This window comes from Rattus norvegicus, chromosome 9, assembly GCF_021556685.1.
Source record: "Rattus norvegicus strain SHRSP/BbbUtx chromosome 9, alternate assembly SHRSP_T2T, whole genome shotgun sequence".
NCBI classification, from domain to species: Eukaryota; Metazoa; Chordata; class Mammalia; order Rodentia; family Muridae; genus Rattus; species Rattus norvegicus.
In genome coordinates this window covers 7792505-7936683 of record NC_141542.1, presented here as the reverse complement: position 1 = coordinate 7936683, position 144179 = coordinate 7792505, and the positions used below count along the sequence as shown (strand labels likewise).

At 42.5% G+C, this 144179-nt stretch overlaps 6 protein-coding genes across 17 annotated transcripts in view; all 6 read right to left on the bottom strand.

The window, feature by feature from the left end:
• The window catches only part of Spetex2dl1 (Spetex-2D protein like 1), a 13877-nt gene extending 7204 nt beyond the window's left edge, over nt 1–6673 (bottom strand). Inside the window, exons 1-2 of one of the 4 annotated variants that reach the window (XM_087567950.1) lie at nt 6474–6673; nt 1–42 (exon numbers count right to left, since the gene is read on the bottom strand). The exon at nt 1–42 is cut by the window's left edge and continues 118 nt beyond it. Coding sequence is in view for 2 of the 4 variants with exons in the window: in XM_087567951.1 (XP_087424077.1) it covers nt 1–42; nt 758–887 (172 nt within the window). In the remaining 2 variants the exon portion in view is untranslated. Of the gene's footprint in view, nt 43–757; nt 1024–6473 lie in introns of those variants that run through there. The other 3 variants (XM_087567951.1, XM_087567948.1, XM_087567949.1) reach the window with 3 other exon arrangements.
• A 15263-nt stretch (nt 6674–21936) lies between these two features.
• Spetex2el1 (Spetex-2E protein like 1) lies at nt 21937–28865 on the bottom strand. Its single transcript, XM_087569094.1, is given in 6 exon segments — nt 21937–22200; nt 22556–22739; nt 23407–23538; nt 24511–24670; nt 25402–25555; nt 28830–28865. Coding segments are annotated over 6 exon segments (930 nt in total).
• A 19719-nt stretch (nt 28866–48584) lies between these two features.
• On the bottom strand, nt 48585–66144 carry LOC148003273 (disks large homolog 5-like). 5 transcript variants are annotated; one of them, XM_087568245.1, is made up of 6 exons: nt 66115–66144; nt 65391–65763; nt 61413–61572; nt 60337–60432; nt 59450–59633; nt 48585–49372 (listed from the first exon to the last, which is right to left on the bottom strand). In XM_087568245.1, exons 4-6 carry the CDS (start codon nt 60384–60386, stop codon nt 49367–49369), a joined length of 240 nt encoding a protein of 79 aa, XP_087424371.1. In that variant the 5' UTR covers nt 60387–60432; nt 61413–61572; nt 65391–65763; nt 66115–66144; the 3' UTR covers nt 48585–49366. The 5 variants fall into 5 exon arrangements, with proteins under 5 accessions (XP_087424371.1, XP_087424369.1, XP_087424370.1 ...); XM_087568243.1 differs by having other exon boundaries at nt 60301–60432; nt 66115–66141; XM_087568244.1 differs by lacking the exon at nt 61413–61572 and having other exon boundaries at nt 60301–60432.
• Nucleotides 66145–84251: 18107 nt separating this feature from the next.
• On the bottom strand, nt 84252–93207 carry LOC134480310 (uncharacterized). Its single transcript, XM_087568239.1, has 5 exons — nt 93021–93207; nt 92143–92302; nt 90679–90810; nt 89823–90006; nt 84252–85293 (listed from the first exon to the last, which is right to left on the bottom strand). The coding sequence occupies exons 1-5, from the start codon at nt 93148–93150 to the stop codon at nt 85288–85290; spliced, it is 612 nt and encodes a 203-aa protein (XP_087424365.1). The 5' UTR covers nt 93151–93207; the 3' UTR covers nt 84252–85287.
• Nucleotides 93208–101064: 7857 nt separating this feature from the next.
• On the bottom strand, nt 101065–117899 carry LOC134480527 (uncharacterized). 4 transcript variants are annotated; one of them, XM_087568250.1, is made up of 7 exons: nt 117449–117667; nt 112278–112545; nt 110628–110762; nt 107897–108056; nt 106424–106555; nt 105571–105754; nt 101065–101857 (listed from the first exon to the last, which is right to left on the bottom strand). In XM_087568250.1, exons 5-7 carry the CDS (start codon nt 106513–106515, stop codon nt 101852–101854), a joined length of 282 nt encoding a protein of 93 aa, XP_087424376.1. In that variant the 5' UTR covers nt 106516–106555; nt 107897–108056; nt 110628–110762; nt 112278–112545; nt 117449–117667; the 3' UTR covers nt 101065–101851. The 4 variants fall into 4 exon arrangements, with proteins under 4 accessions (XP_087424376.1, XP_087424375.1, XP_087424377.1 ...); XM_087568249.1 differs by lacking the exon at nt 110628–110762 and having other exon boundaries at nt 117449–117899; XM_087568251.1 differs by lacking the exons at nt 110628–110762; nt 112278–112545 and having other exon boundaries at nt 117449–117599.
• A 24890-nt stretch (nt 117900–142789) lies between these two features.
• Nucleotides 142790–144179, bottom strand: part of LOC148003272 (disks large homolog 5-like) — a 9364-nt gene continuing 7974 nt past the window's right edge. The window contains exon 5 of one of the 2 annotated variants that reach the window (XM_087568240.1): nt 142790–143585. In XM_087568240.1, the coding sequence (XP_087424366.1) occupies nt 143580–143585 (6 nt within the window). In that variant the 3' untranslated portion in view covers nt 142790–143579. The remainder of the gene's footprint in view (nt 143586–144179) is intronic. The other variant, XM_087568241.1, reaches the window with a different exon arrangement.

The following is a 144179-nucleotide window of genomic DNA, read 5'->3' as shown; positions in this document are numbered from 1 at the left end:
GCTCACTGATGACATTTTGGGATGATGTCTTCCTACCAAATCCTGATAGATAAATAGATAGATAAACCCAAGTGAATTTGCATATTATGGCCCATGGGCAGAAAACGTCATTCTGAATCCCAAAAGGAGGTTGAGGAAGGGGAAATGGTAGAGACTGGGTGAATCCCTGAAAGAGCAGAAAAGCTTTCTTGAACTGGATTCTTAAGCTATGTCCCTCTTCCCAAGCTCTAATGCCATACACGTGCCACACTCACTATTACAGGACCCCTGACACTGAAAGTTAGAATCTGACTGAGACATAAACATCTGGGACATTATTATCTCATATCAGCTGTGGTGCACATAATCCTGGAGTTCATAATGCTTAGCACCATCAAGCTCTAATCATGTATTTTTCAGCCCAAAGTGTCTGAGAACTCAATTCATTTCCAGGGGCACATCCTTCCTTGTTCTCGCCATCAGAGACTTATGTAACCTACAGTAATCTAGAGGATGAAATGCTTCAACTCCTCACCATGAATGGAAACATGCTTAATCTCACAGTGCCTCCAACTGCCACTCACAATTAAAGAACTTCCAGAAAAGAAACTGAAGGCTTACCACTTTCTGGCTTTCTCTCAAATTAATGATCGGGAACTCCTGACTCTTGGTTTGCCTTTGAGAAATACCAAGGCTCCTGCTTGTAAGGCCTAGTCCTTGAAGGCACACCTCAAACCTACCTCCTTGAGGATGTTCCCCAACTCTGCCCAGGACTCACCAAGCCTTCCCCAGAATGATTTCCTCCTTCCTGTTTTACTAGAGAGGAGGTCATCTTCCTTCTGCCTTGGTGTGGTCTCTCCTTGATCTCCACTTTCCTTGCGAAATAGCCTGAGCAGCTGGCGAAACATGCCTGCTTGTGAACCCAAAGGGAACTGAAGGAATATCCCAAAGGCAGTTGGTGTCACCACAACACTGGTGACATCACACACAGGAGATTCTAGGGATCTCTTAGATACAATAGATTGTCCAGTGAAGGGCTTACTGATGATGTCAGTGGGAAGTTCTATGGCCTACCTGCTAACTAGCTTTACCCAAATGGATCAATTTCTGTGGGGGCCCTTTCCTCCAGTCTCTCATATGTCACTGGGAATACTGTTTGGCAACCTCTATTCCAAAGCTAGATGTTTCTCTCTGCTTCATTAGAGGTCATCAATGCTTTTGCTGGGGAGAGTTGCTTACAACCCTGAATTAGGGAACAGATTTTTCTTAGCACCCAAATCTCTAGGGACCAAGGAGGAGGGAGTTTTTTTCTTAAAAGTAAATCTACTACCCAAGACAATACATGTGACACACATTTCGATTCCTAAGGTTTTCCCTTTTTCTGGAGGCCAATGTATTTTTTCTAGACCTCTGACTGCATAAAACCGGGGAATATTTGCTTACTGTACAGACCATGACATCTGACATGGTTTCTATTTACATATCCATGTATTTCACAGAATCAATGATCTATAATCCTATTTTTTGCAATAAAAACTCCCTTTTCTTGGGAACATAGGGATCAACTATAGGCCATATATAAAATAATAAATTTCTGTACCTTTTATATATTAAGTTGGATACCTTCCCTTTCACAAATATAACAAGACAATTAAATTGGACATCACTGAGCCAACATCAACCTGGACCATGTGTTACCACATTGAAACCACATACCCATCCCTTCTCCAATATCATTCTTCCTGAATTTCCAAGTCCAATCATGAAGATATTGGGGCTACAAGCTGAACTTTTACTCATAGCAAACATAAAAAGCAGGCAGGTGGGCAGGGAGTGGAATGGCCTAAGATTAGGCTAAACCTCAATTTTAATGGGTCCATAAGTTCAGGAGGGAGTCCATTTGGCATTGTCATCTGTGGCTTCTGTGTTCTTATCCCGGCTTTCTTGACTCTGTGATACGATGCCACCTCACCTCACATATGTCAGGGTGAAAATCATGTATGACTTTTCTGGGAAGAACTCTGCCTTTTCCTACCATCTGGAGTTATACAACATCAATATGCAAAGCCCAGAAGAGAGGAGTGGAGATTGTGGAGGTCTTAGAAGTTGAGGATGTTTTCTGATTAAGGCACATATTTTTCCTATGTAATTTTCCCTTCCTCTTTCACTAATGATGGTTGACTTCATTCCTGGCCTGAAGTAAACTGGATTCCAAGGTTTTGGATTAGGGAAGCCTCTATTTTTGAGATGCCAGGGCCAGCAAGGGATCCCACTGCATACAGGTTTCTATTCCCAAGGAACTTGCTGCTGCAGAATCACAGCATGGGGGCAGCAGCACAGGATATCTCCCAGCTTTCTCTCCTGCAACAGCTGCAAGTGTAATAAGGCTGTTTGTTTGTTTGTTTGCTTTTTATTTCAAATACCTACAAAGCTGGTCAAAGTCAATACATGCCTTTAAATCCAGCACCCACAAGGTATTTTTGTTTTTGCTTTTCTTTTTGTTTTAATTCATTTCATTATTTTTGTAATTGTTTTTAGGATTCTTATTATTTTCTTTGGTAATTCCCTCTAGCTATTCACTCTGTATCTAGAATGTGAAGCCCATGCTCTGTATGGTCCTATTATTCATGTTAAGGATTTTATTCTTACCACCAACACCACAGATGATCACATTATTTACTTTCAAATCAGGAAAACAGGCATAAAGAAGAGAGATATGCTGTTTGGACTCAGGTAAGCAGGCAATCAGGAGTGTAGGATGGCTTTCCAATGTTTTGGATCAAGTAACCTTCTGTTATTGAGATGAAAGGCCTCTGCTGAAGCTTCCAGTTGAGTAACAGAGAGCCTGGAAAGGCTGAAAGAGTGGTTGCACCTTGAAGGTGAAGGCTGGCCCTTCAGTGCCTCTGCAGCCTGAGGCAGAGTTCTGTTTGGAACACAAGAGCACTTGGCCAGAGATCATAGGGGACTGCATTTTGGTTGAGCCCTGAGACCTGGATGAGCACTGGCCTCCACAGTCCTGATAAAGGGAAGCAGAGCCATATATGTGTGAGGGAACAATGGAACTTTGATCTGTGTGTTCTCCACTGCATTTATCTTTGCTGTATACATAGTATATGTAAATGACAAGGGCATCCTACTTCATCACATCTAGTCTCTCTAGATGTTAAAGCCTGTGCAAGTGTAAACACAGTATAGCTCAGCAATACATTGTGTCCCATTTTGTTAAAGAACTTTATTTTATTTCTATTTATATATTTTTTCTTTTTCACTTTACTTTCTACTCACTGACTACTGATACCTAATTACTCTCTCCCACAATCTTTCCCCAATTCTCCTGGCACAGTCTTCTCTGAGTGTATGATGGTCAACTGTCTCAGTACCTCCCTCCTTTTAAGAAAGCCTTTTCTGGGGGCATTGGTGAGGATGCTGGTTTTGAATGCCTTGGACATGGCTTTCTTCATGCTCCAATTTGCTGGCTTTGGGAAGTTTGTGAAGAACTGTCTGTGAACTTGGTAGATGTCACAAGACATCTTGTCAGATGGTACACAAGAGGCAATGGTTTTGTTAATATTCTTGAGAGTATATTTCAATCAAACCTATCCTACTAGTATCCTAACAATGACAAAGGTAATGGGAGGCCATTAATTCAAGGTCCATACCTAAACATATTGAAAGCAATACAGAGAAATCCAGTAGCTAACATTAAAGAAATGGAGAGAAATGTGAAGCAATCCCTCTAAATCAGGGCCTAGGCAAGGCTACCTACTCTCTCCCTACTTATTCAATATAGTTCTTGAAGTCCTAGCCAGAGAAATGACCTCAAAGGGATACAAATTGGAAGGGAAGAATTAAATTATTAAATTTTAATTTTACTGAGTATGTTAAATCCAAAGCACATTAAAACTCCAATGTAAACAAAACAGCTCTTCAAAACCCCAAACAGAAAAGTATCAAACTCTTAAATCAATCTTTTTTCTTTGCCTTTCTGTTAGCAAATTAATAGAAATTAACACCGCCATATTAATGTCCGGCGAGTTTAGAAATACATGAATTCTGTTCCTATTCCTTAATACTACTGTGTTTAATGCATGTTTTGAAATAGCTCTTTCTTGAATAACACCATATAAGCCCCCACTGCCATCTCGAAATTTTCGGGAGTTAATAGAGACGACACCATCTTTTATTTTCAGGGAGTCTATACACACAACTCACCTTTTCCTGATTCTGATCCAAACTCTCTACAATCATCATACAGCAGATTCTTAATTGGTTAACATGAATTTTTCTAAGTAGAACTTAACTGAGAATGTGTGTACAGAAGAGGTAATACAACAGAACACAACAAACATGGACTTAGTCAAATACCTACATTTATTGGGGCTTTTTTAACCTGCTGACTTCTTTTATTCTTTCAGGAGAACTTGCTTTTCATTTTTCAAAATATTGGGTTTCCTTTTATAAAAATATTAGAAAAAAAATCTCCTATGTCTTCTAATTGTATTCTATATACAAAAGTAAAATGAATGAGAAAATTTAATGAGAAGGAAAATAAAGCATTAAATATCATAGGATGCTTGATTTGGGCTTAAACTACCTGTTTCACCTGAGTAAATATAAAATCTGTTTCGTCTTAATAGTGTATTATATATTAAAGAAAGCACACCATATCCTGGTCCTTATCCAGTAGGTGACACTCAAAACCAAGAAAGCAAAGAACTCCATTTTAATAAGACCTAATGCCTACTGTATGCTTAATATTGTTTTTATTTAAAACTTCCACAACAGATAAATGCTTTAGTTACTTCTTTTAAAATATGATCAAAACCACTCGACAACCAAATACTTGTCAGTCAAACTCTGATGTTCAAGAAAGTGTAAGTTTTAAAGTTAAGAGATAGGGCCTTATTATGTAAATCTGGCTGGCCTGAAGTGTACACCAGACTGGCTTCAAACTCATGCCACTATTTCTTGAGTACAACAGATTTTAAAGGATGTTTTACACTGCCAAAGTTGACTTGAATTTCTAAAGGGCTCAAGTGATCCTCTTGCCTTGGCCTCTGGCCCCCACTACCCCCAATAGTTGAGATTTTCCCCACACCTACAGGCCCACTACTGACACTGGTGGAAAAGTATAATCTTACCCACCAGTAGACTATAATAGCATACTGAAAAAAATTGTATTAAACTTAAGGCAGATTAATTATATCTCCAAATGTGCTATGAGTTAATGAGAATATTAGAATACCAGCAATGAACTTGGAGGCTAGCACACACACTTTCCTATTATGTATAGTAACACATTCCATTATATCTGAATATCCACATATCAAATATTGCTAGAAGCTGAGAATAGTTATTAAAAGATTTTAGGATAACATTTTTGAAATGTAAGTAAATCACTATGCTAAGCAAATTTCCATGTATGTCACAAATACTACCCTATATAAAGCCTGAAGTCATCACATTTCTGACACTAATGTAGTGAGTAAACTGTCCAGTATTGTGCGATCTTAATTATTGTGATAGATAATTCACAATTGTGATTCACAATTTTTACAAATGATTACTAAAGTCCAACTCTTTTTTAACATCTGTCGTAAACTGTATAAATTTCTTCCTTTACCTTGAAAATGAAAAAAATTATAAACGAGATGCAACTCACAAGGGATTTGTGACTAAATGGCCATCAACTTTTGCAGTACTGATTCCTAGGCAGAGTCTTACTGTAGCCTAAGCTAGCCTGGAAGCTACAAAGCCAGTGTCCTGGGGTAGAGTAGGGATTTCAGCAGGTGTCCTGTCCTGCTATCCCCTCCTTCACCCTTCCCCCAACCCCACTCAGGCCTCTGGCTCCTCCCCATCCCACGCACACCTGAGCTAAACACTCAAGCTGAGGCCAAGCCACCTCCACCTCTTAGGCACCACTGTCAACAGGGCCTGGCCAAAGGTGGCCTGCGAAGGCCCCGCCTCCAGCCCCCCAAAACCATACTGACTGAGCCAGGGGAGTCAGGGCTGGCATCCAGAAGTCCACAGGCCCTGCCTCTGCCAGCCTAGGCCTCACCTAGCAGAGGAGCCCATGCCCGCCCCTACCCGGAAGCCGCCTCAGGGCTGGGTGGCAGCTGGCCTGACCCAAGGCACCTACCCCCAAAGGCGGGAAAGGGCTGTCACGTGACGCCCAGGTCCTGCACCCGGCCCACCCTGGAGCAGCCCGAGGTCCCCAGGGCTGCCCGTGGCCACCGGCCTCCCGCCATCTCCCGGGGCCCCTCAGTGCTTGTGTAGGACCCAAAGTCAACAAGGCCTCAACTCCTGCCCTCCAGGCCTTACCCTGGGGGCTGTCCAGTGGGGAACCCAGCACCGGAAATACGAAGGAACCCCTTTTTGCTCTCTCCCCCATTTCTTCGTGCTACATCAAAAAAGCCGAATTTCATCCTCCCTGTAAGGAGTCTTTGGCTTTGGGCTGGTCTTGCACTGTCACCCAGGGCCTGCCCTTGGCTCACCATGATGGCAGCCGGAGGTCCCCTGGAAAAAAACCCGAAGATGGCACAGAAGCCACGCGGCTAGCAGCTACTCGGGGCAGCTGCGGAGTGGCGGCCTGGCCATAAACGGGCAAAATGTCGCGGAGGCAGTGGAAGGAGAGCCAAGGGCCTCGGAGACAATGGAGTCGGGAAGCAAGCGTGGCGAGAGTCACTGAGTCACTGAGGCGTGGGCGGCGCGCCCCCGGGATGACTGTGCGGGGCTGGCCTCGTGGTGGGCTTCAGCCAATGGGCGGCAGCGCTCGGCCCTCGCAGGGGGACTGGAGGACCCACGACGCCCACCCGAGTAGGTGAGGGGTGCGCGTGGGGCATGCGTGAGGTACAGTTCTCGGGACGAGCTAGGCCCGAGCCCCACAGACAGACGGACAGACAGACTCAGGCCACTCCCGGGTCCCCCAGAACCGTGTCTGAAGACTCTTTGAAACACGTCCTGTGCAGAACTGTGGTCAGAGTTCTCTCAGGAAAGCATTTATTCCAGTCATTCCCTCAAAATGGCGCCTTGAATACACAGGGTTGTCCCGTTGGAAAAGACCGGCGACCGAATGGGAAAGTAACGAAACGCACCTAGAAATAGAAAATAACAGGCACCTCTAGACAGAAGGCAGCGCCTGGCCGGACCCCTTCGCCCCTTTCACCAGCCACATGTAGGAGGTTGAGTCCGGTTGCGTGTTGGAGGACATGCTCACAGGCTGGCCCTTCAGCCGTCAGGACTTTTTTCCCCCCGTTTTTTCCCCATTTGGGAAAAGTGCCTGAAATATCAGGTACAAGGGACACAGCAGTGAACACGCACGAGAATATTTCTCCTCTCGTGGCATTTAAATCGTGATGCGAGCATTTCCTGTAGGCTTGACAGAAACAGGCTAGGCCAGCTGAGAGAATTCGAGAACATTCTCAAGGTCGGAGAAATGGGGCCTACCTACACCAAAGCCGCGCTGTAGGGTGGTGGGTGGAGATAATCTCCTATCACTGAACAGCTTGAGCGCCATATTCCGTCATGACTACTTTTTGTAGTGATGAAAAATATTACTTTTATTTTTGAACTGGCAAAACGAGAGACTTAAAATTGCCATTAACTATATAGTAATGCTGGATAAAATGATAATAAAATAAAAAATAAAATAAAATAAATAGGGATGGATGCACCCACTTAAAGGGAGGGAAATTCCAAGGTCTCCAAAATGAAGACAAGTTGGAAACTGCAGTGGTGAAGATCTGATTCTCCCCTGGCCTTTGATAGGTAACTACATTGTGGTGTGATCGGTGTAACAACGGGCCTGGACTGTCCTAATTTTAGTACAGAGAAAAAAAAAAAAAAACCACCATACAGATCTGGAATGGTTGGTTAATGAGCAGGGACAGATGGTTCTAACCTCTAGCTCTAGGCATAGATGTGTGGGCTGGAAGGAAAACTTTGAAATAGTGCAGACAGATGTGGAACTGAGCACCCTGCAGCATACCAGTACTCTGGAAAGGCAGCACCCTAAGGAAAAACATGGACTTGGGGAACGGAGAGCACCATAGAGATTAGAGCAAAACCCCACATCACTTAAGTCTGATTAGAATTTGACTCTCTACACCTGCATTTCCAGAGTTTGGCATTTATATTTATGACATGTTTATAACCAGAATCTCAAAATGAAGAAATGGGCCTTCCCAGTGCAATATCCAATTCCCTGCAAAAGATTCTTAGGCATGGTGTTTTATAAATGTTCGGAAAAGGAGAGACGTGAAGGGGTCCTCACAGACATGACTTTTCAAAGAGAACCCTACCGGAAGTAGGTCTTAGGGGTGCAATCTCCTAACCCCAGCTGCTTGGGAGGAGAGTCTGTGAGGCAAAGAAAACAAAAAGTTCAAGGGTGCCCTGATGATTTACCAACACTGTTTCAATATTAAAGGAAAGAGAGAACTGCAGAGGATGCTGCACAGGATAGAGTGCTTGTCCAGCATGTTAGAAGGATATCCTGGCTTTAATTCCCTGTCAGCACTCTCTCTGTCTCTGTCTCTGTCTCTGTCTCTGTCTCTCTCTGTCTCTCTCTGTCTCTCTCTGTCTCTCTCTTTGTCTCTGTCTGTCTCTCTCTTTCTCTCTCTCTCCCTCCCTCCCTCACTCCCTCTCTCCCTTTCTCTCTGTCTCTCTCTCTGTGTGTGCGTGCGCGCATGCCTGCGTGTCTGTCTGTCTCTGTCTCTTTGTCTCTGTCTCTCTCAAACACACACACACACACAAACACACACGCACAGACATACACCCCAAAAGATTATAAAACATTTACCATGAATAGGAATGGCATGTTTGGATTGCAGGATCTTTTTTCTTTTTCTGTCTCTGCCCTTGGTCTTTCAAGACAGACTTTCTCTGGGAGGCCCTGGAATTCTCTCTGTAGACCAGGCTGGCTTACAGAGACCCACTTGCCTCTGCCTCCTGAGGGCCCACCACTCCTGCCTCTTTTACTGCTTTAACATACACTTTAAATAGAAAGCTGATAAATATCCTCCCTCTTAATTAATTCAAAGGCCTCACACGGTGTTTTTACTTGTAAACCCCTTCTCCCAGATTAAACAGCACTGTACTCTCCACATTACCTCCTGCTCTACCCTGCTCTCCTAGCTCCCTCACAGTTTAATCCTCATTTAACTTCACTTTTCTTAGCAGATGAATAACCGTCCATTGTGCTTCCCGCACACTCCTGCCTCCTCTTTTGAGAATTCTCTGCTTAATTCTGCATCTCACATTTTAGTTGAGTTTTGTTTCTTCGTGTTTAGGTAGTTTCATTTTTTACATAGCCTAGCTATTAACCCTCTTTCCCACGTTGTAGGCTGCTGGTTTGCCTAAATGATGCTGTCCTTTCCCGTGAGAAGTTTTTCACCTTGATGCAGTCTCCATGCCCGTGGTATCAGTGTCCTGTTCAGAATGGCCTTTTCTGTGCCAAAGAATCAAGCCTATTCCACCCACTGAAAAGGTCTTATTCAGTGTGTATGAGGGCTTTTTATACTCAGATAATCATACAGATAGAGCTCCCTCTTCTTATTCCCCCTTTAAAAGTATATATACATAAAATAAATAAATTTGAAAACTCATGTTAATTGTCCCAAAGAAAGGTTCAGACTCATCACCCATCTCTCTTTGTTTAACTCATGTGCTCATAGTTTTTAATTATATTTGTGTGTGTGTGTGTGTTCGTTTGTGTGTGTGTGTGTGTGTGTGTGTGCGTGCACGTGCGCACCTGTGTGTGTACATGTGCTTATCGATTATTTTGTTTCTAAAAATTTTAGTTTTACCAGGAATAAGATGAAGTTAGCCAAGCTGACAACGTCAGTTTATGTGAGCACTTACTCATAAGTCAATTTGGTGCTAAGTACATGGTGTGCAAACCATAATTGCATGTACTCAGTCTATATAAACAGGATCACACATAAGATACTTTTAAAAACCAAGATTTTGAAGGTTATTATTTGCTGAGATTGTTTTCTATATTTTTCATTGTGAAAAGGAAATCTAACAGGGCTCTCTAGAGATATATTGCTAGTTCCAGATCATGCAGAAACAAAAGCAGACACATGGGAGAGGCGCTCAGGGATGTTGAGGGCAGGGGTCAGGTTCTATCTCAGAGTAGAATGGGCCTGGAGAAGTGAGGCAGCAAGAGCAGGGCTTCAGACTCAGTGCAGCTGGCTGTAGCTCACTGTGCCAGCTTGTACTGCTGTCGGCAGTTTATCCTTTGAGTCCCAAACCACTAAAATGACAAAACCCCCTTTAGTTACTGTCTGATGTTACCTCCTTAGTCTAGTATAACAGAGATACAGTTTAGCGGGATTGGGAGTTTTATAGATGTCTCCATTTTTGTTGTGTGCAGCCCCATGATCTAGTGAACCCATGTCCCATCAGGACACAAGTCCCTGTGGGGTCCATAAAAATCACAGATTAAATGTGGACTTGTGTGCCCTTTCTTTAAAAATTAAAGGACACTTTCTTTGGGTTAGTGTGGACACAGAAGACTGTACCTAGGCCTTGGCAGGGAGGCCCAGGAAAGCAAAACAAGAGACAAAGAAAGGAACATCATGGTCTCAGCTCAAGGAAAAGGAGCTCTTATGTTGCTGTTAGAGTTGGCAGAATCACAGTGTGAGGTTCTCTCAGGGTTGCAGGAGAGACAGAAGGAGAAAGAAAGGAAGACTCTTTTAAAAACTCAAACGTTTGTTCCCAGGTGGAGAGTAAATTCCAAAATGTCTGCAGGGAATGTTATCAGCGCAGTTGGGGGATGGTCAATGGTGTCCATTTACTTTCTCCCCGACACAGAGTCAGGGGCTAGCTTTTACTCCTGCGTCCTTTTACCATAGTTGTTTTCCTAACGACATCTCTGTATGAGGAGATAAGTAACACTAACTTACACTGGAACTGCTTCACCAGTTAACTGTCCTTAAGGGCACAGCACCTTTACCTCTCAGGGTGTTTCAGAGTGAGGAGGGGCCAGCCTGACCTAAGACAGGTTACTGTGACACAGAGATGCTTGAGTCTGAGATGGGAGGGAGCGGGGCAAACCCCATCTCTCCATGGCTGCTCAGTGAACTTCCAAGGCACAGGGCAGTTTGTCAAAATCACTTAGTACTTAGGGGTCCTCTGCTCCTGACGCCATTGCCTGATGCTTAGCAGCTCCCATGTGGTGCCGTAGCAGAAGTGGTTCTACTGTGCCACACCTGGAATAATTAAAACCATCAGCAAACACATGAACCAGAATCAGAACTGTCCTTTTGTTCTGGGCAGGATTAAGGGGGGACCGTGGGAGGGAAGAGGGCTCAGGTCTCAGTTGGACCTTTTGTGTCAAACAGAGAGGTGAGGGGTTTGTCCACGGGCAGCGGCTAGGCAGAGTGTGAGAACAGTTGGATAGGGTGCAGGCTCGCCTGCAGGATAACATCGCAGAGGGCTTAGGAGTAGGGTTGGGACTTAGAGCTGTCATGCAGAAGTGAAGGAACAGAGTGAACAACGGGAGTGGCAGTAAAAGATTTGAGGCAGGAATTTCAGTATTCGCCATTTTGCCTTTAGGCCGGTAAGGATTTGGGAATGGAAATTATTCAGTCCAGGTTGGGTGTGGCTGTTGTATACTTGATATTGGGGCCAGATATGAACTGAGACTATGTAAGAGTATGGGGTGAAGTTTTGAGGTTTGATTTTAGGCATGCCAAAGAGCGTTCTTAAGCACAGACAATTTGGAACCCATCTCAGAAGGTCAAGGAAAAAAGAGAATACAGTCATTTCTTAAGTTGTTACCTGGGTCCAGGCAGCAGCTGGAGGAACGAGCATGAATTGCAGAAGATCGTGTCCCAGCCTATCAGGTGGCAAAGACCAAGGAAGCCCTGGAGTTCTGGAGAAGGCCTAGGTCTGGGGCCCCTCCTGACACTGGCCAAGACTTAAGTTAACAACATGCAGTAGTGGATGTGCTCTAGGAAACAAGGAACCAAGAGACTCTGTTCTGGAGAGTTGGAGAGATAGGAGGACAGGTTTTACAAGGAGCCCGAGCCATGTTTACATGGCTTGCCAGTAACGCCCAGAATGTGGATCTTAGGTAGAAAAAGAATCCCAAGGCCCATAGGTTTCAACCTGCAACAGGCAGCTGTTCAGCTTGTAGGAAGCCAAGGAAACCACACTGTCAGTGGGTGGGTGTCAGCAAAGGGAGGGGATGGAGAAACGACAACCAGGGGAGGGGGTCACAGGAGCCCTAAACTCCTCTCCAGTTTCAACACCAAATGTTAGATGGGACAGAAGGAGGCAACATGAATACAAGGAAGTCGCCAACCTCAACAGAAGCAGGCTGTCATTCACTAGAACAGTATAGGATCCCTCCAGGGGAGTGGAGGAGACTTGAGGGTTTTTTAGAGCAGAAAGTAAACTTCAGCAGTGGAGGATTCCATCTGTACATCCGTTCCTCTGCATCATGGACTTGTAAATGCCAACGTAGGTTGACATGTTGACCTTCTTATCAGAAGCATCCCGTAAGCTAACTGCCCACAGATGTTAACAGCTTGTTGACTTTCCTAGCCAGAGCTTTCTAGCTCCTCTGAGACTTTTAGATCATTAACCCTTCCGTGACACCAGAGATAAAGGTGCCAGTATTTCACCATTGTGGAAATGTTGCCATCCAGCCAGGGCTGTGGTTTCTGGGCTTTGCGGTTAGATAGGATGACCAAACACTCCACTTTCTCGGTGCCTTCTGACAATGAGAGTCATTTGTTGGGGATGAGCTCAAATCCTCCCAGTCCTGTGTCCAAAGGGTGTCATGTCTTCAGCAATAGAGTTTGATCATCAAATTCTGGGAGGCAACCAAAGGCCATAGCCTACATTGTCTCAGAGGTGGCTCAACTTCCCCTGACTAAAAACTTGAGAGAATATTTCTCAGACATAATGCCGAGGTTATTTTCAGATACTTCATGGCTCCTAGGGAAGCATTATCCTCCCAAGGTATGTGACACATTATTGAAATCTTACAGAAACCTTATTCAAACTGTGGGAAACAATTGCTAAGATAAAAACTGGCAGTAAACATTTCAATGTGGCAAGGTTAGCAGCATGATTCATATAAGCTGAGAAATAAATCTCTATATGGCTTCCTTACCTGCCTGGGCTATTAACAGAGGAAATATGGTTACACTCGAATTTATTTATTATATATGTGGATGTTGAAAATATTTTATATTAAGTTATTAATTTAATTAAAACTAATTTTAACTTAATTGATTAAATTAAAAATAATTTTAATCATCGGTAGCTTCTGGTTGGCTTTTGAGTAGTTTAATTTAGCCACATGCTTAAGTGCACAAGTAGCATTGGCTTCTGTCCACATTCTACTGCCCAGTCCAACCTCCACAACTTCTATTACTCCTAGATAATAGAAATAGACATCTCAATGTCCACAATGAGCTGAAGAAGTCCTTGGCTCATGCCACTTAAAGACTAATTAGTGTTAAACCCAATGCCTTCTTGACACCACTGACCCAGAGAGCAAGCCCAAAGTGCTGCTCAGTTCCTCCTAGTCCTTTAATGTCTGTGGGCCATCGGGGCTTCTGCTTTGTGTGCTGGTCTCCTGAAGTCATATGGGGCAGAGTCACACACTTCTTTCTGCTGAAATCCAGGCATGCAGTGTTGCTATGTTGTGCAGTATTTCTCTGCAGGTCAAGGACGTGAGTGTGTATGGAGACAACAGAACAGTTTACGAACATCATGTGCTACTTGGTGTTTGCATCAAGGGTCAGGCCATGAAGTGCAGTAGATGGTGTAGCAGGCCAGCCTTGGCGCACTGGCAGCAGAAGATGTAGCGGGAATGATCCAGGCACAGTGCCTCCAGCATGGCCCCTGAGTGTGGTCAGCTACCTGGTCTACTAATGTGCTGTCTCCTGCAGGCAGACTCATTTGCAAGGTACCTGTCCTGGGCTTCCAGATCCTGCTCCGACTGTCCTCTGGTTGGTCCTGGGTGTTCTTCCCATTGGAAATCTTATGTGCTGTGTACCAGTCTGCGGGCAACAGCCAGAACTCAGGTGCTTCCTTCCTCATGTGGCATCTCAGAGACGTGTGTGTGTGTGTGTGTGTGTGTGTGTGTGTGTGTGTGTATGTATGTGGGTGTGTGTGTGTGTTTGTGTGTGTGTGTGTATGTGTGTGTATGTGTGTGTGTGTGAGTGTGTGTGTGTGTGTATGTATGTGTATGTGTGTGTGTATGTGTGTGTGTGAGTGTGTGTGTATGTGTGTGTATGTATGTGTGTGTGTCTGTGTGTGTTCATGCACGTGTGTACAAGTGATGGCATGCTTGTGGAGATCAGAGGACAACTTGCATGAATCAGTTCTCTCCTCCCATGAGGATTTAAACTCAAGAACTAAAGGTCTCTGCCAGTTCTGTGTTCTAAAAGCCTAGAATTTTGGACAGGAAATTTAGGCTGATGTAGGCACTGGGGAGCTTCATTCGTCTGCAGACCATGGTCGCAATTTTTGCTATGGCTACTCTGAATCGCTACATACACTTTTATATTTTTAATTGGCGTGTTGTCTTAAGCAGCATGGTTAAATCAGATGCCAAGGTAGATGCACTTTCAAGCAATGCAAACCAATCACCTTTGAAAGTTATTTGTAGGGAGCTGCGCGGCGAAGTAAAGATGGCGCCCACAGCCAGCCCAGTCCGAATGTTAATAACTTACCACGCATGCACAGGCTTGTCCCCTGTCAGGGCAGCTGTATGATAATGAGGTGAATCTGGCGCCCTCCTGTGGTGAACAACAGTACTGCACATGCGTGGGGTTTTGCACCTCAAGTCAGTCTGGCTGGGGCGGTACTATGCTAATGGAAGTTCATGCCATGCCAATCTCTGGAGGACAAGTAGCTGGGATGGCAGTGGGGTGACTCGTGCCCCACTAATCCCTGAAAGAATATTAACATACTGTTGTGTATATAAGGCGAGCAGCTTTGCCGCTCCGCGCGGTAACATTTAAAACTGTAACACTTGGAGCTGTAGCACTTAGAGCTGTAACACTTAGGGCTGGCTGCTGCCGCCGCCGCCTCCCTGTGTCAATAATGAAGGTGTCCTGCAGTAAAGGCTGTTGAGAAGAATCCAACCGTGTTGCGTCTTCCTTGCTGGCCGAGGTGGGCGTGACAGTTATTTTTCTGAACAAATCTTTTGAGGCAACAAAGCTTGCTTCAGACTAACATCGACATCCCCAGATAATTTGTGTAGGAAACTAAGTGTTCACTGCATAAACCTCTATGCATGTGCCAGCAGTTAAAGCTGAACAAGCAGGACTTGGGCTATAAAATGAGGAGGGGACAACCCATTTGGAGGTCAAGGAGTAATTGGCTCAGATCTGAGCCCATGAGCAGTGGAAAGAGCTCCATCTCTTCCCATCTCCCTGGGAACCTTGAGAGTAAGATTTACGGTCCTGCACATTATTTCTAAGCTTCTGTTCCTGCTGAATTATTTCTGCTCTAGGTCATCTCATAGTCCAGCACATAGTCCTTGACTGTAACATATTGTAACATAATGGTACAGAGGGCCTTTCCATGATGCTCCTCACCAAACGGCATTGGAGGGAGGTTTCTGTGAAACTGCAGTGGACTCTAGCAGAGTTTGGAAGCAGGAAGGGGATGTGAGGTTACATGGTACCAAGACCTGTGAGTCCTCAGCTGTGAATTCTCCTCTCAGCAAGCACTTTGGCTGACCCTAATCACCACCCATTTCAGTAAGGCAGTTAGCCCAGTGGCTTTGGCTGACTCACACAGGAAGGAAACTCATTAAAATTTATTGGGTAGTTGGGGCTGGAGAAGGGGCTCAGAGGTTAAGAGTCAGTACTGCTCTTGCAGAAGAACTTTGGTTCCCAGGACCCATGTCAGGGTGCCTAAAACTGCCTGCAACTCCAGGATATCTGACACCCAGCCTCCAAGGGCATGCACAGTCATGTGCACATGCTGCCACTCAGACACATATGACGGAATTAAAAGTTTAAAGGAAATGAATGTAGAAACAAAATGGACTATGTACCTACACACAAAGTCTCAAAAGGGAGGGAAGAAGCAAATTAGAAGTCTTTGTTTCCAGGAATGGCACATAACACTGCACGCACCGGCTGACTTCATGGGAGTTTAGTCATTCAATGCTCAGTTTCCTAAGCAAGACACCTGAATTTTGCTGTCAGTCTGGGCCAAGCTTGTCTAATTGACACAAAACTTGCTGAGACACAATATAACTCTGAAAAGTGACTGAGTTGTTAGAAGCAAAAGGTGCTGCTTGCCTGTGCTAGGGGCCACTTGGATCCACTTATGTTACCTCCAATGGTAATAGCTGTTATCATCATCATCGTCAAAATGTCTCTATTGCAGACGATATGATAAGATACTTAAGTGACCGCAAAACTTAACCCAGAGAACTCCTAAGCCTGATAAGCAACTTCAGCAAAGTTGCAGGGTATAAAATTAACAAACAAATCTGTAGCCTTCCTCTTACAAAAGATAAACAAGCTAAGAAAGAGATTAGGGAAACAACAGCTTTCATAATAGTCCCAAATAATGTAAAAATACCTCAGTGTGACTTTATCAAGCAAGTGAAAGATCTGTGTGACAAGAACTTCAAGTGTCTGAAGAAAGAAATTGAAGAAGATCTCAGAAGATGGAAAGATCTCCCATGCTCATGGGTTGGCAGGATGAACAGAGTAAAAATTGCATATTTCCCAAAATGACCTACAGTTTCAATGTAATCGCCATGAAAATTCCAATCCATTTCTTCATAGGGTTAGACAGAACAATTTTCAAATTCATTTGGAATAACAAAAAACCCAGGATAGCTAAAACTATCCTCAACAATAAAAGGACTTCCAGGGGAATGACCATCCCTGAACTCAAGCCGTATTACAGAGCATTAGTGATAAAAACTGTATGGTGTTGGTACAGAGACAGGAAGATAGACCAGTGGAATAGAAGTGAAGACCCAGAAATGAACGCACACACCTATGGGCACTTGATTTTTGGCAAAAGAGACAAAACTGTCCAGTGGAGAAAAGAAGTGGCTTTCTGTCCTGTGGTCTCAGGAGTATCTGCATTTCTGGGTGTTCAGCACTCTTCACCACCGGATTTGGGTGCAGGCTTCCTGATTGCTTTAAACTCCCTTATACCATGTTTATATTTCCTGGGAGATATGACAGAAAAATTAATGATTATCTCATTAATTTGTTCAACACTCTCATCCACAGAGTATAATTTAGAGGTAACTATATATTTGACAGCAAACATACACAGTGGGTAATGTATGCATGATGAAGTTGAAATTCACAGAGTTGGGAACACAGTGAACAGTGACTGTATAAATGCCTTTGAATCTCAGTCTGACGGGGAAGTGATTTGATGCCCAGTCCCCATGAGAATGCACAGATCCATCCCTTCCTGATAGCTGTGGGACTTCAGATGTTGACACTAATGATCAATAAAGAAGGTTCTTAAGAGTGAAGAGTTTGAGATTACTGTTTTATTTAAAGGAATACATCGAATTTACTCAATAGTAACCAGATGCGGGTAGTCAATATATACAGTCTATATCCTCATCAAAATAGCGAATCAACTGCAAGAATAAAACAAAAACAAATAAATACCAAACTTTCAAATGAATACAAGAAAAACCAAAATAATCAAAATTCAAACCAAAATCTAAACAGAGGAATTATGCTAAACATTCTTTTGCTACTCATTTTGCAGAACAGACTTATATCCCGTGGTTGGCCTTGGAACATAATAGATAAGCAGTTACTGATGGTAATAATCTTTTCAAGTGGAATGTAAGGAGGTCTCTTCTATTGAAGTGGGGTATGAAGGACAAGACCATCCAATACCGAGTATAAAATACATCACAGCCTTTGTCTCAAAGTCTTTCCAATGTTGTGGACTGATCTCCATGAAACCGTTCTGGATGACCCATCAGGACAAGTACAAATTTACACGTGCACAGTCTTTCTGGATGACCAGCAGCTCTTGATTGATGTGCATCAGCACTTCTCTGGGTCCCTCCAAAACTGTACACTTGCTGGAGAGAGGCAAGGTGAAAGTACGGCCTATTCAATCCAAAGAATTCAAACTAAAGGAGGAAAATGCAGTCCACAGTTGCTATGGACATTACAGATGAGATGCAATAGTGGTGTATTTGCTGTGCACACTTAGCGCTCCTCCTGTACCACTTCTCACCAAGGGAGATCTTGTCCTGGTCTATGTCATGTTTGAGTTTCTGCTGGAGAATTTCAGACCTGGCAGAGCAAGGGGAAAAAGGATTAGTGAGTGGTTGTAACTTCAGCTCTCCCTCTTACATCAGCTCTATTCAGTTGGACAATCCAGCATGACCTGTCTGTCAGCTGAGGTCAGTCCCTGCATCCCCAAGTGTCATAGAGTACTTGGGCTTGGATTTATATCTCAGCTTTTCAAACTGCTAGAATTTGAACTGTGGACTATGCACTGTACTGGAATTAAGAGAAAAATGAGCATATTTTCCCACTTGTCCAGGTATATGACATGGAATAATAACATTGTGGCTATGTCTGAATCTGAGGTCAAGAGAGGTATGAGCAACCTAGAATACCATGTGGATGCCTTCTGGAGAACATGCCCAGAATTGAGGTGAAAGTTCTGATTATGTTTGCAGTGAAGGAACCTGCCTGGGTTCCATTTTAACCGCTGTACCTGCAAATACACAGAGAGGCCATCTCACATCAAATCCATGGGAATTGCATAGATCCTGTAATCACTGAGAATGTGCTCCATGCAAATCTTCCCAGCGTACACATGGACATTAAAGGTGATTGTGATGTAGAAACACACCAGCACCCCTGTAAGTCTATGGCTAGTGCAAGGCAATTTGTGTTAGGACAGAAGAGAAAATGTCCTTAGATCTTTCCGGAGAGATCACAGGAAGAAAGGAGTAGAAAATACCAAGAAATCCAAAGGATCATATATATTGTTTCATGGGGAAAATTCACATGAACTGTACCAGAACAATACTATGAGTAGCTCTTTAGCTGCCTGATGCTGAAAACCATGTGGGTGGTCATTCACCCAAAAAGGGTATTTATATAGGGAAAGGATATTCAAATGGCTTCTTCCAGCCTGTGTTCCTACTTGAACATTAATGCTTAATGTAAAGATTCTCCAGGATACTCTGGAGGCATAAAAACAAATGTTGGGTGGGATATGTAAATAGTGACCGAAGCCGATAGACAGCTCAGTCAGTGATGTGCTGTCCTCCCATAAACCGTCATAGACTCAGGGTTCTTTCCCTATTACCAATCTTGCTTAGCAAGTTCCCAAGGCTGTGTAGAGCAGTCTTGTTCCCCAACAAAGGATCATATGTTGGTGGTGGACTAGACTCTTGTTCTTGTTCACTGTTTCAGAATTTCCCCGAAGTGTGCAGCTTCTTCTAATCGGAGCTCTCTTTACCATAGCCTGAGTGACTTCATGCCCAAAGATAGAATCACAGGAAATCCCCATAACTAGGATCCAAATCAACAAATTTTCTCCCCATAATGTGATTTTGACACAGATATTTTGAGTAAGTAAGTAAAAGCTTGCATGGATTATCTCAGACTGAATCAGAATCCATGGACAGGCTCCTCACTATGATACATTTTTACTCCTTGGCTGATGAACGTCTGGATTGATTCTCCTTCCAGGCTACTCTGGGACCACTACAACACTGATGCTCCCTAGTTGCAATGGCAACACCTACTCCTTGTTGTGGAATCACTGGGTTAACTAAAACTTCTGTTCCACTTTCTGAACATGGCTTCTCATAGGGCTACCTGTTCTTACACTCCTAGACCCATCTGAATTTCATCATTTCTCCTAACCCCATTGAGGCTGAAATTAACTGAGAGAAAATGATTTTGATTAACAACACTTGCAGAATGCTACACAGATAACATAGGGGAGGGCTTTGGATTAACTGTGTACCTAAAGGGGCTCCTGAAATTGGCCTGTTCTTGCAACACAACATAGCTATGGGACTTTTGCTGTATGATGATACAACTCCAAGCAACTCAAATTCTCAATGAATAAAATTGAGAATAAATCCAAGCCAAACTCCCAGGGGAAGCTGTAGTGTGCCAAGGTAGCTGGAAAATAATGGTAGCAGACCATGTGGAAAGCAACCTTGGAGAAAACACAGTGAGTGACATAACCTTCCAGTGGGCTTTCACAATTCACAAAGAACAGAGAAGGATCATAAATCAATGGATTTTATAAAGAAGCCCCCCCTTACCTCCATGTGCTCCAAAGGATTTCAATGCAGATCAGTAGTTTTACCCCTAATCACTTGAAAATCTACATTACAGGTGTTTTTGTGTCTTCTTTTTGGGGGTTGCATTTCTAAAGGACTTTATTGTCCTGCTTCTACACCATTACAAAAAGGGACCTGCAAGCTCCAGGCCTGTACCATTTGTCACCACTGTGAAACCAGACTCACTTGAACATATTTCCCACTCCTCCCCAGACTTCACAAGATAATTCTGTTATGAATTTTTTGAAAATAGAATAAATTAATACCTTAAGTGTCATTTTGCTGTACAGAGCTAGATGGAGATGCTTAATGACTGGGCAGCTGTATTTCATGTTTCATGGATGTAAAGTGAATTCTTAGAGTACTTTTATCATGAAACTTGGAAATAGAGGGAAACACAGGTTCAGTACTGAAAACACACAAACACACAAACACACACACACACACACGCGCGCACACACACACACACACACACACACACAAACAAACACTCACTCACTCACGCTCCTATATATAAATTCCCATTCCCGAAAAGACTTGAAAAATCATCCAGCATTAGAAAAACACACAGCATGAGCATAACCATGCTCATCCACTGCTGGCAAACACACACACACACACACACACACACACACACACACACACACACACACACAGATACACACTCACATGCACAAATGAAAACTTTGCTCTTATGCAGCACATTTCCTGTTGAGTGAGGAATTAGTGGGAACAATGCTGTGTACAAGTCTCTTAGACTCAAGCAGGCTGTGCTGCCCTGGCCTGTACTCATTTCCACTTCAGGAAACCTTTCTATGCAGATACCTGATGGTCCTACAAGTAAGTTACGTGCTCTGCACAGATAGCCTAAACAACACATGATCAAATTCCCAAGAGAGAGATTTCTAGGAAAAGACTCCATCAACCTCTATGCTGACTCATCATAGGCCCCTCACTAAAACTACACTGTTTCCTTCATAGAAGACTTTGGAAGCATCAGAGGAGACAGTGACTCATGGTCATTTACAAGGAGCTTTTCATCACAAAGAGTTCATGTGATATTAAAACAACCTCAATGTCTGCAGGAAAGGGCTAAATAAATAACATACAGTGACTTTTCTAAAATGCAGCACTGTGTACAATATTGAGAGGGAATCTATCCTGAAAGAATGCTGTGCCCATGATATAGTCAGCAAAGCAATGTCAGCAGAGGGATGCACTCTAGGATTCCATGCAAGATCATGCTGAAGCCAATAAGACAAACCAGAATCTTCCCGGGGGATACCTCTGTCCAGGTAAAGTGAAGAAATCTAATCCTTATTTTGAAAATAACTGAATGGTTTAAAAATGTGTTGAGAAAAGAAGAGAGGGGGCTCCACCTGGAACTGGACCGGTGATGCAAAGACTGCTGGCCAGCACAAAACAGGAAGCTTCATGTTTGTTGAGACACCTAGGCTTAAAGGACTAAGTTGGAAAATGACTGGACAAAATTGCTTGTCATTAACTGGCCTCCCTGCATGATCCCTAAGATGCAGGTCAGCACAGCAATACACTTTTCTGGGTGAGAATTGGGGGTACATATGGCTAACTTTGTTCTTGAAGTCTCAAATCTCTCATGCCAACCCTCAGCCTTTGAGAAACCTTTTCACATCCTTATTCTTCTAACCAGCTTCAGACTGTAAGGCCCAGATATGAACTCTCCAGGAGCACTCAAATAAGACAGGACTGACATGCTGCTCCTCAGGCTCTGTAGTTACCCAAGATCTATGAAGCATGCAGACACCTTCTTCATATACAGGGAGAAGAGGGGAAGAAGGACAACAGCCACCACAAATGACAAGGACAACCTTTTCTCTGCCATTTCTACATGCGTCTTCCCCCGGGAAGATTCTGGTTTGACTTACTTCCTGGAGTCTCAAACGTCCCTGTAAAGAAAATGAGCTCCAGACTTTTGCTTCATCCCTTAAAGCCCTGTTCTAGTCTAAAGAGGGGCTCCCACATAGCACCCTCCACACATAATGACATGTAGTGCTCTGCTGTGTGATCAACCTATTTCCCTTACTAAACTGCAGATTCGAGAAGAGCAGGAGCTTTTGCTTTCCAAACATCCCGTTTCTTGAAAAAGGGCTATCTCCACAGAAAGCCTTGTAAGCCATCACATAAATGAACACTTGGATGAGACCTAGGTCAGGACATGGATCAGTCAATAGACAGTTACATTGGTTTGTCTATGGTTATGGTAAGACATGAGGACAACCTGACCCTGAGGCCTAATCCTACCTGCTGTTGCTTGGCTCTGGGGTCACAGATGTTCATTCTGGCCTCTTCACAGAGCCTCTTTGCCTCCACAGAGGATGCTGACAGTTCAGTCTGCTCCACCAGCTGTTCTCTCTTCTCATTCAGCAAAATCTGTATTTAGTTCTTCAATTGAGTTTGTTCACACAGGAGCTGGGAGTGCCTGATGCTGAACCACAAACAAAAAATGGTAAATGCCAGCCAGCTTCTATTTGCCTCTCACTCTTGCAAGTCCAATCATGCCATCAAGGGTCCTCATCCCCAGACATCCCCAGAATAGAGCCACACTATACAAGTTAGCACCAATTAGAGGAGGGAAATCCAGAATCCACATTCCACATGAATCAAAGTACTTCTGATAATCCTGACACTAAGACAGTTTATATAAATCAAGGAAGAAGAGATGGTCCATATGGGTGCTTATATGTCCATGGTATGCTAAAACTATCTTCACATAGTGGGGAAATCCCCTCCAAGGGGTAGTTGAAGACCCAATAGCTATACAATCTTTCCATGTGTTTCTCATGCATCACAGATATGTAAATCTCCTGTCAGAAACCAAGAAGGTCAAGGTTGATTGATATTCACCTAATAGAACAAATCTTTACTATCTAGAAGATCTTTAATGGGGAAAATAACAATTGGAGTGTTTTCTACACCCTTCACATGTAGGACAACTGAGTCCAAGAGCTACAAATCTAAGACCCTTGCAGGAGGCAGGCTTCTTATTAAGAGTCAGACATTACAGAACCAGAGCCCTGACTTTGGTTCAAAGTCATACAGGACAGAAGCATTTCCTGCCTAGTGCTGGGTTCTCATCTCTGTCAGTGACTCACTGGTAGGAACTGTTCACTTGTATGAGCTCCTTGTACCTCTCCATGGCATCACTTATTGAGTTGGTCATCATTTGCATAGCCATCATTCTCCTCTCATGTTCGGATTGAAGTATTGGCAATTCGACATCCAGCCTGTGTTAGGGCATGGCCCAAGGAAGAAATAACAATCTGAACTCATGATTTCAGAAATAGGTGAAATGTAAAAAAAAAAAATCCAATAAAAAATTCAAATTCAAGAAATGAGGGGGAAGAATGTGGCAAACACAAAGACCAGAGCAAAAACACAACAGTGAGACTCCAACAACATTTCTTTCAAGGAAATATTTCCACGTAAATCAGCAAACATATTTTGAAATAAGGACTCTTTAAAAGGCTGTGGAGATATGGTTCTCCTCTCTACTGGAGTGGCTTGGGTCCAACACATAGTTGTGATGACATTTCTTTTGTTTTGAAAACAGGGATTCTCAAACCTTGTTTCCTACTGTTCCCTGAATTACCAGAGGGCATAACTACTTTGACAGGGAAGAGGATTTGTAACCCCTCCTTCCCTCAGGAGGGTCCTAACTACCGCCTAAGTAAATAGAAGATGCAAAGTGCTCTGTTGATCCCTGTGGGCTTCCATACCATCATGACCTGCAAACTGTCCATCACACAAATCCTCAGATCCCAGTAAACTCCCCAGACTCCCTGACCGTGAGCATAAAACCCACAAACACTTTCACATACATACATACCAACCCATATAAAACACAAGGAGAATCCCAACTACATGCATGGAGGTGCCATAGAATCAGTGTATAATGAACAAAATCAGAGGAAAAGAGTGATGACGTGCAGGCATTTCATTCCCTCACTTAGAGGCAGCAAGTGTGACCAGGTCCTTCTAGCTGTTGACAGAACCAACGCTAATCCAAGGAGCTCAGGGTCAAGTACAAAAGAGGTTGACCCTAAACACGCAGCACCTAGCTTATCTCACAAGCAAATGCCTGCCAAGCCTCTTTAAAATCCAGGATGAGAGGTGAAACTTGTCGAGCTATGAGGAAATCTTGGGTTAGCAGAGAGAGAGCACAAGACAGTGAACAGGTTACTGGGCATAATGACTACCTGAGGTCCCAATCATCATAGATATAAAAGTCCAGGATTTGATAAAGTTCATCCCTCTCGAATTTACACTTCTGGATTCCAAGTTTGAGTTCCTCCAGTTCCTTTCGACACTTCTCTTGCTCACTGATGACATTTTGGGATGATGTCTTCCTACCAAATCCTGATAGATAAATAGATAGATAGATAAACCCAAGTGAATTTGCATATTTTATGGCCCGTGGGCAGAAAACATCATTCTGAATCCCAAAAGGAGGTTGAGGAAGGGGAAATGGTAGAGACTGGGTGAATCCCTGAAAGAACAGATAAGCTTTCTTGAACTGGATTCTTAAGCTATGTCCCTCTTCCCAAGCTCTAATGCCATTCACGTGCCACACTCACTATTACAGGACCCCTGACACTGAAAGTTATAACCTGACTGAGACATAAACATCTGGGACATTGTTATCTCATATCAGCTGTGGTGCAGATAATCCTGGAGTTCATAATGCTTAGCACAATCAAGCTCTAATCGTGCGTGTTCCAGCCCAAAGTGTCTGAGAACTCAATTCATTTCTAGGGATGCATCCTTCCTTGTTCTCACCATCAGGGACTTATGTAACCTACAGTAATCTAGAGGATGAAGTGCTTCAACTCCCAACCATGGATGGTCACATTGTTAATCTCACAGTGCCTCCTCCTGCCATTCATTGACACTCACAATTAAAAAGCTTCCAGAAAAGAAACTGAAGGCTTACCACTTTCTGGCTTTCTCTCAAATTAATGATCAGGAACTCCTGACTCTTGGTTTGTCTTTGAGAAATCCCAAGGCTCCTGCTTGTAAGGCCTAGTCTTAGAAGGCACATCTCAAACCTACCTCCTTGAGGATGTTCCCCAACTCTGCCCAGGACTCACCAAGCCTTCCCCAGAATGATTTCCTCCTTCCTGTTTTACTACAGAGGAGGTCATCCTCCTTCTGCCTTGGTGTGGTCTCTCCTTGATCTCCCCTTTCCTTTCGAAATAGCTTGAGCAGCTGGCGAATCTTGCCTGCTTGTGAACCCAAAGGGAACTGAAGGAATATCCCAAAGGCAGTTGGTGTCACCACAACACTGGTGACATCACAGAAGCTTCTAGGGATCTCTTAGATACAATAGATTGTCCAGTGAAGGGCTTACTGATGATGTCACTGGGAAGTTCTATGGTCTACCTTCTAACTAGCTCTCCCCAAATGGATCATTTTCTGTGGGGGCCCTTTCCTCCAGTCTCTCATATGTCACTGGGAAAACTGTTTGGCAACCTGTATTCCAAAGCTAGATGTTTCTCTCTGCTTCATTAGAAGTCATCATTGCTTTTGCTGGGGAGAGTTGCTTACAACCCTGAATTAGGGAACAGATTTTTCTTAGCACCCAAATCTCTAGGGACCAAGGAGGAGGGAGTTTTTTTCTTAAAAGTAAATCTACTACCCAAGATAATACATGTGACACACATTTCGATTCCTAAGGTTTTCCCTTTTTCTGGAGGCCAATATATTCCTTCTAGACCCCTGAGTGTATAAAACCTGGGAATATTTGATTGCTGTGCAGTCCTTGACAGCTGACATTGTTTCCATTTACATATCCATGTATGTCAGAAAATAAATGATCTATAATCCTATATATTGCAATAAAAACTCCTTTTTCTTGGGAACATACAGATCACCTACAGGGCATATATAAAATAATAAGTTTCTGTACCTTTTATATATTAAGTTGAACATCCTCCCTTTCACAAATATAACAAGACAATTAACTTGGACATCACTGAGCAAACGTAAACCTGGACCTCGTGTTACCACATTGTAACCACATACCCATCCCTTCTCCAATATCATTCTTCCTGAATTTCCAAGTCCAATCATGAGGATATTGGGGCTACACACTGAACTTTTACTCATAGCAAACATAAAAAGCAGGCGGATGGGCAGGGAATGGAATGGCCTAAGGTTAGGCTAAACCTCAATTTTAATGGGTCCATAAGTTCAGGAGGGAGTCCATTTGGCATTGTCATCTGTGGCTTCTGTGTCCTTATCCCGGGTGTGCTGACTCTGTGATAATATGCCACCTAACCTCACAGATGTCAGGGTGAAAAGCATGTATGACTTTTCTGGGAAGAACTCTGCCTTTTCCTAGCATCTGGAGTTATACAACATCTCTATGCAAAGCTCAGAAGAGAGGAGTAGAGATGTGCGTGCCTTAGAAGTTGAGGATCTTTTCTTCTGATTAAGGCACATATTTTTCCTATGTAATTTTTCCCTTGCTCTTTCCCTAATGATGGTTGACTTCATTCCTGGCCTGAAGTAAACTGGATTCCAAGGTTTTGGATTAGGGAAGCCCCTCTTTTAGAGATGACAGGCCCAGCAAGGGATCACACTGCATACAGGTTCCTATTCCCAAGGAAGTTGTTGCTGCAGAATCACAGCATGGGGGCAGCAGCACAGGATATCTCCCAGCTTTCTCTCCTGCAACTGCTGCAACTGTAATAAGGCTGTTTGTTTGTTTGTTTGTTTGCTTGCTTTTTATTGCAAATACCTACAAAGCTGGTCAGAGTTAATACATGCCTTTAATCCTAGCACCCACAAGGTATTTTTGTTTTTGTTTTATTTCATTTCATTATTTTTGTATTTGTTGTTAGGATTCTTATTGTTTTCTTTGGTAATTCCCCCTTACTATTCACTCTGTATCTAGAATGTGAATCCCAATGCTCTGCATGGTCCTATTATTCATGTTAAGGATTTTATTCTTACCACCAACACTACAGATGATCACATTATTTACTTTCAAATCAGGAAAACAGGCATAAAGAAGAGAGATATGCTGTTTGGACTCAGGTAAGCAGGCAATCAGGAGTGTAGGATGGCTTTCCAATGTTTTGGATCAAGTAACCTTCTGTTATTGAGATGAAAGGCCTCTGCTGAAGCTTCCAGTTGAGTAACAGAGAGCCTGGAAAGGCTGAAAGAGTGGTTGCACCTTGAAGGTGAAGGCTGGCCCTTCAGTGCCTCTGCAGCCTGAGGCAGAGTTCTGTTTGGAACACAAGAGCACTTGGCCAGAGATCATAGGGGACTGCATTTTGGTTGAGCCCTGAGACCTGGATGAGCACTGGCATCCACAGTCCTGATAAAGGGAAGCAGAGCCACATAGATGTGAGGGAACAATGGATCTTTGATCTGTGTGTTCTTCACTGCATTTATCTTTGCTCTATACATAGTATATGTAAACGACAAGGGCATCCTACTTTATCACATCTGGTCTCTGTAGATGTTAAAGCATGTGCAAGTGTAAACACAGTAGAGTTAGTTCAGCAATACATTGTGTCCCATTTTGTTAAAGATCTTTATTTTATTTCTATTTATATATTTTTTTCTTTTTCACTTTACTTTCTGCTCACTGACTACTGATACCTAAATACTCTCTCCCACAATCCTTCCCCAATTCTCCTGGCACAGTCTTCTCTGAGTGTATGAGGGTCAACTGTCTCAGTACCTCCCTTCTTTTACCAAAGCCTTTCCTGGGGGCATTGGTGAGGATGCTGGTTTAGAATTCCTTGGACTTGGCTTTCTTCATGCTCCAATTAGCTGGCTATGGGAAGTTTGTGAAGAACTGTCTGTGAACCTGGTACTTCCTCCAGGTGGTACACAAGATATTAACAATGGCTTTGTTAATATTCTTGAGAGTATATTTCAATCAAACCTCTCCTACTAGTATCCTAACAATGACAAAATTAATGGGAGGCCATTAATTCAAGGCCCATACCTAAACACATTAACAGCAATACAGAGCAAGCCAGTATCTAACATTAAAGAAATGGAGAGAAATGTGAAGCAATCCCTCTAAATCAGGGCCTAGGCAAGGCTACCCACCCTCTCCCTACTTATTCAATATAGTTCTTGAAGTCCTAGCCAGAGAAATGAGCTCAAAGGGATACAAATTGGAAGGGAAGAATTAAAGTATTAAATTTGAATTTTACTTAGTATGTTAAATCCAAAGCGTATTAAAACTCCAAAGTAAACAAAACAGGTCTTCAAAACTCCAAACAGAGAAGTATCAAACTCTTAAATCAATCTTTTTTCTTTGCCTTTCTGTTATCAAATTAATAGAAATCTTAACACTCCCATATTAACGTCCGACGACTTTAGAAATACATGAACTCTGTTCCTATTCCTTAATACTACTGTGTTTAATGCATGTTTTGAAATAGCTGTTTCTTGAATAACACCATATAAACCCCCACTGCCATCTCAAAATTTTCAGAAGTTAATAGAGACGACACCATCTTGTATGTTCAGGTTGTCTATACACACAACTCACCTTTTCCTGATTCTGATCCAAACTCTCTACAATCATCATACAGTAGATTCTTAATTGGTTATCATGAATTTTTCTAAGTAGAACTTATTGAGAATGTGTGTATGGAAGAGGTAATACAACAGAACACAACAAACGTGGACTTAGTCAAAATACCTACATTTATGTCTCTTACTAAGTTAAGTTATAAGCAGCGTGCTTACCAGAGTGGATCTCTGACAGATTACTCTGAGAATGACTAAAATTGGTGAACTCATTTTATAAAGTATAAAGTAGTATGCTGTATTTGAATTTGTTTCAATGAAGTTAGAAAAGTCTTCCCTCTAAATTTTACTATCTTAGCTGACTTTATTAACTGAATTGAATTTTAAATTATGACACACCCACTCAAAATTGATTTATGAAACTTAATAGGTAAATACTGAATATTAAGGGAAAGCTAGAATACATAACTTTTTATATGTGTGCATACATATCAAGAAGTTAAAAATGTCAATTGGTTTTTAAAAGATTAACTTAATAAAAAAACTGTAGAATTGAAAAATTGTCAAATCATTTTTTGCTTTTATCTACTTAAGTCCACATTTGCTATTTTGTTTTCCTATATGAGAACTACCTTATTCCTTTGAAGAGTAAATCCCCTTTGTGATATTTCATTCTAGTGAAATGGCAGGGAGTGAGATTATTAAATTTTTTCCTTCTTTTAATATCTTACAATTTAAGTTTTATTCTAAATGGAACTATTATATATGCTATACATCTTGGACCATTTAGAACCGGACATGATTTGCTTTCCTAACAGACAATCTATCCATTTCTACTCAATTTTTTTTATTCAAAAATAAAATCAAAACATAAAACATTAGTTCTCTAATTTTTATAGGATTCCATTTTTCAATTTCCCCTTCTTGTATGGATGAATTTAGAATATAGTTTCATTTGATGGTTCCTTTTACTGGTGTCTGTACCATAATATGTGGATATATTTCAACTTAGAAGTGTAATATTTCACCAGTTATCCAGAGTATAAGTTATAATGCACCCATTCTCATTACTGTGGGGGTAATTATTACATGGCTAGGAACATTTCTGGATGTCACCTGTGAAGTAAATTTTGGCATCTGGTAGGCAGCCAGGAATATTTCCGTAAGAAAAGATTCCCTTAACAAAGCATTACTGGGATCAAAACCTGTACAGGGATGTGATAAAAAATCCTGTCATTTACCTCAGTGGTAGAGTGCTTGTGTGACAAGCACAAGGCCCTGGGTTCGGTCCCCAGCCCCGAAAAATAGAAGAAAAAATCCTGTTATGGTTACCTCTAGAACTAAAGATCAAAATAATTGTTTAGGAGTGAACGACCCCCGGAGCGGGGAGACCCATGCTCAAGTCTCGGGATGACACGACCCCCAAAAACTCACGTGAGACCATCCTTGCTGTAATCACACGAGGTTTATTAATGGGAACCAGTGCACTAGGGTCGAGACTTGTATCCCACTAGGGGCAGTGGAGTTTGACCCCAAAAGGCTGGGAGAAAGGGTATTTAAAGGGAGAAACCACAACCTGAGGAGGCAGGGATTGTGTCATTGGAAAGTGTCGAGAATACTAATGAAAAATCATAAGGAGGAGCTTCCTGTTTCTCAAGATTGTTAAACTTTATGGTCCATCAGTTCCTGGGAGGAGCTTCTTGTTTCTCAAGATTATTCTCTAAGATTTTAACCTAACTTTATGGTCAGCTAGTACAGGTAGAGGGCAGGGTCTGGAATTTGAGATATTTGGGGCTTTTTTAAACTTCTGACTTCTTAGCTGCATTTTTTTATTCTTTCATTCCCTACTTCTTCTAGTGGCTAGTTCTAATCATAGAATTAAATTTTAGTATCTTTATAATATTGACTTTTTTGTCCTCCTAAAGCATGATACTGTTGGCATAACATCAAAATCTGAACTGTATTCACTCTTTCTCTAATGAAGGCAACTAGTTTCTTTAACACACGTGGACCTATAATCAGAAGCAGAAGCAAAACTAGAAGGGTCCCATAAGGGAAGATATCAGAGTAGTCATCCAAGGAGATCTACTAAACCAGCTCTCGAACCATTCCTGATGCGCTTCTCTGTCCTCTGTCTTTTGTCTAACCTTTCTCTAAGTTTTTTCATGGAGTCTTTAACTACTCATGAATGGTCTCCATAGAAGCAACATTCTTCTTTCAGTGTAGCACACAGACTCCTTCTTTAAGGAATATCAGGTCTAACCTTCTCCTTTTCTGAAGGACTACCTCTGAGAGGGAGGTTAGGTATTCTTGGAGGTCAGCTAAAAAGTCTTTTTCACTCTATTTATATCTGAGTCAATGGTAGTTCTGAATTCTCTATAAGCCTTGCATTGCAGGCTGTCCTTGTACTGCCCTTGCAGCACCTAGATAGCCTTAACCCTAAGTAATTCTCAACTCCTTTTTTTTTTTTTTTTACTCAGTCTTTAGCATCAGGATTCCAATCTGGACACTATCTAAACCTACACACCAAGGTCATGACTGTCTTTTAGAACTTCTAAACTTATACAGATTGTGATCCCTGAGGGACAGTCCCAAGAAGTGTTAGGAGTACTAACATATGCAATGTTACATCATTTGCAATACAAAGCAAGCCTATCCCCACACCTATCCCGAGGGAACCCAGGGCAAACATGAAATTCTTGTTTCTAAAACACACTCCTCAAGTGAGCATTATAGCAACATCCCAGTCACGACTCTGATGTATCCACTTATCTGATATGCAAGTCTAGGGAGCTTTTTGAAGATCTGAGTGTCCCTCTAGGTCCCAGCTCTCAGCCCCAACAGCTAGTATGCGCCTGGTGAGGGCTGAGACTTGATGGCTGTCAGGGTGGTCAGCAGCACCAGGTACGGTCCTTTCCAGTGAGGCTCGAGTGTCTGGGCTCCGTGTCGTTGTATGTAGTTGCAGTCTCCGACCTGGAACTGATGAGATGTCTCAGAGGTCCCCGGGGCATAGGCTGCTGCCAGCTGTGAGCAGATTTCTTTCTGTATCACCTGTAGGTCTTTTAGCCTGGCATACAAATCATTATTACTATGACATGTTGGTTCAGTAACATCATCTAATACAGTCAGAGGAGCTGAGGCCTCATATAAGATCTCAAAGGGGGTAAGGCTGTATCCAGAAGGGATATTTCTTGCTCTGAAGAGAGCAAGAGGGAAGGAGTACCACCCAGTCTGCGCCAGTCTCCATGGTCAATTTGGTCAGGGTCTCTTTTAGAGTTTTATTTATTTACTCTACCTGTCCTGAACTTCGAGGTGTGTAGATACAATGTAATTTCCAATCAACCTCTAAATACTTGGCCACACCCTGGCTTACCTTGGCAACGAAAGTAGGGCCATCGTCTGACCAGATTACCTTGGGCACTCCAGACCTGGGGAAGATTTCTTCCAGTATCTTCTTGATGACTACCGAGGCCATCTCTTGCTTGGTGAGGAAAGCTTCTATCTATTCCTGGAAAGGTATCTACAACCACTAGGAGATACTTGTGATCATATTTTTCTGGTTTTATCTCAGTGAAGTTCACTTCGACTTTTCACTAAACTCTCTAGGTCTCTTTGTCCCGTTTGCTTGCTAAGCATTCACTTACTGACATACCTTATATTTTTTACTGCCTCTCTGGCTAGAATCTTAAAGTCTATTACATACACCTTAATTACTTGGACAAGCTTCTTATCTACGTGAGTCCATTTTTGTATTTGGCAAAGTGAGTCTTTTGTTTGTTCTCTGAGGAATATAGTTTTCCCTCAAGTGTGCCATTGTCTTTTTTTTGTTTAAGCAATTTGGGCCTTTTAACTTCTGTTGTACATTTTAAGTGAAGCCATCCCTTAGTCCGATCCCAGTTCCCAGTGGCTGTCTTTTGCAGGCCTGTAACCGGGATAGGCTCCTGCATAGCCATTTCTCGAGCCACTTTATCTGCTTTGTTGCTGCCCCATGCCACTGAATCTCTTCCTTCCTGATGTCCTGGGCAATGAATAATACTCACAGTTGCTGGCTTCATCAGGGTACCCAAGAGATGGCAAAGGCATCTGTGGCACTGATGTGCTGGGGGGTTGGGGTTCAGCCTTTCCAGATGACATTGTGTTGTCCACCACGGCAGCACCCTCTTATCTCTGACCTTCATGAAGGGAACTGTTCCTGTCTGTAGACAAGGCAGCCTTGGCGTTCAGCAGGGGTCAATCAGCCAGTCACAGAGGTCTTTCCTCCACCCATGTGGGCTTCTGCCAGTACTTGACACTCCTGCTATGGTGGCTCCAGGTCAGGATTGGGCAGCAAGGTGACCAGATTGCCCCCAACCGGTGGAGAATCTAGTCCACGGCAGCTGACCAGTGGTCCCATCGTTTGGGACGTCCTATTCAGAGGCAAAACATCAGCCACTCTATCACAGTTTAAGTCCTGAATTGGGTGATAATTGTTAGTGTCCGGCTGGCAGGAACGGTGTGTTCCAGGCAGAATGGCACTAAGCCATACATCTCCCAGCATCAGGTGCTGGTGCACTGAGACAGGTCTTAAGCTCCACATACACATTCTGCAGATATGCATACACATGGCCTCACCCAGCCATTTCAGCCCACACAAGCCATTTTGGAGAGCAAATTTCTCATGAGCAAGGGATAGGGGCAGTCAGGGATGACCATGAACTAGTGGGTTACCCGGCCCATGCCAAGGTCCACTGTTCTTCGGGCAGTCCATAAGTATTGTTTGTTGCCAGTAGCCCCCTGTACCCAAGGTCTTTGGATACTGGCCCACTGGGGGATAGGAGCATAGAGTGTTGGGTCCCTGTATCCACAAAACAACTGGGCGGGCTTCCCTTCTATCTCTGCGCATAGCCAGCATTCTAGGACCGAGAGGTTCTCCAGTGGCCCCTCTTGTTCTTTCTGGGGCAGTCCCTGTCCCAGTGTCCTTTTTCTTTGCATTAGGCACACTGATCTTTAGCCAGGAATTCTCTTCTGTTGCCAGGTACTGTCTTCCTAGGTTCCCTAACTACTGTGGCCAGTATATGTTCCTCTCTTCTCTTTTATCTCTCTTTAGCTCTCTAGCTTCCTCTTCTTTTTGTCTCTTTTCTTCCCTAGCTTTCTGCTCTCTTTGTCCTCTTTCTTTCTTTCTTTCTTTCTTTCTTTCTTTCTTTCTTTCTTTCTTTCTTTTTTCAGTCTCTCTGTCTGCATCTTCTTCTACAGCTATTAGGTGCTGTCCACTTTTGTGCACAGACCCTGAACCACACATCAACCTTATTTTCTCTGCAACTTACAATAACTCTCTCAGTGACTTAGCTTAACCCTTCAAGTTTCTGCAACTTTTTCTTCATATCTTTTCTTACTTTAGCCAAATTGGTGGGACATTTTTTCAGCCCCTCAGAGATCCACCATTGGAGTCTGACGGTAGACCTGGTGCTCCCTACCTTTAGGCATATTGAAGTCAACAGGCAGAAGTGAGGGCCTTCCATCCGTGTCTGGAATATTTTTTGTGGCCTCTAGTAGGATTCTGTATTTCCTGTAACAGCTACTAACAAGCATCTCAAGTGGGATGGAGAGAAAACAAGAGTCCAGAAAATAGAGGTCTGCCGAACAGGACAAATAGCATTCAGTCACACAGAAAGACAATCAAAAGATTAACAGACAAAAAATAGAAGTGCGCACAAAAACAAAAACAAGTGGCTACTGTGAGATCACCACAAAACTGAACTAATTTAGAAGGGAGCTTACAACGACAGATGAAGGAGAGCGAATTTCACATCATTCTTCCTTCTCAACCACAAACAGATGAATGACAGCAGATCAAAAATAATGGTTAAGCAGCAGCTCTCTGCTCCCAGACCCAGTGAGAGAGAGACCCAACCGCCTGGTCAGGTGGGCACTCCTGAGGCTGCAGAGCGGAAGAGACCACCAACTCTGCTCACCCCTGCCCACATCCCTGGCCCAAGAGGAAACTGTATAAGGCCTCTGGGCTCCTGTGGGGGAGGGCCCAGGAGCGGCAGGACCCCTGTGCCTGAGACACCGCCAAAACCTGAAAGAAACAGACCGGATAAACAGTTCTCTGCACCCAAATCCCGTGGGAGGGAGAGCTAAACCTTCAGAGAGGCAGACAAGCCTGGGAAACCAGAAGTGACTGCTCCCTGCACACACATCTCGGACGCCAGAGGAAAAAAGCCAAAGACCATCTGGAACCCTGGTGCACTGAAGCTCCCGGAAGGGGCGGCACAGGTCTTCCTGGTTGCTGCCGCTGCAGAAAGCCCGTGGGCAGCACCCCACGAGCGAACCTGAGCCTCGGGACCACAGGTAAGACCAAATTTTCTGCTGCAAGAAAGCTGCCTGGTGAACTCAAGACACAGGCCCACAGGAACAGCTGAAGACCTGTAGAGAGGAAAAACTACACGCCCGAAAGCAGAACACTCTGTCCCCATAACTGACTGAAAGAGAGGAAAACAGGTCTACAGCACTCCTGACACACAGGCTTATAGGACAGTCTAGCCACTGTCAGAAATAGCAGAACAAAGTAACACTAGAGATAATCTGATGGCGAGAGGCAAGTGCAGGAACCCAAGCAACAGAAACCAAGACTACATGCCATCATCTGAGCCCAATTCTCCCACCAAAACAAACATGGAATATCCAAACACACCAGAAAAGCAAGATCTATTTTCAAAATCATATTTGATCATGATGCTGGAGGACTTCAAGAAAGACATGAAGAACTCCCTTAGAGAACAAGTAGAAGCCTACAGAGAGGAATCGCAAAAATCCCTGAAAGAATTCCAGGAAAACACAATCAAACAGTTGAAGGAATTAAAAATGGAAATAGAAGCAATCAAGAAAGAACACATGGAAACAACCCTGGATATAGAAAACCAAAAGAAGAGACAAGGAGCTGTAGATACAAGCCTCACCAACAGAATTCAAGAGATGGAAGAGAGAATCTCAGGAGCAGAAGATTCCATAGAAATCATTGACTCAACTGTCAAAGATAATGTAAAGCGGAAAAAGCTACTGGTCCAAAACATACAGGAAATCCAGGACTCAATGAGAAGATCAAACCTAAGGATAATAGGTATAGAAGAGAGTGAAGACTCCCAGCTCAAAGGACCAGTAAATATCTTCAACAAAATCATAGAAGAAAACTTCCCTAACCTAAAAAAAGAGATACCCATAGACATACAAGAAGCCTATAGAACTCCAAATAGATTGGACCAGAAAAGAAACACCTCCCGTCACATAATTGTCAAAACACCAAACACACAAAATAAAGAAAGAATATTAAAAGCAGTAAGGGAAAAAGGTCAAGTAACATATAAAGGGAGACCTATCAGAATCACACCAGACTTCTCGCCAGAAACTATGAAGGCCAGAAGATCCTGGACTGATGTCATACAGACCCTAAGAGAACACAAATGCCAGCCCAGGTTACTGTATCCAGCAAAACTCTCAATTAACATTGATGGAGAAACCAAGATATTCCATGACAAAACCAAATTTACACAATATCTTTCTACAAATCCAGCACTACAAAGGATAATAAATGGTAAAGCCCAACATAAGGAGGCAAGCTATACCCTAGAAGAAGCAAGAAACTAATCATCTTGGCAACAAAACAAAGAGAATGAAAGCACACAAACATAACCTCACATCCAAATATGAATATAAAGGGAAGCAATAATCACTATTCCTTAATATCTCTCAATATCAATGGCCTCAACTCCCCAATAAAAAGACATAGATTAACAAACTGGATACGCAATGAGGACCCTGCATTCTGCTGCCTACAGGAAACACACCTCAGAGACAAAGACAGACACTACCTCAGAGTGAAAGGCTGGAAAACAACTTTCCAAGCAAATGGTCAGAAGAAGCAAGCTGGAGTAGCCATTCTAATATCAAATAAAATCAATTTCCAACTAAAAGTCATCAAAAAAGATAAGGAAGGACACTTCATATTCATCAAAGGAAAAATCCACCAAGATGAACTCTCAATCCTAAATATCTATGCCCCACATACAAGGGCACCTACATACGTAAAAGAAACCTTATTAAAGCTCAAAACACACATTGCACCTCACACAATAATAGTGGGAGATTTCAACACACCACTCTCATCAATGGACAGATCATGGAAACAGAAATTAAACAGTGATGTCGACAGACTAAGAGAAGTCATGAGCCAAATGGACTTAACGGATATTTATAGAACATTCTATCCTAAAGCAAAAGGATATACCTTCTTCTCAGCTCCTCATGGTACTTTCTCCAAAATTGACCATATAATTGGTCAAAAAACGGGCCTCAACAGGTACAGAAAGATAGAGATAATCCCATGCGTGCTATCGGACCACCACGGCCTAAAACTGGTCTTCAATAACAATAAGGGAAGAATGCCCACATATACGTGGAAATTGAACAATGCTCTACTCAATGATAACCTGGTCAAGGAAGAAATAAAGAAAGAAATTAAAAACTTTTTAGAATTTAATGAAAATGAAGATACAACATACCCAAACTTATGGGACACAATGAAAGCTGTGCTAACAGGAAAACTCATAGCGCTGAGTGCCTGCAGAAAGAAACAGGAAAGAGCATATGTCAGCAGCTTGACAGCACACCTAAAAGCTCTAGAACAAAAAGAAGAAAATACACCCAGGAGGAGTAGAAGGCAGGAAATAATCAAACTCAGAGCTGAAATCAACCAAGTAGAAACAAAAAGGACCATAGAAAGAATCAACAGAACCAAAAGTTGGTTCTTTGAGAAAATCAACAAGATAGATAAACCCTTAGCCAGACTAACGAGAGGACACAGAGAGTGCGTCCAAATTAACAAAATTAGAAATGAAAAGGGAGACATAACTACAGACTCAGAGGAAATTCAAAAAATCATCAGATCTTACCTATATTCAACAAAATTTGAAAATCTTCAGGAAATGGACAATTTCCTAGACAGATACCAGGTATCGAAGTTAAATCAGGAACAGATAAACCAGTTAAACAACCCCATAACTCCTAAGGAAATAGAAGCAGTCATTAAAGGTCTCCCAACCAAAAAGAGCCCAGGTCCAGACGGGTTTAGTGCAGAATTCTATCAAACCTTCATAGAAGACCTCATACCAATATTATCCAAACTATTCCACAAAATTGAAACAGATGGAGCCCTACCGAATTCCTTCTACGAAGCCACAATTACTCTTATACCTAAATCACACAAAGACACAACAAAGAAAGAGAACTTCAGACCAATTTCCCTTATGAATATCGACGCAAAAATACTCAATAAAATTCTGGCAAACCGAATTCAAGAGCACATCAAAACAATCATCCACCATGATCAAGTAGGCTTCATCCCAGGCATGCAGGGATGGTTTAATATACGGAAAACCATCAACGTGATCCATCATATAAACAAACTGAAAGAACAAAACCACATGATCATTTCATTAGATGCTGAGAAAGCATTTGACAAAATTCAACACCCCTTCATGATAAAAGTCCTGGAAAGAATAGGAATTCAAGGCCCATACCTAAACATAGTAAAAGCCATATACAGCAAACCAGTTGCTAACATTAAACTAAATGGAGAGAAACTTGAAGCAATCCCACTAAAATCAGGGACTAGACAAGGCTGCCCACTCTCTCCCTACTTATTCAATATAGTTCTTGAAGTTCTAGCCAGAGCAATCAGACAACAAAAGGAGATCAAGGGGATACAGATCGGAAAAGAAGAGGTCAAAATATCACTATTTGCAGATGACATGATAGTATATTTAAGTGATCCTAAAAGTTCCACCAGAGAACTACTAAAGCTGATAAACAACTTCAGCAAAGTGGCTGGGTATAAAATTAACTCAAATAAATCAGTTGCCTTCCTCTATACAAAAGAGAAACAAGCCGAGAAAGAAATTAGGGAAACGACACCCTTCATAATAGACCCAAATAATATAAAGTACCTCGGTGTGACTTTAACCAAGCAAGTAAAAGATCTGTACAATAAGAACTTCAAGACACTGAGGAAAGAAATTGAAGAAGACCTCAGAAGATGGAAAGATCTCCCATGCTCATGGATTGGCAGGATTAATATAGTAAAAATGGCCAGTTTACCAAAAGCAATCTACAGATTCAATGCAATCCCCATCAAAATACCAATCCAATTCTTCAAAGAGTTAGACAGAACAATTTGCAAATTCATCTGGAATAACAAAAAACCCAGGATAGCTAAAGCTATCCTCAACAATAAAAGGACTTCAGGGGGAATCACTATCCCTGAACTCAAGCAGTATTACAGAGCAATAGTGATAAAAACTGCATGGTATTGGTACAGAGACAGACAGATAGACCAATGGAATAGAATTGAAGACCCAGAAATGAACCCACACACCTATGGTCACTTGATTTTTGACAAAGGAGCCAAAACCATCCAATGGAAAAAAGATAGCATTTTCAGCAAGTGGTGCTGGTTCAACTGGAGGGCAACATGTAGAAGAATGCAGATCGATCCATGCTTATCACCCTGTACAAAGCTTAAGTCCAAGTGGATCAAGGACCTCCACATCAAACCAGACACACTCAAACTAATAGAAGAAAAACTAGGGAAGCATCTGGAACACATGGGCACTGGAAAAAATTTCCTGAACAAAACACCAATGGCTTATGCTCTAAGATCAAGAATCGACAAATGGGATCTCATAAAACTGCAAAGCTTCTGTAAGGCAAAGGACACGGTGGTTAGGACAAAACGGCAACCAACAGATTGGGAAAAGATCTTTACCAATCCTACAACAGATAGAGGCCTTATATCCAAAATATACAAAGAACTCAAGAAGTTAGACCGCAGGGAAACAAATAACCCTATTAAAAAATGGGGTTCAGAGCTAAACAAAGAATTCACAGCTGAGGAATGCCGAATGGCTGAGAAACACCTAAAGAAATGTTCAACATCTTTAGTCATAAGGGAAATGCAAATCAAAACAACCCTGAGATTTCACCTCACACCAGTCAGAATGGCTAAGATCAAAAACTCAGGTGACAGCAGATGCTGGCGAGGATGTGGAGAAAGAGGAACACTCCTCCATTGTTGGTGGGATTGCAGACTGGTAAAACCATTCTGGAAATCAGTCTGGAGGTTCCTCAGAAAATTGGACATTGAACTGCCTGAGGATCCAGCTATACCTCTCTTGGGCATATACCCAAAAGATGCCTCAACATATAAAAGAGACACATGCTCCACTATGTTCATCGCAGCCTTATTTATAATAGCCAGAAAATGGAAAGAACCCAGATGCCCTTCAACAGAGGAATGGAAACAGAAAATATGGTACATCTACACAATGGAATATTACTCAGCTATCAAAAACAACGAGTTTATGAAATTCGTAGGCAAATGGTTGGAACTGGAAAATATCATCCTGAGTGAGCTAACCCAATCACAGAAAGACATACATACATGGTATGCACTCATTGATAAGTGGCTATTAGCCCAAATGCTTGAATTACCCTAGATCCCTAGAACAAACGAAACTCAAGACGGATGATCAAAATGTGAATGCTTCACTCCTTCTTTAAATGAGGGTACCTTTAAAGAATACCCTTGGCAGGGAAGGGAGAGGCAAAGATTAAAACAGAGACTGAAGGAACACCCATTCAGAGCCTGCCCCACATGTGGCCCATACATATACAGCCACCCAATTAGACAAGATGGATGAAGCAAAGAAATGCAGACCGACAGGAGCCGGATGTAGATCGCTCCTGAGAGACACAGCCAGAATACAGCAAATACAGAGGCGAATGCCAGCAGCAAACCACTGAACTGAGAATAGGTCCCCCGTTGAAGGAATCAGAGAAAGAACTGGAAGAGCTTGAAGGGGCTCGAGACCCCAAAAGTACAACAATGTCAAGCAACCAGAGCTTCCAGGGACTAAGCCACTACCTAAAGACTATACATGGACTGACCCTGGACTCTGACCCCATAGGTAGCAATGAATATCCTAGTAAGAGCACCAGTGGAAGGGGAAGCCCTGGGTCCTGCTAAGACTGAACCCCCAGTGAACTAGACTATGGGGGGAGGGCGGCAATGGGGGGAGGGTTGGGAGGGGAACACCCATAAGGAAGGGGAGGGGGGAGGGGATTTTGCCCGGAAACCGGGAAAGGGAATAACACTTGAAATGTATATAAGAAATACTCAAGTTAATTAAAAAAAAAAAAAAAAAAAGGTATAGATCAAAAAAAAAAAAAAAAAAGACACAGAATGGATGCAAGACCAGAATCCTTCCTTCTGCTCTATCCAAAAAAAAAAAAAAAAAATAATGGTTAAGTCAAAGGTGCCTTCTGGAGGCCAGCCAATGTCAAACACTGGCCACTCCAAGGAGAAAAACAGTCTGCTGCGGTACAAATTGTGTGCTCTAGCAGTCCAGTGGTCTAAAGTCAAACTCAGGAGTCCCATCGTCAAAGTCTCAAGTAACACAAAACAAAGACCTAAAACACACAAAGACTACTCTAGAAATACAGAAAGCTGGGAGGACGGGTCTCTTCTCCAGTCCAGGAGAATCACCGAATCCTCACCGGCACCCAGACAGGAATCTCCCAGGCATCCCTGGGGTTCCCCCAGACATCCTGGGACGACTCCCAGGGCAGCACAATCGGTGAGCCCCTGCCACGTCTACCACTCACACTCGAGTCTCTCCTGAGACACGAGCCTCCCTTCTCAGCCCGAGACGGGAGCGACTGCAAAACCAGAACTCCAGAACTCTCCAGCAAATACAGACCCAGAGTAGCAAATACAGACTCAGAGTAGCAAATACAGACTCAGAGTAGCAAATACAGACCCAGAGTTTAGCCGGCACAAAACACAAGGACACAGACTAAGACACAGATGCTATCTCAACTCCAAGTAGGTCTCTGGAGATGAGGGTGGTCGTTCATCCTGGACAAGCCCCCAAATGAAAGACCCCCGTAGCGGGGAGACCCACACTCAAGTCTCGGGATGACACAACCCCCCAAGAACTCACGTGAGACCGTCCTTGCTGTAATCACACGAGGTTTATTAATGGGAACCAGTGCACTGGGGTGGAGACTCTTATCCCTCGCAGGGGCAGTGGAGTTCGACCCCAAAAGGGTATTTAAAGGGAGAAACCACAACCCGAGGGGGCAGGGATGGTGTCATTGGAAAGTGTCGAGAATACTAATGAAAAAATCACAAGGAGGAGCTTCCTGTTTCTCAAGATTGTTAAACTTTATGGTCCATCAGTTCCTGGGTGGAGCTTCCTGTTTCTCAAGATTATTCTCTAAGATTTTAATCTAACTTTATGATCAACTAGTACAGGTAGAGGGCAGAGTCTGGAATTTGAGGTATTTGGGGCTTTTTTAAACTTCGGACTTCTTAGCTGCATTTTTTATTCTTTCAGGAGAACTTGCTTCTCATTGTTCAAAATATTGGGTTTCCTTTCGTAAAAAAATTAGAAAAAAAATCTCCTATTTCTTCAAATTGTATTCTTTATACAAAAGTAAAATGAATGAGAAAATTTAATGAGAAGGAAAATAAAGCATTAAATATCATAGGATGCTTGATTTGGGCTTAAACTACCTGTTTCACCTGAGTAAATATAAAATCTGTTTCATCTTAATAGTGTATTATGTATTAAAGAAAGCACACCATATCCTGGTCCTTACCCAGTAGGTGACACTCGAAACCAAGAAAGCAAAGAACTCCATTTTAATAAGACCTAATGCCTACTGTGTGCTTAATATTGTTTTATTTAAAACTCCCACGACAGATAAATGCTTTAGTTACTTCTTTTAAAATATGATCAAAACCACTCTACAACCAAACAAGTCAAACTCTGATGTTCAAGAAAGTGTAAGTTTTAAAGTTAAGAGATAGGGCCTTATTATGTAACTCTGGCTGGCCTGAAACTTGCTATGTACACCAGACTGGCTTCAAACTCATGCCTCTATTTCTTGAGTACAACAGATTTGACAGGATATCTTACATTGCCAAAGTTGACTTGAATTTCTAAAGGGCTCAAGTGATCCTCTTGCCTTGGCCTCTGGCCCCCACTAACCCCAATAGTTGAGATTTTCCCCACACCTACATGCCCACTACTGACCCTGGTGGAAAAGTATAACCTTACCCACCAATAGACTGTAATAGCATACTGAAAACAAATTGTATTAAACTTAAGGCAGATTAATTATATCTCTAAATGAGCTATGAGTTAATGAGAAATATTATAATACCAGCAATGAACTTGGAGGCTAGCACACACACTTTCCTATTATGTATAGTAACACATTCCATTATATCTGAATATCCACATATCAAATATTGCTAGAAGCTGAGAATAGTTATCAAAAGATTTTAGGATAATGTTTTTGAAATGTAAGTAAATCACTATGCTAAGCAAATTTCCATGTATGTCACAAATACTACCCTATATAAATCCTGAAGTCATCACATTTCTGACACTAATGTAGTGAGTAAACTGTCCAGTATTGTGCGATCTTAATTATTGTGATAGATAATTCACAATTGTGATTCACAATTTTTACAAATGATTACTAACGTCCAACTTAATTTTAACATCTGTCGTAAACTGTATAAATTTCTTCCTTTACCTTGAAAATGAAAAACATTATAAACGAGATGCAACATCCAAAGATTTGTGACTAAATGGCCATCAACTTTTGCAGTACTGATTCTGAGGCAGAGTCTTACTGTAGCCTAAGTTACCCTGGAAGCTACAAAGCCAGTGTCCTGGGGTAGAGTAGGGATTTCAGCAGGTGTCCTGTCCTGCTATCCCCTCCTTCACCCTTCCCCCAACCCCACTCAGGCCTCTGGCTCCTCCCCATCCCATGCACACCAGAAGCTAAACACTCAAGCTGACTCCAAGCTGCCTCCACCTCTCAGGCACCACTGTCAACAGGGCCTGGCCAATGGCATCCTGTGAAGACCCCGCCTCCAGGCCCCAAAAACCATACTTGCTGAGACAGGAGAGACAGGGCTGCCATCCAGAAGTCCACAGGCCCTGCTGCTGCCAGCCTAGGCGTCACCTCGCAGAGGAGCCCGCGCCCACTACTACCCGGAAGCAGCCCCTGACTAGGCCTTGGGTCGCAGGGTGGGGGCTGGGTGGTGGCCTGCATAACCCAAGGCACCTCCGCCCAAAAGCGGGAAAAGGCTGTCACGCGACGCCCAGGTCTTGCACCAGGCCCACCCTGGAGCAGCCCGAGGTCCCCAGGGCTGCCCATGTCCACCGGCCTCCCGCCATCTCCCCGGGTTACCTCAGTGTTTGTGTAGGACCCAAAGTCAGCAAGGCCTCAACTCCTGCCCTCCAGGTCTTACCCTGGGCGCTGTCCAGTGGGGAACCCAGCACCGGAAATACGAAGGAACCCCTTTTTGCCCTCACCCCCATTTCCTCGTGCTACATCGAAAAAGCCGAATTTCAACCTCCGTGTAAGGATTCTATGACTTTGGGCTGGTCTTGCACTGTCACCCAGGGCCTGTCCTTGACTCACCATGATGGCTGCTGCAGTTCCGGTGGAAAAAACTCGAAGATGGCACAGAAGCCATGCGGCTAGCAGCTACTCCGGGCAGCTGCCGAGTGGCGGCCTGGCCATCAACGGGCAGGAATAGGGCTATAAAATGAGGAGGGGACAACCCACTTGGAGGTCAAGGAGCAATTGGCTCAGATCTGAGCCCAGGAGCAGTGGAAAGAGCTCCATCTCTTCCCACCTGGGAACCCTGAGTAAGATTTATGCTCCTGCACATTATTTCTAAGCTTCTGTTCCTGCTGAATTATTTCTGCTCTAGGTCATCTCATAGTCTAGCACATAGTCCTTGACTGTATCATATTGTAACATAATGGTACAGAGGGCCGTTTCATGATGTGCCTCACCAAATGGCATTGGAGGGAGGTTTCTGTGAAACTGCAGTGGACTCTAGCAGAGTTTGGAAGCAGGAAGGGGATGTGAGGTTACATGGTACAAAGACCTGTGAGTGTTTCAGCTGTGAGTTCTCCTCTCAGAAAGCACTTTGGCTGACCCTAATCACCACCCATTTCAGTAAGGCAGTTGGCCCAGTGGCTTTGCCTGACACACACAGGAAGGAAACTCATTAAAATTATTTGGTAGTTGGGGCTGGAGAGGTGGCACGGAGGTTAAGGGTCTGTACTGCTCTTGCAGAGGAACTGAGTTTGGTTCCCAGCACCCATGTCAGGGTGCCTAAAACTGCCTGCAACTCCAGGAGATCTGACACCCAGCCTCCAAGGGCATGCACAGTCATGTGCACATGCTGCCACTCAGACACATATGACGGAATTAAAAGTTTAAAGGAAATGAATGTAGAAACAAAATGGACTAAGTAGCTACACACAAAGTCTCAAAAGGGAGGGAAGAAGCAAATTAGAAGTCTTTGTTTACAGGAATGGCACACAACACTGCATGTACCTGCTGACTGCATGGGTGTTTAGTCATTCAGTGCTCAGTTTCCTAAGCAAGACACCTGAATTTTGCAGTCAGTCTGGGCCAAGCTTGTCTAATTGACACAAAGCTTGCTAAGACACGATATAACTCTGAAAAGTGACTGAGTTGTTAGAAGCAACAGGCGGTGCTTGCCTGTGCTAGGGGCCACTTGGATCCACTTATGTTACCTCCAACGGTAATAGCTGTTATCATCATCATCATCGTCAAAATATCACTATTGCAGATGATATGATAGTATACTTAAGTGACCGCAAAACTTAAGCCAGAGAACTCCTAAGCCTGATAAGCAACTGCAGCAAAGTTGCAGGGTATAACATTAACTCAAACAAATCTGTAGCCTTCCTCTATACAATAGATAAACAAGCTGAGAAAGAGATTAGGGAAATGACAGCTTTCATAATAGTCCCAAATAATGTAAAAATACCTCAATGTGACTTCATCAAGCAAGTGAAAGATCTGTGTGCCAAGAACTTCAAGTGTCTGAAGAAAGAAATTGAAGATCTCAGAAGATGGAAAGATATCCCATGCTCATGGGTTGGCAGGATGAAGAGAGTAAAAATGGCCATTTTTCCAAAAGTGACCTACAGTTTCAATGCAATCCCCATCAAAATTCCAATCCAATTCTTCATAGGGTTAGACAGAACAATTTGCAAATTCATTTGGAATAACAAAAAACCCAGGGTAGCTAAAACTATCCTCAACAATAAAAGGACTTCCAGGGGAATCACCAACCCTGAACTCAAGCAGTATGACAGAGCCATAATGATAAAAACTGTATTGGTACAGAGACAGGAAGATAGACCAGTGGAATAGAATTGCAGACCCAGAAATGAACCCACAAACCTATGATCACTTGATTTTTTGACAAAGGAGCCAAAACCATCCAATGGGAAAAAAGATAGCATTTTCAGCAAATGGTGCTGGTTCTACTGGAGGTCAGCATATGGAGGAGTACAAATCATCCCCTTCTTATTGCCCTGGACAAAGCTTAAGTCCAGGTGGATCAAGGACCTCTATATCAAACCAGATACACTCAAACTAACAGAAGCAAAAGTGGGGAAGAATCTCGAACACATGGACACTGGAAAAAATTTCCTGAACAAAACACGGCTTATGCTCTAAGAACAAGAGTAGTGAAATGCGACCTCATAAAGCTACAAAGCTCCTGTAAGGCAAAGGACACTGTGCTTAGGACAAAACATCAAACAACAGAGTGGAAAAAGGCCTTTAGGGATCCTACAACTGATAGAGGGCTAATATCCAAAATATACAAAGAACACATGAAGTTGGACTGTAGGGAGTCTAATAACCCTATTAAAAATTGGGGTTCACAGCTAAACAAAGAATTCACAGCTGACAAATATGGAATGGCTGAGAAGCACCTAAAGAAATGTTCAACACCTTTTGTTATAAGGGAAATGCCAAACAAAACAACCCTGAGATTCCACCTCACACCAGTCTGAATGACTAAGATCAAAAACTCAGGCGACAGAAGATGCTGGCAAGGATGTGCGAAAGAGGAACACTCCCTCACTGTTGGTGAGATTGCAGACTGGTACAACAATTCTGGATATCACTCTGAAGGTTCCTCAGAAAATAGACATTGCACTAGCTGAGGACCCAGCTATACCTCTCTTGCACATATACCCAAAAGATGCTCCAACATAGAACAGGGCACACGCTCCACTATGTTCATAGCAGCCTTATTTATAATCGTCAGAAAATGGAAAGATCCCAGATGCCCTTCAACAGAGGAATGGGAACAGAAGGTGTGGTACATCTACACAATGGAGTACTACAGAGATATCAAAAACAAGGACTTCATGAAATTCATAGGCAAATAGAATGAACTAGAAAATATCATCCTGAGTGAGGTAACCCAATCACAGAAACACACACATGGTATGGACTCCTTGATAAGTGGATATTAGCCCAAATGCTCAAATTACCCAAGATGCACAGACAACATGAAACTCAAGAAGGATGACCAAAATGCTGATGCTTCACTCCTGCTTTCAAAGAGGAAGGAAAATACCCATAGAAGGGATAGGGAGGCAGAGTTTAGAACAGAGCCTGAAGGAATGGCCATTCAGAGTCTACCCCACATGTGGCCTATATATATATACAGCCTCCAAACTAGATAAGGTGGATGAAGCTAAGAAGTGCAGGCAGACAGGACCTGGATATAGATGTCTCCTGAGAGGTACAGCCAGATCATGTCAAATACAGTGGCGAATACAAGCAACAAATGATTCAACTGGGAACTGGAGGACTTACAGAAAGACTGAAAGAGCTGAAGGGGCTTGCAACCTCATGAGAACAACCATGCCTGCCAAGCAGAGTTCCCAGTGACTAAACCACTACCCAATCACTATACAGGGACTGTGCCATGGCTCCATCTGCATGTGTATCAGAGGATGGCCTTCTTGGGCACAAATGGAATGAGCAGCCCTTGGTCCTCCCTAGGCTGGGAAAGTAGATGGATGTTGACAGGAATACCTTTGTAGAAGAGGGGGAGGGGGATGATATTCGGACTTATTTCTAGGAAACAAGGAAAGAATAACATTTGAATTCAAAATGAAAAATATCCAATTAAAATTCAACAACAACAAAATGGTGTTTAGAACTTCAAATAAAAAAAGCCACAATCAGGAAACAGAGAATTGTATGCCTCTGGTTTTCTTCAAATATGCTCAGGGCCCGGGTCAGTTCTGGGCCCAGGCTGGACCAAGCAGATTCCTGCCACTGACTGCTCCTCCTTTCCTGTTTCCAGAGGCATCATGCAGATGAATATTGGGCCAGAGATATGGGCAGAGCTGGGCAGAAGTGGCTTTCTGTCCTGTGGTCTCAGGATTATCTGCAGTCCTGGGTGTTCAGCACTCTCCACCACGGGATTTGGGCGCAGGCTTCGTGATTGCTTTAAACTCCCTTATACCATGTTTATATTTCCTGGGAGATATTACAGAAAAATTAACGTTTATCCCATTAATTTGTTCAACACTCTCATCCACAGAGTATAATTTAGAGGTAACTATATATTTTATAGGAAGCATACACAGTGGGTAATGTATGCATGATGAAGTTGAAATTCACAGAGTTGGAAACACAGTGAACAGTGACTGTATAAATGCCTTTGAATCACAGTCTTACTGGGAAGTAATTTTGATGCCCAGTCCCCATGAAAATGTAGAGATCCATCCCTCCCTGATAGCTGTGGGACTTCAGATGTTGACACTAATGATCAATGAAGAATGTTCTTAAGAGTGAAGAGTTTGAGATTACTCTTTTATTCACCAGAATACATTCAATTTACTTGATAGTAACCAGATGCAGGTAGTCAATATATGCAGTCTATATCCTTATCAAAACAGAAAAGCAAATGAACAAAACAACAACTCATAAATAACAAAACTTCAAATGAATAGAAGGAAAACCAAATAACCAAAATAATCAAAACTCAACCAAACTTTAAATAGAGGAATTGCGCTAAGCATTCTTTTGCTGCTCCTTTTGCAGAATAGACTTATATCCTGTGGCTTGCTTGGAGACATAGTAGACAAGCAGTTACTGATGGTAATAATCTTTTCAAGAGGAGTGGGAGTAGGTCTGTTTTGTTGGAGTGGGGGTATGAAGGAAAAAGCCATTCAACACTGAGTATAAATGATATTACAGACTTTGTCTCAAAGTCTTTCCAATGTGTGAACTGATCTCCATGAAACCCTTTTGGATGACCCATCAGGACAAGTACAAATTTACATGTGCACAGTCTTTCTGGGATGACCAGGAGCTCTTGATTGATGTGCATCAGCAGTTCTCTGAGTCCCTCCAAAAGTACACACTTGCTGCAGAGAGGCGAGGTGAAAGTACGACCTATTCAATCAAAAGAAATTAAACTAAAGGAGGAAAATGCAGTCTACAATTGCTATAGACATTACAGATGAGATGCAATAGTGGTGTATTTGCTGTGCACACTTAGTTCTCCTCCTGTAGCTCTTCTCTCCAAGGGAGATCTTGTCCTGGTATGTGACATGTTCGAGTTTCTGCTGGAGAATTTCAGGCCTAGCAGAGCAAGGGAAAAAAGGTTTAGTGAGTGGTTGTCAATTCAGCTCTCCCTCTTACATCAGCTCTATTCAGTTGGACAATCCAGCATGACCTGTCAGCTGAGGTCAGTCCCTGCATCCCCAAGTGTCATAGAGTACCTGGGCTTGGATTTATATCTCAGGTTTTAAAACTGCTAGAATATGAACTGTAGACTATGTACTGTACTGGAATTAAGAGAAAAATGAGCCTATTTTCCAACTGGTCCATGTATATGATATTGAATAATAACATTGTACCTATGTCTGAATCTGAGTTCAAGAGAGGTATGAGCAACCTAGAATACCATGTGGATGACTTCTGGAGAACATTCCCAGAATTGAGGTGAAAGTTCTGACTATGTTTGCAGTGAAGGAACCTGCCTAGGTTACATTTTAACCGCTGTACCTGCAAATACACAGAAAAGCCATCTCACATCAAATCCATGGGAATTGCATAGATCCTGTAATCACTGAGAATGTGCTCCATGCAAATCTTCCCAGCGTGCACACGGAACATTATAGGTGATTGTGATGTAGAAACACACCAGCACCCCTATAAGTCTATGGGTAGTGTAAGGCAATTTGTGAGAGGACAGAACAGAAAATGTACTCAGATTTCCGGAGAGATCACAGGAAGAAAGGAGTAGAAAAACCAAGAAATCCAGAGGATCATATATATTGTTTCATGGCCAAAATTCACATGAACTGTACCAGAACAATACTCTGAGTAGCTCTTTAGCTGCCTGAGGCTGAATTCCAGGCAGGTGGTCATTCACCCAAAAAGGGTATTATATAGGGAAAGGATATTCAAATGGCTTCTTCCAGCCTGTGTTCCTTCCTGAACATTAATGCTTAATGTGAAGATTCCCCAGGATACTCTGGAGGCATAAAAACAAATGTTGAGTGGGATATGTATATAGTGACCGGAGCTTATAGACAGCTCAGTCAGTGATGTGTTGTCCTCCCATAAACCCACATAGATTCATGGTTTTTTCCCTATTACCACTCTTGCTTAGCAAGTTCCCAAGGCTGTGTAGAGCAGTCTAGTTCCCCAGCAATGGACCGTATGTTGGTGGTAGACTAGACTCTTGTTCTTGTACACTGTCAGATTTTCCCAATGTGTGCAGCTTCTTCTAATCGAAGCTCTCTTTACCATAGCCTGAGTGACTACATGCCCAAAGCTAGAATCATCGGAAATCTCCATAACCAGGATCCAAATCAACAAATTTTCTCTACGTAATGTGATTGTGCCACAGATATTTTGAGTAAGTAAGTAAAAGCTTGCATGGATTATCTCACACTGAATAAGAATCCATAGAAGGGCTCCACCCTATGGTACATTTTTACTCCTTGGCTGATGGATGTCTGGATAGATTCTCCTTCCAGGCTACTCTGGGACCACTACAACACTGATGCTCCCTAGTTGCAATGGCAACACCTAGTCCTTGTTGTGGAATCACTGGGTTAACTAAAACTTCTGTTCCACTTTCTGAACATGGCTTCTCATAGGGCTACCTGTTCTTACACTCCCAGACCCATCTGAAGTTCATCATTTCTCCTAACCCCATTGAGGCTGAAATTAACTGAGAGAAAATGATGTTGATTAACAGCACTTGCAGAATGCTACACAGATAACATAGGGGAGTGCTTTGGATTATCTGTGCACTTAAAGGGGCTCCTGAAACTGTCCTGTTCTTGCACCACAGGATAGGTATGTGACTTTTGCTGGATGACAATACAACTCCAAGGCAACTCAAATTCTCAATGAATAAAATCAAAGCCAAACTCCCAGGGGAAGCTGTAGTTGCCAAGGTAGCTGGAAAGAAATGGTAGCAGGCGAGGCAGAACCCCACGAGCTATCTTGAGCTTTGGGACCACAGGTAAGACCAACTTTTCTGCTGCAAGTGACCTGCATGGTGAAGTCCAGACACAGGCCCACAGGAACAGCTGAAGACCTATAGATAGGAAAAACTTCATGCCCGAAAGCAGAACACTCTGTTCCCATAACTGGCTGAAAGAAAACAGGAAAACAGGTCTACAGCACTCCTGACACACAGGCTTATAGGACAATCTAGCCACTGTCAGAAATAGCAGAACAAAGTAACACTAGAGATAATCTGATGGCGAGAGGCAAGTGCAGGAACCCAAGCAACAGAAACCAAGACTACATGGCATCATCAGAGCCCAATTCTCCGAAAGCAAACACGGAATATCCAAACACACCAGAAAAGCAAGATCTAGTTTCAAAACCATATTTGATCATGATGCTGGAGGACTTCAAGAAAGACGTGAAGAACTCCCTTAGAGAAACACAGGAAAACATTAATAAACAAGTAGAAGCCTACAGAGAGGAATCACAAAAATCCCTGAAAGAATTCCAGGAAAACACAATCAAACAGTTGAAGGAATTAAAAATGGAAATAGAAGCAATCAAGAAAGAACACGTGGAAACAGCCCTGGATATAGAAAACCAAAGGAAGAGACAAGGAGCCGTAGATACAAGCATCACCAACAGAATACAAGAGATGGAAGAGAGAATCTCAGGAGCAGAAGATTCCATAGAAATCATTGACTCAACTGTCAAAGATGATGTAAAGCGGAAAAAGCTACTGGTCCAAAACATACAGGAAATCGAGGACTCAATGAGAAGATCAAACCTAAGGATAATAGGTATAGAAGAGAGTGAAGACTCCCAGCTCAAAGGACCAGTAAATATCTTCAACAAAATCATAGAAGAAAACTTCCCTAACCTAAAAAAAGAGATACCCATAGGCATACAAGAAGCCTACAGAACTCCAAATAGATTGGACCAGAAAAGAAACACCTCCCGTCACATAATATTCAAAACACCAAATGCACAAAATAAAGAAAGAATATTAAAAGCAGTAAGGGAAAAAGGTCAAGTAACATATAAAGGTAGACCTAGCAGAATCACACCAGACTTTTCGCCAGACACTATGAAAGCCAGAAGATCCTGGACAGATGTCATACAGACCCTAAGAGAACACAAATGCCAGCCCAGGTTACTGTATCCAGCAAAACTCTCAATTAACATAGATGGAGAAACTAAGATATTCCATGACAAAACCAAATTTACACAATATCTTTCTACAAATCCAGCACTACAAAGGATAATAAATGGTAAAGCCCAACATAAGGAGGCAAGCTGTACCCTAGAAGAAGCAAGAAACTAATCATCTTGGCAACAAAACAAAGAGAAGAAAAGCACACAAACATAACCTCACATCCAAATATGAATATAACAGGAAGCAATAATCACTATTCCTTAATATCTCTCAACATCAATGGCCTCAACTCCCCAATAAAAAGACGTAGATTAACAAACTGGATTCGCAATGAGGACCCTGCACTCTGCTGCCTACAGGAAACACACCTCAGAGACAAAGACACACACTACATCAGAGTGAAAGGCTGGAAAACAACTTTCCAAGCAAATGGTCAGAAGAAGCAAGCTGGAGTAGCCATTCTAATATCAAATAAAATCAATTTTCAACTAAAAGTCATCAAAAAAGATAAGGAAGGACACTTCATATTCATCAAAGGAAAAATCCACCAAGATGAACTCTCAATCCTAAATATCTATGCCCCACATACAAGGGCACCTACATATGTAAAAGAAACCTTACTAAAGCTCAAAACACACATTGCACCTCACACAATAATAGTGGGAGATTTCAACACCCCACTCTCATCAATGGACAGATCATGGAAACAGAAATTAAACAGAGATGTAACAGACTAAGAGAAGTCATGAGCCAAATGGACTTAACAGATATTTATAGAACATTCTATCCTAAAGCAAAAGGATATACCTTCTTCTCAGCTCCTCATGGTACTTTCTCCAAAATTGACCATATAATTGGTCAAAAAAACGGGCCTCAACAGGTACAGAAAGATAGAAATAATCCCATGTGTGCTATCAGACCACCACGGCCTAAAACTGGTCTTCAATAACAATAAGGGAAGAATGCCCACATATACGTGGAAATTGAACAATGCCCTACTCAATGATAACCTGGTCAAGGAAGAAATGAAGAAAGAAATTAAAGACTTTTTAGAATTTAATGAAAACGAAGGTACAACATACCCAAACTTATGGGACACAATGAAAGCTGTGCTAACAGGAAAACTCATAGCGCTGCCTGCAGAAAGAAACAGGAAAGAGCATATGTCAGTAGCTTGACAGCACACCTAAAAGCTCTAGAACAAAAAGAAGCAAATACACCCAGGAGGAATAGAAGGCAGGAAATAATCAAACTCAGAGCTGAAATCAACCAAGTAGAAACAAAAAGGACCATAGAAAGAATCAACAGAACAAAAGTTGGTTCTTTGAGAAAATCAACAAGATAGATAAACCCTTAGCCAGACTAACGAGAGGACACAGAGAGTGTGTCCAAATTAACAAAATCAGAAACGAAAAGGGAGACATAACTACAGATCCAGAGGAAATTCAAAAAATCATCAGATCTTCCTATAAAAGCCCATATTCAACAAAACTTGAAAATCTGCAGGAAATGGACAATTTCCTAGACAGATACCAGGTACCGAAGTTAAATCAGGAACAGATAAACCAGATAAACAACCCCATAACTCCTAAGGAAATAGAAGCAGTCATTAAAGTTTTCCCAACCCCAAAGAGCCCAGGTCCAGACGGGTTTAGTGCAGAATTCTATCAGACCTTCATAGAAGACCTCGTACCAATATTATCCAAACTATCCCACAAAATTGAAACAGATGGATCACTCCCGAATTCCTTTTATGAAGCCACAATTACTCTTATACCTAAACCACACAAAGACCCAACAAAGAAAGAGAACTTCAGACCAATTTCCCTTATGAATATCGACGCAAAAATACTCAATAAAATTCTGGCAAACCGAATCCAAGAGCACATCAAAACAATCATCCACCATGATCAAGTAGGCTTCATCCCAGGCATGCAGGGATGGTTTAATATACGGAAAACCATCAACGTGATCCATTATATAAACAAACTGAAAGAACAGAACCACATGATCATTTCATTAGATGCTGAGAAAGCATTTGACAAAATTCAACACCCCTTCATGATAAAAGTCCTGGAAAGAGTAGGAATTCAAGGCCCATACCTAAACATAGTAAAAGCCATATACAGCAAACCAGTTGCTAACATTAAACTAAATGGAGAGAAACTTGAAGCAATCCCACTAAAATCAGGGACTAGACAAGGCTGCCCACTCTCTCCCTACTTATTCAATATAGTTCTTGAAGTTTTAGCCAGAGCAATCAGACAACAAAAGGAGATCAAGGGGATACAGATCAGAAATGAGGAAGTCAAAATATGACTATTTGATATGATAGTATATTTAAGCGATCCCAAAAGTTCCACCAGAGAACTACTAAAGCTGATAAACAACTTCAGCAAAGTGGCTGGGTATAAAATTAACTCAAATAAATCAGTAGCGTTCCTGTACACAAAAGAGAAACAAGCCGAGAAAGAAATTAGGGAAACGACACCCTTCATAATAGACCCAAATAATATAAAGTACCTCGGTGTGACTTTAACCAAGCAAGTAAAAGATTTGTACAATAAGAACTTCAAGACTCTGAAGAAAGAAATTGAAGAAGACGTCAGAAGATGGAAAGATCTCCCATGCTCATGGATTGGCAGGATTAATATAGTAAAAATGGCCATTTTACCAAAAGCAATCTACAGATTCAATGCAATCCCCATCAAAATACCAATCCAATTCTTCAAAGAGATAGAACAATTTGTAAATTCATCTGGAATAACAAAAAACCCAGGATAGCTAAAACTATCCTCAACAATAAAAGGACTTCAGGGGGAATCACTATCCCTGAACTCAAGCAGTATTACAAAGCAATAGTGATAAAAACTGCATGGTTTTGGTACAGAGACAGATAGATAGACCAATGGAATAGAATTGAAGACCCAGAAATGAACCCACACACCTATGCGCACTTGATTTTTGACAAAGGAGCCAAAACCATCCAATGGAAAAAAGATAGCATTTTCAGCAAATGCTGCTGGTTCAACTGGAGGTCAACATGTAGAAGAATGCAGATTGATCCATGCTTATCACCCTGTACAAAGCTTAAGTCCAAGTGGATCAAGGACCTCCACATCAAACCTGATACACTCAAACTAATAGAAGAAAAACTAGGGAAGCATCTGGAACACATGGGCACTGGAAAAAATTTCCTGAACAAAACACCAATGGCTTATGCTCTAAGATCAAGAATCGACAAATGGGATCTCATAAAACTGCAAAGCTTCTGTAAGGCAAAGGACACTGTGGTTAGGAAAAAACGGCAAACAACAGATTGGGAAAAGATCTTTACCAATCCTACAACAGATAGAGGCCTTATATCCAAAATATACAAAGAACTCAAGAAGGTAGACAGCAGGGAGACAAATAACCCTATTAAAAAATGGGGTTCAGAGCTAAACAAACAATTCACAGCTAAGGAATGCCGAATGGCTGAGAAACACCTAAAGAAATGTTCAACATCTTTAGTCATAAGGGAAATGCAAATCAAAACAACCCTGAGATTTCACCTCACACCAGTCAGAATGGCTAAGATCAAAAACTCAGGTGACAGCAGATGCTGGCAAGGATGTGGAGAAAGAGGAACACTCCTCCATTGTTGGTGGGATTGCAGACTGGTACAACCATTCTGGAAATCAGTCTGGAGGTTCCTCAGAAAATTGGACATTGAACTGCCTGAGGATCCAGCTATACCTCTCTTGGGCATATACCCAAAAGCTGCCCCAACATATAAAAAAGACACGTGCTCCACTATGTTCATGGCAGCCTTATTTATAATAGCCAGAAGCTGGAAAGAACCCAGATGCCCTTCAACAGAGGAATGGATACAGAAAATGTGGTACATCTACACAATGGAATATTACTCAGCTATCAAAAACAATGAATTTATGAAATTCGTAGGCAAATGGTTGGAACTGGAAAATATCATCCTGAGTGAGGTAACCCAATCACAGAAAAACACACATGGTATGCACTCATTGATAAGTGGCTATTAGCCCAAATGCTTGAATTACCCTAGATGCCTAGAACAAATGAAACTCAAGACGGATGATCAAAATGTGAATGCTTCACTCCTTCTTTAAAAGGGGAACAAGAATACCCTTGGCAGGGAATAGAGAGGCAAAGATGAAAACAGACACAGAAGGAACATCCATTCAGAGCCTGCCCCACATGTGGCCCATACATATATAGCCATCCAATTAGACAAGATGGATGAAGCAAAGAAGTGCAGGCCGACAGGAGCCGGATGTAGATCTCTCCTGAGAGACACAGCCAGAATACAGCAAACACAGAGGCGAATGCCAGCAGCAAACCACTGAACTGAGAATAGGACCCCCGTTGAAGGAATCAGAGAAAGAACTGGAAGAGCTTGAAGTGGCTCGAGACCCCATATGAACAACAATGCCAAGCAACCAGAGCTTCCAGGGACTAAGCCACTACCTAAAGAATATACATGGACTGACCCTGGACTCTGACCTCATAGTAGCAGTGAATAACCTAGTAAGAGCACCAGTGGAAGGGGAAGCCCTGGGTACTGCTAAGACTGAACCCCCAGTGAAATAGATTGTTGGGGGGAGGGCGGCAATGGGGGGAGGATGGGGAGGGGAACACCCATAAATAAGGGGAGGGGGGAGGGGGGAGGGTGATGTTTGCCCGGAAACCAGGAAAGGGAATAACACTCGAAATGTATATAAGAAATACTCAAGTTAATAAAAAAAAAAGAAATAAAGAAAAAAAGAGAAATGGTAGCAGGCAATGTGGAAAGCAACCTTGGAGAAGACACAGTGAATGACACAACCTTCCAGTGGGCTTTCACAAGTCACAAAGAACGGAGAAGAAACATAAACTCATGGATTTTATAGAGAAGCCTTGCCCTTACCTCCCTGTACTCCTTTCCTTTGGTGTGCTCCAAAGGATTTCAATGGAGATCAGTAGTTTTGCTGCTAATCACTTGAAAATCTACATTACAGGTGTTTTTGTGTCCTCTTTTTGGGGGTTGGATTTCTAAAGGACTTTATTGTCCTTCTTTTACACCATAACAAAAAGGGACCTGCAAGCTCCAGGCCTGTACCATTTGTTACCCCTGTGAAACGCGACTCACTTGAACATATTTCCCACTCCTCCCCCAGACTTCACAAGATAATTCTGTTATGAATTTTTTGAAAACAGAGTAAATTAATAACTTAAGTGTCCTTTTGCTGTACAGAGCTGGATGGAGAAGCCAAATGAATGTGCAGCTTTCTTTCATGTTTCATGGATGTAAAGTGAACTCTTAGAGTACTTTTCTCATGAAACTTGGAAATAGAGAGAAACACAGGTTCACTACTGCAAACACACACAAACACACACACAAACACAGACACACAGATACACACTCACATGCACTAATAAAAACTTTGCTCTTATGCAGCACATTTCCTGTTGAGGGAGGAATTACTGGGAACAATGCTGTGTACAAGTCTCTTAGACTCAAGCAGGCTGTGCTGCCCTGGCCTGTACTCATTTCCACTTCAGGAAACCTTTCTATGCAGATACTTGATGGTCCTACAAGTAAGTTACATGTTCTGCACAGATAGCCTAAACAACACCACATCAAATTCCCAAGACAGAGATTTGTAGGAAAAGACCCAATCAAGCTCTATGCTGACTCATCATAGGCCCCTCACTAAAACTACCCTGTTTCCTTCATAGAAGACCTTGGAAGCATCAGAGAATGCAGTGACTCATGGTCATTTACCAGGAACTTTTCATCACATTAGAGTGCATGTGATATTAAAACAACCTCAATGTCAGTCAGAAAAAAGCTAAATAAATAACATACAGTGACTTTTCTGAAATGCAGCACTGTGTACAATATTGAGAGGGAATCTATCCTGAAAGAATGCCATGCCCATGATATAGTCAGCAAAGCAATGTCAGCAGAGGGATGCACTCTAGGATTCCATACAAGATCATGGTGAAGCCAATAAGACAAATCAGATTCTTCCCGGGGGATACCTCTATTCAGGTAAAGTGAAGAATCTAATCCTTATTTTGAAAATAAGTGAATGGTTTAAGAATGTATTGAGACAAATATGAGACGGGGCTCCACCTGGAACTGGACCAGTGGTGCAAAGACTGCTGGCCAGCACAAAACAGAAAACTTCATGTTTGTTGAGAGACCTAGACTTAAAGGTCTAAGTTGGATAATGACTGGACAAAATTGCTTGTCATTAACTGGCCTCCCCGCATGTTCCCTAAGATGCAGGTCAGCACAGCAATACTCCTTTCTTGGTAAGAATTGGGGGTACATACGTATAACTTTGTTCTTGAAGTCTCAAATCTCTCATGCCAACCCTCAGACTTTGAGAAACCTTTTCCACATCCTTGCTCTTCTAACCAGCTTCAGACTGTAAGGCCCAGATGAGAACTCTCCAGGAGCACTCAAATAAGACAGGACTGACATGCTGCTCCTCAGGCTCTGTCAGTTACCCAATATTTATGAAGCATGAAGACACCATCTTCATATACAGGGAAAAGAGTGAGTAACAACAAAAACCACCACAAATGACAACGAGAACCATTTCTTTGCCATTTCCACCAGGCTCTCCTCCTTGAAAACTACTTACTTCCTGGAGTCTCAATTGATCCCTATAAAGAAAACAAGCTCCAGGCTTTTGCTTCATCCCTCAAAGCCCTGTTCTAGTCTAAAGAGGGGCTTGCACATAGCACCCTCCACACATAATGGCATGTAGTGCTGTGATGTGTGATCAACCTATCTCCCTTAATAAACTGCAGATTTTCAAAGAGCAGGAGCACTTGCTTTACAAACATGCAGTTTCTTGAAAAAGGGGCTCTCTCCACGGAAAGCCTTGTAAACCATCACATAAATGAACACTTGGATGAGACCTAGGTCAGGACATGGATCAGTCAATAGACAGTTACATTGGTTTGTCTATGGTTATGGTGAGACATGAGGACAACCTGACCCTAAGCCCTAACCCTACCTGCTGTTGCTTGGCACTGGGGTCACAGATGTTCATTTCGGCCTCTTCACAGAACCTCTTTGTCTCCACAGAAGATGCTGGCCGTTCAGTCTGCTCCACCAGCAGTTCTCTCTTCTCATTCAGCAAAATCTGTATATTGTTCTTCAATTGAGCTTGTTCACGCAGGAGCTGGGAGTGCCTGATGCTGAACCACAAACAAAAAATGGTAAATCCCAGCCAGCTTCTATTTGCCTGTCACTCTTGCAAGTCCAATCATGCCATCAAGGGTCCTCATCCCCAGACATCCCCAGAATAGAGCCACACTATCCAAGTTAGCACCAATTAGAGGAGGTCAAATCCAGAATCCACATTCAACATGAATCAAAGTACCTCTGAAAATCCTGACACTAAGATGGTTTATATAATCCAGGTAGAAAAAATGGTCCATATGGGTGCTTATATGTCCATGATATGCTAAAACCATCTTCACATAGTGGGGAAATCCCCTCTGAGGGTTAGTTGAAGACCCAATAGCTATACAATCTTTCCATGTGTTTCTCATGGATCACAGATCTTTAAATCTCCTGTCAAGAGTCCTACAGGTTCAGAGTTGATTGATATTCCCATCATGATACAAAACTTTCTATCTAGAGCATCCTTAATGGTGAAATAACAATTGGAGGGTCTTCTATACCCTTTGAATGTAGGACAGCTGAGTTCAAGAGCTACAAATCTAAGACCCTTGCCAGGAGGCAGGCTTCTTGTTAAGAGTCAGACATTACAGAACCAGAGCCCTGACTTTGGTTCAAAGTCATACAGGAAAGAAGCATTTCCTGCCTAGTGCTGGGTTCTCATCTCTGTCAGCGACTCACTGGTAGGAACTGTTCACTTGTGTGAGCTCCTTGTACCTCTCCATGGCATCACTTATTGAGTTGGTCATCATTTGCATAGCCATCATTCTCCTCTCATGTTCGGATTGAAGTATTGGCAATTCGACATCCAGCCTGTGTTGGGACATGGCCCAAGGAAGAAATAAGCATCTGAACTCATGATTTCAGAATTAGGTGAATTGTAAATAAAAAACCCAATAAAAATTCAAATTTAAGAAATGAGGGGGAAGAATGTGGCAAACACAAAGAAGAGAGCAAAAACACAACAGTGAGACTCCAACAACATTTCTTTCAAGGAAACATTTCTATGCACATCAGTAAAGAGTCATTTTGAAATAAGGACTCTTTCAAAGACTGTGGAGATATGGTTCTGCAAAGACCCTCTGTACTGCAGTGGCTTGGGTCCAACAGATAGTTGTGATGACATTTCTTTTCTTTTGAAAACAGGGATTCTCAAACCTTGTTTCCTACTGTTCCATGAATTCCCAGAGGGCATAACTACTTTGACAGGGAAGAGGATTTGTAACCCCTCCTTCCCTCAGGATAGTCCTATCTACCACCTAAGTAAATAGAAGATGCAAAGTGCTCTGTTGATCCCTGTGGGCTTCCACACCATCATGACCTGCAAACTGTCCATCACACAAATCCTCAGATCCCATCAAACTCCCCAGACTCCCTGACCATGAGCATAAAACCCACAAATACTTTCACATACATACATACCAACCCATATAAAACACAAGGAGAATCCCAACTACACGCATGGAGGTGCCATAGAATCAGTGTATAATGAACAAAATCAGAGAAAAAGAATGATGACGTGCAGGCATTTCATTCCCTCACTTAGAGGCAGCAAGTATGACCAGGTCCTTCTAGCTGTTAACAGAACCAACGCTAATCCAAGGAGCTCAGGGTCAAGTACAAAAGAGGTTGACCCTAAACACACAGCACCTAGCTTCTCTCACAAGCAAATGCCTGCCAAGGCTCTTTAAAATCCAGGATGAGAGGTGAAACTCTCTCGTGCTATGAGGAAATCTTGGGTTAGCAGAGAGAGAGCACAAGACAGTGAACAGGTTACTGGGCATAATGACTACCTGAGGTCCCAATCATCATAGATATAAAGGTCCAGGATTTGATAAAGTTCATCCCTCTCGAATTTACACTTCTGGATTTCAAGTTTGAGTTCCTCCAGTTCCTTTCGACACTTCTCTTGCTCACTGATGACATTTTGGGATGATGTCTTCCTACCAAATCCTGATAGATAAATAGGTAGATAGATAAACCCATGTGAATTTGCATATTTGAGGCCCCATGGGCAGAAAACATCATTCTGAATCCCAAAAGGAGGTTGAGGAAGGGGAAATGGTAGAGACTGGGTGAATCCCGGAAAGAGCAGAAAAGCTTTCTTGAACTGGATTCTTAAGCTATGTCCCTGTTCCCAAGCTCTAATGCCATACACGTGCCACACTCACTATTACAGGACTCCTGATACTGAAAGTTATAACCTGACTGAGACATAAACATATGGGACATTGTTATCTCATATCAGCTGTGGTGCAGATAATCCTGGAGTTCATAATGCTTAGCACCATCAAGCTATAATAATGTGTGTTCCAGCCCAAAGTGTCTGAGAACTCAATTCATTTTTTGGGTGCATCCTTCCTTGTTCTTGCCATCAGAGACTTATGTAACCTACAGTAATCTAGAGGATGAAGTGCTTCAACTCCCAACCATGGATGGTCACATTGTTAATCTCACAGTGCCTCCTCCTGCCATTCATTGACACTCACAATTAAAAAGCTTCCAGAAAAGAAACTGAGGCTTACCACTTTCTGGCTTTCTCTCAAATTAATGATTAGGAACTCCTGACTCTTGGTTTGCCTTTGAGAAATCCCAAGGCTCCTGCTTGTAAGGCCTAGTCTTAGAAGGCACATCTCAAACCTACCTCCTTGAGGATGTTCCCCAACTCTGCCCAGGACTCACCAAGCCTTCCCCAGAATGATTTCCTCCTTCCTGTTTTACTAGAGAGGGGGTCATCTTCCTTCTGCCTTGGTGTGGTCTCTTCTTGATCTCCACTTTCCTTGCGAAATAGCCTGAGCAGCTGGCGAAACATGCCTGCTTGTGAACCCAAAGGGAACTGAAGGAATATCCCAAAGGCAGTTGGTGTCACCACAACACTGGTGACATCACAGAAGCTTCTAGGGATCTCTTAGATACAATAGATTGTCGAGTGAAGGGCTTACTGATGATGTCAGTGGGAAGTTCTACGGTCTACCTGCTAACTAGCTTTCCCCAAATGGATCATTTTCTGTGGCGGCCCTTTCCTCCAGTCTCTCATGTGTGACTGGGAATACTGTTTGGCAACCTCTATTCCAAAGCTAGATGTTTCTCTCTGCTTCATTAGAGGTCATCAATGCTTTTAGTGGGGAGAGTTGCTTACAACCCTGAATTAGAGAACAGAGTTTTCTTAGCACCCAAATCTCTAGGGACTAAGAAGGAGGGAATTTTTTCAGTCAGGCTCACTGCCTAGCCTCTCCTCTTCAGCTGAGTTCACTGGTCTATGGGGCCCTAGCACATTGCTTAACCATCTGCTCATGACTGCCTGACCACACTGACCACCTGACTGCACTGACTTCTTAAAGTCGTTCTCTAGAAAGAGCACAAGAAACACCACAGCAAACTTTTCCCATGGGCTTTGCTTAACCTTAAGTGCTTTCATTATTTCTTTAAAAGAGTGAAATATAATTTCAGATATTCATATGGCCAAGACACCTGTGCAGTAGTCATTGCTTTATCGAATGTGGTGCTAAGTCAAAAGACTCCTTTATTCTATCACAATGTTATCTGTATGCTGTGCGATGTATCTTTAGAAAACACAACACTAAATTCCTAAAATCTAGACGTTTTAAGACATCAGCTCATGGAGAAACATAACTGCTTACCTATCTAGACTGGCCTTTTTTGCTATACTGCAGGTACAATCAATTTTCCACACTACTTCCATGATTTTCAAGAAGGTTTAAGACAAAAATAAGTTGAACATAATGGCCAGAAAGGGGGTTCTGTCAAGTTGTCTTGTGTGGGACAAGATACCAAGCTATGACTTGTAAGCCTAAAACCACCTGTTCCCCAAACTAACAGAACTTACAGAAAATACACACTTTCTTATCATTCCTCTGCCCCGATGGTCAGTGATTTATTGAACACCTACTACGATCCTAGCACTGTGCATCTAAGGGTGTGATGGTGAATAAACAACTTAATAAAAAGCGTCATTAAGGAATAAAGAAAAATGAAACATAACTTTGAAACTCAGAATTCAATATAAGCAACAACACCATTTCTTAACTGGTGATTTCTGAAAACGTCATTTTTTCCATGGGCTTCTACAGAAATGACACTCAGTCTCGATTTTGTAAGTCACAAATAGGCAAGTCACACTTCATTCTTGACTCCTACAACTGTCAAAGGGACAACACCATCGCTGTCCATTGTGCTTCCCTATCAATCCTGCTATGGATGGTAATAAATTCCAGTCTTTTCAATGTGAAAACAGGCCACCGAAAATCCTTGAGGGAAAAGGTTGTTAAAATTACACAAACCGGTATATTCTCTAAAACTTTCACATAGCATTTTACTGATATCACAAGGCAAATTCACCAAAAATATTTAACCAATAAAACCAGAAATATTGAATAGCTCTGCAAATAGGATCAATAATGATATATACTTGAAAACAACTATCATGGAAACAAACTTCATACTATTAGAAAAGATACATCACAGAAAGCTACAGAAGCAGCAAAAAAGACACTACATTTCTTGGTTTAAAAGTTAGGTGATACACTTGATCTTTAAAGACAGGCAATGTACTTGATCTTTAAGCCCTTCAACTGTGCCCTATCCACATAGAAGCTGAAGCCGTGGATGACAAGGCCAGATGCAGTTTCACAAGGGCCTCTTACACAGCATCACAGTGGTCTACTTCACTAGATGGATCCAGGGTGATAACAGAGAAACTTTCACAGTTCCTGAGCACTTCTGAGTTCAAATACCACCAGTGCCCACTCTGTGCTGTTGGCACATTCTGACCTGTCTCCTAAGGGTTATCAGCCACAAAAGGGACGGGTTAGTACCAGTCAGTATTGACTGCCCAATCCTAAAAACCCCTTCGATTCTGAAAAAGCCACATTCCATGCTTGCTCCATATTTGAGGAAGCCAAATGGTTGATCTGGCTCAAGGCTCTACTTTTCTTAGCTCATCAACTTTCTTTTTCCGCTTCTTGTGACAAGATGAATTTTTTTTTATGCTGCAACTACACTGCAATATTTGAAGGAAACCACCATAAACTCTGGGTGTCACCTCTTGAAATTTAAAATTCACAAAAGGAATCGTGGCTTTCTAAACAGCACCATGGAAAATAAACAAAAACAAGTAAAACCATTCCAAAGGAACTTGCTGATCTGGAGGTCTGCTCATAGCAGGTAGGAAAGAATGAAATTATGCGGAACTGTAATCTCTCAGAGATTTGGAGGCTAAAAAAAGGAAATTTCTGTTTATGTTCCCTTTCTCCGAGTAATTGAAGGAGGGGTATTTTACATCCTCCAAATACCATCCCTTGCAAGGGGCAACCAATTACAAAGTAGATCAGAAGAAATCTATTAATATATATTCACTGCCTGAGGTCTTAAGAAAATATTTTCCCACGATCCCTGTCCTTTAACATACAATATAAACATTACAGGGAGTGTGCCACCAGGCTAAGCTGCCTCTGAAAAGCCTGTCCTACCTTGGCAGGTACAAGGCCATTTAATTCCAAGTCAATCTGGAGAGAGGTGACACCCCCAAGGTGCTCTAGGGATGTCAGAGCACAGCTCTCATGCACACTCCAGATCACCTCTCCATTCTTTCCCAATGGCATGGGCTTTGCAATCCCTGCTTCAGCTCTCCAAACATCCCTGAACCCTCCCTTCCCCTACCCAGTGGGCTCACTTTGCAAAGCCTCCTTCCACCACTGCTTCCCCAGGGCAGGGAGAGCGAGCCCAAGGAGGGGCGCGGGACTCCTACCTACCTTGATGATGCTGCTCTGGCGGTGCAGTCCGCCTGGCTCGCTGTCCCTGGGGACCAGACCCGGAGGCCGGGCTAGGGATCCGCGCGAGCTCCACGCCTCGAGGTCCCCTGGAGGGCTGGCCAGGGCTTCTTCCCTGGACACTGGGAGGCTGCAATCTCCTTTGAAAACCCCGCCACTGTCATAGCGCGGCCGCCTTTGGCCCAGGTGACCGCCCCCCCCCCCCCCGCCCGCCGCCGTTACCGCCCCCTTTCCTGGCTGCTTCTTCTCCTTTTTCTTTTCTTTTTTTCTTTGTCTTTTTGATCGCGACGTGGCGCCTACAAAGAGCTCGCCTCCAACAAGGAGGACATCGCACAGGCAGAATCACCCCTGGGGCCTGCCGGGGTGGGGAGAGGAGAGAGAGGAGTCAGCTTGGGCGGCGGCGCCGCGGCTGCCCGCACCTGCGGAAGGAAAACTCGCCCAGGCACAGGCGCCCCTGCGGGTGCCAAAAATAGCGCGCGGGCCACGTCAGGTCCGCGTCCCCTCAGACACGGCTCCCGCGCGTTCGAGCGGCGGGGTGGGAGGGACACGGACGCCCACTCCGCAGCGCAGGCAACACAGGGAGGCTCAGCACTGGGAGCCGCATCGCGCGGGGCTCCCGGCTCCGCCCAGGCTCCTCAGTCCCCCCTCAGGGCTCAGCGGAGGCCCAGGGCGGCTTCTAACGCCCCCCAGGCCCACCTTGACCTACCTGGGGCCATCGCCTCCTGCGCTTCGCGCTGCCCCCTACAGGCCGCGGGACCAGTCCAGGCTCCGGCGCTGGCTTTGCGATTGTGGTAGCCACTCTCCTTGGCTGGCTCAGCAGGGCGCAAGCCACAACCTGCTGTCCTCACCTGAAGGCATCCTGAGGGGGCTGAGAGCCCACATCCTGCAGCTGGGCCGCAGGGCACCGGGCCATGGTCTTGGCTCTGCACCTTGTTGCCAGCCCCTCACTCAGAACCCCGTCCCTTTCCATCCTGCTCTCACTGAGCTTCCTCAGGGGAGCAAACCCATTACACATACAGAAATCAATTCCTTATGTGCCCTGGACTGCTAAACCCAACGTGCACGACTGGTTGCCAGGATCTGGGGTAGGGATGGCATGACTGGCAGGACTGAGAGACAGAAGACCTCCCCAGAGTTTATTTGGTGCCTCCCCATTGGCCCACGGAGGTTTATAATTGTAGACTCTCTCAACTGTGTCTTTCCTAAACCTGCCACCAGAAATGCTCGCTTGTCCAACCCCTAGTGGGTACCGTCCAAATCAGGACCATCTTTTGGGACGGGGTCAAAAATCAGTGATCAATGTGTCCCTCCCATATGCAAAGACTTTCCTTAAACCTCCATTCCTGGAGCCTAGGAAGAGTGCATGACCACTGCGTACCCTGGCAGAGCCATTGGCAGAGTGGCAGGACTCTTGTGCACTGTGTCATACCAGAGGCTCCACCCACCTCCCTGTACCAGGCACTCTGAGGCCCATCTCCTGCCTGGTTCTAGCTCCAGTTTTTCTCTCACTGTATTCCCTGTTATGGAAAAGACACTTTCCCTGGGCCCAGGAGTACCTGAGAGTCCCTTAGGACTGAACTTAGAGACCTTACCCTCATTAGCATGATATGGTACCAAACTGCCAAGAAGTCTCAAAGGAAATGAGCTTTCCATTCATATACATGCCCACACTTTCCTCAGATGCAACATAAAAATCCCTCTCTGTTATTCTTGGGGTGTTTTAATTCTTCTGATCCCCTGGCAAGCTTTTGTAGAACAACTGGGCAAGTCAAATAGGACCTACACATTAACAAATGTTTCTTATGCATAAACAACATTTTAATTCTTTTTCCCGCCCCACCCTTCATATTAACTCCTTTCATAGTTTAGCCTCAAAATACTTTTGTCTTCAGGTAGTTTCAAAGAAACTGTCAAATCAGCTTTTCATTTGATTTATTAGATGTACTGTCATAAGTGTGTTTGAGTTTGTGAGAGGACAGAATGCAGGGGTCTTCCTGTAGGAGTTCTCTAGTAGTGATGTTTTCACTAATCATCTAGAGGATCCTGCCCCTCCTGTAGTAGACTCTAATCCTCTGCATTTACATGTCAATAGAAGAAACCTGATGTAGCCAACAAAGATTCTTCAACCCTTTCCCTGAGAGCTCTGAACTGAGTAGGGGCATCCTGAGGGTCATACAACAAGAATGGGTTGTTGTTTTCGTTGTTTGGTTGGTTGTTGTTTATGGACCTAACGTCTACTTCACAAATGCCCTCCAAAATGAACACTTGTCTATTTCATTCTAAATTCCCAACAAATTGTATCAGGGAGATTTCATTGAAATAAACTTGGCATTTAAATCAATATGTTCCCCAAAGCATCTTGGCAGATCTGTAACTAATGATGCCAGACACCCAAGGCCTGTGCCAGGTTCTGATTGATCCCTCACCTAAGTACTAGTCTCCCACAAACTCCTGCGCACACGTGTGTTAGAAAGATACTTGCTCCACAAGCAGCCCACTGTTAGGTACCTTGATGTGGTGACAGGAAGAGGAATGTTCCTGTAACATGCAATTCTTGGCTCCCAACCTGTTTTTTAAGCTCAATTAAGAGGTTTTCTTCGTTACAAACAATACAATAAGCAAGTATTTCTCCTCCTTCCTGCATGTGCCTCTTCAGTTACTAAGGGATTCCTTTCCATCACTCCTGATCTGTGAGCAATGGTGTTCAAGAAATTGTAAATAGTATGCCAAAATCCTTGCTGAAGTGTTTTCATGGCATTGTAAAATTCATAGACGTTAGAGTTATTTTCATATCCACTTATCCATCCATATTGAGCTATAAAACCATTTTAGTCTCCTACTACAGAGTCAACTTGCTGGGACACACAGGGGCTCACAGAGATTGAACCAACAACCAAAGAGCATGCAGGGGGCTAGACCTAGGTCTCCTACACATTGTAGCAGATGTGCTACTTGGTCTTCATGTGGGTCCCCGAACAATTGGAGTGGAGATCGTTGCCAACTCTAAGCCTGCTGTTGGATCTTCTTCCCCTAACTGGACGGCCTGGTTGTGCCTGGGTGGGAGAGGATGCACTTAGGTCTGCTATGACTGGATGTTCCAGGGCGGGGCAGTACCCAAGTGGGGCTTCCCATTCTGTAAGAAGAAGGGAGGAGGAGGAGGTAGTGGGGGAAGGATTTGTAAGGGTGGAACTGGGAGGAGAGGGGGGATGAGGATGGGGGTGATTGGGATATAAGTGAAAAAAGAAACAAGGAAGAAAACCAGGAATCCCTACAAAATAAAAAACTGCTTTAGTCTTCTAAATCTAAGCTGATGATTCCAAAGAGGGAGAACTAGAACCCTGAGAGAAACAGATGATCTCATTGAAAAGGAGAGGTGCCTGCTTAGCAAGCAGAGACTGTCTTCGAGAAATGCACTCATCAATTCTGAAAGGCAGGTAGGTGTAGCAGGGATCACAGGTTGGGATTATTCCCAGGATCAAAATGAAAGAACATATGAGAACTAGGGCTTTCCTGTGCAGCCAGCCCAGTCATCGAATGCAGGCAAGAACAGAACAGCAGAGAGGACTGAATGGTGAATTACTGGTCCTCCTGCCCTGTCCGGCTGATTCCAAGATGTCCTCAGGGAGGACATCTAAGCATCCTGGGGTGAGTAGGGCATCAGAGAGTAGTTCACATCCAGGTTGTCAGCAAAGCATGCTTACCTCCCTCTGAGCTGACACCCCTCCCTTGTGACAGAAGGAACAACAGCATAACAAGAGCAGGAACACATTTGTTTCCATTTCACAGACAAGATGCTGAGGCACAAATGAAATTATGCAGCTCTTCTTGAGCCAGCACTGTTTCTGTCACAACTGATCAATTTCAAGGGGGAAAGGCAGGATGCCATTCACTAAAGTACAGCCCAATAGAATGGGTAGTTGTAGGCAGCACCATGGTTTCCAGAACAGTGGGACCCAAGCCAGTCACCTGGTCAGCTAGTCCTTTAACCAGAGCACTGAGGGTTGAGAATGCCCATTTTCTTGTTCTTTCCCCATTTTCCTCCCTGGAACCACAGGACAAAGAGATACTTCCGAACATCCGAAGACCATCACCATCTTGGTATAGCTTGAGGCTCATCCATGTAGCTCAGCGAAGAAGCAGTGAGTTTGTATCAGGCACCTGGTTTCTTTAAAGGCTTCTCAGAGTCACCTCTCTTAACTCTCACAGAAATGCACATGGGCTGTTAATGCTCTTTCCCCATTTTATGGAGAGAACTAAGGAGTCAGGATGATGAGTGTCCTGATAAGAAGTGAGATCTCTCTTACACTCCGGAGTAGCTTTAACCCCACCCTACTCTACCTAAGACATCTCCACTCTCTGGACTGCACAGAGAAGACTCAGCTGCCTCCTCCACTCCTCTCGAGCGGGGCTGTATTTAAAGTAGAGTGGGTCTTGAACCTCCAGGATGATGGTGGGATGTAATTAAAGCAGAAAGATTCTGGAAGAAAAAGATTAAAACCAGAGCTTCCCTTTACTCCAGCTGCTCCAAACTAAAGAACTGGTGGGGCCTGAGCTCGGTCCCATCTGGTGGACACCTGGCCTCCAGCTCCTCTGGAAGCAACATTAAATGAAGGAGACACAGAGAGAGCTGCTCGCACTAATTTCACCCTGGTCGGGGTGGAGGCTAACAGGAGAACTTTCTCAAAACTGCCTGCTAATTGTATATAGAGATAGACAAATGCCCTTCTGCTGAAACAAGAAACAAGAGCATGGAATCTATGACACCATATTCTCCCATTACATTTACAATTAAATAAAAAGAATAGAGTTCTACAGAGACAAGCTCACAAAAATGAAAGCCAGTGTTCCACAGTAGTCCTCTCAGAAGGAAACTAGAGGAACAACGAACACATTTTAATGCTGACCCAAAATGGCTAGCATGGAAATAATGAGCCAAAACACAGTAAGAAAATAAAAACACAATCGTATAAAGTAAACCAGCACAAAAGTCGTATGCATTCTGACAAATCAGGACAAACTGGCAGACTATTAACCACTAAAAAACAGTAACAAGTTACTGTGATCAGCGAAAGGTTAATTTGATTTTTATTACATTTCAAGAAACACTGTTCAGGACTAGGTATGCAGCCTAGTGGTAAAGGGTTTGCCCTGGGTTCAATCCCTAGACTGCAAACAATGGAACCAACAAAAAGCCATTATTCTGAGCTGCAAGTGTCTGACTAATTGATTTAATAGTCATGCTTTCCTGATTTTGCACAGTCATGTAATAAAAACACATAGTCAGAAACAGAAAACAGTTGGGTGAGCTAGGTGCTATTTTCCCAGTACATTAGTGATGAGTTCTTCCGAAGCTTTTAAAAAATAAGTCATTCCTATACTACTTAAATTGCTCTAAGATAAAGTTTTAAGGTATAGCATGCTTTCTTCAAATCAGTATGAATTTTTTGAGCCCCAACTTCATCATAAAAGTACAAAACCTGAGTAACATTTTACAAGCAAAGAAAAATAGGAGGGAATCCATCCAACAGAGGAACAGTCAGGATTCTCCCTGGAGTAGAGTGTTTGTATCTGTGCACTCGATTATAAGAAATTAGCATCACACATATGGCTCCTTCTACACCAACCGCCACTAAGTACCATTTGGACATTCCATCACAATGTTCTCAAGAAGAAAGATGCAAACAAACACAAAAAGAATGAAATTTAGAATCTTTTTTATCAGGCTGGAGAGATGGCTTGGTGGTTAAGAGCGCTGCTTCTCCAGTGCTCCCAATTCAATTCCCAGCAACCACATGGTGACCGACAACTATCTGTAGTGGGATCCAATGCCCTCTTCTGTCTGAAGCTCTCTTCTGCCATGCAGGCACACTCGCAAACAGAGTGCTCATGTACATACATAAATAAATCTTTAAAAATAAAACCTTCTAATCAAGTTAATGTATCTACATCTAGAAGCTAGCAAAGGGTCACAGCAATATTAAAAATAATTCAGAAATGGTAAAGGGATGTAAGAGAGTCACAAAATTCACTGGGCAAGATGGTGTATGCCTGGAATCTCACAAGGCTGAGGTAGGTGGATTGCCTAGAGTTCAAGGCTAGCCTAGACTAAAGTGTGAGACCTTGTATTAGAAAACAAAACAATTAGGGAGTGGATGGAGAGAGAGACAGAGGGACATAGAGGGAGTGGGAGACAAAGACAGAGACAGGAGAGGCAGGGACAGAGAGAGACCTCGATGTCATTTCTTGCACTGATGACAAGCTACTGAAGAATGTGAATGTCTCCTACCAAACACTGAGAAAATGCTAATGACAGAATGGGTTTCTTATTAAGATATCATAATATGTAGATGGAAAAATAAAGGGATGTATAATAAATAAAAGAGAAATCAGACATTGGAAAGCCTAAATTTAGAAGACTGTGTTTGTTTAAATCATAGGGGAGGGGATAAGACTATGTGGGGGAGAGAATAATCGGAATAAATTGTATATGTGTATGAAAATGTTAACTAAGAGCAACCAATGAACAGAGAAAAGCAGGTTTAATTTACAATGAAATTGAGTTGCCATATGACACTATGTAACATTTTGTAAAGTGATTATATGAATTATCTGCAATAAAAAATCAATTGTTATTAACGATGTGGTTGTGTTCATATTAATTTCATATATTTAAAATTCTTTTTATTTATTTGCTTATTTATTGATCGATTTTTTAAGATAGGGTTTTCCTCTGTAGACCTGGTTGACCTCAAAAGAGATACACATGCCTATGCCACCCAAGAGCTAGCATCAAAAGTGTATACTCACCCATGAAATTTACATTCTGAAAGTGATAATAAAATTACAGCTCTCAACTTGGTACAACTATTGAACAGTGATCAACTGAATAGAAATATTAAAAACACATTTAAGGCATTAGGTTACTGTTGTCAAGAGAATCTTGAGCAGCATATTAATTCAAATCATCCAAGAGACACATTTTAATAGAAAACAGAAAAATGGGTAAAGATAATTTAAATATTTTTAATCTGTTTAAACATTTTAAAGTCCATTTGATATGAAAGTTGTAAGTGATATACTTCACATTTTTGCTTATATACCATCTCCTATTTTATGTGCATTCTGCAAATATTGTGCATGTTTATTCAGGCTCCTAATTTTTCCCCATGACTGATAAAATTCACAGAAATCAAATTGAGCAAACTGTATATGTTGACATATAATAGAATTGTATTCTACACAGTATAGCATAAAAATATGTATATATAACTTCCCATATATGTGTATATACAACAGTAAATGGCTAAAGAAAATGAGTATCACCTTTTCATTGTGGAATTATTTTCCTCAAAATCCTGAGAAGGTTGAAATTTCATCAAATAGTGACCAGATTGGAAAAAAATCCACAAAATAAAACTCTTATAAAGAATCTAATAATACTAGCAAAAGATACAAAAATATAAAAGTCTCAATGAAATAAAAAGCCCAGATGAAATACTGTATAATATTTTTTCAACTCTAGGATTATGTATTTTTGTACAATTATCAATAAAAGGCCTGAATTTTGAAGAATTCAAAAGTAGTGCAGTATAATTATGCAGTGGTCAATACTGTTGCATACTATTTTACATAACTGTAAACACTCTCTTTCTTTTGTTCCTTGGTCTACTGATAAACTTGGGTAGATGTATGGGGAACCATTGCATTGTAGACTTAAAATGGATTAATTTGGGGGTGAGTAAGTCATATTTTGGTAAAGTTGCTTTAAAAATAAACGTTTGGATATTAGTACAGCAAGTAATTCTCCCTGAAGGAAAAACCAGACACCAAGAACCTAGACCACTGCCGTCCGTGAGAAATTTCTACATGATAGAAATATTCTATATCTGCAGTGTTTCTGGCTATGGATTCTGGCTGGCTGTTTGCCTCCTGGTTTGCCTGCTGTGACTAAAGAGGCAGATTTTAGTTCTAAGTTTAGTTCATCTCAAATAGCCATGTGTGACCTGTGGGTGCCATTTGAACAGTGTAGCCACAGAAAACTGAAGCAGTGTAACCAAAGACTCACCTAGGAGTCAGTTGACCTCCTAGAAGGTGACTTGGGAAAACGTTGGCAATGATAGCCTCTTGGGGAGCTCACCTTCACCAAAAGCAAACTGTGAATCCTTTACTCTTCTGCAGTAGTCATAATGCAACTGGTCTCACACCCACGCCAACCCTCACCAAAGACACTTGAGAGGGAGCTGAACCCACCGTGTGCTTTAGATTTCAGTGTAGAAAGCAGTTCCTTCAAAGTGGAGCAGACTGAGATTGCTAAGTCCTTTGTGTGGCTCCAGGGACTTGGGCCTGATGTGGGTGAGGAGGAAATGAAGATTGACATTGGACACACATACATGGGGAAGGCTGGGTCCGTGGGCTGGAGAAAATGCAGCATCCCAGAAGCTCAGCATGTTTATTATATAGAGTTGGCCAGGAAGCAGGGCTGTTGCACGGGGCAGCAAGGAGGTGGGCATTACATGCAGATAAACAAGGAGGGGAGGACTATGCATATGTAACTGACAAGGGGCAGATTTAGCTAATCTCAGTAGGAGCAGTCTCTGCAGGGAGCAGTCTTCAGGCTGCAAATATCCAGATGGGGCCAGGGAGAAAGGTAGGGTAGACTTTTTCTGCACACACTATCAACACCATCCTGAGAAGGCTTTGTCATGTCTCTGAGACTCAAGGGGCATGGGGGCCTTTGCCTTTTCCCCATGGATAAATGGCGTTGGGTCCATGGCAAGGTCATGCTCATGTTTACAGCACACATCCACTCAGGGCTGCACTTCCTCAGGGCTTCCTCTGCTCCCACAGTGAGATCTCAAAAGAAAAACAGAAAACAAACAAACAAAAAATGTGCTCAGTGAACTGGTTAATTCCCTAAACTGTACAGATCCAGTGTCCTAACTCTAGAACTTCCTCAAAGGCTACAGAAAATCCTGTGGACCTAAAATAAGCAAAAAAAAAAAAAAAAAAAAAAAAAAAAAAAAAAAAAAAAAAAAAAAAAACCCTTGCCCCCCCACAAAAAATGAATGGGAGAAAAAAAATTATTAAAGTTTTTCATAGAAAATTGTTTAAGAAAAACACACGGGAATTGTACTTAATAGAGTTAGTGTGCTGAGATGTGAGAGCCACTCACAGCATGCAGCATTTGGAAGTCTCAGACAACTTAACAGAAGAGGACTCCTAATTATTCTTTGTGACCACTCTCCACATACTACTCACAGCTTAATACTAACCTTCATAATTGAGTTGGGGACAGTATTCACCATAGCAGATAATTGAAATATTAGTACACATAGACACAGACACACACACACACACACTCACACACACACACTCACACACACTCACACACACACACTCACACACACACACTCACACACACACACTCACACACATACACACACACAAAACACACACACATTCAGAAGCACACAGAAGAGAAATGTATATTCTATGAAGTTTCTTGGCATATTTTTATTTGTAAGCATCAATGCTGGAGTATTCTTGGTTTTGCATAAAGTGGGGGGAAAAGTCAGGCTTCATTTTCCCCCTTTTGAAATGACAGATATCTGTGTGTTAAACATACTCTGATGGCTGTCCAGGCTGCCTGGGCCTATTTGACACCATCCAGGTCACCTTGGTCAGGACAATGGTTGCTCTTCTTATTGGCAACTGGTTTGCATCACAAGAGTTTTTCACATCCTTACCAATGTTAGAAGTTTGGTGACACAAGCAGCTTGACAAACAGTAAAATTATTGTGGTTTTGCCTTTCTGGAGGACATTAAAATTTACATGTTTTGCATATAGCTTTTTTTCTTAGCATTTAGTCCTGCTTTAGCACTGTTCAAATGTGGCCATGCAGCCAGCATCCCTTTGCTCCAGGCTCTCAGCACCCCATTCCTGTCACTGATCTGATGCATACTTGGTCCCAGAGATGGACAGCAGAGGGACTTGACACACAGCGTCCACTCTGCTCCACTGCTTTGCTTTTTGTAAATTCTTTACAATGGCTATTTCTTGATTTATTATTACTACAAACTTGACTTGTCTTGATATTTTGAGATAGGATCTTATTATGCAGCCCAGTCTGGCCTTGATTTCCCAATTCTCTGGCCTTAGTCTTCCACTATTCCCTGATTCTCAGTTTGTTAGTAGAGGTAGTTGTATGGCCCCATTTCCAAATCAAATGTTCTTCTGGCTTTATTACTTTGCCCTTTCCACAGACTTTTATTAATTATGCAAAGTATATGGTGTTTAATGTTTAAATACTAGATATATTAACTCGTCAGTCCCCAAGACAACTCTGTGAATTAACACTCGTTATCATCTTCACTGTTCAGATAAGGGAATTGAGTCACACAAAGATAAAATAACTTCTCCACGGTTGAACATCCAATGGCCTATAGTATGTCTGGTGCTGCTGTACATTCAAATGCTAAATTCTGTACCCTAAGGTCTGGTTGCTCCAAGACAAGGAGATCCTCATGTATACCAGATTTTTTTTTTTGCCTCCTAAGTTATCCCTGATTGGTAATAAAAATCCCTACAACACGGGCTGGGCAGAAGAGAGGGGACAGAGCAAAGTTTCCCTGGGCCTGGGGACTCAGGCAGGGTCCATGAGGAGAAGGAAAGGACATGGGAGGAGAAGGAAGGAGACATCACCCCAAAGGGTAGGTGGATTGTGAGTGTATTACCATGAGGGGCAGCCTGTCAGAACAGGAGTGACCCAGGCAGAGCATGGCAAGCTATACCTCGGGGTTATTGACAGGGAAGCAGAAAAAATAGCACAGAGGGTTGATGTCTGCCCACCTCTAGTACTTTAAGGCTTATTATAAATCTAAAAGTTTTGTGTCTTTTATTTGGGAACTAAATGATCTACGGTGGGGTAGAAACCCCCTAATAATATTTACTGTAGCAATGGTCACTCAATTATTGTGGTATTTTAAATATAACACACATTGAATTTCACAATTCAGATGCAAGGCTTTTTATATTTCCAATGTGACTGTACAACTGAGGTCATGTCTAGGTATAGAGACGTAACATGGCAGAAATACCTAGAACATTATAAGGTCACCACACCGACCACATGAAAGCCACAGGCTATACAGACTATGATGGATGAGGAGAAGGCTTAGTGCTCTCTGGGAGTCCCCTTCCCTAGTCTTGGGATAAGACTTCCAGTAAGCCAAGACCATATTCCTCTTCCATTTCTCACGGAGCCAGGGGTAGACCCACATATATGATTTCCCTGCAGTGTTTTTTTTCCAAGCGCTGCCCTGTTTGAGGACTTGTCAAGGGTAAGCACCATCAGAGGAAGGCCAGCATATGAATTCTGTGTAACTCTGCTCTGACAGCATGTAGCACAATCCTATCAAGTACTGGAAGCCTTGCTGGAAAGATTAATCAACCTCTAGGATCAAAAGGCAGCAACCCGAGGGCCACATGGCTGTAAATCAAGACTGAAACCATAGCCCAGTATGGAAGTTCAGCCTTGGATCTTATGTCAAACAGCGATAGCATCCAAAAGAAACACAAACCTGAAATGGCAAGGTGACGGGTAATGACCCCATGGCGAGGATATCTAAGTCATGTGGAAAGATCCCAGTGCAAAGACATCTAGCAAACATACGTGTCCATGAAGCTTTCACCAAGAATCCCCATTCTGTGTTCTACAATACTATACACACACACACACACACACACACACAGTGAATCCTCATTTACGGTCAGCTATGGGGATAGATTCTCTGGGAACCTGACTTTGAGATTGAGATAGATGTATAAAGGTGTTTGACAAGTGCTCTTGGGGACCATGGCTGTGACAAAGAGGAGAGAAGGGGATTGGGCAGAGAGCACTCTGGCTTTAATGTAGTCACAAGGGTATGCAGGCATCCCTGTGTGGGGCTCAGGAGCTGGCCTGACACTGAAGTCTTAGCCTGCACTGGAACAAGCAGGAGGCCCAGCCTTAAAGTCCCCATTGGCTAAGGAAGAGATTCCTGGTCAGAAACTAGTTACCACATTGTAACCACATAACCATCCCTTCTCCAATATCATTCTTCCTGAATTTCCAAGTCCAATCATGAGGATATTTGGGGCTACACTCTGATCTTTTACTCCGAGCAAATATAAAAATCAGGCAGATGGGCAGGGAGTGGAATGGCCTAAGGTTAGGCAAAACCTCAATTGTAATGGGTCCATAAGTTCAGGAGGGAGTCCATTTGGAATTGCCATCTGTGGCTTCTGTGTTCTTATCCCGGGTGTGCTGACTCTGTGATATGATGCCACCTAACCTCACATATGTCAGGGTGAAAATCATGTATTACCTTTCTGGGAAGAACTCTGCCTTTTCCGACCATCTGGAGTTATACAACATCACTATGCCAAGCTCAGAAGAGAGAGGTAGAGATTGTGGAGGCCTTAGAAGTTGAGGATCTTTTCTGATTAAGGCCCATATTTTTTTCTATGTAATTTTTCCCTTGCTTTTTCACTAATGATGGTTGACTTCATTCCTGGCCAGAAGTAAACTGGATTCCAAGGTTTGGATTAGGGAAGCCCCTGTTTTTGAGATGACAGGCCCATAAGGGATCCTCTGCATACAGGTTCCTATACCCAAGGAAGTTGCTGCTACAGAATCACAGCATGGGGGCAGCAGGACAGGATATGTCCCAGCTTTCTCTCCTGCACCTGCTGCAACTGTAATAAGCCTGTTTGTTTGCTTGTTTGTTTGTTTGTTTGTTTGTTTGTTTTTTATTTGAAATTCCTACAAAGCTGGTCAGAATTAATACATGCCTTTAATACCAGCACCCACAAGGTATTTTTGTTTTTGCTTTTGTTTTTGTTTTATTTTTTTCATTATTTCTGTAATTGTTGTTAGGATTTTATTGTTTTCTTTGGTAATTCCCTCTAGCTCTTCACTCTGTACCTAGAATGTGAAGCCCATGCTCTGCGTGGTCCTGTTATTCATGTTAAGGATTTTATTCTTACCACCAACACCACAGATGATCACATTATTTACTTTCAAATCAGGAAAACAGGAAGAAAGAAGATAGCTATGTTGTTTGGTCTCAGGTAACCAGCCAATCAGGAGTGTAGGATGGCTTCCCAATGTTTTGGATTAGGTAAGCTTCTGTTATTGAGATGAAAGGCCTCTGCTGAAGCCTCCAGTTGAGTAACAGAGACCCTGGAAAGACTGAAAGAGTGGTTGCACCTTGAAGGTGAAGGCTGGCTCTTCAGTGCCTCTGCAGCCTGAGGCAGAGTTCTTTTGTGAACACAAGAGCACTTGGCCAGAGATCATAGGGGAATGCATTTTGGTTGAGCCCTGAGACCTGGATGAGCAGAGGCCTCAACAGTCCTGATAAAGGGAAGCAGAGCCACATAGATGTGAGGGAACAATGGAACTTTGATCTGTGTGTTCTCCACTTCTTTTCTCTTTGCTGTGTACATAGTATAGTAACTGACAAGGGCATCCTACTTTATCACATCTAGTCTCTCTATATGTTGAAACGTGTGGAAGTTTAAACACAGTAGAGTTAGTTCAGCAATACATTGTGTCCCATTTTGTTAAAGACCTTTATTTTATTTCTATTTATATATTTTTTCTTTTTCACTTTATGTTCTGCTCACCGATTACTGATACCTAATTACTCTCCCACAATCCTTCCCCAATTCTCCTGGCACAGTCTTCTCTGAGTGTATGAGGGCCAACTGTCTCAGTACCTCCCTTCTTTTACCAAAGCCTTTCCTGGTCGCATTGGTGAGGATGCTGGTTTTGAATGCCTTGGACTTGGCTTTCTTCATGCTCCAATTTGCTGGCTTTGGGAAATTTGTGAAGAACTGTCTGTGAACTTGGTACTTCCTCCAGATGGTACACAAGAGGCAATGGTTTTGTTGATATTTCTGAGAGTATATTTCAATCAAACCTATCCTACTAATATCCTAACAATGACAAAGGTAATGGGAGGCTACACATCTATTCCATTAGTTTTCAGTTCTTCTCAGAGCAGCAGTGTAGAAGCCCACAAAGCTGGCAAAGTGAAGCGAGGTCAGGCAGGGGTCCTAAGAGCACAGTCCTACTATCTTAGAATAACTCCTAGGGACTTACCATATGCATACACCCATAGCTCCATATGCACTTGACCCCAGGGAAGTGCTCAACATTCATTGCTTTTGTCACTCAGTTTTCCACAAATGTTAGCAATCTGAAAAGTTGAGGAAACTTGAAGGTGTGAATAAGTCCCAGTGACTGGAGTAAGCTCAAACAGTCTGTGACAACAAAGAACTGACTGAGCATCCAAGAGACAAGACACTCACCAGGACCATAGTCTTTTCCCAGTAACAAAATTTGAATGATAAGGCTTCAGGTGAAAAGATAAATTAGGAGTTCTAGGCCAAAAGTTTTATCCTCTGGCCTCAGGGTTGCAGCCATTCTTGCAGCCTTTCCTGGCCTCTCACAGGATCAGAGTTCTTACCTGGAAGCAGGGTTATCTGGAAGGTGCACAATACATATCCACAGACTACTCTTTGGGTACAATCTGACAGGCAACTTCAAGGCTTAACGCCATTCTCTCTCTCTCTCTCTCTCTCTCTCTCTCTCTCTCTCTCTCACACACACACACACACACATACACACACAGTTAGTTTGTGGCTATAGTCACTCTGCATTCTTTTGTGTACTCTGCCTTTTTTATTGCGGTTTTCTTTTCTCAAACTCCAACTCTCAAGCACACGTCTGTTCATTACCCTTTCACGCACACATACAGTCTTCATACACACCTCACACATATCTCACACACACCACATGCACTCTCCTGTCACGCACACACACAGTCTTCATACACACCTCACACATATCTCACACACACCACATGCACTCTCCTGTCACGCACACACACAGTCTTCATACACACCTCACACATATCTCACACACACCACATGCACTCTCCTGTCACGCACACACACAGTCTTCATACACACCTCACATATATCTCACACACACCACATGCACTCTCCTGTCACGCACACACACAATCTTCATACACACCTCACACATATCTCACACACACCACACGCACTCTCCTGTCACGCACACACACAATCTTCATACACACCTCACATATATCTCACACACACCACACGCACTCTCCTGTCAGGCACACACACAGTCTTCATACACACCTCACACATATCTCACACAAACCACATGCACTCTCCTGTCATGCACACACACACTCTTCATACACACTTCACACATATCTCACACACAGCACATGCACTCTCCTGTCACGCACACACACAGTCTCACACACACCTCACACATATCTCACACACACCACATGCACTCTCTTGTCATGCACACACACAGTCTTCATACACACCTCACACATATCTCACACACACCACATGCACTCTCCTGTCACGCACAAACACAGTCTTCATACACACCTCACACATATCTCACACACAGCACATGCACTCTCCTGTCACGCACACACACAGTCTCACACACACCTCACATTCTCTCCTCACTCATTCTCACATGCTCTCCTCATGCTCTCTCCCTGGCTCTCACGTTTGTTCTCAGACTCGCTCTCTCATTAGCTCCCTCATTCACTATCACATTCTCTCTCCACTCACTCTTCACATGCTCTTCTCATGCTCTCTCATTTGCTCTCACATTTGTTCTTACATTAGCTCTGTCATGTACTCTCTCATTCACTCCCTCATGCTCTCTCTCATTTACTCTTCACATGTTCTGTAGCCTTTCTCTTGCCCCAGTCCTTTATTAATAATCCAAAAGCAGGTAGAAAAAAGAGGTTTTATAATCATTGCCAAATCAAATGCAAAGAATGACTACATCCCACCATGAACTAAGAATTACAACTGTTTCCCAAAGTCTCAGGCTTCCCCTATACCCAGGCCTGTGGCCAATATAATAATAATTGTAAACTTATCATGATTTAAACTTTAATTCTTTACTTTTATACTTCAGAGTCCAAAGCTCCAAGGTCAGCTACCTGCATTTTCCTGTGAAGCTCTAATTATAAATGACATAGGCAAAACTGCCAGGCAGTGGCCAGAAAGAATCAAGGTAACCCTTAGCACACTAATTCCACTAGCGTTCTGTTCCTTGCACACAATGACTCTCATAAGAGTTCCAGTAGTTTGACTTGTTTACTAGTATATTATTTTACATATTCTATAGTTCCTTAACCAATCTGTAATATTATGTAAAACTTATTTCCTAAATTCACTAACTTTTTCCTTTCTTAGGGTCCCAATGTTGGCTCTAATTCATTTTCTCTTATTTTCTTCAAGATCTCTTTGCAAGTCAAACCTTAATCTGGAACTACAATTGTGTAGTTATTACATTTTTTCCAAGATGAGAATACACAATATGCACCAGGGCAGTTAGGGTTGTGCTGTGCTGTGCCCCTATGCATCAATTTCCAATTGTCTAAAATCATAACATCAAGGAACATCTAGTTTCACAGAATTCACCGGAGCAGAAGGAGAAAGAAGTAGGAAAGTCAGATATAATAGAATAATTGCACACACCAAGGCCAACTGATAGGCAGTCACACACAAATGAAATCTACACAGCCGTTGTCCAGGGCTCAGGTTTGGAGAAATGGAAACAACCAGTTTTTACAAAGAGCTACTGCAGGCTACTGAGATGTCTCCATCCAGGACTACTGCAGGCAGCCTCTTATTTGAGATGGTGGGTACCGTGGAGGGATGTGTCTCCTGATACTCAGGTTTCCAGAACCCACCCTACTTTACAAGGAGCTGCTGCAGGCTTCTGAGATGTCTCCATCCCGGCCTACTCCTGGCAGTCCCTGTCATTGTATGTTGTCCCCAGCATTAGCCAGAGCAATCAGACAACAAGAGGAGGTCAAAGGGATACAGATTAGAAAGGAAGAAGTCAAAATATCACTATGCAGAGGATAGGATGGTATATATGAGACACCCCAAAAGTTACACCAGAGAACTCCTAAGCCTGATAAACAATTTCAGCAAAGTGCCTGGGTATAAAATTACCTCAAACAAATCAGTAGCCTTCCTCTACACAAAAGATAAAACAAGTTGAGAAAGAAATGTGGGAAATGACACATAATAGTCTCATAATAGTCCCAAATAAAATAAAAATACCTCAGTGTGACTTTTATCCAACAAGGGAAAGATCTGTGTGACAAGAACTTCATGTTTGTGAAGAAAGAAATTGACGAAGATGTCAGAAAATGGAAAGATCTCCCATGCTCATGGCTTGGCAGGATGAAGATAGTAAAAATGGCCATTTTTCCCAAAGTGACCTACAGATTCAATGCAATCCCCATCAAAATTCCAATCCAATTATTTATAGGGTGAGACAGAACAATTTGCAAATTCATTTGGAATAACAAGTAACCCAGGATAGCTAAAACTATCCTCAACAATAAAAGAACTTCCCTGGGAATCACCATCCCTGAACTCAAGCAGTATTACAGAGCATTAGTGATAAAAACTGTATGGTATTTGTACAGAGACAGGAAGCTAGACCAGTTGAATATAATTGCAGACCCAGAAATGAACCCATACACCTATGGGCACTTGATTTTTGACAAAGGAGCCAAAACCATCCAATGGAAATAAATAGCATTTTCAGCAAATGGTGCTGGCTCCACTGGAGGTCAGCATATGGAAGAGGACAAATCATCCCCTTCTTATTGCCCTGGACAAAGCTTAAGTCCAGGTGGATCAAGGACCTCTACATCAAACCAGATACACTCAAACTAATAGAAGCTTCACTCTTTCCTTTAAAGGAGAAGAAGAATCCCTATTGAAGGAATAGGGAGGCAAAGTTTAGAACAGAGCCTGGAGGAATGGCCATTCAGAGTCTACCCCATGAGTGGCCTATACATATACAGCCTTCAAACTAGATAAGGTGGATGAAGCTAAGAGGTGCAGGCTGACAGGAACTGGATATAGATGTCTCCTGAGAGGCACAGCCAGATCATGTCAAATACAGTGGAGAATGCTAGCAGCAAACCATTGAACTGAGAAGTGGACCTCAGTTGGAGGAATTACAGAAAGACTGAAAGAGTTGAAGGGACTTACAACCCCATAAGAACAACCATGTCTGCCAAGCAGAGTTCCCAGAGAATAAACCACTACCCAATCACTATACAGGGACTGTGCCATGGCTCCATCTGCATGTGTATCAGAGGATGGTCTTCCTGGGCAAAATTGGAATGAGCAGCCCTTGGTCCTGCCTAGGCTGGGAAAGTGGATGGAGGTGAAGGGAATATCTTTATAGAAGAGGGAGGGCGATGGTATTCGGACTTAATTCTGGAAAAGAAGGAAGGAATAACATTTGAATTCAAAATGAAAAATATCCAATTAAAATTCAACAACAACAAAATGGTGTTTAGAGCTTCAAATCAAAAAAGCCAGATTCAGGAAACAGAGGATTGTATGCCTATGGTTTTCTTTAAATGTGCTCAGAGCCTGGGTTTGTTCTGGGCCCAGGCTGGACCAAGCAGGTTCCTGCTGCTGACTGCTCCTCTATTCCTGTTTCCAGAGGCATCATGCAGATTAATATTGGGCCAGAGATGTGGGCAGAGCTGGGCAGAAGTGTCTTTCTGTCCTGTGGTTTCAGGATTATCTGCATTCCTGGGTGTTCAGCACTCTCCACCCCGGGATATTGGTGCAGGTTTCCCGATTGCTTTAATCTCCCTTATACCATGTTTATATGTCCTGGGAGATATTACACAAAAATTAACGTTTATCCCATTAATTTGTTCAACACTCTCATCCACAGAGTATAATTTAGAGGTAACTATATATTTGACAGCAAGCATACACAGTGGGTAATATATGCATGATGAAGTTGAAATTCACAGAGTTGGGAAAACAGTGAACAGTGACTGTGTAACTGCCTTTGAATCTCAGTCTGACTGGGAAGTGATTTAATGCCCAGTCCCCATGAGAATGTAGAGATCCATCCCTCCCTGATAGCTGTGGGACTTCAGATGTTGACACTAATGATCAATAAAGAAGGTTCTTAAGAGTGAAGAGTTTGAGATTACTCCTTTTTTGACCAGAATACATCCAATTTACTTGATAGTAACCAGATGCAGGTAGTCAATATATACAGTCTATACCCTTATCAAAATAGAAAACCAAATGAACAAAACAACAACACATAAATAACAAAACTTCAAATGAATAGGAGGAAAACCAAATAACCAAAATAATCAAAACTCAACCAAACTTTAAATAGAGGAATTGCGCTAAGCATTCTTTAGCTGCTCCTTTTGCAGAATAGACTTATAGCCTGTGGCTTGCCTTGGAGACATAGTAGACAAGCAGTTACTGATGGTAATAATCTTATCAAGAAGAGTGGAAGTAGGTCTGTTTTGTTGGAGTGGGGATATTAAGGAAAAAGCCATCCAATATTGAGTATAAATGATATTACAGACTTTGTCTCAAAGTCTTTCCAATATTGTGAACTGATCTCCATGAAACTCTTCTGGATGACCCATCAGGACAAGTACAAATTTAAATGTGCATAGTCTTTCTGGATGACCAGCAGCTCTTGATTGATGTGCATCAGCACTTCTCTGAGTCCCTCCAAAAGTGCACACTTGCTGGAGAGAGGCGAAGTGAAAGTACGGCCTATTCACTCCGAAGAAGTTAAACTAAAGGAGGAAAGTGCAGTCCACAATTGCTATGGACATTACAGATGAGATACAATAGTGGTGTATTTGCTGTGCACACTTTGTTCTCCTCCTGTAGCTCTTCTCACCAAGGGAGATCTTGTCCTGGTCTGTGTCATGTTCGAGTTTCTGCTGGAGAATTTCAGACCTAGCAGAGCAATGGAAAAAAGGTTTAGTGAGTGGTTGTCAATTCAGCTCTCCCTCCACCATCAGCTCTATTCAGTTGTACAAACCAGCATGACCTATCAGCTGAGGTCAGTCCCTGCATCCCCAAGTGTCATAGAGTACCTGGGCCTGGATTTATATCTCAGCTTTTAAAACTGCTAGAATTTGGTGTTGGGGATTTGGCTCAGTGGTAGAGCACTTGCTTAGGAAGCGCAAGGTCCTGGGTTAGGTCCCCAGCCCCCCCCCCCCAAAAAAAAAGAAAAAAAACTGCTAGAATTTGAACTGTGGACTATGCACTGTACTGGAATTTAGAGAAAAATGAGCATATTTTGTCAATGGTCCAGGTATATTATATTGAATAATAACATTGTAGCTGGGTCTGAATCTGAGTTCAAGAATGGTATGAGCAACCTAGAATACCATGTGGATTCCTTCTGGAGAATATGCCCAGAATTGAGGTGAAAGTTCTGATTATGTTAGCACTGAAGGAACCTTCCTAGGTTCAATTTGTAACCACTGAATCTGCAAATACACAGAGAAGCCATCACACTTCAAATCGATGCTCACTTCACAGATCCTGTAATCACTGAGAATGTGCTCACAGCATACACACGGAACATTAAAGTTTATTGTGATGGACATACATAACAGCACCCCTGTAAGACTATGGTTATTGTAATGCAATTTGTGAGACGACAGAAGAGAAAATGTCCTCAGATCTTATCAGAGAGTTAACAGGAAGAAAGAAGTACAAAATACAAAGAAATCCTGAGGATTATACATATAGTATCATGGACAAAATTCACATAAACTGTACCAGAACAATACTCTGGGTAGTTCTTTAGGTGACTGATGGGGAAAACCTTGTCAGTGGTCAGCCATCCAAAAAGGATAGTTATATAGGGACAGGAAATCCAATTGGCTTCTGCCAGTCTGTGTTCCTACCTGATCTCAAAAATATCAGAATGCTTCTACAATGTTCCTCCCAAGCCACTTTCCTGGGTGATCGGTTCTTTCTGCTTCAGAATGTCCTGCATTCTTTCCTCTAATCCTTCCTTATCCTGGTCATCAGATGAGTGTACTGTCAATGGAAGCATGCATGCTTGTGTGCACACACAAACACACACACAGACACACAGACACACTAATACAAACTCGCAAACACACAAGCCATTTGTGTTTACACAATATAAACATAGTACATTGCAGTGTTTACTTTCCCTTTTAATGCTTAATATAATGATTCCCCAGGATACTCTGGAGGCGTAAAAACAAATGTTGAGTGGGATATGTACATATTGGTCATAGCCTATAGACAGCTCAGTCAGTGATGTGCTGCCCTCCAATAAGCCGACATAGAATCAGGGTTCTTTCCCTATTACCAATCTGGCTTAGGAAGTTCCCAAGGCTGAGTAGTGCAGTCTTGTTTCCCAGCAAAGGATTGTATATTGGTGGTGGACTAGACTCTTGTTCTTGTTCACTGTTTCAGACTTTCTCCATAGAGTGCAGCTTCTTCTAATAGGAGCTCTCTTTACCATAGCATGAGTGACTTCATGCCCAAAGCTATGCCCCCAGAATCATAGGAAATCTCCATAACAAGGATCTATATGAACAATTTTTCTACCTATAATGTGATTGTGTCACAGATATTTGGAGTAAATAAATAAATGCTTACATGGATTATCTCACACTGAGTCATAATCCATTGAAGGGCTCCAACCTCTCTTACAGTTTCCCTCCTTGGACCACTACAACCCAGATGTGCTCTAGTTGCTCTAGTTGGACACCTATTCTTTTCTCTGGGATCTCTGGGTCAACTAAAACTTCTGTTCCACTTAAAGAACATGGCTTCTCACAGGCCTTTCTGATCGTCCACTAACAGACTCGTCCAAATTTCATCATTTCTCCTAACTCCATTGAGGCTGAAATTAACTGAGAGAAAATTATGTTGATTAACAGCACTTGCAGAATGCTACACAGATAACATAGGGGAGGGCTTTAGATTATCTGTGCACCTAAAGGGGCTCCCGAAACTGCCCTGTTCTTGCACCACAGCATAGGTATGGGACTTTTGCTGGATGACGATACAACTCCAAGCAACTCAAAATCTCAATGAATAAAATCCAAGCCAAACTCCCAGGAGAAGCTGTAGTGTGCCAAGGTAGCTGGAAAGAAATGGTAGCAGGCCCTGTGGAAAGCAACCTTGGAGAAGACACAGTGAGTGACACAACCTTCCAGTGGGCTATTACCATTCACAAAGAACAGAGAAGGACCATAAATCGATGGATTTTATAAAGCAGCCCCCCCTTACCTCCCTGTACTCCTTTCCTTTGATGTGCTCCAAAGGATTTCGATGCAGATCAGTCATTTTTCCCTAATCACTTGAAAATCTAAGTTTACAAGTGTTTTGGGTTTTTTTGCTGTACAAAGGTAGGTGGAGATTCCAAGTGATTGGGGTGCTATATTTGATATTCATGGATGCAACGTGAACTCTTAGATTCTTTTTCTCATGAAACATGACAATAGAGACTCACCTGGCAATTATGAACAGGGAAACACACACAAACACACACACACACACACACACACACACACACACACACACACAAACAAACAAAAGAGTCCATACTAGAAACACTTGAAAAATCTTCCAGAATCAAAATGTGAATGCTTCACTCCTTCTTTAAAAGGTGAACAAGAATACCCTTGGCAGGGAATAGAGAGGCAAAGATTAAAACGGACACAGAAGGGACAACCATTCAGAGCCTGCCCCACATGTGGCCCATACATATACAGCCATCCAATTAGACAAGATGGATGAAGCAAAGAAGTGCAGGCTGACAGGAGCCGGATGTAGATCGCTCCTGAGAGACACAGCCAGAAAATAGCAAATACAGAGGCGAATGCCAGCAGCAAACCACTGAACTGAGAACGGGACCCCCATTGAAGGAATCAGAGAAAGAACTGGAAGAGCTTGAAGGAGCTCGAGACCCCTTATGAACAACAATGCCAAGCAACCAGAGCTTCCAGGGACTAAGCCACTACCTAAAGATTATACAGGGACTGACCCTGGACTCTGACCTCATAGGTAGCAATGAATATTCTAGTAAGATCACCAGTGGAAGGGGAAGCCCTTGGTCCTGCTAAGACTGAACCCCCCAGTGAACGTGATTGTTGGGGGGAGGGCGGCAATGGGGGGAGGATGGGGAGGGGAACACCCATAAAGAAGGGGAGGGGGAGGGATTAGGGGGATGTTTGCCCTGAAACTGGGAAAGGGAATAACACTGGAAATGTAAATGAGAAATACTCAAGTTAATAAAAAAAAAAAAACTTCCAGAATTAAACCCACAACATGAGCATAAATATGCTGAGCTACAGCTGGTACACACACACACACACACACACACACACACACACACACACACACATATACACACTCACTCACACACACAGAGTCACATCTACACACACTCACTAACACACACACATATACACCCACTCACACACACACACTCACACACACATACACCCACTCACACACACACACAAATACACACATACTCTATCACACACACATACAGACACACACACAAACAAGCACAAACAGACACACACACACACACACACACACACACACACACACACACACACACCCCAAACATTACAAGTCGGCAGAAAACAATGAAGATCCCATCATGCTGGAGGAACAACATAGTATAGACTATTCAAAGCAGGTATTTTAAGAGAGAATCACTACTCAGCCATTTTTCCCGAGAGGAACAAAAAGGCCTAGATAGCACTCTTCTTGATGAGAATGGGGGTAGATAACTTTGTTCTTGACGTCTCAAATCTCTCGTGCCAATTGTCAGGATTTGAGAACCCCTTTCCACATCCCTGCTTTTCCAAGCATCTACAGAGTGTAAGGCCAAGATATGAACTCTCCAGCAACACTCGAACAAATCAGGACTGACATGCTGCTCCTCAGGCTCTGTCAGGTACCCATGATTCAGGAAGCATGAAGAGATGGTCTCGATATACAGGGAAAATGGGGGAGAAAGAACAAATCCACCCAAAATGACAATGAGAACCATTTCTTTGGCATTTCCACCAGGCTCTCCTCCTTCTAAACTACTTGTTCCTGGAGTCTCACACGACCCCTGTAAAGAAAATGGGCTCTGGGCTTTTGCTTCATCCCTCAAAGCCCTGTTCTAGTCTAAAGAGGGGCTCCCACATAGCACCCTCCACACATAATGGCATGTAGTGCTGTGCTGTGTGATCAACCTATCTCCCTTAATAAACTGCAGATTCTCAAAGAGCAGGAGAATTTGCTTTCCAAACATGCAGTTTCTTGAAAAAGGGCTCTCTCCATAGAAAGCCTTGTAAACCATCACATAAATGAACACTTGGATGAGACCTAGGAAAGGACATGGATCAGTCAATAGACAGTTACATTGGTCTGTCTATGTTTATGGTAAGACATGAGGACAGCCTGACCCTAAGGCCTAACCCTACCTGCTGTTGCTTGGCTCTGGGGTCACAGATGTTCATTCCGGTCTCTTCACAGAACCTCTTTGCCTCCACAGAGGATGCTGGCAGTTCAGTCTGCTCCACCAGCAGTTCTCTCTTCTCATTCAGCAAAATCTGTATTTTGTTCTTCAATTGCGCTTGTTCACGCAGGAGCTGGGAGTGCCTGATGCTGAACCACAAACAAAAAGTGGTAAATCCCAGCCAGCTTCTATTTGCCTGTCACTCTTGCAAGTACAATCATCCCTTCAAGGGTCCTCATCCCTAGACATCCCCAGAATAGAGCCACACTATACAAGTTAGCACCAATTAGAGGAGGTCAAATCCAGAATCCACATTCCACATGAATCAAAGTACTTCTGAAAATCCTGACACTAAGACAGTTTATATAAATCAAGGAAGACGAGATGGTCCATATGGGTGCTTATATGTTCAGGGCATGCTAAAACCATCTTCACGTACTGGGGAAAGCCCCTCTGAGGAGTAGTTGAAGACCCAAAGGCTATACAATCGTTCCATGTGTTTCTCATGGATCATACATCTTTAAATCTCCTGTCAGAGTCCTAGAGGTTCAGAGTTGATTGATATTCCCATCATGGTGCAAACCTTTTCCATCTAGAGGATCCTTAATGGGGAGAATAACAATTGGAGGGTCTTCTACACCCTTCACATGTAGGACAACAGAGTCCAAGAGCTACAAATCTAAGACCCTTGCCAGGAGGCAGGCTTCTGAATGTTAAGAGTCCGACACTATACAACCAGAGCACTGACTTTGGCTCAAAGTCATACAGGACAGAAGCATTCCCTGCCTAGTGCTGGGCTCTCATCTCTGTCAGCGACTTACCGGTAGGAACTGTTCACTTGTATGAGCTCCTTGTACCTCTCCATGGCATCACTTATTGAATTGGTCATCATTTGCATAGCCATCATTCTCATCTCATGTTCGGATTGAAGTATTGGCAATTCGACATCCAGCCTGGGTTAGTTCATGGCCAAAGGAACAAATAACGTTTTGAACTCACGATTTCAGAATTAGGTGAAATGTAAATAAAAAAATACAATAAAAAAGTTCAAATTCAAGGAATGGTGGAAGGGAAGAAAGTGGCAAACTCAAAAACGAGACCAAAACCCAACAGTGAGACTCAATCCACAGAAAATATTTCCATGTAAATAAGCCAACATTTGTTTTGAAATGAGGACTCCTTGGAATCCTGGGGAGATATGGTTCTGCAAAGACTCACTATATAGGAGTGGGCAGAGCCTGAGAGCTGCCTTTTTGGGAATAACAATGGTGAAGACCACAGTGACCATTTCTAGGTCACAATAAACAATCCCTGGATAGTTAAAAACATAAAAAACTAAAGATCAAAGCAGGTAAAAGAAATTAGGTGAAATCAGACTGTTCTCTCGATTACTTAAACTCGGTATATACCACATACTTGCTCCTTCAAAGTATTTGTACTGGTTAAGTTTATTATCCTGGGCACAGGACAACAGAGTCACGGTACCAATTGGAGGGACCTGACCTTCAAGAGCTGGCCAGGTGAGCATGATGGAATTGACTAGTTCAGGAAGAAGATTCCTCCAGTCTGTGCCACAGCTTTGGGCCCAAGAGAAAGCTGTGATGACATTTCTCTTGTTTTGAAAGCAGGTATACTCAATCCTTGGTTTCTATGGTTACATGAATTCTCAGAGGGCATAACTAAGTTTGACAGGGAAGAGGATTTATAGCACCTCCTCCCCTCAGGAGAGTCCTGGGTGCCACCAAGGTATACAGAAGGAGCACAGTGCTCTGTTGATCAATGTGGGCCTCCACGTACTCATCACTATCATGACCTGCAAACTGATGATCAAACAAATCCTCAGACCCCATCAAAGGTCCCAGACGTCCTGATCCTGAGTAAAACACCAACCAATACATCCACATATATACATCCCAACCCATATCCAAACACATTTAGAATGCCAACTACATGCATGGAGGTGCCATAGAATCAGTGTATAATGAACAAATTCAGAGGAAAGAGTGATGACGTGCAGGCATTTCATTCACACACACAGTTGCAGCAAGTGTGAGCAGGTCCTTCCAGCTGCTGACAGAACCAATGCCTCTCCAACCACCTTAGGCTAAACTACAAAACAGGTTAACCCTAAACACACAGCACCTAGCTTATCTCACAAGCCAATGCATGCCAAATCTCCTTAAAATCCAGGATGAGAGGAGAAACTCTCTCGTGCTATGAGGAAATCTCGGGTTAGCAGAGAGAAAGCACAAGACAGTGAACAGGTTACTGGGCATAATGACTACCTGTGGTCCCAATCATCATAGATATAAAGGTCCAGGATTTGGTAAAGTTCGTCCCTCTCGAATTGACACTTCTGGATTTCAAATTTGAGTTCCTCCAGTTCCTTTAGACACTCCTCTTGCTTAATGATGACATTTTGGGATGATGCCTTTCTACCAAAACCTGTAGATAGATAAACCCAAGTGAATTTGCATATTTGATGGCCCATGGGCAGAAAAGATCATTTTGAATCCCAAAAGGAGGTTGAGAAAGGGGAAACGGTAGAGACTGGGTGAATCCCTGAAAGAGCAGAAAAGCTTTCTTGAACTGGATTCTTAAGCTATGTCCCTCTTCCCAAGCTCTAATGCCATACACGTGCCACACTCACTATTACAGGACCCCTGACACTGAAAGTTATAATCTGACTGAGACATAAACATCTGGGACATTGTTATCTCATATCAGATGTGGTGCAGTTAATCCTAGAGTTCATAATGCTTAGCACCATCAAGCTATAATCATGTGTGTTGCAGTCCAAAGTGTCTGAGAACTCAATTCATTTCTAGGGATGCATCCTTCCTTGTTCTCGTCATCAGAGACTTATGTAACCTACAGTAATCTACAGGATGAAGTGCTTCAACTCTTAACCATGGATGGTCACATTGTTAATCTCACAGTGCCTCTTCCTGCCATTCATTGACACCCACAGTTAAAAAGCTTCCAGAAAAGAAACTGAAGGCTTACCACTTTCTGGCTTTCTCTCAAATTAATGAGCAGGAAGTCCTGACTCTTGGTTTGCCTTTGAGAAATCCCAAGGCTCCTGCTTGTAAGGCCTAGTCTTAGAAGGCACATCTCAAACCTACCTCCTTGAGGATATTTCCTAACTCTGCCCAGGACTCACCAAGTCTTCCCCAGAATGATTTCCTCCTTCCTGTTTCACCAGAGAGGGGGTCATCTTCCCTCTGACCTGGTGTGGTCTCTCCTTGATCTCCACTTTCCTTCTGAAATAGCCTGAGCAGCTGGCGAAACATGCCTGCTTGTGAACCCAAAGGGAACTGAAGGAATATCCCAAAGGCAGTTGGTGTCACCACAACACTGGTGACATCACAGAAGATTCTAGGGATCTCTTAGATACCAAAGATTGTCCAGTGAAGGGCTTACTGATGATGTCACTGGGAAGTTCTATGGCCTACCTGCTAACTAGCTCTCCCCAAATTGATCAATTTCTGTGGGGGCCCTTTCCTCCAGTCTCTCATATGTCACTGGGAATACCGTTTGGCAACCTCGATTTCTAAGCTAGATGTTTCTCTCTGTTTCATTAGAAGTCAACAATGCTTTTGCTGGGGAGAGTTGCTTACAACCCTGAATTAGAGAACAGATCTTTCTTAGCACCCAAATCTCTAGGGACCAAAGAGGAGGGAGTTTTTTCTTAAAAGGAAATCTACTACTCGAGACAATGTATGTGACATACATTTCGATTCCTAAGGTTTTCTTTTTGTGGAGGCCAATATGTTTCTTCTATACCTCTGAGTGTATAAAACCGAGAAATATTTGCTTGCTGTGCAGTCCTTGACAGCTGACATTGTTTTTATTTACATATCCATGTGTTTCACAAAATCAATGGTTTATAATCCTATTTTTTGCAATAAATACTCCTTTTTCTTGGAAACATAGGGATCAACTACAGGCCATATATAAAATAATAAATTTCTGTACCTTTTATATATTAAGTTAGACATCCTCCCTTTCTGAAATATAATAAGACAATTAAATTGGACATCAGTGAACAAACATCAACCTGGACCTTCTGTTACCACATTGCAACCACATAGCCATCCCTTCTCCAATATCATTCTCCTGAATTTCCAAGTCCAATCATGAGGATATTTGGGGCTCCACTCTGATCTTTTACTCAGAGCAAACATAAAAATCAGGCGGATGGGCAGGGAGTGCAATGGCCTAAGTTTGGCTAAACCTCAATTTTAATGGGTCCATAGGTTCAGGAGGGAGTCCATTTGGCATTGTCATCTGTGGCATCTGTGTTCTTATCCCGGGTGTGCTGACTCTGTGATATGATGCCACATAACCTCACATATGTCAGGATGAAAATCATGTATGACTTTTCTGGGAAGAACTCTGCCTTTTCCTACCATCTGGAGTTATACAACATCACTATGCAAAGCTCAGAAGAGAGGTGTGGAGATTGTGGAGTCCTTAGAAGTTGAGGATCTTTTCTGATTAAGGCACGTATTTTTTCCTATGTAATTTTTCCCTTGCTCTTTCACTAATGATGGTTGACTTCATTCCTGGCCTGAAGTAAACTGGATTTCAAGGTTTTGTATTAGGGAAGCCCCTATTTTTGAGATGACAGGCCCATAAGGGATCCCACTGCATACAGGTTCCTATTCCCAAGGAAGTTGCTGCTACAGAATCACAGCATGGGGGCAGCAGGACAGGATATGTCCCAGCTTTCTCTCCTGCACCTGTTGCAACTGTAATAAGCCTGTTTGTTTGTTTGTTTGCTTGCTTTTTATTGGATATATCTACAAAGCTGGTCAGAGTCAATACATGCCTTTAATACCAGCTCCCACAAGGCATTTTTGTTTTTGCTTTTGTTTTTGTTTTATTTAATTTCATTATGTCTGTAATTGTTGTTAGGATTCTTATTGTTTTCTTTGGTAATTCCCTCTAGCTCTTCACTCTGTACCAAGAATGTGAAGCCCATGCTCTGCATGGTCCTATTATTTATGTTAAGGATTTTATTCGTACCACCAACACCACAGATGATCACATTATTTACTTTCAAATAAGGAAAACAGGAAGAAAGAAGATAGCTATGTTGTTTGGTCTCAGGTAACCAGCCAATCAGGAGTGTAGGATAGCTTCCCAATGTTTTGGATTAGGGAAGCTTCTGTTATTGAGATGAAAGGCCTCTGCTGAAGCCTCCAGTTGAGTAACAGAGACCCTGGAAAGACTGAAAGAGTGGTTGCACCTTGAAGGTGAAGGCTGGCCCTTCAGTGCCTCTGCACCCTAGGCAGAGTTCTGTTGTGAACACAAGAGCACTTGGCCAGAAATCATAGGGGACTGCATTTTGGTTGAGCCCTGAGACCTGGATGAGCAGAGGCCTCAACAGTCCTGATAAAGGGAAGCAGAGCCACATAGATGTGAGGGAACAATGGATCTTTGATCTGTGTGTTCTCCACTTCCTTTCTCTTTGCTGTATACAGAGTATATGTAAATGACAAGGGCATCCTACTTTATCACATCTAGTCTCTCTATATGTTGAAACGTGTGGAAGTTTAAACACAGTAGAGTTAGTTCAGCAATACATTGTGTCCCATTTTGTTAAAGACCTTTATTTTATTTCTATTTATATATTTTTTCTTTTTCACTTTATGTTCTGCTCACTGATTACTGATACCTAATTACTCTCTCCCACAATCCTTCCCCAATTCTCCTGGCACAGTCTTCTCTGAGTGTATGAGGGCCAACTGTCTCACTACCTCCCTTTTTTACCAAAGCCTTTCCTGGTCGCATTGGTGAGGATGCTGGTTTTGAATGCCTTGGACTTGGCTTTCTTCATGCTCCAGTTTGCTGGCTTTGGGAAGTTTGTGAAAAATGTCTGTGAACTTGGTACTTCCTCCAGATGGTACACAAGAGGCAATGGTTTGTTAATATTTCTGAGAATATATTTCAATCAAACCTATCCTACTAATATCCTAACAATGACAAAGGTAATGGGAGGCTACACATCTATTCCATTAGTTTTCAGTTCTTCTCAGAGCAGCAGTGTAGAAGCCCACAAAGCTGGCAAAGTGAAGTGAGGTCACGCAGGGGTCCTAAGAGCACAGTCCTACTATCTTAGAGTAACTCCTAGGGACTTACCATATCCATACACCCATAGCTCCATATGCACTGTGCATAGTGCTCAACATTCATTGCTTTTGTCACTCAGTTTGCCGCAAACTTTAGAAATCTGAAAAGTTCAGGAAATTTAAAGGTGTGAATAAGTCCCAGTGACTGGAGTAAGCTCAAACAGTCTGTGACAACGAAGAACTGACTGAGCATCCAAGAGACAAGACGCTCACCAGGCCCTTAGTTTTATCCCAGTAACAAAATTTGAATAATAAGACTTCAGGTAAAAAGACAAATTAGGAGTTCTAGGCCTAAAAGTTTTATCCTCTGGCCTCAGGGTTGTAGCCATTCTTTCAGCCTTTCCTGGCCCTCTGCCACAGGATCAGAGTTCTCAACTGGAAGCAGGGTTATCTGCAAGGTGCATAATACATATCCACAGACTACTCTTTGGGTACAAACTGATAGGCAATTTCAAGGCTTAACGTCATTCTCTCTCTCTCTCTCTCTCTCTCTCTCTCTCTCTCTCTCTCTCTCTCTCTCTCTACCTCACACACACACACACACTCACACACACACACATACATACAGTTTGTGGCTACAGTCACTTTGCATTCTTTGTGCACTCTGCCTTTTTTATTGCGGTTTTCTTTTCTCAAACTCCCACTCTCATGCACACATCTCTTCATTACCCTTTCACTCACACACACAATCTTCATACACACATCACATTCTCTCTTCACTCATTTTCACATTCTCTTCTCCTGCTCTCTCCCTGGCTCTCACATTTGTTCTTATATTTGCTCTGTGATTTACTCTCTCATTCACTCGCTCATGCTCTCTCTCATTTATTCTTCATATATTTTGTAGCCTTTCTCTTGCCCCAGGCCTTTATTAATAATCCAAAAGCGGGTAGAAAAAAAGACATTCATAATCATTGCCAAATCAAATTCAAAGAATGACTATATCCCACCAAGAACTAAGAATTACACCTGTTCTCCAAAGTTTCAGGCTTCTCCTACACCCAGGCCTGTGGCCACTATAATAATAATTGTAAACTTATCATTATTTAAACTTTAACTCTTTACTTTTATACTTCAGAGTCCAAAGCTCCGAGGTCAGATAATTGCATTTTCCTGTGAAGCTCTAATGATAAGTGACATGGGCAAAACTGCCAGGCAGTGGCCAGAAAGAATCAAGTTAACCCTTAGCTCATTAATTCCACTACCTTTCTATTCCTTGTACATGACTCTCAGAAGAGTTCCAGTAGTTTGGCGTAGTTTACTAGTATATTATTTTATATATTCTATACTTCCTTATCCAGTAACCAGTCTAAAATATTATGTAAAACTTATGTCCTAACTTCAATAAATTTTCCCTTGTTAGGGTCCCAATATTGGCTCTAATTCATTTTCTAATAATTTCTTCAAGCTTTCTTTGCAAGTCAAACCTTGAACTGGAACTGCAATTGTGCAGTTATCACACTTTTTCCAAGATGAGAATACACAGTATGCACCTGGGCTGCTAGGGCTGTGCTGTGCTGTGCCCCTATGCATCAATTTCCAATTGTCTAAAATCATAACATCAAGGAACATCTAGTTTCACAGAACTCACCGGAGCAGAAGGAGAAAGAAGTAGGAAAGTCAGACATAATAGAATAATTGTGCACACCAGGGCCAACTGATAGGCAGTCACAAACAAATGAAATCTATACAGCCGTTGTCCAGGGCTCAGGTTTGGAGAAATGGAAACAACCAGTTTTTACAAAGAGCTACTGCGGGCTACTGAGATGTCTCCATCCTGGACTACTGCAGGCAGCCTCTTATTTCAGATGGTGGGGCCATGAGGGATGTGTCACCTGCTTCTCAGGGTTCCAGAAGCCACCCTAATTTACAAGGAGCTGCTGCAGGCTTCTGAGATGTCTCCATCCTGGCCTACTGCTGACAGTCCCTGTCATGTATGTTGTCCCCAGCATTAGCCAGAGCAAGCAGACAACAAGAGGAGGTCAAAGCGAAACAGACTGGAAAATATCACTATGCAGACGATAGGATAGTATACTTGAAACACCCCAAAAGTTACACCAGAGAACTCATAAGCCTGATAAACAACTTCAGCAAAGTGGCTGGGTATAAAATTAACTCAATCAATCATTAGCCTTCCTCTACACAAAAGATAAACAAGATGAGAAAGAAATTCAGGAAATGACAACTTTCATAATAGTCCCAAATAATATAAAAATACCACGGTGTGACTTTTATCAAGCAAGTGAAAGATCTGTGTGACAAGTACTTCCAGTGTCTGAAGAAAGAAATTGACGAAGATCTCAGAAAATGGAAAGATCTCCCATGCTCCTGGGTTGGCGGGATGAAGATAGTAAAAATGGCCATTTTTCCCAAACTGACCTACAGATTCAATGCAATCCCCATCAAAATTCCAATCCAATTGTTTATAGGGTTAGACAGAACAATTTGCAAATTCATTTGGAATAACAAGTAACCCAGGATAGCTAAAACTATCCTCAACAATAAAAGAACTTCCCTGGGAATCACCATCCCTAAACTCAAGCAGTATTACAGAGCATTAGTGATAAAACTTGTATGGTATTGGTACAGAGACAGACAGATAGACCAGTGGAATAGAATTACAGACCCAGAAATGAACCCACACACCTATGGGCACTTGATTTTTGACAAAGGAGCCAAAACCATCCAGTGGAGAAAAGATAGCATTTTCAGCAAATGGTGCTGGTTCCACTGGAGGTCAGCATACGGAAGAGGACAAATCATCCCCTTCTTATTGCCCTGGACAAAGCCTAAGTCCAGGTGGATCAAGGACCTCTACATCAAACCAGATACACTCAAACTAACAGAAGCAAAAGTGGGGAAGAATCTCGAACACATGGACACTGGAATAATTCCTGAACAAACCATGAATGGCTTATGCTCTAAGAACAAGAATAGAGAAATTGGACAAAGCTTCTGTAAGGCAAAGGACACTGTCGTTACGAGTAAACATCAAACAACAGATTGGGAAAAGACTGTAACCAATCCTACAACTGATAGAGGGCTAATATCCAAAATATACAAAGAACACATGAAGTAGGACTTCATGTAGGGAGACTAATAACCCTATTAAAAATTGCAGTTCTGAGCTAAACAAAGAATTCACAGCTGAGGAACATGGAATGGCTGAGAAGCACCAAAAGAAATGTACAACATCTTTAGTTATAAGGGAAATGCAAATCAAAACAACCCTGAGATTCCACCTCACACCAGTGTGAATGGCTAAGATCAAACACTCAGGCAACAGAAGATGCTGGAGGGATGTGAGCAAGAGGAACACTCCTCCATTGTCGGTGAGATTGCAGCCTGGTACAACCATTCTGGATATCAGTCTGGAAGTTCCTCAGAAAATTAGACATTGCAGTAGCTGAGGCCCAGCTATACCTCTCCTGCACATATATCCAAAAGATGCTCCAACACACAACAAGGCACACGCTCTACTATGCTCATAGCAGCCTTATTTATAATCGTCAGAAAATGAAAAGATTCCAGATGCCCTTCAACAGAGGAATGGAAACAGAAAGTGTGGTACATCTACACAATGGAGTACTACAGAGATATCAAAAACAATGACTTGATGAAATTCATAGACAAAGAGAATAAATTAGAAAATATACTCCTGAGTGAGTTAACACTATCACTGAAATACATACATGGTATGCACTCGTTGATGAGTGGATATGAACCCAAATGCTCAAATTCCCCAAGATTCACAGACCAAATGAAATTCAGGAAGGATGACCAAAATGCTGATGCTTCACTCCTTTCTTTAAAGGAGAAGAAGATTCCCAATTGAAGGGATAGGGAGGCCAAATTTAGAACAGAGTCTGGAGGAATGGCCATTCAGAGTCTACCACACGAGTGTCCTATACATATAAAGCCTTCAAACTAGATAAGGTGGATGAAGCTAAGAGGTGCAGGCTGACAGGAACTGGATATAGATGTCTCCTGAGAGGCACAGCCAGATCATGTCAAATACAGGGGCGAATGCTAGCAGCAAACCATTGAACTGAGAAGTGGACCTCAGTTGGAGGAATTACAAAAAGACTGAAAGAGCTGAAGGGACTTGCAACCCCATAAGAACAACCATGCCTGCCAAGCAGAGTTCCCAGAGACTAAACCACAACCCAGTCACTATACAGGGACTGTGCCATGGCTCCTTCTGCATGTGTATCAGAGGATGGTCTTCTTGGGCACAAATGGAATGAGCAGCCCTTGGTCTTGCCTAGTCTGGGAAAGTGGATGGAGGTGAAGGGAATATCTTTGTAGAAGAGGGGAGGGGGATGATATTCGGACTTAATTCTGGAAAACAAGGAAGGAATAACATTTGAATTCAAAATGAAAAATATCCAATTAAAATTCAACAACAAAAAAAATGGTGTTGAGAGCTCAAATCAAAAAAGCCACAATCAGGAAACAGAGAATTGTATGCCTATGGTTTTCTTCAAGTATGCTCAGGGCCCGGGTTGGTTCTGGGCCCAGACTGGACCAAGCAGGTTCCTGCCGCTGACTGCTCCTCTATTCCTGTTTCCAGAGGCAGCATGCAGATTAATATTGGGCCAGAGATGTGGGCAGAGCTGGGCAGAAGTGTCTTTCTGTCCTGTGGTCTCAGGATTATCTGCATTCCTGGGTGTTCAGCACTCTCCACCCCGGGATATTGGTGCAGGTTTTCTGATTGCTTTAAACTCACTTATACCATGTTTATATGTCCTGGGAGATATTACAGAAAAATTAATGTTTATCCTATTAATTTGTTCAACACTCTCATCCACGGAGTATAATTTAGAGGCAACTATATATTTGACAGCAAGAATACACAGTGGGTAATATATGCATGATGAACTTGAAATTCACAGAGTTGGGAACACAGTGAACAGTGACTGTGTAACTGCCTTTGAATCTCAGTCTGACTGGGATGTGATTTGATGCCCAGTCCCCATGAGAATGTAGAGATCCATCCCTCCCTGATAGCTGTGGGACTTCAGATGTTGACACTAATGATCAATAAAGAAGGTTCTTAAGAGTGAAGAGTTTGAGATTACTCCTTTATTGACCAGAATACATCCAATTTACTTGATAGTAACCAGATGCAGGTAGTCAATATATACAGTCTATATCCTTATCAAAATAGAAAAGCAAAGGAACAAAACAACAACACATAAATAACAAAACTTCAAATGAATAGGATTCCTCCAAACCAAGTAACCAAAATAATCAAAACTCAACCAAACTGTAAATAGAGGAATTGCACTAAGCATTCTTTTGCTGCTCCTTTTGCAGAATAGACTTATAGCCTGTGGCTTGCCTTGGAGACATAGTAGACAAGCAGTTACTGATGGTAATAATCTTTTCAAGTAGAGTGGATGTAGGTCGATTTTGTTGGAGTGGAGGCATTAAGGAAAAAGCCATCCAATACTGAGTATAAATGATATTACAGACTTTGTATCAAAGTCTTTCCAATGTTGTGAACTGATCTCCATGAAACTCTTCTGGATGACCCATCAGGACAAGTACAAATTTAAATGTGCACAGTCTTTCTGGATGACAAGCAGCGCTTGATTGATGTGCATCAGCACTTCTCTGGGTGCCTCCAAAAGTGCACACTTGCTGGAGAGAGGCGAGGTGAAAGTACGGCCTATTCACTCCAAAGAAGTTAAACTAAAGGAGGAAAATGCAGTCCACAATTGCTATGGACATTACAGATGAGATGCAATAGTGGTGTATTTGCTGTGCACACTTTGTTCTCCTCCTGTAGCTCTTCTCTCCAAGGGAGATCTTGTTCTGGTCTGTGTCATGTTCGAGTTTCTGCTGGAGAATTTCAGACCTAGCAGAGAAAGGGAATAAAGGTTTATTGAGTGGTTGTCAATTCAGCTCTCCCTCTACCATCAGCTCTATTCAGTTGGACAATCCAGCATGTCCTGTCAGCTGAGGTCAGTCCCTGCATCCCCAAGTGTCATAGAGTACCTGGACTTGGATTTATATCTCAGCTTTTAAAAACTGCTAGAATTTGAACTGTGGACTATGCACTGTACTGGAATTAAGAGAAAAATGAGCATATTTTGTCACTGGTCCAGGTTTATTATGTTGAATAATAACTTGTAGCTGGATCTGAATCTGATTTCAAGAATGGTATGAGCAACCTAGAATACCATGTGGATTCCTTCTGGAGAACATGGCCAGAATTGTGGTGAAAGTTCTGATTATGTTAGCACTGAAGGAACCTGCCTGGGTTCAATTTGTAACCACTGAATCTGCAAATACACAGAGAAGCCATCTCACTTCAAATCCATGCTCACGGCACAGATCCTGTAATCACTGAGAATGTGCACCATGCAAATCCTCACAGCATACACAAGGAACAGTAAAGTTCATTGTGATGGAGATACATAACAGCACCCCTGTAAGACTATGGTTATTATAATGCAATTTGTGGGACAACAGAAGAGAAAATGTCCTCAGATCTTATCAGAGAGTTAACAAGAAGAAAGAAGTACAAAATACAAAGAAATCCTGAGGATTATACATATTGTATCATGGAAAAAATTCACATAAACTGAACCAGAACAATACTCTGGGTAGTTCTTTAGGAGACTGAAGGTGAAAACCTTGTCAGTGGTCAGCCATCCAAAAAGGATAGTTATATAGGGACAGGAAATCCAATTGGCTTCTGCCAGTCTGTGTTCCTACCTGATCTCAAAAATATCAGAATGCTTCTACAATGTTCCTCCCAAGCCACTTTCCTGGTTGATCGGTTCTTTCTGCTTCAGAATGTCCTGCATTCTTTCCTCTAATCCTTCCCTATTCTGGTCATCAGATGAGTGTACTGTCAATGGAAGCATGCATGCATGTGTGCACACACAAACACACACACAGACACACAGACACACTAATACTAACTCGCAAACACACAAGCCATTTGTGTTTATACAATATAAACATAGTACATTGCAGTGTTTGCTTTCCCTTTTAATGCTTAATATAATGATTCCCCAGGATACTCTGGAGGCATAAAAACAAATGTTGAGTGGGTTATGAACATAGTGGTCATAGCCTATAGATAGCTCATTCAGTGATGTGCTGTCCTCCCATAAAACGACATAGAATCAGGGTTCTTTCCCTATTACCAATCTGGCTTATCAGGTTCCCAAGGCTGAGTAGAGCAGTCTTGTTTCCCAGCACATGATCATATGTTGGTGGTGGACTAGACTCCTGTTCTTTTTCACTGTTTCAGACTTTCCCCATAGAGTGCAGCTTCTTCTAATAGGAGCTCTCTTTACCATAGCCTGAGTGACCTCATGCCCAAAGCTATGCCCCCAGAATCATAGGAAATCTCCATAACCAGGATCCATATGAACAATTTTTCTACCTATAATGTGATTGTGTCACAGTTATTTGGAGTAAATAAATAAATGCATACATGGATTATCTCACACTGAGTCATAATCCATTGAAGGGCTCCAACCTCTCATACAGTTTCCATCCTTGGACCACTACAACCCAGATGTGCTCTAGTTGCTCTAGTTGGACACCTATTCTTTTCTCTGGGATCTCTGGGTCAACTAAAACTTCTGTTCCACTTAAAGAACATGGCTTCTCACAGGCCTTTCTGATCGTCCACTAACAGACCCGTCTGAATTTCATCATTTCTCCTGACTCCATTGAGGCTGAAATTAACTGAGAGATAATGATGTTGATTGACAGCACTTGCAGAATGCTACACAGATAGCATATAGGAGGGCTTTAGATTATCTGTGCACCAAAGGGGCTCCTGAAACTGCCCTATTCTTGCACCACAGCATAGCTATGGGGCTTTTGCTGGATGACGATACAACTCCAAGCAACTCAAATTCTCAATGAATAAAATCCAAGCCAAACTCCCAGGGGAAGCTGTAGTGTGCCAAGGTAGCTGGAAAGAAATGGTAGCAGGCAATGTGGAAAGCAACCTTGGAGAAGACACAGTGAGTGACACAACCTTCCAGTGGGCTTTGACAATTCACAAAGAACAGAGAAGGATCATAAATCAATGGATTTTATAAAGCAGCCCCCCCTTACCTCCATGTACTCCATTCCTTTGATGTGCTCCAAAGGATTTCCATGCAGACCAGTCATTTTTCCCTAATCACTTGAAAATCTAACTTTACACGTGTTTTGGGTTCTTTTGCTGTACAGAGGTAGGTGGAGATTCCAAGTGATTGGTATGCTATATTTGATATTCATGGAGGCAAAGTGAACTCTTAGATTCTTTTTCTCATGAAACATGGCAATAGAGACTCACCTGTGCAATTATGCACAGGGAAACACACACACACACATACATACACACACACACACATACACACACAGACACAAAAGAACCCATACTAGAAACACTTGAAAAATCATCCAGAATTAAACCCACAACATGAGCATAAACATGCTGAGCCACAGCTGGTACACACAAACACACACACACACACACACACACACACACACACTCACACACACACAGAGTCACATATAAACACTCACACACACACTCACACACAGTCACACACACATACACACACTCACACACACATACACCCACTCAATCACACATACTCTATCACACACACATACAGACACACACACAAACAAGCACAAACAGACACATACATACACACACACACACACACACACACACACACACACACACATACCCCAAAAATCGCAAGTCGGCAGAAAACAATGAAGATCCCATCGTACTGGAGGAACAACATAATATAGATATTCAAAGGAAGTATTTTAAGAGAGAATCACTACTCAGCCATTTTTCCCGAGAGGAACAAAAAGGCCTAGATAGCACTCTTCTTGATGAGAATGGGGGTAGATAACTCTGTTCTTGAAGTCTCAAATCTCTCATGCCAATTGTCAGGTTTTGAGAACACCTTTCCACATCCCTGCTTTTCCAAGCATCTACAGAGTATAAGGTCAAGATATGAACTCTCCAGCAACACTCGAACAAAACAGGACTAACATGCTGCTCCTCAGGCTCTGTCAGGTACCCATGATTTAGGAAGCATGAAGAGATGGTCTTGATATACAGGGAAAATGGGGGAGAAAGAAAAAATACACCAAAAGATGACAATGACAACCATTTCTTTGGCATTTCCACCAGGCTCTCCTCCTTCTAAACTATTTAGTTCCTGGAATCTCACAGGACCCCTGTAAAGAAAATGGGCTCTGGGCTTTTGCTTCATCCCTCAAAGCCCTGCTCTAGTCTAAAGAGGGGCTCCCACATAGCACCCTCCACACATATGGCATGTAGTGCTGTGCTGTGTGATCAACCTATCTCCCTTAATAAACTGCAGATTCTCGAAGAGCAGGAGCATTTGCTTTCCAAACATGCAGTTTCTTGAAGAGGGGCTATTTCCACAGAAAGCCTTGTAAACCATCACATAAATGAACACTTGGATGAGACCTAGGTCAGGACATAGATCCATCAATAGACAGTTACATTGGTTTGTCTATGGTTATGGTGAGACATGAGGACAACCTGACCCTGAGCCCTAACCCTACCTGCTGTTGCTTGGCACTGGGGTCACAGATGTTCATTTCGGCCTCTTCACAGAACCCCTTTGTCTCCACAGAAGATGCTGGCCGTTCAGTCTGCTCCACCAGCAGTTCTCTCTTCTCATTCAGCAAAATCTGTATATTGTTCTTCAATTGAGCTTGTTCACGCAGGAGCTGGGAGTGCCTGACGCTGAACCACAAACAAAAAATGGTAAATCCCAGCCAGCTTCTATTTGCCTGTCACTCCTGCAAGTACAATCATCCCTTCAAGGGTCCTCATCCTCAGAAATCCCCAGAATAGAGCCACACTATGCAGGTTAGCACCAATTAGAGGAGGTAAAATCCAGAATCCACATTCCACATGAATCAAAGTACTTCTGAAAATCCTGACACTAAGACGGTTTATATAAATCAAGGAAGAAGAGATGGTCCATAAGGGAGCTCATATGTCCATAGTATGCTGAAACCATCTGCAAGTAGAGGTCAAATCCCCTCTGAGGGAGGATAGAAGACCCAATAGCTATACAGTCTTTCCATGTGTTTCTCATGGATCACAGATCTTTAAAACTCCTGTCAGAGTCCTAGAGATTCAGAGTTGATTGATATTCCCATCATGGTGCAAACCTTTTCTATCTAGAGGATCCTTAATGGGGAAAATAACAATTGGAGGGTCTTCTACACCCTTCACATGTACGACAACTGAGTCCAAGAGCTACAAATCTAAGACCCTTGCCAGGAGGCAGGCTTCTTATTAAGAGTCAGACACCATGGAACCAGAGCCCTGACTTTGGTTCAAAGTCATACAGGACAGAAGCATTCCCTGCCTAGTGCTGGGTTCTCATCTCTGTCAGCGACTCACCGGTAAGAACTGTTCACTTGTATGAGCTCCTTGTACCTCTCCATGGCATCACTTATTGAGTTGGTCATCATTTGCATAGCCATCATTCTCATCTCATGTTCGTATTGAAGTATTGGCAATTCGACATCCAGCCTGGGTTAGGTCATGGCCAAAGGAACAAATAATGTTTTGAACTCACGATTTCAGAATTAGGAGAAATGTAAATAAAAAATATATAATAAAAAAGTTCAAATTCAAGGAATGGTGGAAGGGAAGAAAGTGGCAAAGTCAAAAACCAGACCAAAACCCAAAAGTGAGACTCAATCCACAGAAAATATTTCCATGTAAATAAGCAAATTTTGTTTTGAAGTAAGGACTCCTTAAAAGCCTGGGGAGATATGGTTCTGCAAAGACTTACTATATAGGAGGGGGCAGAGCCTGAGAGCTGCCTGTTTGGAATAACAACTGTCAAGAATTTATTCCCACAGTGACCCTTTCTAGGTCACAATAAACCATCACTCGATAGTTAAAAAAATAAAAAACTAACGATCAAAGCAGGTAAAAAAGATTAGGTGAAAACAGACTGTTCTCTCAATTACTTAAACCCAGTATATAGCACATACTTGCTCCTTTGAAGTAGTTGTACTGATTAAACTTATTATCCTGGGCACAGGAGAACAGAGTCACGGTACCAATTGGAGGGACCTGACCTTCAAGAGCTGGCCAGGTGAGCATGATGGAATTGACTAGTTCAGGAAGAAGATTCCTCCAGTCTGTGCCACAGCTTTGGGCCCAAGAGAAAGCTGTGATGACATTTCTCTTGTTTTGAAAGCAGGTATACTCAATCCTTGGTTTCTATGGTTACATGAATTCTCAGAGGGCATAACTAAGTTTGACAGGGAAGAGAATTTATAGCACCTCCTCCCCTCAGGAGAGTCCTGGGTGCCACCAAGGTATACAGAAGGAGCAAAGTGCTCTGTTGATCAATGTGGGCCTCCACGTACTCATCACTATCATGACCTGCAAACTGTTGGTCAAACAAATCCTCAGACCCCATCAAAGGTCCCAGACGTCCTGATCCTGATTAAAACACCAACAAATACATCCACATATATACATACCAACCCATATCCAAACACATTTAGAATGCCAACTACATCCATGGAGGTGCCATAGAATCAGTGTATAATGAACAAATTCGGAGGAAAGAGTGATGACGTGCAGGCATTTCATTCACACACACAGTTGCAGCAAGTGTGACCAGGTCCTTCTAGCTGCTGACAGAACCAATGCCTCTCAAACCACCTCAGGTTCAACTACAAAACAGGTTAACCCTAAACACACACAGCACCTAGCTTATCTCACAAGGTAATGCCTGCCAAGGCTCCTTAAAATCCAGGATGAGAGGTGAAACTCTCTCGAGCTATGAGGAAATCTCGGGTTAGCAGAAAGAGAGCACAAGAATGTGAACAGGTTACTGGGCATAATGACTACCTGTGGTCCCAATCATCATAGATATAAAGGTCCAGGATTTGATAAAGTTCATCCCTCTCGAATTGACACTTCTGGATTTCAAATTTGAGTTCCTCCAGTTCCTTTAGAAGCTCCTCTTGCTTACTGATGACACTTTGGGATGATGCCTTCCTACCAAATCCTGTAGATAGATAAACCCAAGTGAATTTGCATATTTGATGGCCCATGGGCAGAAAACATCATTCTGAATCCCAAAAGGAGGTTGAGGAAGGGGAAATAGTAGAGACTGGGTGAATCCCTGAAAGAGCAGAAAAGCTTTCTTAAAGGTGGATTTTTAAGCTATGTCCCTCTTCCCAACCTCTAATGCCATACACGTGCCACACTCACTATTACAGGACCCCTCACCCGGAGTGTATAACCTGACTGATACATAAACACCTGGGACATTGTTATCTCATATCAGATGTGGTGCAGTTAATCCTGGAGTTCATAATGCTTAGCACCATCAAGCTCTAATCATCTGTGTTCCAGTCCAAAGTGTCTGCGCACTCAATTCATGACTAGGGGTGCATCCTTCCTTGTTCTCGCCATCAGAGACTTATGTAACGTACAGTAATCTAGAGGATGAAGTGCTTCAACTCCCAACCATGGATGCTCACATTGTTAATCTCACAGTGCCTCCTCCTGCCATTCATTGACACTCACAGTTAAAAAGCTTCAAGAAAAGACACTGAAGGCTTACCACTTTCTGCCTTTCTCTCAAATTAAAGATCAGAAACTCCTGCTTCTTGGTTTGCCTTTGAGAAATCCCAAGGCTCCTGCTTGTAAGGCCTAGTCTTAGAAGGCACATCTCAAACCTACCTCCTTGAGGATGTTCCCCAACTCTGCCTAGGACTCACCAAGCCTTCCCCAGAATGATTTCCTCCTTCCTGTTTCACCAGAGAGGGGGTCAGCTTCCCTCTGACCTGGTGTGGTCTCTCCTTGATCTCCCCTTTCCTTCCGAAATAGCCTGAGCAGCTGGCGAAACATGCCTGCTTGTGAACCCAAAGGGAACTGAAGAAATATCCCAAAGGCAGTTGGTGTCACCACAACACTGGTGACATCACAGAAGATTCTAGGGATCTCTTAGATACAAAAGATTGTCCAGTGAAGGGCTTACTGATGATGTCACTGGGAAGTTCTAAGGCCTACCTACTAACCAACTCTCTCCAAAGTGATGAATTTCTGTGGAGATCCTTTCCTCCAGTCTCCCATGTGTTACTGGGATTACCATTTGGCAACCTCTATTTCAAAGCTAGATGTTTCTCTCTGCTTCATTAGAAGTCATCATTGCTTTTGCTGGGGAGAGTTGCTTACAACCCTGAATTCGAGAACAGATTTTTCTTAGCACCCAAATCTCTCGGGGCCAAGGAGGGGGCAGTTTTTTCTTAAAAGTAAATCTACTATCCGTGGCAATGCATGTGACACACATTTCGATTCCTAAGCTTTTCCCTTTTTGTGGAGGCCAATATGTTTCTTCTATACCTCTGAATATATAAAACCGAGAAATAGTTGATTAGTGTGCAGTCCTTGACAGCTGACATTGTTTCCAATTACATATCCATGTATTTCACAAAATCAATGGTCTATAATCCTATTTTTTTTTTTGCAATCAAAACTCCTTTTTCTTGGGAACATAGGGACCAACTACAGGGCATATATAAAATAATAAATTTCTTTCCCTTTTATATATTAAGTAGGGCATCCTCCCTTTCTCAAATATAACAAGACAATTAAATTGGACGTCAGTGAGCAAATGTCAACTTGGAGCTTGTGTTACTACATTGTAACCACATAGCCATCACTTCTCCAATATCATTCTTCCTGAATAGGCAAGTCTAGGCATAAGAATATTGGGGGCTGCACCATGATCCTTTACTCCTACCAAACATAAGAATCAGGAGGATGGGAAGGGAGTGGAATGGCCTGAGTTCAGGTTGAACCTCAATTTTAATGGGTCCATAAGTTCAGGAGGGAGTCCATTTGTCAGTGTGATATATGGATTCTGTCTTCTTATCCTAGGTGTTATAATTCCACCTGAATGTGTGCTATACTGCCACCCTACCTCACAGATGTGAGAGTGAAAATCATGTATGACCTTTCTGGGAAGAACTCTGCCTTTTACTACCATCTACACTTATACAACATCACTTTACAAAGCTCAGAAGAGAGGAGTGCAGATGTGCACCCCTTAGAAGTTGAGGATCTTTTCTTCTAATTAAGGCACTTGTTTTTCCTATGTAATTTTTCCCTTGCTCTTTTACTAATGGTGTCTGACTTCTTTCCTGGCCTGAGGTAAACTGGAGTCCAATCTTTTGGATTACTGAACCTTCTATTTTTGAGATGACAGGCCCACCAAGGGTCCTACTGCATACAGAAGGTATGAATAAGTCCCATGGGCTGGAGTAAGTTAAAAACGTCTGTGACAACAAAGAACTGATTAAGAAAACAAGAGACCAGCTGCTCATCAAGCTCACAGTTGTATGATAGTAAGAAAATGTGAATAGGGCATCAAGTGAAAAGATAAATTAATTAGGAGGTCACAGGCCTAGAAGGGTTATCCTTTACTCTCAGTGGAGCTGCCATTCTTTCTGTCATTGCTCGCCCTCTGCCACAGGACCAGAGACTTCCCCGAACAACTGGCTGGCCTTGCCAAAGACCTGGAAGGGCTTCTCCCTGTAGAATAGGACATGTACAGTCCATGAGGACTCACCAAGAGGTCTCCTCCACACAGGTTCCTTGCTGTCAAAGGAAAATGTTCCTGCAGAATCCTGCCATGGCAGCAGGAATTTCAACCTGGCTGCTCTTGGTTCAGCTCACTGGATGCAGGCCTGAGGCCCAGGGGTATCTGGGGAAAGAAGCAGCACGCACTACCTCACAGCTCTCTCGCAACTGCTAGGACTGTGATGGGATTTTTGTTTCTTTGTGTGTTTATTAGAAATACCTACAAAGCTGATTAAAGATGTAACATGCCTTCATACCCAGCATGCAGAATGTTTTTAAATCGTTGTTGTTCCTGTTTTATGTTTGGATTTTGTTTTTTAATCCCCTCAGGAAATTTCCCTGTGCTTAGAATGTTAAGCACATGCTCGGGAGGGATCAATTATTCAAGTTAGGCAAAGCTTTTGTTCTCACCATCCACTCCACAGATGATGCCATTTCTTACTTTCAAATAAGAAAACAGTCATAGAGAAGTAAATTAACCTATAAGCTATCACAGAAGAAACACATCGTGATTGTGGAGCGGCACCCCAGCATTTTGTATTTCCTAAATTATTTTTATTTTAAACCTTTTTTTTCCTTTTTCTTTTTTTTCTTTCTTTTTTTTTTTCTTTTTTTTCCGGAGCTGGGGACCGAACCCAGGGCCTTGCGCTCGCTAGGAAAGCGCTCTACCGCTGAGCTAAATCCCCAACCCCTATTTTAAACTTTTTTATTGGATTTTTTTGGGTACATTTCATCTTTTTTAAATCCTTAAAGGTATCTTTTATTCCTCTCCTGACATTTACAAGGTGGAATTTCACATGTAATTGTTAGTCCAGATAGTTTGGTCAATGGCTTAGATATCACCTTGGCCTAGTTTCCTTGGCATAAGCTGTGTTAGAAGCAGGCTCAAAGGTTCAGGACTCAACAAATAATGAATTCCACTACATCTGGATCCCTAGATTCACACCCAGGAAGGGACTGTATTTCCATTCACTATTTAAAAAAAAAGATGCAGTTCAGTAACATGTAAAAAATTTCTCACGTATATTAAAGTATTTACCATGGTCACACAGTTTTTCAAATACCTGGCATTCATCTTTTTCCAAATCCTAAAATTTCTTTCTTATTCACATTTTCTTTTTTTTATTATCTAAGTATTATCATTTTTTAAAATTTTAGTTTTTTTAATAGATATGTATTTTTTATTCAAACGTTATTCCCTTTCCTAGCTTTTGTTCCATAAGCCACCCTGCCGTGCCCTCTCCCATATGTATGGTCCCCCAATCCACGGCACTTAGAAACCCCTTCCTGGACATTCCCCTTCACTGAGGGTCCCACCTTGTTAAGAACAAGGGCTTCCCCTTCCACAGGTGCCCCAACAAGGCTATTCTCTCCTACATATGCAGTTTGACCCCTGGATCAATCCATGTATAGTCTTTTGCTAGTGGTTTATTTGGATGGCATTGCTGTTCTTATGGGGTTACAAGCCCTTCAGCTCTTTGAATCCTTCCTCTAATTCCCATAAAGGGCGTCCTGTTCTCAGTTCAGTAGTTTACTGTCAGCACTGACCTCTTTATTTGACATGCTCTGGATGTGTCTCTCAGGGGAGATGTATATCCGGTCCCTTACAGTAAGCACTTTTTAGCTTCATCAATCTTACCTAGTATTGGTGGCTGTATATATATGGGCCACATGTGGGGCAGACTCTGAATGGCTGTTCGTCAGTCTCTGCTTTAGATTTGGCCTCCATATCCCCTCCTATGGATATTTTTGTTCCCCATTTTAAGAAGGAGTGGGAGCATCTGCACTTTGGTCATCCTTCTCCTTGAGTTTCCTGAGATCTGTAGATTGCATCTTGGGTAATTCGACGTTTTGGTCAATATCCACTTATCAATGAGTGCATACTGTCAAAGAGGGGTGCTGAGTACCTGGAAGAGAATGGGGGACAAGAGATGTGAAGAAGGACTCCAAGACAAGAGTCTGGTCAAGGTGACAATTTTGTTTTTCCCCAAGGCTGAATTTGTACCATAAAATGGGTCACAGAGAGAGGAGAGAAGTAAGAAACATTTACCCACGCCAAGGACACAATATTAATGTGGTCAGGGATTCGGCTGATGTTGACAGGTTGTCAGAAAGGTCACAGGTTTGTAATATCTATTAGTCAGCAGGATGTTGGTTTTTCAGAAAGGTTACAGGTCATGACATTAGGTATCTTAACGTCACACGTTATCATATGATTATTCATCTTGACCACCACTTTTGTATTAGTCTTCTGCAGCTGGCTGGGGATTTTCCATGAACCCAGTCATACTTAATGTTAACCATAATAATAACATCAATAATGGAGGGCTTCAAGGCCATCGCTCCCAAGAGCATACCAAGTGTGTTTTTCTGTGATTGGATTACCTCACTGTGGATGATATTTTCCAGTTCTTTCCATTTGCCTATGAATTGAACTTAGTCATTGTTTTTGATAGCTGAGTGGTACTCCATTGTGTAGATGTACCACATTTTTTGAATCCATTCCTCTGTTGAAGGGCATCTAGATTCATTCCAGCTTCTGGCTATTATGAATAAGGCTGCTATGAACTTAGTGGAGCATGTGTGTTTGTTGTATGTTGGAGCATCTTTTGGGTATATGCCCAGGACAGGTATAGCTGTGTGCTCCGGTAGTGCAATGTCCAATTTTCTGAGGAACCTTCAGACTGATTTCCAGAGTGCTTGTACCAGTTTGCCATCCCAGCAACAATGGAGGAGTGTTCCTCTTTCTCCACATCCTCGCCAGCATTTGTTGTCACGTGAGCTTTTGAACTTAGCCATCCTGACTGGTGTGAGGTGGATTCTAAGCTTTGTTTTGATTTGCATTTCCCTGATGACTAAGGATGTTGAGTTTTTCTTTAGGTGCTTTTCAGCCATTCGATATTCCTCAGCTGAGAATGTTCTCTTCAGCTCCGAACCCTATTTACTAACAGGGTTGTTGGGCTCTCTGTACTCTAACTTCTTGTGTTTTGTGTATACTTTGGATATTAGCCCTCTATCAGATGCAGGATTGGTAAAGATTTTTTCCCAATCTGTTGGTTGCCTTTTTGTCCGAATGACACTGTCCTTTGCCTTACAGAAGCTTTTCAGTTTTATGAGGTTCCCCCATTTGTCGATTCTTGATCTTAAAGCATAAACCATTGGTATTTTGTTTAGGAAATTTTCCTTGGTGCTCATGTCTTTGAGACTCTTCCCTACTTTTTTTCTATTAATTTTAGTGTATCTGGTTTGATGTGGAGGCCCTTGATCCACTTGGACTTAAGCTTTGTCCAGGGTAATAAGAATGGGTCAACTTGCATGCTTCTACCTGTTGACCTCCAGTTGAACTATTTGTTAAAACTGCTATCTTTCTTCCATTGGATGTTTTAACTCCTTTGTCAAAGATCAAATGACCATAGGGGTGTGTGTTCATTTCTGTGTCTTCAATTATGTTCCACTGATCTGCCTGTCTGTATGACAATACCATACAAACTATTGCTCTGTAATACGGCTTGAGGTCAGAGATGGTGATTCCCCCAGAAGGTCTTTTATTGTTGAGTATAGTTTTTGCTATCCTGTGTTTTATGTTATACCAAATGACGGCGAATTGCACTTTCTACCTTTATAAAGAATTGAGTGGGAATACTGATGGTGGTGGCATTGAATCTGTAGATTGCTTTTTGCAAAATGGCCATTTTTTACCATATTCATCCTGCCAATCTATGAGCATGGGAGATCTTTCCATCTTCTGAGATCTTCTTCAATTTCTTCAGAGATTTGAAGTTCTTGTCATACAGATTTTTTACTTGCTTGGTTCAAGTAACAGCAAGTTATTTTATATTATTTGGGACTGTTGTGAAGGGTGTCATTTCCTTAATTTCTTTCTCAGCCTGTTTACCCTTTGAGTAGAGGAAGGCTACTGAATTGTTTGAGTTAATTTTATACTCGGCCAGTTTGCTGAAGTTGTTGATCAGGTTAAGTAGTTCTCTGGTGGAATTTTGGTGTTGCTTAAGTAGACTATCATATCATCTTCAAATATTAGTATTTTGACTTCATGCCTTCCAATTTTTATCCCTTTGACCTACTTTCATTGTTTGATTGCTATGGCTAGGACCTTAAGGACCATATTGAAAAAGTAGGGAAAGAGTGGGCAGCCTTGTCTAGTCCCTGATTTTAGTGGGATTCCTTCAATTTTCTCAGTTTAGTTTGATGTTAGCTACTGGTTTGATGTATTTTGCATTTTCTTATATTTAGATATGGGCCTTGAATTCCTGATATTTCCAGGACTTTATTAATGAAAGGGTATTGAATTTTGTCAAATGATTTCTCAGCATCTAATAAAGTGATCATGTGTTTTTTTTCCTTTGAGTTTGTTTATATGGTGAATTTCGTTGATGGATTTCTGTATATTAAACCATCCCTGCATCCTTGCCATGAATCCTACTTGATCATGATGGATGATTGTTTGGATGTGTTCTTGGATTCAGTTTGCAAGAATTCTATTGAGCATTTTTGCATCAATATTCATAAATCAAATAGGTCTGAATTACTCTATCTTTGTTGTATCTTTGTGTGGTTTAGGTATAAGAGTAATTGTGGCTTCATAGAAGGAATTTGGTACTGCTCTGCCTGTTTCTATAACTGGTAAGCCTAAAACCCCCTGTTCCTGAAAGTAACAGAACTTACAGAAAATACATACTTTCTTATCATTCCTCCTCCCCGATGGTCAGTGATTTATTGAGCACCTACTACGATCCTAGCACTGTGAATCTAAGGGTGTAATGGTGAATAAAAAACTTAATAAAAAGCTTCATTAAGGAATAAAGAATAATGAAACATAATTTTGAAACTCAGAGTTAAATATAAGCAATACCACCATTTCTTTAACTGGTGATTTCTGAAAAACTCATCATTTTTTCCATGGGCTCCTACAGTAATGACACTAAGCCTTGATTTTGTAAGACACAAATAGGCAACTCACACTTCATTCTTGGCTCTCAAAACTGTCAAAGGGAACAACACTGTTGCTGTCCATTGTGCTTCCCTATCAATCCTGCTAAGAATGGTAATACATTCCAGTCTTTTTAATGTGTAAACAGGCCACCACTTGAGGGGAAAGGTTATTACAATTACCCAAACCGGTATATTCTCTAAAATTTCCTATGGCATTTTACTGATATCACAATGCAAATTCACCACAAATATTTTTTTTCGGTGCTGGGGTTTGATCACCACAAATATTTAACCAATGAAAACAGAAATATTGAATAGCTCTGCAAATAGGATCAATGATCATATACACTTGAAAACAACTATCATGGAAAGATGACGTAATAGGAGAAAAGATACATCATTAAAAGGTACAGAAGCAGCAAAAAAGACACAACATTTCTTTGTTTAAAAGTTAGGTGATACACTTGATCTTTAAAGACAGACAATGTACTTGATCTTTAAGCCCTTCAACTGTGCCCTCTCCACATAGAAACTGCAGTAGATGACAATCTTTTGTAAGATTTATTTATTTATATGTAAGATAATGCATCTGTCTTCAGACACAACAGAAGAGGGCATCAGTACTCATTACAGATGGTTGTGAGCCACCACGTGGTTGCTGGCATTTGAACTCAGGACCTCTGGAAGAACACTTTGTGCTCTTACCCACTGAGCCCTCTCTCCAGCCCTCACAATGGCCTCTTACACAGCATCACAGTGGTCTATTTCACTAGATGGCTTCAGGGTGATAACAGAGAAACTTTCACAGTTCCTGAGCACTTCTGAGTTCAAACACCACCAGTGCCAACTCTGTGCTGTTGGCACATTCTGACCTGTCTCCTAAGGGTTGTCAGCCACAAAAGGGACGGGTTAGCCCCAGACAGCATTCACTGCCCTATCCTAAAAACCCCATCGATTCTGAAAAAACCACATTCCATGCTTGCTCCATATTTGAGGAAGCCAAATGGTTGATCTGGCTCAAGGCTCTACTTTTCTTAGCTCATCAACTTTCTTTTTCCACTTCTTGTCACAAGAAGTATTTTTTTTATGCTGCAACTACACTGCAATGTTTGAAGGAAACCACCATAAACTCTGGGTGTCACCTCTTGAAATTTAAAATTCACAAAACAATTCGTGGCTTTCTAATCAGCACCATGGAAAATAAACAAAAACAAGCAAAACCATTCCAAAGGAACTTGCTGATCTGGAGGCCTGCTCATAGCAGGCAGGAAAGAATTAAATTATGCAGAACTGTAATCTCTCAGAGCTTTGGAGGCTAAAAAAGAGGAAATCTCTGTTTATGTTCCCTTTCTCCGAGTAATGGAAGGAGGGTATTTTACATCCTCCAAATACAATCTCTTGCAAGGGGCAACCAATTACAAAGTAGATCAGAAGAAATCTATTAAATAATAATTCATTGCTTGAGGTTTTAAGGAAATATTTTCCCATGATCCCTGTCCTTTAATATACAATAGAAACATTACAGGGAGTGTGCCACCAGGCTAACCTGCCTCTGAAAAGCCTGTCCTGCCCTGGCAGGTACAGGCCATTTAATTCCAAGTCATCTGGAGAGGTGTGACAGCCCCAAGTTGCTCTGGGGATGTCAGAGCACAGCTGTCATGCACACTCCAAAGCACCTCTCCACTCTTTCCCAATGCCATAGGCTTTCCAATCCCTGTTTCAGCTCTCCATACATCCCTGAACCCTCCCTTCCCCTACCCAATGGGCTCACTTTGCATTGCCTCCTTTGCCACTGCTTTCCCAGGGCGGGGGTGGGGGGCCCAGAAGGAGCCTAAGGAGGGACGCGGGTCTCCTACCTACCTTGATGATGCTGCTCTTAAGGTGCAGCCCGCCCTGCTTGCGGCTTGCTGTCCCTGGGGAGCAGACCGGAGGTCGGGCCAGGGGTCCGCGCAGGCGCCAGGCCTCCAGGTCCCCTGGCAGGACTAGCCTCGGCTTCTTCCCTGGAAACTGCAGGGTGGAGTCGCCGTTGGAAACCCCGTCACTGTCTTAGCGCGCCCTCCCGTGGCCGAGGTGACCCCCAACGCCGTTACCGCCCCCTTCTCTGTCAGCTTCTTCCTATTTTTCTTTTCTTTTTTTTTCTTTTCTCTTTTTGTTCGCGACCTGGCGCCTGCGAAGAGCTCGTCTCCAAGAAGGAGGACATCGTGCAGGCAGATTCACCTCTGGGCCCTGCCGGGGTCGGAGAGGGAGAGAGAGGAGTCAGCTTGGGCGGCGGCGCCCCGGCTGCGGGCACCTGCGGAAGGAAAACTCGCCCAGGCACACGCGCTGCTGCGGGCGCCAAATATAACGCGAGCGCCCCGCCTCCTCAGGCCCCGCGCTCACCCAGGAGCTCCGCGTGCCCTGAGGCCCGGCTCGGGCGCGGTCGAGCGGCGGGGTGGGAAGGACACGTGTGCCCACTCCGGGGTGCAGGCAACACGGGAGGCGCGACACAGGGAGGCGCGTGGTGCGGAGCTCCCGGCTCCGCACAGGCCCATCAGTCCCCTCTCAGGGCTCGGCGGAGGCCGGGGCGGCTTCTTCCGGCCCCCAGGCCCATGGTGACCAACCCGCGGCCATCACCTCCGGAGCTTCCAGCTGACCCAGGCTGGAGGCTTGGGCATGGCGATTGTGGTTGCCACTCTCCTAGGCCGGCTCAGCAGGGCACAAGCCACCACCTGCTGTCCTTGCCTGAAGGCATCTTGATGGGGCTGAGAGCCCACATCCAGCAGGCGAGCCTCAGGGCATGGGGCCACGGTCTTGGGTCTGCACCTTGTTGCCAGCCCCTCACACATATGGCAGCATCACACATATGGCTCCTTCTACCAACCGCCACTAATTACCATTTGGACATTCCATCACAGTGTTCTCAAGAAGAAAGATTGCAAACAAACACGAAAAGAATGACATTTAAAATCTTTTTTATCAGGCTGGAGAGATGGCTTGGTGGTTAAGAGCACTGCTTCATCATTGCTCCCAAGTTCAATTCCCAGCAACCACATTGTGACCTACAACTATCTGTAGTGGGATCCAATGCCCTCTTCTGTCTGAAGCTCTCTTCTCACATGCAGGCACACTCGCAGAGTGTTCATGTACATAAATAAATAAATCTTTAAAAATAAAACCTTCTAATCAGTTAATGTATCTACATCTAGACGCTACAAAAGGGTCACAGAATATTAAAAATAATTCAGAAAAGGTAAAGGGATGTACGAGAGTCACAAAATTCACTGGGCAACATGGTGTATGCCTGGAATCCCAACACTCACAAGGCTGAGGTAGGTGGATTGCCTTGATTTCAAGACTAAAGTGTGAGACCTTATATTAGAAAACAAAACAGTTGTGGAGGGGATGGAGAGAGAGACAGAGAGACAGAAGAGACGGAGAGGGAGACAGAGACAAAGAGGGAGACAGAGACAGAGAGACAGAGATAGAGAGAGACAGAAACAGAGAGAATGAGACCTCGATGTCATTTCCTGCACTGATGACAAGCTACTGAAGAATGTGAATGTCTCCTACCAAGCACAGAGAGTGCTAATGACAGAATGGGTTTCTTATTAAGATATCATAAAGTATAGATGGAAAAGTAAAGGAATGTATAATAATTAAAAGAGAAATCAGACATTGGAAATCCTAAATTTAGAAGACTGTATATGTTGAAGTCATAGGGGAGGGGATGAGACGATGTGGGGGAGAGAATAATCAGAATAAATTATATATGCGTACAAAAATGTTAACTAAGAGCAACCAATTAAAAGAGAAAAGCAGGTTTATTTTACAATGAAATTGAGTTCCCATATGACACTATGTAACATTTTGTAAATTGATTATATGAATTATCTGCAATAAAAAATCAATTGTTATTAAAGATGTGGTTGTGTTCATATTAATTAGAAATGTTTTAAATTTTATTTATTTGCTTATTTATTGATTGATTTTTTTTAAGATAGGGTTTTCCTATATAGACCAGGTTGACCTCAAAAAACAGATCCACCTGCTTATGCCTTCAAAGAGTTAGAATCAAAAGTGTATACTCCCTCATGAAAGTTACATTCTTGAAGTGATAAAAAAGAAAGTACAGTTATCAACTTGGTACAATTATTGAACAGTGATCAAGTGAATGGAAATATCAGAAACACATTTAAGGCATTAGGTCACTGTTGTTAAAAGGATCTTGAGCAGCATATATAATTCAAATCATCCAGGAGACACATTTCGAAAAAAAACAAGAAACTGGGTAAAGATGATTTAAATTTTTCAATCTATTAAAAATTTTAAAGTGCATTCGATATGAAAGCTGTAAGTGATATACTTCACATTTTTGCTTATATACCATCTTCAATTTTATGTGCATTCTGCAAATATTGTCCATGTTTATTCAGGCTCTTAATATTTCCCTATGACTGATAACATTCACAGAAATCATATTGAGCAAAATGTATATGTTGACGTATAATAGAATTGTATTCTACACAGTATAGCATAGAAATATGTATATATAACTTCCCATATATGTGTGTATATACATATGTAAATGGCTCAAGAAAATGAGTATCATTTTATCATTGCGGTATTATTTTCATCAAAATCCTGAGAACATTGAAATGGCATCAAATACTGACCAGATTGGCAAAAAAAAAAAAAAACCAAAAAACAAAAAACAAAAAGAAAAAAACTCCAAAAAATAAAACTCTTATAAAGAATCTAACGATACTAGCAAAAGATGCAAAAATATTAAAGTCTCAATTAAAAAAACAGCCCAGATGAAATACTGTATATTTTCTCAACTCTAGGATAATGTATTTTTGTACAACTATCAATAAAAGGCCTGAATTTTGAAGAATTCAAAAGTAGTGCAGTATAATTATGCAGTGGTCAATACTGTTGCCTACCATTTTACATAACTGCATACACTCTCGTTCTTTTGTTCCGTGGTCTAGCAACGAACTCGGGTAGATTTATGGGGAACTCGGGTAGATTTATGGGGAACCATTGCACTGTAGACTTAAACTGGATTAATTTGGGGATGAGTAAGTCATATTTTGTTAAAGTCGCTTTAAAAATAAACCTTTGGATATTAGTACGGCAAGTAATTCTCCCTGAAGGAAAAACCAGACACCAAGAACCTAGACCAGTGCTGTCCAGGAGAAATTTCTAGATGATAGACATATTCTATATCTGCTGTGTTTCTGGCTATGGATTCTGGCTGGCTGTTTGCCTCCTGGTTTGCCTGCTGTGACTAAAGAGGCAGATTTTAGTTCTAAGTTCAGTTCATCTCAAATAGCCATGTGTGACCAGTGGGTGCCATTTGGACAGTGTAGCCACAGAAAACTGAAGCAGTGTAACCAAAGACTCACCTAGGAGTCAGTTGACCTCCTAGAAGGTGACTTGGGAAAACGTTGGCAATGATAGCCTCTTGGGGAGCTCACCTTCACCAAAAGCAAACTGTGAATCCCTTACTCTTCTGCAATAGTCATAATGCAACTGGTCTCACACCCACCCCAACCCTCACCAAAGACACTTGAGAGGGAGCTGAACCCACTGTGTGCTTTAGATTTCAGTGTAGAAAGCACTTCCTTCAAAGTGGAGCAGACTGAGATTGCCAAGTCCTTTGTGTGACTCCAGGGACTTGGGCCTGACCAGGGGTGAGGAGGAAATGAAGAATGACATTGGACACACATACATGGGGAAGGCTGGGTCCATGAGCTGGAGAAAATGCAGCATTCCATAAGCTCAGCATGTTTATTATATAGAGTTGGCCAGGAAGCAGGGCTATTGCACAGGGAAGCAAGGAGGTGGGCATTACATGCTGATAAACAAGGAGGGGAGGACTATGCATATGTAACTGACAAGGGGCAGATTTAGCTAATCTCAGTAGGAGCAGTCTCTGCAGGGAGCAGTCTTCAGGATGTAAATATCCAGATGGGGCCAAGGAGAAAGGTAGAGTAGACTTTTTCTGCACACACTATCAATGCCATCCTGAGAAGACTTTGTCATGTCTCTGAGCCTCAAGGGGCATGGGGGCCATTGCCATTTCCCCATGGATAAATGGCTTTGGTTCCATGGCATGGTCATATCAGGTTTACAGCACACATCCACTCAGGGCTGCACTTCCTCAGGGCTTCCTCTGTTCCCACAGTGAGATCTCAAAAGAAAAACAGAAACCAAACAAACAAAAAATGTGCTCAGTGAACTGGCTAATTCCCTAAAGTATATGGATCCAGTGTCCTAAGTCTAGGACTTCCTCAAAGGCTACAGAAAATCCTGTGGACCTAAAATAAGCAAGAAAAAAAAAAAGAAAAAAAGAAAAAAAAAAAAAAAACAAAACAAAGACCCTTGTCCCCAACACAAAGAATGAATGGGAGAAAAAATTATTAAAGGTTTCCATAGAAAATTGTTTAAGAAAAACACACGGGAATTGTACTTAATAGAATTAGTGTGCTGAGATGTGAGGCCCACTCACAGCATGCAGCATTTGGAAGTCTCAGACAACTTAAAAGAAGAGGACTCCTAATTATTCTTTGTGACCACTCTCCACATATAACTCACAGCTTAATACTAACCTTCATAATTGAGTTGGGAATACTATTCACCATAGCAGATAATTGAAGCATTTGTGCACACAGACACACACACACACACACACACACACACACACACGCACACTCACACACATACACACAGACACACACACATGCACACAAAACACACACAGTCACACACACATTCACACACATACACACAGACATACACACATGCACACAAAACACACACACTCACACACACACTCACACACATACACACACACTCACACATACACACACACAAAACACACACAAAACACAAACAAAACACACACACACTCAGAAGCACACAGAAGAGAAATGTATATTCTATGAAGTTTCTTGGCATATTTTTATTTGTAAGACTCAATGCTGGAGTATTCTTGGTGTTGCATAAAGTGGGGGGAAAAGTGTGGCTTCATTTTCCCCCTTTTGAAATGACAGATATCTCTGTGTTAAACATACTCTGATGGCTGTTCAGGCTGCCTCGGCCTATTTGACAGCATCCAGGTCACCTTGGTCAGGACAATGGTTGCTCTTCTTATTGGCAACTGGTTTGCATCACAAGAGATTTTCACATCCTTACAAATATTAGAAGTTTGGTGACACAAGCAGCTTAACAAACAGTAAAATTATTGTGGTTTTGCCTTTCTGGAGGACATTAAAATTTACATGTTTTGCATATGGCTTTGTTTCTTAGCATTTAGTCCTGCTTTAGCGCCATTCAAATGTGGCCATGCAGCCAGCATCCCTTTGCTCCAGGCTCTCAGCACCCCATTCCCATCACTGATCTGATGCATACTTGGTCCCAGAGATGGACAGCAGAGGGACTTGACACACAGCGTCCACTCTTCTCCACTGCTTTGCTTTTTGTAAATTCTTTACAATGGCTATTTCTTGATTTATTATTCCTACGAACATGACTTGTCTTGATATTTTGAGATAGGATCTTATTATGCAGCCCAGGGTGGCCTTGATTTCCCAATTCTCTGGCCTTAGTCTTCCACCATTCCCTGATTCTCAGTTTGTTATTAGATGTAGTTGTATGGCCTCATTTCCAAATCAAATGTTCTTCTGGCTTTATGACTTTGCCCTTTCCACAGACTTTTATTAATTATGCAAAGTAGATGGTGTTTAATGTTTAAATACTAGATATATTAACTCGTCAGTCCCCAAGACAACCCTGTGAATTAAACACTCGTTATCATCCTCACTGTGCAGATAAGGGAATTGAATCACACAAGGTAAAATTACTTCTCCACAGTTGAACATCCAATGGCTGTGAGAGCCAAGCTTTGAGTCCAACTACAAAGTAGACCGGCCTATAATATGTCTTGTGCTGCTGTATATTCAAATGCTAAATTCTATACCCTAAGGTCTGGTTGCTCCAAGACGAGGAGATCCTCATGTATACCAGATTTTTTTGCCTCCTAAGTTATCCCTGATTGGTTAATAAAATCCCTACAACACGGGCTGGGCAGAAGAGAGGGGACAGAGCAAAGTTTCCCTGGGCTTGGGGGCTCAGGCAGGGTCCACGAGGAGAAGGAAAGGACATGGAGGAGAAGGAAGAAGATACCACCCCATAGGGTAGGTGGATCGTAAGAGTATTACCATGAGGGCCAGACTGTCAGAACAGGAGTGGCCCAGGCAGAGCATGGCAAGCATTACCTCGTGGTTATTGACAGGGAAGCAGAAAAAATAGCACAGAGGGTTGATGTCTGCCCAGCTCTAATACTTTAAGGCTTATTATAAATCTAAAAGTTTTGTGTCCTTTATTTGGGAACTAAATGGTCTACGGTGGGGTAGAAACCCCCTAATAACATTTACTGTAGCAATGGCCACTCATTTATTGTGGTATTTTAAATATAACACACATTGAATTTCACAATTCAGATGCAAGGCTTTTTATATTTCCAATGTGACTGTACACCTGAGGTCATGTCTAGGTATAGAGACATAGCATGGCAGAAATACCTAAAACATTTTAAGGTCATCACACCAACCAAATGAAAGCCACAGGCTATACAGACTATGATGGATGAGGAGAAGGCTTAGTGCTCTCTGGGAGTCCCCTTCCCTAGTCTTGGGATAAGACTTCCAGTAAGCCAAGACCATATTCCTCTTTCATTTCTCCAGGAGCCAGGGGTAGACCCACATATATGATTTCCCTGCAGTGTTTTTTTATCCAAACGCTGCACTGTTTGAGGACTAGTCAAGGGTAAGCACCATCAGAGGAAGGCCAGCATATGAATTCTATGTAACTCTGCTCTGACAGCATGTAGCACAATTCTATCAAGTACTGGGAGCCTTGCTGGAAAGATTAATCAACCTCTAGGATCAAAAGGAAGCAACCCGAGGGCCACATGGCTGTAAATCAAGTCTGAAACCATAGCCCATTATGGAAGTTCATCCTTGGATCTTATGTCAAACAGCATTAGCATCCAAAAGAAAAACAAAACTGAAATGGCAAGGTGACGGGTAATGACCCCATGGCAAGGATATCTAAGTCATGTGGAAAGATCCCAGTGTAAAGACATCTAGCAAACATACATGTCCATGAAGCTTTCACCAAGAATCCCCATTCTGTGTTCTAAAACATTATATATATATACACACACACACAGTGAATCCTCATTTATGGTCAGCTATAGGGATTGATTCTCTGGGAACCTGACTTTGAGATTGAGATAGATGTATAAAGGTGTTTGACAAGTGCTCTTGGGGACAATGGCTGTGACTAAGAGGAGAGAAGGGGATTGGGCAGAGAGCACTCAGGCTCTAATGCAGTCACAAGGGTATGCAGGCAGCCCTGTGTGGGGCTCAGGAGCTGGCCTGACCCTCAAGTCTTAGCCTGCACTGGAACAAGCAGGAGGCCTGGCCTTGAAGTCCCCGTTGGCTAAGGACGAGGTTCCTGGTCAGAAACAAGTTACCACATTGTAACCACATGGCCATCCCTTCTCCAATATCATTCTTCCTGAATTTCCACGTCCAATCATGAGGATATTTGGGGCTACACTCTGATCTTTTACTCAGAGCAAACATAAAACTCAGGCGGATGGGCAGGGAGTGGAATGGCCTAAGGTTAGGCTAAACCTCAATTTTAATGGGTCCATAATTTCAGGAGGGAGTCCATTTGGCATTGTCATCTGTGGCTCCTGTGTTCTTATCTCCGGTGTGGTGACTCTGTCCCGCGCTGTCTCTCGCCAGCAAGAATACGCAGGTACCCTTCATGATAAAAGTCCTGGAAAGAATAGGAATTCAAGGCCCATACCTGAACATAGTAAAAGCCATATACAGCAAACCAGTTGCTAACATTAAACTAAATGGAGAGAAACTTGAAGCAATCCCACTAAAATCAGGGACTAGACAAGGCTGCCTACTCTCTCCCTACTTATTCAATATAGTTGTTGAAGTTCTAGCCTGAGCAATCAGAAAACAAAAGGAGGTCAAGGGGATACAGATTGGAAAAGAAGAAGTCAAAATATCACTATTTGCAAATGATATGATAGTATATTTAAGTGATCCCAAAAGTTCCACCAGAGAACTACTAAAGCTGATAAACAACTTCAGCAAAGTGGCTGGGTATAAAATTAACTCAAATAAATCAGTAGCCTTCCTCTACTCAAAAGAGAAACAAGCCGAGAACGAAATCAGGGAAACGACACCCTTCATAATAGACCCAAATAATATAAAGTACCTCGGTGTGACTTTAACCAAGCAAGTAAAAGATCTGTACAATAAGAACTTCAAGACTCTGAAGAAAGAAATTGAAGAAGTCCTCAGAAGATGGAAAGATCTCCCATGCTCATGGATTGGCAGGATTAATATAGTAAAAATGGCCATTTTACCAAAAGCGATCTACAGATTCAATGCAATCCCCATCAAAATACCAATCCAATTCTTCAAAGAGTTTGACAGAACAATTTGCAAATTCATCTGGAATAACAAAAAACCCAGGATAGCTAAAACTATCCTCAGCAATAAAAGGACTTCAGGGGGAATCACTATCCCTGAACTTAAGCAGTATTACAGAGCAATAGTGATAAAAACTGCATGGTATTGGTACAGAGACAGACAGATAGACCAATGGAACAGAATTGAACACCCAGAAATGAACCCACACACCTATGGGCACTTGATTTTTGACAAAGAAGCCAAAACCATCCAATGGAAAAAAGATAGCATTTTCAGCAAATGGTGCTGGTTCAACTGGAGGTCAACATGTAGAAGAATGCAGATCGATCCATGCTTATCACCCTGTACAAAGCTTAAGTCCAAGTGGATCAAGGACCTCCACATCAAACCAGACACACTCAAACTAATAGAAGAAAAACTAGGGAAGCATCTGGAACACATGGGCTCTGGAAAAAATTTCCTGAACAAAACACCAATGGCATATGCTCTAAGATCAAGAATCGACAAATGGGATCTCATAAAACTGCAAAGCTTCTGTAAGGCAAAGGACACTGTGGTTAGGACAAAACGGCAACCAACAGATTGGGAAAAGATCTTTACCAATCCTACAACAGATAGAGGCCATATTTCCAAAATATACAAAGAACTCAAGAAGTTAGACCGCAGGGAGACAAATAACCCTATTAAAAATGGGGTTCAGAGCTAAACAAAGAATTCACCGCTGAGGAATGCTGAATGGTTGAGAAACACCTAAAGAAATGTTCAACATCGTTAGTCATAAGGGAAATGCAAATCAAAACAACCCTGAGATTTCACCTCACACCAGTGAGAATGGCTAAAATCAAAAACTCAGGTCACAGCAGATGCTGGTGAGGATGCGGAGAAAGAGGTACACTCCTCCATTGTTGGTGGGATTGCAGACTGGTACAACCATTCTGGAAATCAGTTTGGAGGTTCCTCAGAAAATTGGACATTGAACTGCCTGAGGATCCAGCTATACCTCTCTTGGGCATATAACCAAAAGATGCCCCAACATATAAAAAGGACACGTACTCCACTATGGTCATCGCAGCCTTATTTATAATAGCCAGAAGCTGGAAAGAACCCACATGCCCTTCAACAGAGGAATGGATACAAAAAATGTGGTACATCTACACAATGGAATATTACTCAGCTATCAAAAACAATGACTTTAGAAATTCGTAGGCAAATGGTCGGAACTGGAAAATACCATCCTGAGTGAGGTAACCCAATCACAGAAAAACACACATGGTATGCACTCATTGATAAGTGGCTATTAGCCCAAATGCTTGAATTACCCTAGATGCCTAGAACAAATGAAACTCAAGACGGATGATCAAAATGTGAATGCTTCACTCCTTCTTTAAAAGGGGAACAAGAATACCCTTGTCAGGGAATAGAGAGGCAAAGATTAAAACAGACACAGAAGGAACACCCATTCAGAGCTTGCCCCACATGTGGCCCATACATATACAGCCATCCAATTAGACAAGATGGATGAAGCAAAGAAGTGCAGGCCGACAGGAGCAGGTGTAGATCTCTCCCGAGAGACACAGCCAGAATACAGCAAATACAGAGGCGTATGCCAGCAGCAAACCACTGAATTGAGAATAGGACCCCCGTTGACGGAATCAGAGAAAGAACTGGAAGTGCTTGAAGGGGCTCGAGACCCCATATGTACAACAGTGCCAAGCAACCAGAGCTTCCAGGGACTAAGCCACTACCTAATGACTATACATGGACTGACCCTGGACTCTGACCTCATAGGTAGCAATGAATATCCTAGTAAGAGCACCAGTGGAAGGAGAAGCCCTGGGTCCTGCTAAGACTGAACCCCCAGTGAACTAGATTTTTGGGGGGAGGGTGGCAAGGGGGGGGAGGATGGGGAGGGGAACACCCATAAAGTAGGGGAGGGAGGAGGGGGATGTTTGCTCTGAAACCGGGAAAGGGAATAACACTCAAAATGTATATAAGAAATACTCAAGTTAATAAAAGAAAAAGAAAAAAGAATATGCGGGAACGCACGAATCCTTCTGTAGCCAAAATGCTTATATTTATTAATAATAGAGGGCGGCGGGGCGCCAGCATGGCGCAGCTTATATATACCGTAGCACGGCGCATCCACACCTGATTGGTTGCTTACCCATGATCTCATTAGGCACGCCCCAGAGTGGGCAAAGACCTGGCACGAAGGCACTCTTGCACATGCGCACACAGTTAACTTCCTGAAAGGAAGTCGGCTGGCGCCATCTTGTAATGGCGAAACTATCTCGGCCTTCCACATGGGGCACAGTGGAAGCCATCACCATCTTGTGGTGGAGAATGTTATTTTGGCCCTCCACATCTTCCCCTTATTATTTTATTAATTAATAATAAATTATTTTCTAGGCTGGTCTAGGTCTCTGCAGTTATGTCCTTCTGCTGTGGCTCCTGTCTTAGGTCGCTCTTCTATGTCACAGCCTTATCTATCGAAGGGTAACCCTATCACCACTGGGCCCCGTGTACTGTGCATGAGGAAAGTTGCCCGTCTCTGGATACCACAGTGCTGTGTGACAGTAACTGTTAAGTGACCTAGGGTGAACTCTAAAAAGAGGCCAGCCAGAAAATGAGTTAGTGGGGAAGTCATGATCACCCTATCGCGTGCAATGAGGAAACCTTAGCGATGTGGAAGGGCTGATCAAAGAATCATTGAGTGTCTCTCATCCCAGTGCCATGGATCCACAGATCCATGGGGTGCAAGAGCAGAGAACTCAGATACCGACTAATTTTTGAAGATAGATAACCAAATTTCGGGGGGGGGGGCTTGTTCAATGGCCACAAGTGCTTGAGTGACAACGACCTGTCACGTTTCTGTTGAGATCTGAGTTTGCAAACCAACCATAGCATGAACACTAATCCACAGCATAGGGCTGCACCAAACAGAGCCACTCCAGATAAGTAGTGGGCACCTCATCTGGTTCACCTCAGCTGTTACCACCAAGGGCCGTAGTCAAGCCGCTCCTATAATAAAATTTAGAATTCCCAATTGTTAACAACTACTCCAGAAAGTTCACCCACTGTGCTTGTCTAACCATAGATTGGGGGAGGGTAACTCCAGACACTGTAGACACAATGGCTATAGCAGTAAATGGCTGCTACAATAGCAGCGAAAGTAACAAGGTCTTTCCCAGGACAGTTCAGGATCAGTCATTCTTCTCTGGAACAACCAGCAGGCAATGGAACCATGTCTGAGATCTGCACAACCAGGACAGAGTTCCCCAGTCCACAGCAGCTTCACGCAGGTGGCATTCCTGTGAAGCTATAGACAAGATGACAACATCAGTTAAGGCAGCAAGAGTCACCAGGGGAATGAGGGGGGCAGCAACGGCTGGAGTCCAGTCTTCTCCAGAAAGAAGCAGCGCACAGAGGGTCAGAGCACAGGCCACAGTGGGACGGGACACACGCAGCGGTAACACTGACTGCAGCAACGCCAAAATCTCTGTGATGACAAATGGTGAGGGGGAATCTTCCATCTTCTTCTCAGGGCACAGGAATGACTTCAGGGACCCGAACCAGGAGAGCTGAATCTTCATGTAACCAGGATGAGCAAGTCTCAGCAACCACCTCTGGCAGCTGGCATACTCCTGTAACATCCTGTAGAAAAAACACAAACATGCCCTCTTCCCCATATAAAATATCTGGACATGATCATGTCAATATGTGGATCTCTCTATTTCACCTAGGCAGAAGAATGCCTAGTTGTAGGGTGCCATAAAGTTTGGCATCCAAATTTTAAAATTGAAATAAAAGGAGCATTATTTAGCATACAGGGATAACTCCCCCTTTTTATTTATTAAGATATAGTTAAGATATTATTTATTACGGTAAGTCCTCGAGGATTGAAATGAGGACACTGAGCACTTGTATTTATAAATTGACTTGTATACCGAATTATTGTTTCTAGCATTATTGTTTTGGATATATAAAGAATGAGATTTTTTGACTAACTGTTCCTATGTAAGGCCTACAATCTGTCTGGTATCATTGTCCTCCCTTGTTAAGGAGTCCAGGCAATCTAGTTTGAGTTCTTAATGTCCTATAAAGTTAACAGTATTTAGTGTTCTTAACCACTAAGCCATCTCTCAAGCACCTCACAAACTTTATTTACCTAAACATAAGCATTAATTAGAAATGTCAAATCTTGTAAACAAGGCCCAGATTTAGCCTTATTTAGAAATCTCTGAGTTGGCAGGGTGAGGCTGGGCATTGAAAATAAGCAAATGGAGTCTTCCTCTTTTCGTGAGGGTGTGTTATCAACTCCATTACCATTTTCAAAGAGCTGGGTCTATGGTTTTGTTTAGTTGTCTGAGTCAGAGCACTGAAAGGACAGTGAGTTGTCAGACAATTTACACTGAAATCACTCACTGATTTCATGTAGAAAACTTGTCTCTAGTTAAGCAATAAGTAATTGAAATCAATTGTAAACCACAAGCCACACATTGGCTATCAGTATATGAATTGAAAGCTTGATTTCTTAACATTTTAAAAACAGTGGCTAAAGCATGGAATTTAATAATCTGTGCTGAAGCAGCAGAAACTCAAGAGAATAAACAAGTGACCCAATCATATATGTAGCCTTTTCATTAGATGAACCACCTATAAATACAGTAAGCGCATTTCCTATGGGTTGTATGCACAAATATACAGGGAGTACAAAAGCATGTAAAGAGTAAAATTATCAATTTTGCCTGAAAAATTTGTATAAGTAATAGGCCAAATATCAGTATTTTGTAATAACCAATTAACTGTTGCTTGGAATAAGATGTTTCACCAGGTTTCTTTTTAAAATACTTCCATGTCTCTAGCCTACAATTTTGTATTAACACAGCTGAAGCTTTATCTCCATTGTGCATAACAAAGACCTAAGTCCTCTGGTAGGGTGAGGTACTTAGCCAATTAACATATCCTTAGTAGCTTAAAATTAGTTTCAAATATTCTTTTCTGGAGTAGTGCAACAGCTACTCCCCAAATATTAAAGCTCATTTTGAGAGCGAAGGTTTGTAGTAAAAATTTTCATATACTCTGAAAGATTTAAGTTCTAACCTTTTACATTGAAGAAGCAACAAAATTACCTAATACAAGGCTGTTAGCAATCCTCTAAATCTATCCTGAAATGGCAGTTGGAGTAAGTAAACTGGCTGTAATGTTCTCACAAGTTCCAAAACCTCATCAATCCTTCGTAAATCTTGTAACAATCTCTACCTGTTTGATTTTTCCTTAATTAAAAATAAGTTTGAGTTAGTCAATGTAACACTGGCAATCCTAAATCACAATCCTTAAGTTCTCTTTGTAACACCAGAGCACAATCACAAGGTCACCTGAGTTCTGAGTACGTGACTAGGCAGCAGTCCTTAGGGCAGTGGAATTAGCATCAAAATGCAGTAACTTCAGGGCAAACCACCACTTTGGAAAGCAAAGCTCGACCTCCAACAAACTAGTACAAAGTTTGACTGCCAATTCCTATATATGAACGCACGATGGCGTAATCTCTAGTACCTCAACAAAGAGACATTGTCCTAAATTCTTTTAGAAGCCTGGTTTCTAGGATAAGAATTCCATAAAAATATTATCTCAATTTAGACCTGTTTCCCTAGGTTGGCCCTTGTCACATGTTATCTAGAATGACTCCATCCAAATTATCAGCTTTATGTCAACTTTCTGTTACCAATATTATACCTTTTTAACCATATCCAATAACTTGAAAGCCAACAATCTATGACCAAGGCAAGTAGAGCATATATACACATTTAAAACCATTGAGAAACAAAATTGAAGTGGCTACACATATCTTTAATATTTAGACCAACACCATTTTTACCTTTTTAGCTATGATTTTAAGAGAAGCACCTTGTCACCTGTTGAGTCAAGTAATAAGTCAGGGATTTTTCTAAGAGAAACAGCTATCAACTCTTGTACCAAAGAAGCAGAGAAGCTGCTGCGCCTTTAAGATCAGCTCGTGCAGACGCTTAGTCTCTGGGCAGCTTCTCCAGCTAACCTATGTTCCTCGCTACAGGTGCAGGGCTCTAAAGGCCTGATTGAAACTGTTTTTTATTCATTTGTTCCCTTTTTGAAACGAGTTAAAACCAAATCAAGGTGTAAACGACCGACAGATAAGATAAAGTTTTTACCATTTTTTCTTTTGAACATGAAACATAAAACATTTAAACAACGAGAAACAAAAACCACAGACATACACTGACAGACATGGGGACATCCTGGTGCACCAGGGACAAACAATAGACAAAGAGGGAAAAAACCAGATGGTGTTCACGGTGACTATCCACTCGAGTGGAGTCGATATGGACGATGGATTGTCTCAATTCCTGGACTAGTCCATCAACGTGTTGAAACCCAATTCCTGTAAGATACTGAGATATATTATCTGAGCAACACAACTGACATTCACAAATGGTATGGAAGTGAAACACAGTCCTGAGTATTTCCACTCACAACCCAATTACATTAGCTCCATCAAGCTGTGCATGGGCATTGAGATGTCCTTCTGTTTGATTCTCCTGAATAAATTTTCAGGCGGTCTGCTTCTATCAAATCTGATCAGTATGACTCTGTAAAGCTGTCGTGTCAGCGCACGGACGCCGTGGCGTCCTGAGAGCTGGCGCCGGAGCTTAAGCACACCTTTTACAGGCACTAAGACAAAATTTTTCTCCCAAAATGCTGTGTTCCTTTTATCTCCTCCCTTCTCACCCGGGGCGTTCTTTCCCCAACCATTCACTTCCACATTGGAAGGGACTATCTTCTTGTTATTTTTCCTTGAGCTCTTTAATTCTTTATCTAATCCTGTTTCTGACACGCCGCCGCCTTGCCCTTCCCCCAACACTCTCCACTTTGCTGTTACAGGTGGGCAGTTCCCACGCAACCTCTGACACTGTTTGGCGGTAACTAGAAACTCAAAGGCTAATAGAAACAACCCAAAGGCGGCCAGAACAACCATCCAGGCTCCCTCCACATCCGGCAGAGGACTGAGGTGGAACAGATCAGGCTAAACACAGTCTCTCAGAGTCTTACTCGCATCCCAGCTTCTGGATTTCTTCCCTGAAACAGAGGCTACTCTTGGCGCCAGCGATGATAAGGCTTTTTTGTCCTGGGTTCTCGGCACCAAATGTCCCACGCGCGACCTCTCGCCAGCAAGAAACACGTGGGGACATAGAAATCCTTGCTGTGACCAAACTTTTATTTTAATCTTAAAGAGAAGCCTCGGCGCGCCAACATGGTGCGCTTATATACACCCTAGCTTGGCGCATCCACACCTGATTGGTTGCTTACCCATGATCTCATAAGGCACACCCCGGAGTGGGCAAAGACCTGGCATGAACGCACTCTTGCACATGTGCACACAGATAACTTCCTGAAAGGGAGTTGGCTGGCGCGGCGAAGGCTAGCGCCATCTTGTAATGGCAGAGGCTATCCTGGCCTTCCACGTGGGGCGCAGTGGAAGCCAGCACCATCTAGTGGTGGCGAATATTATTGCGGCCCTCTACACCTATTCCCAAGGATGTTGTTGCTGCAGAATCACAGCATGGGGGCAGCAGCACAGGATATCTCCCAGCTTTCTCTCCTGCAACTGCTGCAACTGTAATAAGGCTGTTTGTTTGTTTGCTTGCTTTTAATTGGAAATATCTACAAAGCTGGTCAGAGTCAATACATGCCTTTAATCCCAGCACTCACAAGGTATTTTTGTTTTTGCTTTTGTTTTTGTTTTATTTCATTTTATTATTTCTGTAACTGTTGTTAGGAGTCTTATTGTTTTCTTTGGTAATTCCCTCTAGCTCTTCACTCTGTACCTAGAATGTGAAGGCCATGCTTTGCATGGTCCTGTTATTCATGTTAAGGGTTTTATTCTTACCACCAACACCACAGATGGTCCCATTATTTACTTTCAAATCAGGAAAACAGGCATAAAGAAGGGAGCTGTGTTGTTTGGTCTCAGGTAACCAGCCAATCAGGAGAGTATGATGGCTTCCCAATGTTTTGGATCAGGTAAGCTTCTGTCATTGAGATGAAAGGCCTCTGCTGAAACCTCCAGTTGAGTAACAGAGAGCCTGGAAAGGCTGAAAGAGTGGTTGCCCCTTGAAGGTGAAGGCTGGCCCTTCAGTGCCTCTGCAGCCTGAGGCAGAGTTCTGTTGGGAACACAAGAGCACTTGGCCAGAGATCATAGGGGACTGCATTTTGGATGAGCCCTGACTCCTGGATGAGGAGAGGCCTCCACAATCCTGATAAAGGGAAGCAGGGGCACATAGATGTGAGGGAACAATGGATCTTTGAACTTCATGTTATCCACTTCATTTATCCTTGCTGTGTACATAGTATATATAAATGACAAGGGCATCCTACTTTATCACATCTAGTTTCTCTAGATGTTAAAGCATGTGCAAGTTTAAACACAGTAGAGTTAGTTCAGCAAGACATTGTGTCCCATTTTGTTAAAGAACTTTATTTTATTTCTACTTATATATATTTTTCTTTTTCACTTTACGTTCTGCTCCCTGACTACGGATACCTAATTATTCTCTCCCACAATCCTTCCCCAATCCTCCTGGCACAGTCTTCTCTGAGTGTATGGGGGCCAATTGTCTCAGTACCTCACTTCTTTTAACAAAGCCTTTCCTGGTGGCATTGCTGAGGATGCTGGTTTTGAATGCCTTGGAATTGGCTTTCTTCATGCTCCAATTTGCTGGCTTTGGGAAGTTTTTGAAGTACTGTCTAGGAACTCGGTATTTCATCCAGATGGTACACAAGAGGCAATGGTTTTGTTAATATTCCCGAGAGTATATTTCAATCAAAACTATCCTACTAATATCCTAACAATGACAAAGGTAATGGGAGGCTACACATCTATTCCATTAGTTTTCAGTTTTTCTCAGAGCAGCAGTGTAGAAGCCCACAAAGCTGGCAAAGTGAAGTGAGGTCAGGCAGGGGTCCTAAGAGCACAGTCCTACTATCTTAGAATAACTCTTATGGACTTACCATATCTATACACCCATAGCTCCATATGCACTGGACCCCAGCGAAGTGCTCAACATTCATTGCTTTTGTCACTCAGTTTGCCACAAACGTTAGAAATGTGAAAAGTTCAGGAAATTTGAAGGTGTGAATAAGTCGCAGTGACTGGAGTAAGCTCAAACAGTCTGTGACAACAAAGAACTGATTCACCATCCAAGAGACAAGACGCTCACCAGGACCATAGTTGTATCCCAGTAACAAAATTTTAATAATAAGGCTTCAGGTAAAAAGATAAATTAGGAGGTCATAGGCCTAAAAGTTTTATCCTCTGCCCTCTGGGTTGTAGCCATTCTTTCAGCCTTTCCTGGCCTCTCACAGGATCAGAGTTCTCAACTGTGCGCAGGGTTATCTGGAGGGCACATAATACATACCCACAGACTACTCTTTGGGTACAAACTGATAGGCAATTTCAAGGCTTAAAGTCTCTCTCTCTCTCTCTCTCTCTCTCTCTCTCTCTCTCTCTCTCACAGTTTGCTGCGGCACACACTCTGTATTTTTTGTGCACTCTGCCTTTTTTATTGTAGTTTTCTTTTCTCAAACTTACACTCTCATGCACACGTCTGTTCATTACCCTTTCATTCTCACACACTTCATACACACCTCACATATCTACACACCACATGTACTCTCCTGTCACGCACACACACACTCTTCATACACACCTCACACATATCTACACACCACATGCACTCTCCTGTCACGCACACACACAGTCTTCACACACACCTCATACGTATCTCACACACACCACATGCACTCTCCTGTCACGCACACACACAGTCTTCATACACACCTCACACATATCTACACATCACATGTACTCTCCTGTCACGCACACACACACTCTTCATACACACCTCACACATATCTCACACACACCACATGCACTCTCCTGTCACGCACACACACACTCTTCACACACACCTCACACATATCTCACACACACCACATGCACTCTCCTGTCACGCACACACACAGTCTTCACACACACCTCATACATATCTCACACACACCACATGCACTCTCCTGTCACGCACACACACAGTCTTCATACACACCTCACACATATCTACACATCACATGTACTCTCCTGTCACGCACACACACACTCTTCATACACACCTCACACATATCTCACACACACCACATGCACTCTCCTGTCACGCACACACACAGTCTTCACACACACCTCACACATATCTCACACACACCACATGCGCTCTCCTGTCATGCACACACACAGTCTTCACACACACCTCATACATATCTCACACACACCACATGCACTCTCCTGTCATGCACACACACAGTCTTCACACACACCTCATACATATCTCACACACACCACATGCACTCTCCTGTCACGCACACACACAGTCTTCATACACGCCTCATACATATCTACACACCACATGTACTCTCCTTTCATGCACACACACAGTCTTCACACACACCTCATACATATCTCACACACACCACATGCACTCTCCTGTCACACACACACACACACTCTTCATACACACCTCACACATATCTCACACACACCACATGCACTCTCCTGTCATGCACACACACAGTCTTCACACATACCTCATACATATCTCACACACACCACATGCACTCTCCTGTCACGCACACACACAGTCTTCATACACACCTCATACATGTCTTACACACACCACATGCACTCTCCTGTCACGCACACACACAGTCTTCACACACACCTCATACATGTCTCACACACACCACATGCACTCTCCTGTCACGCACACACACAGTCTTCACACACACCTCATACATGTCTCACACACACCACATGCACTCTCCTGTCACGCACACACACAGTCTTCACACACACCTCATACATATCTCACACACACCACATGCACTCTCCTGTCATGCACACACACAGTCTTCACACACACCTCATACGTATCTCACACACACCACATGCACTCTCCTGTCATGCACACACACAGTCTTCACACACACCTCATACATATCTCACACACACCACATGCACTCTCCTGTCATGCACACACACAGTCTTAACACACACCTCATACATATCTCACACACACCACATGCACTCTCTTGTCACGCACACACACAGTCTTCACACACACCTCATACATATCTCACACACACCACATGCACTCTCCTGTCACGCACACACACAGTCTTCATACACACCTCACACATATCTACACATCACATGTACTCTCCTGTCACGCACACACACACTCTTCATACACACCTCACACATATCTCACACACACCACATGCACTCTCCTGTCACGCACACACACAGTCTTCACACACACCTCACACATATCTCACACACACCACATGCGCTCTCCTGTCATGCACACACACAGTCTTCACACACACCTCATACATATCTCACACACACCACATGCACTCTCCTGTCATGCACACACACAGTCTTCACACACACCTCATACATATCTCACACACACCACATGCACTCTCCTGTCACGCACACACACAGTCTTCATACACGCCTCATACATATCTACACACCACATGTACTCTCCTTTCATGCACACACACAGTCTTCACACACACCTCATACATATCTCACACACACCACATGCACTCTCCTGTCACACACACACACACACTCTTCATACACACCTCACACATATCTCACACACACCACATGCACTCTCCTGTCATGCACACACACAGTCTTCACACATACCTCATACATATCTCACACACACCACATGCACTCTCCTGTCACGCACACACACAGTCTTCATACACACCTCATACATGTCTTACACACACCACATGCACTCTCCTGTCACGCACACACACAGTCTTCACATACACCTCATACATGTCTCACACACACCACATGCACTCTCCTGTCACGCACACACACAGTCTTCACACACACCTCATACATGTCTCACACACACCACATGCACTCTCCTGTCACGCACACACACAGTCTTCACACACACCTCATACATATCTCACACACACCACATGCACTCTCCTGTCATGCACACACACAGTCTTCACACACACCTCATACACATCTCACACACACCACATGCACTCTCCTGTCACGCACACACACAGTCTTCACACACACCTCACCTTCTCTCCTCACTCATTCTCACATGCTCTCCTCATGCTCTCTCCCTGGCTCTAACATTTGTTCTCAGACTTGCTTTCTCATTCGCTCCCTCATTCACTCTCCACATTCTCTCTCCACTCACTCTTCACGTGCTCTTCTCATGCTCTCTCATTCGCTCTCACATTTGTTCTTACATTAGCTCTGTCATTTACTCTCTCATTCACTCCCTCATGCTCTCTCTCATTTACTCTTCACATGTTCTGTAGCCTTTCTCTTGCCCCACTCCTTTATTAATAATCCAAAAGCAGGTAGAAAAAAGACAATGTGTAATCATTTCCAAATCAAATTTAGAGAATAACTACATCCCATCAAGAACTAAGAATTGCAATTGTTCCCCACAGTTTCAAGCGTTCCCTATTCCCATGCCTGTGGCTAAAATAATAATAATTGTAAACTTATCATTATTAAACTTTAATTCTTTACTTTTATACTTCAGAGTCCAAAGCTCCGAGGTCAGCTACCTGCATTTTCCTGTGAAGCTCTAATGATAAATGACATAGGCAAAACTGCCAGGCAGCGGCCAGAACAAATCAAGTTAACCCTTAGCTCATTAATTCAGCTAGCTTTCTGTTCCTTGCACACAATGACACTCATAAGAGTCTGACTATTTTGACTTAGTATTCTAGTATATGATTTAATATACTTTATACTTCCTTCCCCAGGAATCACTCTCATATGTTATGTAAAACTTATTTCCTAACTTAAATAACCTTTTCCTTTATTAGGGTCCCAATGTTGGCTCTAATTCATTTTCTAATAATTTTTTAAAGTTTCTTTGCAAGTCAAACCTTAATCTGGAACTACAATTGTGCAGTTATTACATCTTTTCCAAGATGAGAACACACACTATGAACCTGGGCCACTAGGGCTGTGCTGTGCTGTGCCCCTATGCATCAATTTCCAATTGTCTAAGAATCATAACATCAAGGAACATCTAATTTCACAGAATTCACCAGAGCAGAAGGAGAAAGAAGAAAGTCAGATATAATAGAATAATTATGACACCAAGGCCAACTGATAGGCAGTCACACACAAATGAAATCTATACAGCCCTTGTCCAGTGATAAGGTTAGGGAAATGAAAACAACCAGTTTTTACAAAGAGCTACTGCGGGCTACTGAGATGTCTCCATCCCGGGCTGCTGTAGGCAGCCTCTTATTTCAGATGGTGGGACCCATGGAGAGATGTGTCTCCTGCTTCTCAGGATTCCAGAAGCCACCCTTATAAAGTTATAAGGAGCTGCTGCAGGCTTCTGAGATGTCTCGATCCCGGCCTACTGCTGGCAATCCCTGTCATTGTATGTTGTCCCCAGCATTAGCCAGAAAATCAGACAACAAGGGGAGGTCAAAGGGATACAGATTGGAAAGGAAGAAATCAAAATATCATTATTGCAGAGGATAGGATACTATACATGAGACACCCCAAAAGTTACATCAGAGAACTCCTAAGCCTGATAAACAACTTCTGCAAAGTGGCTGGGTATAAAATTAACTCAAACAAATCAGTAGCCTTCCTCTACACAAAAGTTAAACAAGCTGAGAAAGAAATTAGGGAAATGACACCCTTCCTAATAGTCTCAAATTATATAAAAAACCTCAGTGTGACTTTTATGAAGCAAGTGAAAGATCTGTGTGACAAGAACTTCCAGTGTCTGAAGAAAGAAATTGAAGGTCTCAGAAGATGGAAAGATCTCCCATGCTCATGGCTTGGCAGGATGAAGATAGTAAAAATGGCCATTTTTCCAAAAGTGAACTACAGATTGAAAGCAACCCCCATCAAAACACCAAATCAACTCTTCATAGGGTTAGAAGAAATAATTTGCAAATTCATTTGGAATAACAAGTAAGGCATGATAGCTAAAACTATCCTCAACAATAAAAGGACTTCCCTGGGAATCACCATCCCTGAACTCAAGCAGTTTACAGAGCATTAATGATAAAAACTGTATGGTATTGGTATAGAGACAGGAAGATAGACCAGTGGAATAGAATTGCAGACTCAGAAATGAACCCACACACCTATGGTCACTTGGTTTTCGACAAAGGAGACAAAAGCATCCAGTGGAGAAAAGAGCATTTTTAGCCAATGGTGCTGGTTCAACTGGAGGACAGCATACGGAGGAGTAAAATCATCCCCTTCTTATTGCCCTGTACAAAGCTTAAGTCCAGGTGGATCAAGGACCTCTACATCAAACCAGATACACTCAAACTAATAGAAGCAAAAGTGGGGAAGAATCTTGAACAAAAGGACACTGGAAAAAATTTCCTGAACAAAACATGAATGGCTTCTGCTCTACGATCAAGAGTAGACAAATGGGACCTCATAAAAGTACAAAGCTTCTGCAAGGCAAAGGACACTGTGGTTAGGACAAAACAGCAACCAACAGATTGGGAAAAGACCTTTACCAATCCTACAACTGATAGTTGGCTTATATCCAAAATATACAAAGAACTCATGAAGTTGAATTGTAGGGAGACTAATAACCCTATTAAAAATTGCGGTTCAGAGCTAAACAAAGAATTCACAGCTGAGGAATATGGAGTGGCTGAGAAGCACCAAAAGAAATGTTCAATATCTTTAGTTATAAGGGAAATGGAAATCAAAAGAACCCCGAGATTCCACCTCACACCAGTCTGAATGGCTAAGATAAAACACTCAGGCGACAGAAGACGCTTGCATGGATGTCAGAAAGAGGAACACTCCTCCATTGTTGGTGAGATTGCAGAATGGTACAACCATTCTGGATATCAGTCTGGAGGTTCCTCAGAAAATTAGACATTGCACTAGCTGAGGACCCAGCTATACCTCTCTTGCACATATACCCAAACGATGCTCCAATATACAACAGGGCACACCCTCCACTATGTTCATAGCAGCCTTATTTATAATAGTCAGAAAATGAAAAGATCCCAGATGCCCTTCAACAGAGGAATGGAAACAGAAAGTGTGGTACATCTACACAATGGAGTACTACAGCGATATCAAAAACAATGACTTCATGAATTTCATAGGCAAATAGAATGAACTAGAAAATATCATCCTGAGTGTGCTAACCCAATCACAGAAACACACACATGGTATGCACTCATTGACAAGTGGATATTAGCCCAAATGCTCGAATACCCCAAGATTCACAGACCAAATGAAATTCAGGAAGGATGACCAAAATGCTGATGCTTCACTCTTTCCTTTAAAGGAGAAGAAGAATCCTTATTGAAGGGATAGGGAGGCAAAGTTTAGAACAGAGCCTGGGGGAATGGCCATTCAGAGTCTACCCCACGAGTGGCCTATACATATACAGCCTGCAAACTAGATAAGGTGATGAAGCTAAGAGGTGCAGGCTGACAGGAACTGGATATAGATGTCTCCTGAGAGGCACAACCAGATCATGTCAAATACAGTGGTGAATGCTAGCAGCAAACCATTGAACTGAGAACTGGACCTCAGTTGGAGGAATTACAGAAAGATTGAAAGAGCTGAAGGGACTTGCAACTCCATAAGAACACCCATGCCTGCCAAGCAGAGTTCCCAGAGACTAAACCACTACCCAATCACTATACAGGGACTGTGCCATGGCTCCATCTGCATGTGTATCAGAGCATGGTCTTCTTGGGCACAAATGGAATGAGCAGCCCTTGGTCCTGCCTAGGCTGGGAAAGTGGATGGATGGTGAAGGGAATACCTTATAGAAGAGGGGAGGGGGATGGTATTCAGACTTATTTCTGGAAAACAAGGAAGGAATAACATTTGAATTAGAAATGAAAAATATCCAACTAAAAATCAACAACAACAAAATGGTGTTTAGAGCTTCAAATAAAAAAGCCACAATCAGGAAACAGAGAATTGTATGCCTATGGTTTTCTTCAAATATCTCAGGGCCCAGGTAGGTTCTGGGCCCAGGCTGAACCAAGCAGGTTCCTGCCACTGACTGCTCCTCTATTCCTGTTTGCAGAGGCATCATGCAGATTAATATTGGGCCAGAGATGTGGGCAGAGCTGGGCAGAAGTGTCTTTCTGTCCTGTGGTCTCAGGATTATCTGCATTCCTGGGTATTCAGCACTCTGCTCCAGGATTTGGGTGCAGGATTCCCGATTGCTTTAAACTCCCTTATACCATGTTAATATGTCCTGGGAGATATTACAGAAAAATTAATGTTTATCCAATTAATTTGTTCAACGCTCTCATCCACAGAGTATAATTTAGAGGTAACTATATTTGACAGCAAGCATACACAGTGGGTAATATATGCATGATGAACTTGAAATTCACAGAGTCGGAAACACAGTGAACAGTGACTGTGTAACTGCCTTTGAATCTCAGTCTGACTGGGAAGTGATTTGATGCCCAGTCCCCATGAGAATGTAGAGATCCATCCCTCCCTGATAGCTGTGGGACTTCAGATGTTGACACTAATGATCAATAAAGAAGGTTCTTAAGAGTGAAGAGTTTGAGATTACTCCTTTATTGACCAGAATACATCCAATTTACTTGATAGTAACCAGATGCAGGTAGTCAATATATACAGTCTATACCCTTATCAAAATAGAAAAGCAAATGAACAAAACAACAACAACAGATAAATAACAAATCTACAAATGAATAGAAGGAAAACCAAAAAACCAAAATAATCAAAACTCAAGCAAACTTTAAGTAGAGGAATTGCGCTAAGCATTCTTTTGCTGATCCTTTTGCAGAATAGGCTTATACCTTGTGGCTTGCCTTGGAGACATAGTAGACAAGCAGTTACTGATGGTAATAATCTTTTCAAGAGGAGTGGAAGTAGGTCTGTTTTGTTGGAGTGGGGGTATTAAGGTAAAAGCCTACCAATACTGAGTAAAAATGATATTACAGACTTTGTGTCATAGTCTTTCCAATGTTGTGAACTGATCTCCATGAAACTCTTCTGGATGACCCATCAGGACAAGTAGAAATTTACACATGCACAGTCTTTCTGGATGACCAGCAGCTCTTTATTGATGTGCATCAATACTCTCTGAGTCCCTCCAAAAGTGCACACTTGCGGGAGAGAGCTGAGGTGAAAGTAAGGCCTATTCAATCCAAAGATATCAAACTAAAGGAGGAAAATGCAGTCCACAATTGCTATGGACATTACAGATGAGATGCAATAGTGGTGCATTTGCTGTGCACAATTAGTTCTCCTCCTGTAGCACTTCTCTCCAAGGGAGATCTTGTCCTGGTCTGTGTCATGTTCGAGTTTCTGCTGGAGAACTTCAGACCTAGCAGAGCAAGGGAATAAAGGTTTAGTGAGTGGTTGTCAATTCAGCTCTCCCTCTTACATCAGCTCTATTCAGTTCAACAATCCAGTATAACCTGTCTGTCAGCTGAGGTCAGTCCCTGCATCCCCAAGTGTCATAGAGTACCTGGGCTTCGATTTATAATTCAGGTTTTCAAACTGCTAGAATTGGAACTATGCACTGTACTGGGATTAAGAGAAAAATGAGCATATTTTGTCACTGGTCCAGGTTTATTATATTGAATAATAACTTTGTAGCTGGGTCTCAATCTGAGTTCAGGAATGGTATGAGCAACCTAGAATACCATGTGGATTCCTTCTGGAGAACATGCCCAGAATTGTGGTGAAAGTTCTGATTATGTTAGCACTGAAGGAACCTGCCTGGGTTCCATTTGTAACCACTGAATCTGCAAATACACAGAGAAGCCATCTCACTTCAAATCCATGCTCACTGCACAGATCCTGTAATCACTGAGAATGTGCTCACAGCATACACAAGGAACAGTAAAGTTTATTGTGATGGAGATACATAACAGCACCCCTGTAAGACTATGGTTATTGTAATGCAATTTGTGAG

Bases quoted from the DNA above. Each gene is read 5' to 3' on its own strand.
- LOC148003273 (XM_087568247.1), bottom strand. From the start codon at position 62,431: ATGTTTCGCCAGCTGCTCAGGCTATTTCGCAAGGAAAGTGGAGATCAA. The intron at 61,573-62,301 runs GTGAGTCCTGGG...TTTATCTATCAG, and splicing joins ATCATTCTGGGGAAGGCTTG to GATTTGGTAGGAAGACATCA. The intron at 60,433-61,412 runs GTAGTCATTATG...GTCCCAACACAG, and splicing joins TATGATGATTGGGACCTCAG to GCTGGATGTCGAATTGCCAA.
- LOC134480310 (XM_087568239.1), bottom strand. From the start codon at position 93,150: ATGTTTCGCCAGCTGCTCAGGCTATTTCAGAAGGAAAGTGGAGATCAA. The intron at 92,303-93,020 runs GTGAGTCCTGGG...ATCTATCTACAG, and splicing joins ATCATTCTGGGGAAGACTTG to GTTTTGGTAGAAAGGCATCA. The intron at 90,007-90,678 runs GTAAGTCGCTGA...TTTGTGGTTCAG, and splicing joins CAAGTGAACAGTTCCTACCG to CATCAGGCACTCCCAGCTCC.
- LOC134480527 (XM_087568252.1), bottom strand. From the start codon at position 108,904: ATGTTTCGCCAGCTGCTCAGGCTATTTCGGAAGGAAAGGGGAGATCAA. The intron at 108,057-108,774 runs GTGAGTCCTAGG...ATCTATCTACAG, and splicing joins ATCATTCTGGGGAAGGCTTG to GATTTGGTAGGAAGGCATCA. The intron at 105,755-106,423 runs GTGAGTCGCTGA...TTTGTGGTTCAG, and splicing joins CAAGTGAACAGTTCTTACCG to CGTCAGGCACTCCCAGCTCC.